The 121,896-nt window shown below is 38.1% G+C and overlaps 2 protein-coding genes across 2 annotated transcripts in view; one reads left to right on the top strand and one right to left on the bottom strand.

Annotated features, from left to right (window-relative positions):
• Positions 1-8,839: 8,839 nt before the first annotated feature.
• Positions 8,840-68,488, bottom strand: LOC114649362 (kazal-type serine protease inhibitor domain-containing protein 1-like). The gene is made up of 4 exons (XM_028798891.2): positions 67,722-68,488; positions 28,430-28,590; positions 15,463-15,610; positions 8,840-8,919 (listed from the first exon to the last, which is right to left on the bottom strand). Exons 1-4 carry the CDS (start codon positions 68,167-68,169, stop codon positions 8,858-8,860), a joined length of 819 nt encoding a protein of 272 aa, XP_028654724.1. The 5' UTR covers positions 68,170-68,488; the 3' UTR covers positions 8,840-8,857.
• A 27,017-nt stretch (positions 68,489-95,505) lies between these two features.
• xpo7 (exportin 7) overlaps positions 95,506-121,896 on the top strand; it is a 249,926-nt gene continuing 223,535 nt past the window's right edge. The window contains 1 exon segment of the mRNA XM_051933382.1: positions 95,506-95,606. Within this exon segment, the coding sequence (XP_051789342.1) occupies positions 95,589-95,606 (18 nt within the window). The 5' untranslated portion in view covers positions 95,506-95,588.

The raw sequence follows: 121,896 nt of genomic DNA, 5'->3' as shown, positions 1-121,896 counted from the left end.
CAATGACCCAAAACACACCAGCAAATCCACCTCTGAATGGCTGAAGAAAAACAAAATGAAGACTTTGGAGTGGCCTAGTCAAAGTCCTGACCTGAATCCAATTGAGATGCTATGGCATGACCTTAAAAAGGCGGTTCATGCTAGAAAACCCTCAAATAAAGCTGAATTACAACAATTTTGCAAAGATGAGTGGGCCAAAATTCCTCCAGAGCGCTGTAAAAGACTCATTGCAAGTTATCGCAAACGCTTGATTGCAGTTATTGCTGCTAAGGGTGGCCCAACCAGTTATTAGGTTCAGGGGGCAATTACTTTTTCACACAGGGCCATGTAGGTTTGGATTTTTTTTTCTCCCTAAATAATAAAAACCACCATTTACAAACTGCATTTTGTGTTTACTTGTGTTATGTTTGACTAATGGTTGAATGTGTTTGATGATCAGAAACATTTTGTGTGACAAACATGCAAAAGAATAAGAAATCAGGAAGGGGGCAAATAGTTTTTCACACCACTGTAGCTGGTATCAAAAGCAGGCAAATGATTAGAAGTTATCTCTTCTGTTTTAGCTCTAAAAATCAATGGACTCATTCTAAGTCATTTATGGGAAAAAACTGTTCTGTACTATGCCAATATATTTACAGGGTGATCCAAAATTAGATTAACACTAATGGATTATTTTTATCTCGACCACACCTTTCTAGGTCGATGGATAGGTCATGGTGGACCATTGCCATAGCCTCCACACTCCCCTGATTTGACACCCTGTGATTTCTGGTTATGGGGTATGGTGAAGGAACGCATGTACAGCAGAAGAAATTTCATAACATCAATGACCTGAACGACAGAATACGGACTGTGGTTTCATCTATTACTCGCGAAATGTGCGTACGGCCTTTAAATAGTACTGTTGCTTGTTCTTTTTTGTGTTTTGAACATGATGGCGAACAGATTGAGACATCCCTGTGAATCATCTTGCACATATGAAGTATGTCAGTCAGTCAGTCATTTCCCAACCTGCTACATCCTAACACAGGGTCACGGGGGTCTGCTGGAGCCAATCCCAGCCAGCACAGGGCGCACGGCAGAAACAAATCTCAGGCAGGGCGCCAGCCCACCACAGGGCACACACACCAAGCATACACTAGGGACAATTTAGGATCGCCAGTACACCTAACCTGCATGTCTTTGGACTGTGGGAGGAAACCGGGAAGAACATGCAAACTCCACGCAGGGAGGACCCAGGAAGCAAACCCAGATCTCCTTACTGCGAGGCAGCAGCGCTACCACTGCGCCACCGTGCTGCCCCTATGAAGTTTGTTTTTTGAATAAATTGTTTCCACCTTTCAAATGTTAACATAATTTTGACTCACCCTGTATTTAGTATTTTTGTATATTTTGGTCATATAGAATTGTTTGGTTCAGGATAGCACCACATTGTGACACTCGTGCATATTATCTGCAGGTAAATGATTAACTATTCATTTGATTCCTATAGTACAATTTAAATGGAATCTGGGAAAAGAAACAGTGTGGGACAAACATACAGAGATATTAATATAGAGATACTGTAGGTTTCTGTTAATGGTTATATTGACCTGTTTTCTACATTTATGACTGTACAATTAAAAGGCAGATTTTGAAAAAAGTATTGAACACCAATAAATTATTAGTGCTTCAAGGAAAAGCAAACCAATAGAAGCAATGTTCTGGATATGTTGTCCTAAGTCACAGATTGTACACGTTTGAGTTAAGCTATGGGCTCCCATTGTCCCCTTTAAAAAACTTGATGAATGCAAAGTTATTGTTATCATTATCAATGTTATCATTATTCTTCATGTTTCTAAGTTAAATGTTTTATGTTTATTTTATAATTGTGAATTGTCTTTTTAAATGAGCTACCATTTTCTGTACTTTGTGGGTGAAAGACCAAGAGATGGGCCCACCCTTACATCACTTCTGCTGAGTTTTTCTTCTGGCTTTATATGTTTAATAGAAAGAGCAATTGAGCTGTGGGACTGTTGAGGTTGTATTGGTGTTTACTGTTAGCATTGTTATATTCCTAATTGTTCTCTTTTCTTACATTTTTATACTAATGTTTATTGGATTCTGCTCTTGGAACTTGTTTGCTTTTGATTGCCTTTAAAACAAATCATTTTGCCTTATCTTTCCTTTTTTTCCTAGCTTTTCTCTTTTTGTTACTAATTCCTTTTTTATATAAAGATTCCTTGTTTTGGATTGTCTCTATAAACCAGTGTTGTATGGTTTTCTCTTCTTTGTTAGTCACTTTGATATATTTTGGGACTTTGAGTATATTTTTTGAACTTTTGAAAGCACGTCCCCATTTTCGGCCTACATAGGCCAAAGCATGCTGGTAGGAGTTGGCTTAAAATGAGTCTCTTCTGGGCAGGCCAGTGAAGTTGTCAGCCTAAGTTATTTAGCAAACTGTGTGTCATAAATAATGCTAACCCTGCAAAAAATTATTATTATCAAGAGGCACATTGTAATTTCACCAGGCTAAAGTAACATGCAAGTAACTGTTATGAATGAGTCCATTTTTTTGCTATATTACCGTTGTATTTTTTTTCTGGTCTTTTTCACTGTTATCGTAGGTTTTGAAGCATCTTAAAGCTAATGGTGATTAAGAGTTTTTTTTTTATTATTTAAAATTTTAATTAGTTAAAATATGTTCATGTCTTATTTCTACATAAGTTTTTCCATTTGCCATAATGTCACTAAGGAAATGACCTGGAAGTGCGTGACCTGTGACATCATCTCTGTGGTGGTATAAAAGGTTAGTGCCAGGGGTTTCCTAACCCTCTAATATTATGGATAACTCCTTAAATATTTGCGTGATTTTCTTTGATTCTGTATCCTTAGATAATACATTTTTTGGGTAAAACTTTGACCTTCCATTTATATTTTTGTTTCTAGGTTTGATGCCTGTGTCTCGCTCTTTTGCTTTTGACCTTAATGTATATCTTTTCACCATGTCAATTCATGTCAATGAGCTTATCTGTTCTGTGACTCAGCTGAACTGCTAGGATTTTCTTCTGGCATTTTTTTCTTGCCTTTTTCTTCTGACACACCTGTATCATATAAAAAGATACTTATCTAAAATGGGAGCAACATTGTGCTGCAGTGATTAGCAGTGGTGAATCACAGATCTAATGTCCAGGAATGAAACTTGGCATCTGATCAACATCTCTGTGGCATATGAATATTTTCTTGATGTCTTTGTGGTGTTCCTCAGGGTACCTGAGTTGTCCTTGTAAGGACACATGTGTTCAGTTAACTGACAATTCAATTTATTTTCTTTTATTGATTTTGTGAATTGAATGAAAGTGAATAATACACAAATCAGTCAAGGATACAATCTGTGCTGCAGCTAAAACAAAATATGTTTGATATCAGCCTCAGCCTCCATCCTTTACTCATTTTGAAGAAATATGTGATAATGGAACCCTATATGAGGTAGTACCTTACAGATATTCAGGAAAGGTCAGGTTCAGGTTGGGGAGCATGCACTGGCACAGTGCGTTGCTGCATCCACCACATGATAAAACAACTCAAGATCCTGGTTGGCAACCCCCCCAGGGAGACACGCAGTCCAGTCCCACCACCCAGAAATGACCATCTATCTGCTGCAGCCAGGTGTTACATGGGCGGCCCCTTGGCCAGATCTAGCCACTTGGATCTTCAACAATGAGAATTCTGTGAGCCGGATCAGCCAGGGATAATCACTACCAAATGGCGGTAGTGCTAACTGACGCTTCCTCACAATGCAGGTAATGTGCCTCATTTGGGACTCCGTGAGCAACAGCTCACTCGACACAAAGTCAAACTAGCAATACCAAAGGATTCTCTGAAGAGACATATTACTGAAGGAATCCAGTCTTCGTCTCAGGTCACTGGATAGTGTCCATGTCTCGCAACCACATAGCAAAACAGGAAGCAGCAGGACTCTAAAGTCTTGGACCTTCGTCCATTTGTAAAGATATTGGGTGTGCCACACATCCCTTTCCAGCGACCTTATGACCCCCTAAGCTCTTCCATTCCATCTACTGATTTCATAGGAAGAGTCACCAGAGAAATGAATGTCATTGCCAAAGTAAGTAAACCTCTTGATGAGGTCGACATTCTCTCCACAGACAGACACACTGCTGATGGCTATGCCTAAGAGGTCATTAAAGGCATGGATCTTGGTTTTTATCCAGGACACTTGTAAGTCCAGGCACTCAGACTCCTCATTAAGTCTCCTGAGAGCCTTGATCAGGCCCTCCATTGACTACACAAAGTCAAGATCAGTGAATCTTTCTTCATCAACAAATGACACACAGCCCCTGGACTCCACAATTCTGCCCAACACCAACTCTGCCCAACACCCTGTCCATGCAAGCAATGAACAGAGCAGAAGCAAGAAGACACCCCTGACGAACCCCAGAATCAACTGGGGAAAAAGGCAGAGGTTCTGCCTTCACCCTGCCCAGCACTCACAGTACCAGTGTATAGGCCGGCCATGATATCCAGCAACTTTCGGAGGATCCCGCGAAGTCTCTGGATGTCCCAAAGGGCATCTCAATCAACTAAGTCAAACACTTTATGAAAATCGACAAAGGCTGCAAAGAAACTGCCAATATTCGCATTTGTGATCCATGAGAACTCTCAGTGCCAAGATCCAATCAAAGGTAGACTTCTCAGGCGTAAAATCAGACTGCTTTGTTTGCTGGTACATGAGCAAGTGATCATAGATCCTATTCAGGACGACCCTGGCAAGGACTATACCTGGGCAGTGTTATCCCCCTGTAGTTGTTGCAATCCAGGTGATCACCCTTCCCTTTCCAGATAGGGATGACAAGTCATGTTTTCCAGTCAGTTGGGATGATACCTGTCTCCCAAATGGAAGCAAAGATTGCTTGCAATGCCAGGAGGACAGCCTTACCACCAGCTTGGAGATACTACAGATCCCTGCAGCCTTCCCTACCCTCAGCTGGTTCACCATAAATACAATCTCTTTGAGACTGGGTGGTCCACAGCTAATTTGAGGATCAGCCTCAAGAACTGTGGACCCAGAGATGTCCAACATCGTAGCCGGAGGATCAGGGTTGAACAGCTGCTCAAAGTAGCCAGCTGTTCCATCACCTGCCATGACTGTGACTCCCAGAGGAAAAGATTCAGATGTGTGTAATGCTTCAATTCTTCTGTAAGCAGGATGTTAGTCACTAGTCCACAGATGGTGTGTCACTTACTCACAGATTCCTCTAACAAATGCCTCCTTATCTGCCCTCGGAGCCCTCACAGCCGTCCTACTCATTTCCCGGTACATACTGGAGTTGCCATCAAGCTGTGCACTGCAACTTCTCTCAATGACATCCAGGGTGCCCTGTGAGATGAAACACCTCCTTCTGGGAACACCGGTAACACCAACACAACCCTCAGCAACTTTCAGGGTCTTGTCCCACATCACATTAGGAGCAGCAGTTGCACTTACGTCTGTAAGTTCCTCATACAAACTGCATGTAAACTCAATAGATACAGCCTGGTCTTGGAGTCTGGCCAGGTCCAGCCTCATTCTTCTAGTAGGTGATAGCCTACTGAACCTAAGCTGGATCTTCAGAGTAGCAACAACAAGTCTGTGGTCAGAATTCACAAATTGGGCACTTTTGTAGACCCTGCAGTTCTGTAGGAGCAAACGGATACTGATAAACTTACTTACAGATACTGAGACATCAGAAATGTGAATTGTCAAATTGAATTCGATCTTTGTAAGAATTAGTGTGGGTTTATACAATGAGTGAGCTCCACGATACATCGTCACTCTATCCAGGGATGTTTCCTTCATTGTAACCAGTACTACTTGTTATGAATTTTTAGTTTTTTTTTTCTTAATGATTTCTGGAGAGTTAAAACTAATTTATGCCACTTTGGAGCTTTTTCAAGCCCTGGAATCCAAAGGTCACTTTTACTTTTTCACAACACATCTTTTCTTATGTTAGTTATTTTTTGCATTATCTTGCAGCACCATTTTGTAGGACTTTAGTGGTCACATCACAGGTTAAGAGGTATAAAGGTCAGCCGCTTGGACTTTTTGGGTGTCCAGGTTTGGGTTCAGTAAAAAGATGTAGCACTCTGTTTGTTCATTTCAAAGAGTCATTGGTTTTGTAATCTTTTCTGTCTCTGACTATGATTTGAACTCTCTTTTTGGCCCAGATACAGTACATGCATTTTTCTGGCTTTTCATTTACTCGCTCCCATCTTTTGCAATGAATTTTTGTCTTTCTATCTTAGTTTATTAGATTCATACGCACTTATGATTTTTGCTTGCTTTCTATCACTTCACTTTTTCTGCTGATTCCAAAATTAAAAACATTCCGTCATGCACGGTCAGTCAGTCGTTTTCTAACCCTCTTGTTCCAGACCAGGGTTGCGGAAATGCTGGAGCCTATCCTAGCTAGCACAGGGCACAAGGCAGGAACAAACCCTGGACAGGGCACCACTCCTTCCCAAGGTGAACACAGCAAATACATACCCACACACCAAACACACACTAGGCAATATACAGTGGACAAAGTCCCAATACAGAATCCAAAATCGTAGTTGAAAACACAGCACAAGTTCAAAAAATTCAGTATTCATGAAAGGCAACAGAGCAAGCACAGTAACATAAGAAAACTCTCCACTCCCTAGTGGTAGTCGAAATGAACCACCAGGAACTATAGAAGGCCCTCCCATAAATAGGGTGGAGGGCTGTTCCTGCCGGTGATTGGCATGTGGTCCAGCCACTTGGGGAACCACTCACAAAGCAAATGGGACATCACCTAGGTCATTCTCTTTACCAACACACACCTAGAAAAATGTACATAATAAATAAAATAAACATTAATACAAATGAATAATAATGGCATACAATTAAATAAAACAAACAAGAAACACAAGTGTGAAGGAAAATGCTGGCTGAAACATGATAGCATGGCAGCAGCACTACCACTGCACAACCATTTATTCCATTTTTAAATTCTGGTTATGAAAATGAGACATAGATAACAGTAAACAAATATTTTTTTTCTGCTTCATTTTTACTAACAAACTAACATGTCTAGAGTGATGCAATGTTCATTTGCGTCACTTCATTTCTACACTGCTCTCTGTACTTCTGGTGGTCTGCTGCATTTCTATAAGATCACGTCCTTAATACAGATCAGACACTGCAAAATTGCCAGACATTTTATGATTCCACTTTAGCCATTACATGCATACATAATGATGAAAAGCCAGGTAGTTTTTATGTTAACAATGTTTTGACTTTAATTTAGTCAGTCAGTCAGTCATTTTTTGCTTTAGCTTGCATATGGCACAAGGCAGGGACAAATGATGGACAGGGTGCCAGTTCATCGCAGGGCAAACACATACAGTCACACACGTACACACACACATCAAACACACACTAGGGCCAACTAACCAGCATGTCTTTGGACAGTGGGAGGAAACTCCAGCACCAGGAGGAAACCCACACAGACATGTGGAGATGATGCAAACAGCACACAAGGAGGACCAGGGATGCAAACCCCAGTCTCTTTACCGCAAGGCAGCAGTGCTTGAATTAAGTAAAAATAAATAAATGAATAATAATAAACATATGCTCTTTCATTTAAAAGGACAGTCCAGCCTACTTGACATGAATTACTGAGTACATACAATAAATTGTCTAGCCCTAACTCTATTTAAATATTGGCTGTGGTATAAAAATAAGAGAAGAGATTCTGAAAAATATAATGTCCCTATTTTTAGGAGGACAGTGACCATGAAATAAAAAAGATCCATTTCACATAATTGCCAGCAAACATTTCCTCCATCATTTTCTTCCATTTGTTTTTTAAGGTGGATGTAAGGCTCTTCTCTCTGGCCTCACTCTTGCCCACTTTCAATTTAGGTTCTTTAGAGAAAAAAAAAACACAGTGGTTGTATTCCAGTATGTCTTTCAAAAAACACAAAAAGAAAAAAAAATAAGAATATTATAACTGTGTGGTCCAAAGTGTTTCAGAGAGAAAATATTTCTACATGTTTCTTAGGGTCTCTGCTGACAATAAGCAAAGTAATCCCATTCTCTTCCAAAAAAGAAATAGTGAAGCATTAAAAAGACTTTGCTAAAAAAAAAAAAAAATAAAAAATAAAATAAACTCCGACATGAGCTATTTTGGGAATCTTTCAAAAGCATGAAGAGCAAAAGCAACCGTGGACTACTTTCCTTTTACTTCTTCAAAGGACTGGCTTGTCACTTCAGGGGATGAATGATTGTTCTGTTAGTAATAGTTTGCAGACTTTCTTTACACTATAGAAAGCACTTAATGGACACAAAGAGCTTCATTTCCTGCTTTTTTATTTATTTCTTTATCTGTGTACAGTATGTATATATGTATGTATTTACTGATTTATTCTCTGTAGATAAATAAATTGATCACAGTTTTGTATTTTAATGGATTTAACTAAAGATTATATGTGAACACAGGTAGACATTACCTTCATTAAAACAGCTCTCTCACACCCTCTCCTGGCTTCTCTTACAATGCATCTCATTTTCTGACTCATCCAAGCCTGGACAGCATCAATGAAAAGCACAGTTTGATTCAAAAGCTAAGAAAGTCTGTACTGGATGACAAAAAAACTGAGCGCAAACAAAACAATTAGGGCAACATAAACAGGGAAAAATCGTTTTATCCTACTTTGTTCGGCTAGGAAAACAACCTGAGGTGGCTCAAATAAAGATAACTCTTTAAATTAGAAATGGCCTCAAACCGTCAGACATATAGGAAAGATTCCACGTGTTGGCTGAATTATAATTTGCATGAATATTGTTTGATATTCTTTAATAATAATCCTCGTCATCTTCTGCGCTTTCAGGTTGCAGTTCTTGAACAGGCGAAAAATCTAAAAAAGAGAAATGATAAATGCTTTTAATTTTGTTTGTCCTAAAATAAAGATAAGTAATTAAGAAGTGTCAAGAAATAAATTAAGCCCAGTAAGTAAAAGAAGAAATGCAGCGTAACATGCTATGATAAACTACAATGATTAAATAAGCAACTACTATGACCAATCTGTCTAAGCTTTAATTTGGCATTTTTCACTTGTGTGTCAATCAATTCCAGATGCAATTCCCCTTGTCCGGTTGTCTTTTTGTTCTTTGTATCCTGCTGTGGTAATTTACACTCTGAGCTAATCCTTAGAAACACTATACTAATGCTGGGTAGGGCCTCCTTTTGCTCTCAAAATGACCTCAGTTCTTAGTGGCATGGATTCCATGAGATGTTGGAACCATTCCTTTGAGATTCTGGTCCATGTGGACATGATTGCATTACACATTTTCTGCAGATTTGTCAGTTACACAGTCGTGCTGCAAATCTCCCATTCTACCACATGCCAAAGGTGTTGGATTGAACATGAACATGAAACCAGCTTGAGACGTTTGCTTTTTGCCTGTGGCATCATGTGTCTGTGGCTAAGCAACAAGTGGTGATTTAGATTAATAAATAAATAAATAAGTCTCCAGCTTGATCTCCTTCAGTGTGCTGCATGGGAGTGGTGGAGTGATCGAGACCTGCACATAAGGGCGTGGTCTCTCTTGATTGCTTCATTGGCTTCAAGTGGTCTGCGTTAGAGGTATATAAGGGGAAGATGGGCGAGAGCTGGGAGGAGAAAAAAGAACAAAGGGAACTAAAAGAACCAGTGGACAAAGAGAGAAAACCTGAAAGAGCAGGTGAAGGCTTTGCTTGGTTAGCCCATATGGAGGAGTGGAGGCAAAGCGGTCAGGGTCTCCAAAAAGGAAAAAGTGATTGGTGTTCTTAGGGTGAATCAGCACCCTGCTAAATAGTTATGGGGTAGCAGGGGATGACTGAAGGTCTCCCTAGGGATTTGTCAAGCGCCAATTGTTTGTGTGATGAAGACGGGAAAAGGCACTTTGGGAAGTCATGGCAGACACACCAATGGAGGCAGTCATGGCTAAGCCATGTTTGGAACGAACTGTAGTTACTGACATCATTCCTGACTTTAGAACACTGAGTGGTGAGTCAGTGAGACACTAAAGAGAGATGTGCTGGGCTGAAGGAGAAAAGAAAAGAGAAATGAGAGGATGGAGGTAAAGCAGGGTAAAACAGGCAGGGCATTGATAGGCAGAAGGATGAGAGAGAGAGAGATGCAGTATGGATGCCTCGTGTCTGGAGATTTTAAAGAAAGAAGTAAATCCTGACTTTGTTTTACCTTTGTTTTCGAACTTCAATTTATTGGATTACTTATTTATTATGGGATGATGTACTGTTTTACTATTTTCTTTGGATTGCTTTTTAAAAGCATTCATGAAGTAAAAGCACTTGCAATTTTACACCCATCCATTACAGTTGATGTATGTTCTCACTTGCCATGGTCCAGTATTCGGTTATTGACTATCGACGGTTGTGGGTTCAAGGGGCTCCTATTTTGTTTTTGGGAGAGTGGGGCCAATCTGCACCATCAAAGTGACATGCTGCATTATCATGATGGAAGTAGTCATTAGAAGGAAGATAAGTCAGTTGTTACCATGAAGGGATGGACGTGGTCAGCAGCAATGCTCAAATAGGCCATGGCATTCAAGTGATGATTGATGGGTATCTTCTTCTTCTTCTTCTTTCAGCTGCTCCCGATGATTGATGGGTATCAAGGGCATAAAATATGTCACAAAAACATTCCCCACACTGGTACTACACCATCACCAGCCTGGACAGTTGACTCAAGGCAGGTTTGTGCATAGATTCATGCTGTTAGTACCAAATCTGCGTGCCTCAGCAGAAATCAAGATTCATCAGCCCAGGCTACATTTCATTTTCCGTCTTTAGCTGTCCAGTTTTGGTGAGTGTGTGCCCCCAGCAACTTCAGCTTTCTATTCTTGCCTAACAGCAGTGAAACCAGTAGGGGTCTTTTGCTGTTTGAGCCCATCCACCTCAAAGTTTGATGTGTGCTGCATTCTGAGAAGCTTTTCTGCTCACCAGAGCTGTACAGAGTGGTTATCTGAGTTAACATAGCTTTTCTGTAAGCTCAAACCAGTCTTTCCATCTTCCTCTGACCTCTCTCTTCAATAAGGCATTACTGTTCAAAGAACAGCTGGTCACTGGATGATTTTTGTTTTTCTTACCATTCAGCAGTTACAGAAACACTCAAACCCACCCATCTGGCACCAACAATCAAACCACAGTTGAATTTGTTGAGATCACGTTTTCCCCTCATTCAGGTAGTTGATGTGAAAGTTAAATTAAGCCTATGACTTGTATCAGCATGATTTTATGTGATGCGTTCTTGCTACATGATTGGCTGATTGGATAATTGCATGGATAAGCAGGTGTACAGGTGTTCCTAATAATATGTCACTGCTACCCAAACCAAGCAGAGAGAATAGCTGGGAAAAACATTCCATCAGCAGCAGCAGACACAATATCAGACTTTTATATTACCATTAATGGGGCCACTTTTGACATGCATACAGTGAAATTCTTACTTGCATGTTTTAATCAGCATCACTCTGGCACTGTTCAACGCCATGATTAGTGAGTAGAATTACCTTACTTTGAAACTTCTGTGTTTCTTAACTGAAAAATCTCAAAGCACAGTTTACAACATTGTCTACCAATTAGAGATATATTAACTTTCATTTAAATTGTACTGCAGGTCAAAGGAAAAGAAATGTGACATATAAAATAATCAACAATATATATCCATAACATGTTGCAAACTTTCCTAAAAGTCCCAGGGGGCTAAAACAAAATGAACAAAATTTATCCAAGAATGAAGGACTCCAACATATGCAATACAATGCTGTATGCTACTAAGAGTGTAGAGATGCAAGTGGGCCCAGTTTCATGAGATTCAACGTTTGGCTACTTCAGACCCTGAACCCCATGATGTTTATTGTCTACAGGAACAGAAATTAAATGAAGTTTTTGTTTTCTACTCTTTCACTGCCATATTTTATGTTAGTCATGTTTGTTCTGTTAACATTAATTCTATATTATTTACTAGATTGATTAATATGTTTAATACCTCTGGAAGCTACTGGGACAATTTTTATTGATGTCTGCATTACTATTTATTTAATGAGATATACTGTATGTGTGTATTATTTTAAATAGAAAAAGTAGGATTATTAATGTGTTGTCTTCACTGATTAGTTGTTTAAAACCAAAGCATACAGTTTGTTATTTTGTTAAGTTTTAAATTGGAAGATTATGCTGTCTAGTTAACTGACACTTTATTTGTCTAAATACTGACAACGCAAATTAGCAAAAACCTAACACTAAACTTAAACAGCATGAATGTGAGCAAAAATAAAAAGAAGAGGGAAACTCTAAATGTTCTGCATTAGCAAGTTATACTTACATATTTATAAGTATATTTTACCATTTTCATACACTGTACTGAGTGGTAGAATCCTGGTGTACATTACAGATTGGCAAATTTTTGTAATTTTTATTCTTTCATCTATTGCATCATGCCGTGTTTGACGATATATGTCAAAAGGACTTTTTGAGCAGCCAGTATTGAGTAATCCATGTCTAGATGTGTGAATTTAGCAGAAACACGCCATCTTTTAAATGAAATGTGAGATGTTAAGAGTCTTAACCTTTGGAGAACTTTATTATTGCTCATCTAAGACGCCTCATTCTCTTTAAGGTACATGATAGCTGTGCCTCAGTATTCATGCTGTCACATATTTAGAAAGTAATCATAAAGCCATACAAAACCCCACCTAACAGGCCTAGAGTTTGAAATCATTTAGCAGTCAACAGATTTCACCATACAATCCCCAAAACATCCAAGATTTCTGAATAACTGCTGTTTGAAAAGATTTATGCAACTTTTCTCAATAGACAGTCATGTGTGGAAACTTGGTTGCCTTTATGGGGTCAAAAATAAAGTGAACACAGGGTGGGAATATATCTGTTTCCTGTACAGTCTGGAATTCACTGTCAATGAGGAAGACATTTAACCACAACCTGTCTTAACCCACTAATACATCAATAAAAAGTGCAGCAGTTGTTGACCCAAGAAGGTGTGGTGCCCGGCGGGCATCCATGCCCGGCCGGGACGCCCAGGAGGAGTGGAGGAGGGCTTGTGCCTCCTCCAGGACATGAGGGGGCGTCCTCCCTGGTGGCTTTGGGGACCACGGGTACGGAGCTTGGAAGCTCAACCCTGTAGGGGCCCGTGGTCACCGCCAGGGGGGCGCCCCAATGCCTTGGGAGTGTTGGCCCTCAGTACTTCCGCCACACCGGGAAGTGCTGGGGGGAAGAGACTTGAGGGCACCCGGTGGACTTCCGGCTTCACCATGGGAGCTTCCGCCACACAGGGGTGTGGCTACGGAAGCCCTGAGGATGCACCTGGAGCCCATCCGGGGCCTATAAAAGGGGCCGCCTCCCTCCAGTCAGGAGCAAGAGTCGGGAGGAAGAAGAGGAAGCGTGTTGGAGAGGAGTGGAGGTGGACCAAAAGACTGAGAAAGGAATTGTGTTGTGGCCAGGACTTGAAGGGGTGATTGGTGCTTCGGCACTGGGTTTGTGCACTTTACTTTATTCATTATGTATAATAAACGTGTGGTGGACTTTAATACGGTGTCCGTCTGTCTGTGTCCAGGCAGCTTATCACAAAGGAGAGGGGCCTTGCTCTTCATCATGAGAAGTAAAAATGAGACTGTGCTGTAGTGGCTGCAGGCAGTGTGCTCACATATATCAAATCAACAGTTTTGTATCTTGTTTTTTGTATGTGTTTACAGGGCATAACAAAAATACTATACATTGAGTCATATACAAAATAGGAAGAATAAATAAAAATGAATGAAACTAATAAATAAAGAAAAGAATGTGAAAAATCCTGATTTGGTTTAACACACACACACGTTTGTTTCATGTGTTTTTGAGAGAGTTCATGTGTTTTTTTTTATGAAATTCCAATATATGACAAAAATAAGACTTTACAACTTCTATTTTGTTCACTCAATATATCTATGCTCTCCTGCAAGATATTAGTAATGCTGCTGCTTGTACTGTATATGTTTATGAAGGGAAAAAAAATCTGACAATGTGTCACTTCACAAAAACGTAAGCTGCATCTAGAATGCCACATTTTCAAAGAGAACAACCCAAATTTGCATTTTTTCACTGAAAAGCCAATGTGTATGCAGGCTGATTTGTCTAGATAAGTGACAGAATTTTGCCAACATTAGTTGGTTAGAAATATAGTCACAGAGGTAACTGACAAATTCTCAAGTAATCTTGACAGTCAACTGATGTTCAATCTTTCATGAGTTCTTCAATCTCATGTTTAATTGAGGAGCAGACAAGGCTGTAACTGTAACAAAGAGGTTTGCTGAATTAATTCCGATGAAGGAAATGACCATGATAGATGACATTTTTGGGACCTTAGACAGGCTAGAGGCAGACAGACATGTGTTGTCATCTTGATTACTAATGGGACAACATCAGTTGTTGCCCACAAAACAATCACTGAGGTGAAATTCAGGCCATAGTAGAATTAGAATTCTAAACTTAGCATTCTGTTTTACATCAGGAAATGTTGCACCATGTAAAAAATACAAAAAGTATTCTGCAAAAGCAGCTAAGTCATAACTAATTTTAGCAGGAACCATAAAAACCACAAACCATACTGAAGCTGTTTTTTTTAAAATGGTGGGAGGACATCAGCAACCTAAGCCTGTTTAAAATGAATTTACTTGGTGCAGTGATGCAAGGTCACGATCAACTAATAACGGATTTGCACAGCAGCATTTGTGCCTTTGGAATGAAGTTTGGCCTTTGTTGAAAGAAATAGGCTTTTGATGGCAACTTTGGCCCATTTTAGTATGAAATCAGAATATATGACGGAAGAGGATATAAGCATGAAATAGGAAAAAATTCAACAAAGGACCTGCAGTTGGAGACATTATTTTTTATCAGTATCTTACACTGACTTGTCACAAAACAAATTATTTTCTCCTGAGACATTATTTATATATGTTTCAGATATTTATATTTGTGATGGGTGAAAAATTAACATGTGCAAGTCAAACCTGTGCTCTCATGTCAGTAACTGATGCATTAGTCACAGCAAAATTGCCAGCTGATAATATGGAGTCACTGCATAAAGCATAAAGATGCCAAGTCATGGAGGGCTATACTTAGAAATAACAGTGTGACTACAGGTTTTCTTCCATTTTTAACAATTGTATGGTTTCTGTTTCCCATACAACTCTAAAAAATTGTTAAAAATTTGGCCCACACTTAACAGACACCTTCAAAAGAGACCTGCACTTAGAAATCTGCTTGAAATCCCTACTTTATTCAATAGATCAAGAAAGAAAGAAACATAGTACAGTAGATTCTTTCAAGCAGATGGCACCTACCACAGCATAGTCAATGAACATTTGAATGTCTTGATGTTTTGACATTCAGCAGCATTTACCTTCATCCACTACAGTGAGATTAGCTGAAGCCATCACTCTACCAAATTTGTTTGAAGCCACACAGTGATATATCCCAGTATCATGTTTTCTGAGAGTTTCAATCTGCAGCCAGCTTGAAAGTTCATAATGCATTGGTCCTCCTCGGCACTAATAACACAGAAAATGAAGGACAAGAGGCATATGTTAATAAGTAAGAAGCTCTTCCAAAAACAGCATATTGTAAAATTATTTATAAAATGTATAAAAGAAATATGCGGTGGGGTGGCATCCTGCCTAGGATTTGTTCCTGCCTTGCGCCCTGTGTTGGCTGGGATTGGCTCCAGCAGACCCCCGTGACCCTGTGTTAGGATATAGCAGGTTGGATAGTGGATGGATGGATTAAAGAAATGCCTTCATGCTTATTTGATCTAATAAGAACATACAGTACAGTTAGTGGCCACTTTATTATTTTATTGTGAATTTCCCCTTGGGATTAATAAAGTATCTATCTATCTATCTATCTATCTATCTATCTATCTATCTATCTATCTATCTATCTATCTATTAGTTACACCAATCTGATACCACATAGAACTCTCTAATTCTCTCCTAAACTGTCCAAATTCTTTGACCTATGAATTTAACAAGGATACAGAAATGTTCCCTATGAATTCTGGTCCATACTGACTCTAAACAGCAGTGAAGTTCAATCAATCTTTGATGAAGCACTAAGGTCTGTGTATTCACTACGCCTTGCATTCATTGCCCAACCTGCCTATGAAATATTAGTTTTCATATACATTACATATATGTTTCTACTTATTATTATAATTATTTTATTATTATTTTTATCAATATTATTCTGTTACGTTGCTCACTTTTTCTTTTTATTATACATTCTTGGTTTTTTATTATTGTTATTATCGTCTGTGAGAAAGCATTTCTTGGACTCTGCCAAGAGTTTTTGCTTCCCTGAGATATCCCCCTGGCACGGAGTACCCCACAAACACTGTACCCTACACATGCTGCCGCACCTAGACAAGTAAACAGTCAGCTCACTGACAACACCTCGACTAAACAGGAGAGAAAAAGAGAGACAGTATGTCCCAATAGCTACAGCAACATTCATTCTGCCAGTATTCATCTGCTAGGTAAGCAGATAGACAGAGCTTTATTTGTCCCCACGGAGAAAGCTGGTTTTTTACAGAAGCTCTTTAAGTAAATAAACACATAAATAGATAAATAAATATACATATACACACAAACTATAGTCTGTGCACACAACATAATGACTAAAAAGGAAGAAAACTGACTTGGCAGTCCCAGTAACAGTGAGGCATTATGCAGGTGTTTTACTGTTGGTATATAGGAGACACAGTAGCATTTCTTGACACATTTCTGCTGAATAATTCGTTGGCGAAAAGTATTCAGTGTTAGTGTGTCAGTTTTGTTTTAATTCTCTCCTTTGCCAATTGTAGTTGGAGAGGGCAGCCTTGTTGCCGCTGGAGGGAACTCTTGGGTAGTGGGGAGTTGTAACTGAGCTTCCTTGCTCTCATCTGTCTGACAGAGAAGTGCTTCCAAAGTATACAAATGATGTACTGGAAATACTTCAGCCAGGTGAGTCAGAATTAGGAGTGGAGTGAGACAAAGCTCACCTGGAGTGGAGGTGAAGAAAGGAACAAATTAACAAAAGGAAAGGAAAAAAAGAAGAGTAAATAACACCTTATTAGATAGATAGATAGATAGATAGATAGATAGATAGATAGATAGATAGATAGATAGATAGATAGATAGATAGATAGATAATACTTTATTAATCCCAAGGGGAAATTCACATACTCCAGCAGCATCATACTGATAAAGAAAATATTAAATTAAAGAGGGATAACAATGCAGGTGTACAGACAGACAATAACTTTGAATAATATAAACGTTTACCCCTAAGGTGGTATTGAAGAGTCGCATAGTGTGGGGGAGGAACAATCTCCTCAGTCTGTCAGTGGAGCAGGAAAGTGACAGCAATCTGTCGCTGAAACTGCTCCTCTGTCTGGAGATGATACTGTTCAGTGGATGCAGTGGATTCTCCATGATTGACAAGAGCCTGCTCAGTGCCCGTCACTCTGCCACAGATGTCAAACTGTCCAGCTCCATGCCTACAATAAAGCCTGCCTTCCTCACCAGTTTGTCCAGGCATGAGGCGTCCCTCTTCTTTATGCTGCCTCCCCAGCACACCACCACATAGAAGAGGGCGCTCGCCACAACCGTCTGATAGAACATCTGTAGCATCTTATTGCAGATGTTGAAGGATGCCAGCCTTCTAAGGAAGTATAGTCGGCTGTGTCCTTTCTTACACAGAGCATCAGTATTGGCAGTCCAGTCCAACTTATTATCCAGCTGCACTCCCAGGTATTTATAGGTCTGCACCCTCTGCACACAGTCACCTCTGATGATCACGGGGTCCATGAGGGGCCTGGACCTCCTAAAATCCACCACCAGCTCCTTGGTTTTGCTGGTGTTCAGATGTAGGTGGTTTGAGTCGTACCATTTAACAAAGTCCTTGATTAGGTTCCTATACTCCTCCTCCTGCCCATTCCTGATGCAGCCCACGATAGCAGTGTCGTCAGTGAACTTTTGCACGTGGCAGGACTCCAAGTTGTATTGGAAGTCCGATGTATATAGGCTGAACAGGACCGGAGAAAGTACAGTCCCCTGCGGCACTCCTGTGTTGCTGACCACAATGTCAGACCTGCAGTTCCTGAGATGCACATACTGAGGTCTGTCTTTAAGATAGTCCACGATCCATGCTACCAGGTATGAATCTACTCCCATCTCTGTCAGCTTGTCCCTAAGGAGCAGAGGTTGAATAGTGTTGAAGGCGCTAGAGAAGTCCAGAAACATAATTCTTACAGCACCACTGCCTCTGATGATGGTATCCTCTGCTCCCACCTTCTCTTGGTATGTGAACTGCAGAGGGTCGAGGACGTGACGGACCTGTGGCCTCAGGTGTTGAAGCAGGAGCCGCTACATGGTCTTCATCACATGTGACGTCAGAGCGACAGGCCGGAAGTCATTCAGCTCACTAGGATGTGATACCTTTGGGACTGGGGTGATGCAAAATGTTTTCCTAAGCCTCGGGACTCTCCTCTGTTCCAGGCCCAGGTTGAAGATGCGCTGTAGAGGACTCACCAGATCCAATGCACAGACCTTCAGCAGTTGTGGTGATACTCCATCTGGACCCGCTGCTTTGCTGGCACAAAGTCTCCTCAGCTCTCTGCTTACCTGGGTTGCTGTAATTGTGTGTTGGGGTAAACTCTCTACTATGCTGGTATCAGCAGAAGGATGGGTGAAGGGTGCAGTACTCCGAGGTGAGAGTGGGTTAGGGTGGTCAAACCTGTTAAAAAAGTTGTTCATCTGGTTTGCTCTCTCCACATCTCTCTTGATGGTGGCACCCCGCTTCGAGCTGCAGCCAGTGATGATCTTCATCCCATCCCACACTTCCTTCATGCTGTTATTCTGCAGCTTCTGCTCCAGCTTTCTCCTGTACTGCTCCTTCGCCGCCCTGAGCTGGACTCGGAGTTCCTTCTGCACGCACTTAAGCTCATGCTGATCACCACCTTTAAAAGCCCTTTTCTTCTGGTTCAAAAGGCCCTTGATGTCACTTGTAATCCATGGCTTGTTGTTAGCATAACAGCGTACTATTCTTACCGGAACTACAATGTCCATACAGAAGTTGAGGTAGTCAGTAGTGCAGTCAACAACCTCCTCAATGTGCTCACTATAAGATCCCTGCAGGATATCCCAGTCCATAGTTTCAAAGCAGTCTCTCAGAGCCTGCTCTGCCTCAGGGGACCACTTCCTGAATGAGCATGTGGTTGTAGGTAGCTCCCTCACTCTAGGTTTATAGTGAGGCTGAAGCTGAATCAGGTTATGATCTACTTTCCTAAGCACAGGAAGCGGGGAGGCGCTGTATGCGTCTTTAACATTTGCATACAGTAGATCAATAATCCTATTTCCCCGGGTGTTACAATCCACATACTGGAAGAAGGCAGGTAATGTTTTGTCCAGCGTTACATGGTTGAAGTCTCCAGCGATTAGCAGAAGTGCCTCAGGGTGCTGCGTTTGTAGTTTAGCAACTGCGGAATGGATGATGTCACCCGATATCTCCACGTCCGCCCGAGGAGGGATGTAAACAATAAAAACAATGACGTGTCCAAACTCTCTGGGCAAGTAACAGGGATGCAGACTTACGGCCAACAGTTCGATGTCCCTGCAGCAACTGGAGATTTTAACGTTTACATGTCCAGAGTTGCACCATCTTTTATTGACATAGAGTGCAAGTCCAACTCCTTTCTGCTTTTTCTATAGTCACAACACAGTTCCATTCCTACGACAGTGATGTAACCCGAATTTTGGTGTAAGTCGAAACACACCCTAGCCTAAGTCACTTACCTATCCTAACACATTTGCAAAATCATAATCTAGAACATAAAAACACAAGTAAGCCACAGAAAAAAGAAAAGGACATAAATATACTATACTGTACACTGTACTGTAGTAACAGAAAAAATGAGTGTAAAAAAAAATCCTTACCTTTATTCCTTCTCATGTCTCAATTTTTTTAAAGTTTTTATGGGAGTGAGTGTTGTAAACTCGAAACGTCGTATGTCGAGATGTTGTAACCCGAGGACCCCCTGTATAGGTTTTCAAATATCTATTATTATACCTTATAAATTACAACCAAAATCCCCAGTGGGGCTCAAATCTGTAAAAAGATTATTTCATTCATCTATATTGGATTGTAGGATTACAGTGTATATTCCTTATTTAAATGTGTACAAACTAAGTGAAATTCTTACTTGCATGTGTTAACATGTTCCCACTCTAGAGTACCTTCATTATACAATCACCTAACATAAGAGTCATAATGATATATATCTCTGAAAAAAATAATAATTTGAATTAGAACTCTTCATTTCTTAACAAGCAACATCATAATGATTCTCTCTTAACACTGAAATTCACCAAATAGTTTTAAACATTCAATTTGCCTACCAGTCATTCACAGTTAATGTTAAATACTTTGCAATACTTTTTGAATACGAAGAATATTGTGATGCATACTTTCATTCATCAAGCCCTGCAGGTGTCCACATGGGACATGTCACCCAGGGATACTGACATCTGGTGTGTAGGGGGTGTAAATAGTCCAACCAAGTTGGACCTCCATGATATAGATTGTGCAAGGACCCTTGATCGTGCCCTTCCGGGATGCCTGCATATCCCCTACCATGTTCCAACCTCTTTGCTATGCGACTCTTCTTGCTTGTTTACTGGCGAGGCCACCGGGCCAGGTAAGGAGCCTTGAACCATCCCAGCCAGGATGTCAGCCTCCGCTTGCCCTCCATTACAGAGCATATCTAGTGCTGGACTTAAGACCACCATGAGAGACAAATAATCCTAAAATGAAACGGTGCATTGGTAACTGTGTCTAGAGAGGAAATTTGAAAATAATTATCTCCTATTATTTGCAGGACTACACCCCTACCGTACTGCCTGGCTCCCTACCAATTCCTAACTACTTAAAATAAAAGGGATTTATGCAGGGTTGGCTCTAACTTTTTTGCTGCCTTAGGCAACCGTGGAAATTTATGACCCAAAACATGGAGTATTTTAGGTAATTTTTAGGCAATACATCTACTACACTGAAGAGCTGTCACCTTGGAGTTTTTGATGGGGCAAGTAAGGAGTATTGACTTCAAGTTTTTTTTTTATAGCAACACTCCCACCCACCACAGTCTACCACCTAGTTCAGCTATATGGAAGAAGTGGCCCTGGATTTACGTCCTTTACTGGCCTGAGGTATACTTTAAAAAAGAGGGCAGACCTTTTAACCAATCTTCATGTCTTATATTAGCTACCAGAGGTAACATAAAAAGTACATCCCTGTAGTCAGATTATCGTATCTCAATTTTTGCTTATATCTAATATAATGTTAGTTTACAAGTGCAAGGAAAGTTTGTGAAACTATCATGACCGAAAAAGTTAGCAAGTAATACATTGCAAATAAACAGACATGTAAAAAATACAAATTTTGACAAATGAGAGACCATTCAGTCAGTCAGCCTACTTTGGTTAGCTAAAACCTAGTTGTCCCAGTATGTCAATCAGGAATTGTTAATTTTTCATTCTTCTATTTGTATTGAGAGGTTAAATTATATCTGAAGTCTTCCAAAGGTTCTAACATGGAAGTCTATAACACGAATAAACAGGTTTAAAAATGTACAAATAAAATAAAGTTATTTTCCCGCTTTTCACTTTTGTTTTTTATTTTAGTGCCAATACCTACTTACATACAGTTAGGTCCATAAATATTTGGACAGAGACAACTTTTTTCTAATTTTGGTTCTGTACATTACCACAATGAATTTTAAATGAAACAACTCCGATGCAGTTGAAGTGCAGACTTTCAGCTTTAATTCAGTGGGGTGAACAAAATGATTGCATAAAAATGTAGGCAACTAAAGTATTTTTTTAACACAATCCCTTCATTTCAGGGGCTCAAAAGTCATTGGACAAATTAAAAAACTAGAAATAAAATGTTCATTTCAAATACTTGGTTGAAAACCCTTTGCTGGCAATGACAGCCTGAAGTCTTGAACTCATGGACATCACCAGATGCTGGGTTTCCTCCTTTTTAATGCTCTGCCAGGCCTTTACTGCAGCGGCTTTCAGTTGCTGTTTGTTTGTGGGCCTTTCTGTCCGAAGTTTAGTCTTCAACAAGTGAAATGCATGCTCAATTGGGTTAAGATCAGGTGACTGACTTGGTCATTCAAGAATTTTCCACCTCTTTGCTTTAATAAACTCCTGGGTTGCTTTGGCTGTATGTTTTGGGTCATTGTCCATCTGTATCATGAAACGCCACCCAATCAATTTGACTGCATTTAGCTGGATTTAAGCAGTATGTCTCTGAACACCTCAGAATTCATTCGGCTTCTTCTGTCCTGTGTCACATCATCAATAAACACTAGTGTCCCAGTGCCACTAGCAGCCATGCACGCCCAAGCCATCACACTGCCTCCACCGTGTTTTACAGATGATGTGGTATGCTTTGGATAATGAGCTGTTCCACGCCTTCTCCATACTTTTTTCTTGTCATCATTCTGGTAGAGGTTGATCTTGGTTCATCTGTCCAAAGAATGTTTTTTCCAGAACTGTGCTGGCTTTTTTAGATGTTCTTTAGCAAAGTCCAATCTAGCCTTTCTATTCTTGAGGCTTATGAGTGGCTTGCACCTTGCAGTGCACCCTCTGTATTTACTTTCATGCAGTCTTCTCTTTATGGTAGACTTGGATATCGATATGCCTGCCCCTGGAGAGCGTTGTTCACTTGGTTGGCTGTTGTGAAGGGGTTTCTCTTCACCATGGAAATGATTCTGCAATCATCCACCACTGTTGGACGTCGAGGTCTTTTTGCGTTGCTGAGTTCACCAGTGCTTGCTTTCTTTCTCAGGATAGATAGATAGAGATAGATAGATACTTTATTAATCCCAATGGGAAATTCACATTATCCAGCAGCAGCATACTGATACAATAAATAATATTAAATTAAAGATTGATAATAATAATAATGCAGGTGAAAAACAGACAATAACTTTGTATAATGTTAAATGTTAACATTTACCACCCCGGGTGGAATTGAAGAGTCGCATAGTTTGGGGGAGGAACGATCTTCTCAATCTGTCAATGGAGCAGGACAGTGACAGCAGTCTGTCGCTGAAGCTGCTCCTCTGTCTGGAGATGATACTATTTAGTGGATGCAGTGGATTCTTCATAATTGATAGGAGCCTGTTGCGCGCCCTTCGCTCTGCCACAGATGTTAAACTGTTCAGCTCCATGCCAACGATAGAGCTTGCCTTCCTCACCAGTTTGTCCAGGCATGAGGCGTCTTTCTTCTTAATACTGTATCCCCAGAACACCACCGCGTAGAAGAGGGCGCTTGCCACAACTGAGGAGTACAAGGATGTACTAAACTGTAGATTTTGCCACTCGTAATATTGTAGCAATTTCATGGATGGGTTTTTTTCTGTTTTCACAGCTTAAAGATGGCTTCTTTCACCTGCATGGAGAGATCCTTTGACCGCATGTTGTCTGTTCACAGCAAAATCTTCCACATGCAAGCACCACACCTCAAATCAACTCCAGGCCTTTTCTCTGCTTAATTGGTAATGACATAATGACGGACTTGCCCACACCTGCCCATGAAATAGCCTTTGAGTCAATTGTCCAATTACTTTTGAGCCCCTGAAATGAAGGGATTGTGTTAAAAAATGCCTTAGTTGCTTCACATTTTTATGCAATTGTTTTGCGGCACGGTGGCACAGTGGGTAGCGCTGCTGCCTCGCAGTTGGGAGATCTGGGGACCTGGGTTCGATTCCCGGGTCCTCCCTGCGTGGAGTTTGCATGTTCTCCCCATGTCTGCGTGGGTTTCCTCCGGGCGCTCCGGTTTCCTCCCACAGTCCAAAGACATGCAGGTTAGGTGGATTGGCGATTCTAAATTGGCCCTAGTGTGTGCTTGCTGTGTGGGTGTGTTTGTGTGTGTCCTGCGGTGGGTTGGCACCCTGCCCAGGATTGTTTCCTGCCTTGTGCCCTGTGTTGGCTGGGATTGGCTCCAGCAGACCCCCGTGACCCTGTGTTTGGATTCAACGGGTTGGAAAATGGATGGATGGATGTTTTGTTCACCCCACTGAATTAAAGCTGAAAGTCTGCACTTCAACTGCATCTGAGTTGTTTCATTTAAAATTTATTGTGGTAATGTACAGAACCAAAATTAGAAAAAAGTTGTCTCTGTCCAAATATTTATGGACCTAACTGTCATTCTCAGACCTGCTCATTCCAATTTAGGGTCATGAATAAATATAAATATATACAGTGGATTCAGAAAGTTTCCAGACCCCTAAACTTCCTGCACACTTTATTGTGTTGTACATTTAATTTTAAATGGATTAATTTGCCATTTTACTAATCGTGGTATACTCAATAACCCATAATGCTAAACAGAAAATATGTTTGCAGAAGGATTTGCAAATTTGTTAAAAAATCATAAACTGAAATCTCTCATTCATATAAGTATTCAAACTCTTAGTTCAGTACTTTGATAGCAATTACAGTTTTGAATCCTTTTTGTAAGTCTCTACAAGCTTTGCACACCTGGATTTGGGCAGTTCATCCCATGCTTCCGGGTAGATCCTCTCAAACTCTGGATGGGACACATCTGTAAACTGACATTTTCAGGTCTATCCACAGAAGGTACTACAAGTATGTGGGTTAAGTCTGTACTTAGGCTGAGGCACTCAATGAGTCAGAGATTTGTCCCGAAGCCACACCAGTGTTGTCACTGGGTCATTGTTAAGGTAAACTGTGACCCCTGTTTGAGGTTGCTTGCAGTCTTGAGGGACTTCTCTGTACTTGGCTGCATTCATCCTTCCCTCAGTTCTGACCAGTCTTTCTGTCCATGATGCTGAGAAGCATCCTTATAGCATGATGCTGCTTTGACATTGTGCTTGGAGTTCTAGGTTTTTGGATTTTTTTTTTCAAGTGTGGCTTCCGTCTAGCCTCTTTACAATAAATGTCAGGTGGATGGAGTGGTGTTGTGTTGGTCGTTCTTTCTGACAGCTTCTCTTGTCTCAGCAAAGGACTTTTAAATCTCTGTTAGAATGACCATTGGGTTCTTAGAAACTTTCCTGATGAAGGCCATTCTTGCCCAGTTAGTCAGTTTTGGCCAGATGGTGGTTCTAGACTTCTTCCATTTCATAATTATTAAGGCCACTGTGGTCCTAGGAACCCTCAAAGCTTTATAACCTTGCCCAGATCTATGCTTCATGACAGTTTTATCATGAAGGTCTTAAGTTCTTGGACTTCATGGCTTTGTTTTTTCCTTGACATGCAGTGTGAATTATGGACACCTTATATAGACAGGTGTGTGTCTTTCCCAGCTACATCCGATCAATTCAATTTGTCAATTGTGGGCTCCGATCAAGTTTTAGACGTATCTCAGATGTAAAGCAAACAGGATGCACCTGACCACAATTTGTGGCAGCACATAAAAGATATGACTTTATTTTATTTTATTTTTTTGTTTTGCCCTCAGTGGAATATTTGTTTTTTTTACATTAACTCTTTAAAAAAAATACATAAAGAGGTAGATAAATAAATAAATAAACATACACACACACTTTAGTCTGAACACACACTAGAATGATTGTAAAGCAAGAAAATGAAAAAGAAAGAAGAGCTCACAGTCACAGTAAGGCACTATGCAAACATAGTGGTGTTTTACAAAGGAGCCCTGGTAAAGTTTCTTGAAACATTTCTGTTGAATAATTTGTTAGCTGAAAGTTTTCAGTGTTAGTGTGTCAGAGAGAGGATGTGCAGCACTGTCTCTAATGGCACTCAGTTTTGTTTTAATTCTGTCCTTTACTACTACCTCCAGGGGGTCAAAAGTGCATCCTATAACTGATCTTGTCTTTTTAATAAGCTTTTTGATTCAGTGGGCCTCTTTTGAAATGATGTTACCAGCCGAGCACACCACAGTGTAGAAAATCGCCCAGGCCACAGCGTAGTTATAGAAAATGTGAAAGACATCAACTCCCACGTTAAAGAGTCACCCCTAAAGAGTCTTCTCTGCCCTTTCTTATATAGTTCCTCCGTGTTCTGAGACCAGTCCAACCTGTCATTAATGTGGACCCCCAAGCACTTGTAGGAGTGGACCACCTCTACATGCAAAACTTGAATAGAGACCGGACATAAAGGTCCTTGGTTTTGTTTATGTTAAGATGCATATAATTTTCTTTGCACCAAGAAACAAACTTTTCCACCTGACCCCTACACTCTGTCTCATCTCCTTTATCAATACACCCCATAAGTGCAGAATAGTCTAAGAATTTCTGCAAGTGACATGTCCTGGTGTTATACTTGTTGCCAGAGGTGTACAGAGTGAAGAGAAAAGGAAACAGTACTGTTGCTTGTGGTTGCTCACATCCGTATCAGAAACACATTCTTGAATCTCACAAACTTTCGTCTGCCCAACAGATAGTCCATTATCCAGGTCGCAGGCTCATCCACCTGCATGTCTCTGAGCTTACCCTTAACAGGGATGGTTGGATGGTATTGAAGCCATTAGAGAAATCTATAAACATAATCCTCACAATGCTGCCAGCTCTGTCCAAGTGAGAATAAGCCTTGTGGAGCAGACAGAGAATTGCATCCTGCTCTCCAATCTTTGTCCGATAGACAAACTGCAGTGGGTCCAGGTGGTCTACCACAAGATGACTCATATAGTCCAGGTCTAGGCTCTCAAAAGTCTTCATGCTGTGAGACGAACATGCCACTAGTCTGCAGTCATTTGGTGAAGAGGAACCTGCCTTCTTTGGAACAGGATCAATGCAAAATGTTTTAACAGTAGTGGCATTTTTTGAAGCCTTTGGGACAGACTGAACAGGTGACAGAGGACACCACAAAGTTGGTCAGCAAAGACCTTAAGAGCTAAGGACTGACTGCTGCTGGTCCCACAGCTTTTCCTGTGTGTAGCTTCCTCAGTTGTCTACTTACTTCGTCTTCAGTTATGGAAACTCCACATTGATGGTCAGAGGTGGACTTGTCACTGGCCATTCCATTTAATGTGGTAATAGTTGAGGATGTAGTAGGGACGGTGTGGGGAGACTTGTCATTAGAAGAAGGTGGCAGTTAGAGGGAAAATCGATTAAAAAATTGGTTCAAGGCATTAGGTTTTTCCACATCCCCTTCTAGCTCCTAAGTCCCATAATCATACCCAGTCCATTTCAGACATCATTCATGCATCCTTTCTCTCATTCAGATGATCCTTTAGCACACTCTGTGAGTCCTTCAGAGCCTCTTTGTCTCCGGATTTGAATGCTCTCTAGTTTCTCATTCAGGAGACCTTTTAGCTCCTTAATAATCTGGGGTTTGTTGTTTGGAAAGCAACACACTCTCTTTGTGGGTGCCTCTGTGTCGACACAGAAGTTAATATAATCTGTGATGCAGTGACCGAGGGCCTCAATATTGTTCCCATGTGACTCACATATCATTTCCTATTCTGTCATTTGGAAACAGTCATTCAGAGCCATTTCAGCCTCCATTTTCTCACTGTTCTCGAGGTAACAGATTGTCATCTAATAATAGGCTCGTAGCTGTGAATAAGATGAATCAGGTTGTGGACAGATTTGCCTAAAGCAGCCAGTTGTTTACATTTAAAGGCATCTTTAACATTTGAATATAGCAGGTCTAACTCGAGTGGAACCAGATGCAAACTAATAGAAATTTGTCATTGTTCCTTCCTAAATCACATGGTTGAAGTCACCACATATTATAAGTGCAGGGTCGGAGTGAGTCATCATTAAACTTTTCGAGACAGGTCACAATTGCTAGGTCCCCATTTGCAAAGGGAGAAATACAAACATGAATAAGAATAATGTAATTTATCTCCCAGGGCAAATAATGTGGACACATTCTGACAGCCAGAATTGCAATGCCTGAATTACAAACTGTAGTTTTAACTCTAATAGGCTTCCTTTTACACCATTCTTCATTTATATAGATGACCAGTCCCCCTCCTGTCTTTTTCCACACTGCACTGGGTCTCTGTCTTCTCATCCAGCATTAAAACAGTGTCAGGCATACCATCTTGAAGCCAGCTCTCTATAAAGCACAAAATGTCACAGTACGTGTATGCACCATGAGCCACTATAAGAATTCATCAATCTTATTTAAAAGTCAAGGGTTTGAATACTTATATAAATGAGAGATTTCAGTTTTGAATTTTGTTTGTTTTGTTTTGCTTTCCTCTCATCATTTTCTATTTGATTGTTAGATAGGTCAACCAAAAACAAAATCATCAAAAAAAGGAATTCCTTCATCTCATTTCATAATGTATGTTTGAATTTGTTTAAAGATATCAACAGAGATTTGGCATACTTGCACAGAAATATGAGGGTCATCACCAGGCAGACTTTCAGCGTGGTCATCTTTCCACCATTCTATTGTAACCATGGGAAAAGCAAAGACTTCACAATGGAAGATGATATCTTTACCAGTCACACTGACCAGGTTTTGAGGAGGTAGTTTGATCTGGGGAGCTTGAAAATAAAGAAGAGTCAGTGTTATTATTAGACAACATTTTAAGTTTTTTAATAATTACCATCTTTGACATATTTTAGCTCTTTATTCCATACTTGTTTTTACACTATTCAGCTAATCCAACTGGGATTTTCACACTATGGTGGTCCTAATGTCTCAAACTTTAGAAATGTTATAAAAACGTAAGTTAAACTTATGTCACCCCAATTGTTTAGTATAAGTATATAAATTAAGAAAAAAACACAAACAGTACAAGAAAGCAATGCTTGCAATGTAAACACTCCTTGAGGTAAATATAAATACATGTTCTGGTAGTTTTTTGATTTTTTTTACAAACTATGGCTTTATAGCACAAAAAAATGATACATAAGCAAATACTTCCCATCAAAGGATAATGTAAATGTTTTTCTAGTACAATGTCGAAATAATTGAAAATAGGATTTTTTTTTAAATAACATGATGTGGTTTTTTGGAAATTCTTCTAGAAAATACTATCATCCATCCATCCATTATCCAACCTGCTAAATCCTAACCGTAGGGTCACGGGGGTCAGCTGGAGCCAATCCCAGCCAACACAGGGCACAAGGCAGGAAACAAACCCCGGGCAGGGCGCCAGCCCACCGCAGGGAAATACTACCAACTAGAACCTAAATAATAACTGCTTGATGGCTGAATTATATCCTCAATTTGATTTATAAATTGTTAAAGATTGTTTACTGCAATATATTCTGTAGCCTAAGCTAGAAGGTTAAAAGATAATCTTGGTATATTTCAAGTTGAAGTTATTTCTTCAAAAACATTTTATTTTGAATTTGACATTCAAAATTGTGTTCCAAACTTCAGCAGTTTCTAAAGATTTTTAAAATATCTTACCTGCACTGTCAGTTTACAATGGAGGCAATGGGGCATGAAGGACTAACAGAAAATAAAAGCCTAAAAAAATTACCAAATACTTTCTCTTTGGGTTTCGATAAAAGAAAATACTCATTCCCTGTTTCCAACTCATTTTTGTGACACAAAAGGAAATATTAACTTTTATCTCACATTCCTGGTATTGTTTTTCTCAAAGTAAGGATATGTTTCCTATTTGCTTGTGTGAGTTTGCACATAAATATTGATGTACAGTAAATCAAAACAAAATCAGAGGAAATCACCCCCTGGGAGGTGAAAGATTAGTTCTGAGGTGGTGCTTATAGCTGGTTTTCTTTTAAAATAGCTGACTCTCATAATATTGGTGTTTTTTTTGTTCAGAAATGACATGTATAAGGTATTTTACAATGTATATGTAATCACAAGGCACACAGCAACACTCAACAACTGTCTTGGCTTGAAAAATGGATGCATTCAGTACATTTTAAAAGTTTTGTTTTCTGGTTATACCCATGTTCCGTAAACACAAGTGAGGGCAAAATTTTTTTTACACAAGTATAATTTTGCATAGCAATTGTATATATGCCATATTTGAAAAGAAATAACTTTGGTATTTTCAATTCAAAGTTATCCTTTAACAATGTCAGAATGTTCCATTTTTATTACAACTTATTTATCCATCCATCCATCCATTTTCCAACCCGTTGAATCCGAACACAGGGTCACGGGGGTCTGCTGGAGCCAATCCCAGCCAACACAGGGCACAAAGCAGGAACCAATCCTGAGCAGGGTGCCAACCCACCACAGACAACTTATTTATTATCTACTAATGTTTTAGCAACATCATCTTGTCACTATATGGTGCATTTATTTCTTTACTGGTGTCCACATTTTTAGTTCTTTTTTTTTTTTTTCTGTTTATTTGCACAACCATTTTAGAGCTTTGAGTCACTATTATGCTACATGGTTTCTGTGACCTGTCACATCAGGCCATGTTATCAGAACTGTAGCATGCATTAAGCAGCATCCAAACTTTGTAGCAATATAAAGGAAGGAACGTTTTTGAAAAAAAAACACTTTTGAACATTGTCCTTGTTAGGTAACTTTCGGTTTCAGTTTTAGGTTTGTTTTTGACTTTGAATTTAAATGTGATGTTCAATATCTTGTTTTTGTCCTAATCTGCCTCACATTTTTATTTTTTCTGAAGTTGCTCCACGGCCTCTTAAAACCATCAGGGAATTGTTTTGGAGGTTTGGTAGGCCAGGGAATTTAATGGTTACATTTATTTTTTATCTAAACACTTGTTTAACAATGTTAAAAATAGGATATGTTCTTCTTTAACACCATATTGTTTGTGTTATGAGTGTCACCATTTTGTGCATTTTGTTTTTTCTGATTATCAGGCTGTTGCTAAGCTTTGTGAATATCAAAGTTTGTGAATATTCACTATAAACTCTTTGCGTTAGTTACTGTTCTTCTAGATTTTTAAGTTACAGTCCCCTTTGTTCTTGACTATGACTTTTGCCTTTTATTTTTGCTTTGGTTATGTGAAACTCTTCTGGCTTCTTGTTATTTATACTACAATTGCAGTTTCACATCTTTGGCTTTGTTAAAATAGATTTATTTTGACTTCTGGTTATAACATTCCCTAGTTTTTTCACTAGGATTAAAAAAATTACATTGCCATCATTCAGAGCAGTAATACTAGTGTTGCCAGATTAGAAATTAGAAATACGGGACACTTAAAATCTCTCTCTATATTACTATATTTATAAATTTATACATGCCCCCTACACACCCAGACCAATATATTATATAAAAGTAGAGACATAATGTGTTTATTGATATCAGACTTCCTGCCATGTTTAATACTGAAAGTGCAATTACATATACCACAGTTTGCTTCAAAACAACTTCTGCCTTGTTTGATAAATGTCCATTCGCTGGAATATTCATCACAAAATTTACACTTATGTTTTGGCATCTTGGGATGGATGGATTAGTTTTTAAGTTATAAAAAAAGTGGGCCGTGGCAAGTAGTATCAACACACTTTGTTGACACTGTATGTTGCAATGCTGATACAGAACTGCACAGCAGCGCGGCTGGAGAGCAAAACGGTAAGAGCGTCGCTGTCCTCAGCCAACTATAGCAACTGAACAAGTTGCAAACAGGCAGCAAACACTAGTTTCTTTAGGTCAAGAGAATCTGAGAAAAGAAAGTATAATTACTTATAAAGTTACAACTAAGTACCGTAAGAAGGTAGTAAAATATATTTTTATTACAAAATTTGAGTTTGGGCTTTCCCTTAAAGATAGGGTGAGAAGCTCAGTCATCCAGGAGGGGCTCAGAGTAGAACCGCTGCTCCTCCACATCAAGAGGATTCAGATGAGATGGCTCGGGCATCTGATCAGGATGCCTCCTGGTGTTCCGGGCACGTCTAACCGGGAGGAGGCCCTGGGGAAGACCCAGGACACGCTGGAGGGACTATGTCTCTCGGCTGGCCTGGGAATGCCTTGGGATTCTCCCGGAAGAGCTAGAAGAAGTGGCTGGGGAGAGGGAAGTCTGGGCATCTCTGCTCAAGCTGCTGCCCCCGCGACCCGACCTCGGATAAGCGGAAGAGGATGGATGGATGGATGGATGGATGGATGGATGGATGGATGGATGGATGGATGGATGGAAAATATATCAAAGCAAAGAAAAGAAACATTTCTGTTTGCTTTAAAACAGTGGCAACTTTATTTATCTAATAAAGAAATGTTATTTGACTGAATGCAAAACATTTTATTTTTGTTTTGGATTATTGACTTAGGGACTTAGGAGCTTTGGACTGAGAAGGAGCTCCCGGGAAAATGACTGAAAATAATTTAGAGCTTTTAATTGTGTCCTGTTCATTTCCTGCTATCCATCTCTCACTACTATGTCCTGCCAGGAATTCAGTAGGATTGGAGGTACCTTTTTTCTTGTCTGAACCTGGCTGTCTCGCTTGCTTGTTCTTCATCTGGCTGCTTGACCCACAACTGATGCAGCATGTGATTTACTTCTGTTCAGCCATCCATTAAGCTTTAGGAGGCAGCTGTCTTTGGGCTGTTTACTCTATACACTCCCCTGATCATCAGGGGGGTATTTTTCATACGTGGATTACTCGTTTAGCCAGATGTAATTGTTGATGATTTGGCATGATCCTGGATCTGTCGGTTTTTTGAAACCTTTGCTGGATGTCCAGCTCGGAGCAGATTTGTTCTATGTAAACAAGGATTATCTCACACACTTAATCAGTGTCCGTGCATGGAATTCATTCAGTCATGACTTCGCCGTACATGAATGAGCAACCAATTGATATCGGTACACAAATTATAAGAAGAGAATTTCATATAGAAAGAGTTTTGCGTGATCGGCAAGATCCTTTATTGCTCCCGGAGGAAATTCTTTTCGAAAGATACCGCTTTAGCCGAGGGGGAATATTGTACCTCAAAAATTTATTAGGACCTTATAGAAGTCAAACTCGGGGAAGTCAGGCTCTCACAACCACACAGACAGCATGCATTGCTTTGAGGTTTTTTGCAAGCGGCACTTTTTTTATATACTGTAGGCGATGCGGAAAATCTATCTAAAAGTGCAGTTTGCCAGGCAGTTCGTAAAGTCTGTTTGGCTCTGAAATATTTCCATCGGGTTTTCATAGTGTTTCCTGGACACCTGCGTGTGCAGACAATAAAAGAGGCATTTTATGCCATTGCAGGTAGGTAAAACACAGGCAAAAACACCCACAGTTCCATAAAGAATCTCACCATCAGCCTAACATTCTCATTACCCAGGATTTCCAAATGTGATTGGGGCACATGGGACTGATCAGAGTGGAGTTTGATTTGGAAAATGTACCTCTCCTCCTTATGAATAATCAGACACAGTGTCTTCATCAAATATTTGACCTTTGTCAATATCTCGTTGGTCAGACACAGGTTCTAGGGATATGACAGTCCCTGCAACTGACCCAACAAAAAAAGAGGGCTATATGGAACATACGCTTTGAGTACTGAGAAAAGCGCTATATAAATGTAATGAATTATTATTATTATTATTATACATATGGCACACATTGAGGACAAATATATGCAATGACCATCCTTTACCTGAAATGAAGTGACCACTGCATCCTGCCACTGGTTCTGAGGAGGAGCTTCCCCCTGGAATGCCCTCAGAAACAGGGCGATGGGCATTTTGCTGGAGAGCCAACTCTTCTGCAGGGGTTAGGTCTGGACCTCGTGGACCTCCATCTGTTTTTTGCTTGTCTGCCTTCTTATTAGCTTTAAAATTAATGTTCTTTACATTATATATGATTCTTTATGTCAACAATTCTTTAAATAGTTATATACCAATATTTACCAGTTTGAAGTATATTCTTGTACTTCACTTTAACCTGTTCCCATGTTCTCCTTGTGCTCACGTTAGATCTGGAATTATGACATATTAAATAATAATTAATCTGACGCATAGGAAATGAAACGCTGCTTTCAGTAAGTACAATGCACACGCTTTTAATTTGTCGGCCACTTTTTGCCAGCCGTCTTTTCTGGTTGGGGCTGCTTTTGCAGTGGTACCCCTTGTGCACATTAAATCTTGAAATCCTTCGAGTAACTAACTAATTAACTAACTAATTAACTAACTAACTAACACCCACCCACACACACACACACACACACGCGCACACACAAACACACACGCACATTTTGTTACAGCCTATCAAAAACCTGCTGATCATGTTTTCTAGACTCAATATATATGGGCTTTTCACTCAGCACGGGCGCGCGCAGTCATCTCGGATGATTAGATCCAGCTCGACTAATCTACTACGCGGCTGCATTTGAAAAACCGACTTATCCCGGATGAGTTTCACCGGCATTAACTCATCCAAGATCAGGCAGCTGATTTCGGATGATTTAAGTGACATACGGAAAATCCTTTTTCTGTTCAGCTACCCATCCACCAAGAAAAAAAGTCATATTATGTCTCTCCAGTTTCCTGTCCTGAAAAATGTAGTGATTTAATTTTTGTGTCCACCCGACCATCCTTTAAAGTTTGTCTTTGGTTTACTGTATGTCCAGGACACTGTCCAAATCAGTCTTGAGCAAGTTCACACCTCACAAGAATTAGCTCAATGTTCAGTTCAAACAGATTAAATAGAATAAATTCACATTCATAGTTCACCATTTCAATTTTGAACTAGTTCATGTTCAGTTCATTTAGTATTTTTTAAGGAGTGAGAATAAATGACCCTTGAGTTTACTTTATTCAATTTTGCATGCCTTATATTAGGCTATTACAGTGTCCATCCATCCATCCATTGTCTCCCGCTTATCCGAGGTCGGGTCGCGGGGGCAGCAGCTTGAGCAGAGATGCCCAGACTTCCCTCTCCCCGGCCACTTCTTCTAGCTCTTCCGGGAGAATCCCAAGGCGTTCCCAGCCCAGTCGAGAGACATAGTCCCTCCAGCGTGTCCTGGGTCTTCCCCGGGGCCTCCTCCCGGTTAGACGTGCCCGGAACACCTCACCAGGGAGGCGTCCAGGAGGCATCCTGATCAGATGCCCGAGCCACCTCATCTAACTCCTCTCGATGCGGAGGAGCAGCGGCTCTACTCTGAGCCCCTCCCGGATGACTGAGCTTTTCACCCTATCTTTAAGGGAAAGCCCAGACACCCTGCGGAGGAAACTCATTTCAGCCGCTTGTATTCGCGATCTCGTTCTTTCGGTCACTACCCATAGTTCATGACCATAGGTGAGGGTAGGAACATAGATCAACTGGTAAATTGAGAGCTGAGCCTTGCGGCTCAGCTCCTTTTTCACCACGACAGACCGATGCAGCGCCCAATTACTGCGGATGCCGCACCGATCCGCCTGTCGATCTCACGCTCCATTCTTCCCTCACTCGTGAACAAGACCCCAAGATACTTGAACTCCTCCACTTGGGGCAGGATCTCGCTACCAACCCTGAGAGGGCACTCCACCCTTTTCCGGCTGAAGACCATGGTCTCGGATTTGGAGGTGCTGATTCTCATCCCAGCCGCTTCACACTCGGCTGCAAACCGATCCAGAGAGAGCTGAAGATCACGGCCTGATGAAGCAAACAGGACAACATCATCTGCAAAAAGCAGTGACCCAATCCTGAGCCCACCAAACCGGACCCCCTCAACGCCCTGGCTGCGCCTAGAAATTCTGTCCATAAAAGTTATGAAGCTATTACAGTGTTCTTGAATAAAATACAATAATTATGAAGACTTTTTTATTTAAATACACTTTATTGAGTTATACCCATCAGCAAACATGTATAACCATATATGCTAATATCTTCCTGGTCAAAAAAGAAATTAAATAGATGCAAATATACATATAAATTACCGCTCTATTTCCAACCGTGTGACACAAATGGTGACTGTGTAACCAGCGTGTAGGCGAACTAATCTATTACTCTGCTGTCCAAATTACTCCGCTGGTCAAAATTCACGTCACATATTGCATGCCCAACGGGAAAAAATATAAAGTGGCTGTAAAGTAGTGAAAGCGGAGCTTCACCATGTGCTAATGTCATCAGGAGTGCAGCTTAAGCACAAACAGGCAGACACAGGCTGTGCCTATTTGATTTTACGTTATTTTTTCTGAATACAAATAAATGGCAAAACATTCGTAGGAAATAAATATTCATAAAAATCCACTATTTGTGCTTATCTAAATACCATATTCGGATTCGGCTCCACCCCTACATTACAGGGTAAGACAAAACATTTAATCTGAACCTAACCGGATCCAGAATGTCACATAAAACTGAACTAGCTCATGTTGAAGTTCTTCACTTGCACGTACATTACATTAAGTTCACCGTTCTTAGAAAAATGAGCTTGTTCAATGAACACTCTCTTTTGAACTAGTTCATGCACAACACTAGTCCAAGTTTCATAATTTGAAAGTGACATCAGCTTTGAATCTGCAAATCTAAACTTTTTTTTGACCATAGTTTCCCATAACAAATATTTTTTGGTGTTCTAATACTGGGGTTCTTAACTATGCAGAATCCATGTCTGTTATTATTTTTTATTTTCATTTCTACATTATTATTATTATTATTATTATTTCAAAATGTTTTTTTCATTATTATCAGTGCAATACCATATTGTATATTGTTTTCTGGTGTGTGCTGCTGTGTTGCCATTAGTTGTGCTCTGTTACAGTCACTTGTTCACTGCTTGCACAACACATGACTTTGAGAGGGTGATGCGATTTAAGTTGGCACCGGAAGTTGGAAGTTTTTGCATTACTTTAAACAAAAATTCCCCTACAGCAATAGTAGCCTTGCAAATGGGTTAATGTGTAAATAAAATTCCTTCAGTTATTTTAAACACATGTATAAAATTTAAGAGGTAAGGTGAGGCCACTCTTTGCATTTTTCACTTAAGGCCAGTCTTCAGAATTGTGTATGTGTTTATCCTAACTGTTCCCAGACTGGTGTCAACAGTAAATAAAGCAATCTGATTCCTTAAATAGACATCAGTTGAAACCAGTGAAGAAAGTGTTATTTTAATTAGTTCATCATGTAAAAATGTATTTAGAATATGAATTGCTTAAGGCTTGGACTCAGTAGATCTAGGAATAGATAGTAAAGACATGTAACCCTTGCTTTTTATTTCTAATCTTGGAGCATAATGGCAGATAATTATACTTACTTTTTATCAGCTTGAATACCATTATTAACAAAGATTTTCATAAAAGCAAGGAAGTATTCTATGTGAATTTAACACCACTGAAAGGGCCGTTTTATTTCTAAACTCATTTAGACTCTCTTCCAGGACATTCTGTGTGCAAATCAGGATTTAACACTATACAGAATTCTGGCACATCATTAGACACACACAACCACTGTTAGAGTTACATTTTAACTCAACTGCACATGTTTGAGATGTGAAAGGAAACTAGGATGCCCATAGAAAATTACATTGGGAAAACATGAACGGTACACGCATATAGTGACCAGGCTGGACTTTGAACTGAAAACTCTGGTGCTATTACGGTAGCATCAGCACCCAAACACCCACCCCATAATAACTCCACATTGGCCTTATTATACATTTTTTCTGATTAACATTTTTAAAGGTTTTACTCTGAAGTTAGCCATTTTATAAGTGTGAATTAACCCATCTAGAGACTCTAGTGCCAAGGTGGGTACGGCTGAGTTTGAATGTTACATCTAGATATTCTCCATGAATGCATGAGTTTTCAAGGTACAAAGGATATGCTGGTTAGTTTAACCAGCAATTTCAAATTAGCCCTTGGGTTGGCATTTGTCTGAGTTGCCCCTGCAATGAACTAGAACTACATGCTGGGATGTTTTCTGTCTTGTGCTAAGTGCTGCTTGCATATGCTCATTGTTCGGTTAAGTGGAATTGAGAATGAGGTGAGTGATCTTTGTAAAACTAATGGTGAATAATTCTTCCTTATTTATAGGTCTTTCGTCTGGAGCACAGGCTTTAAAAATGGCTGCAAGTGAGATTTGGATCTGCACTTGGATATCTATCATTTTAGGGATTACACTATACAGGCGTCTTTAATTATTTTGTCCTTCCACTGCCATTTCTCTCCATTAGAACCACACTATTAATCATAAACAGATTAAAATATATTCTGAGGTCTAATAATTTCTACTTTTATGGAAAGGATAAAAAGAAACTAAAGTACTTGGACAAAAGCCATAAGTTTATAGCTGGAGTTAGTGATAAATTCTTGGCTAACTTAAGCCAATTAAGTGGAATAGTAAGGCGTAATAATTGACTCACAGAACCTTTGATCTTACATTAACCATTACTTTAAGTACATAAACCATTACTTAATTAACCATTACATTTAATAATATATTGAGTGGAATGAATCTACATAAACTGTATGCAGTGGTATATGGTTCGCCCTCTTCCAAGCTTGACTATATTTTCCAAACTTTATGGGTACATGTAGGAAATGCCGATGGGCAATGCCTGAAAATACTGATGCCTCAGACAGTATTTAATGTCTCCTCAGCCTTAGTATGCACTTCCTTCTCCTCCTCTTGGAGCCCTGTTCCGATCAAGCCCAGGGTCAAATCTACGGGACAGCACTGTGGTACCTGCAGTCTCTGAAATCCTGCACCAAGGGCTAGATCTATCATTCAGTTTTTGAGCTGTCTCAACTACCCATATACACAGTCATTAATTATGTGTATATCCATTATGAAAGTAAAATAATTGTAATAATTTAGTTTAGGTACTGCAAAAATATACTATTATGTAGTAAGACCTTAACAAACACTTCTTTGGATCTTCATAACACTTACAAAGCATCAGTAAAGTGTTTATTTATCTCCACAATGTAACCTACTAACAAAACATCACTTTGGAGTGGTCTGAGGTGGCTTAACTAAGAAACATTTCTGTTGCTATTAAAAATTTAGTACAAGACCTGTGAATCCTTCTTATCAACAGATAATTTTACCATTGTGTCAATATGCCACAATGCACAGAGATGAATAACCTATGTACTGATGTTTTATAAGTGTTGTGAAGACCTAAAGAAGCCTTTGTTACAGTCTTGTTACATAAGAGTTAAATAGTAATAGATACATTTTTGCAGTACCTAAACTAAAATGTTACCAAAAATAACAAATGCATGACATTTCCTTCCATACAATTCCAGGAACATGGTTACACAACCTTCCCTTGCTTATAGAGAAACAATTTACTTTGCATAGCACCAAACTACCAGATAGGTTGTTCAGAACTTTATTTAATTAAATCAGAAACATACAGTAAAATCCATTCCATTCTGTCTGTGTAGAAGGACTCGGTTCAATTTAGCAATCATATGCCTTTATGCCATTGTAATTTTATATTGTGATTTTACTGACATCAAGGAAGAAAGCAATCATTTAAAATATCCCCCTTCATGAGATGTAGTAATTTTCATAAGTAATCCTACCAGTTGAGGTAAATGTTTGGAATTTACATCATTCAGTCTCAATAAAATGGTGGGATAAAAATTCCATACCATCTCCATTTCTACCCACCTCTTTGACAAAACAGAAAATGCAAACACAAAAGCATGCTGCCATTTCCTTAAAAGATCAAAGATCCTGCATATCATGGATAGTGTCACTGAAGCTTGTCTTCCTATTCATTTGATAGAGAGTTTGTCTGACACCACATTTATTTGACGAAAAACTTGTCTTTGTGACATCATACAAACCTGAGTGGCAGAGAAGTGGCAAGCAAAATGCAATACAAAGAAAAAGAGAGAAATTAGATTGTGACTAGTTTCCAGCTTATAAAAAAGCATATAGATTAACTCTAAATCTTAACAGCAATTAATTAGTATTGAGGAGATACTTTTAAAATACTTTAATTCTCTATTAAAGAATTATCAAGTGATAGAATGCATAAAATTGGCACTTCCTTTTAATTTACATGTAATTAGTTTTTTTTAGTTCCTCTATCCATTTATGAAGATCAAGTCAGCCATAATGTACGGCTCCATCAGCAAGTCATTTTATCAACACTACTTTGCTCCAAAACAAAGGAATGATGAGTTGACCTAGGCCACCGAGCCACAATGTGTGTCAGTCTCATCTTTGCATCACAGAAGACTTGAGTATTAATGGAATGTCACTGCTTATGGTTAATAAAAGCAGCGACATTCTTGCTGTATGAGTACTGTCAATTGCCACAATTACATTAGGAAAACTGGACACTGCTGCAAATTTCCTTTGTATGTGGGTCTGTACAACCAAACCATAAAGAAACTAAATTTAGTGCTTCATCATTCATTTATGGCTTCCAGCACAGTGGGTTTGATGGAGCTAAAGCTTGCCTGAAATATTCCTTACCTGTCAGCCAGGTCCCTCTAGTAGGTACCTGTTGTCAGCTGTTGTTAAGCCAGCTGTTGTTAAAACCTGCATATGAACTGGTAGAGCCTGTTTCGTGCAGTCTGTTGTTCTTGAAAGTATAAATCAGCTCAAAAGCCAGTCATCATCCTGAGCAAAAAAAAAGCGTGTTCCCTTTATATATGACCATTTGTACAGTCTTCAAGCAGTGCAAACAAACCATGTTGTGTCAGGCCATTAGTATATCCATCCTACTAACCAAAGATTGTAAACCGGATATGGATGCAGGGCGCTGGGCACATCGAGGCGAACGCGCACTGCTGCACTGCACAGAAAACACAGAAACGAGAAGGTTGGAAACCGGATGTCATGCGCGCGCGCCTACAATGTGCTTGCGAAAGGAGTCACGGCTCAAACCAACTGTGACAACGCACGCGCCTACAACGCGCTTGCGAAAGGGGTCACGGCTCAAACCAACTGTGACAGTGCGCGCACCAACAACGCGCTTGTGAAAGGAGTCACGGCTCAAACCAACTATGACAGCACGTGCGCCTACAACGTGCTTGCGAAAGGAGTCGCGGCTCAAACCAAAGAAAACACAGAGAGGAGACTACGACCTGTGAACTACACCTAAGGTAAGGCGTGTACGCCAGGTTGTACAGCCGCCCCGACGCGACCTCCCACACCACCGCATATACCCTCCATGATATGTCTTCACACAGCGGCTTACCACCGAGGCGCATATTCCGCTGTGGCGCTCGCCCAACAGTCAGACGCAGCAGCCTCCCAAAGTCAGTAGGTGGCCCCCAAACAACACAACCTGTTCAAGCGGTCGGAGTCAGCGAAGGAAACAGACTCACGTCTCCACAAAACGAAACCGCTTTAGTACAGATATGCCTATTGGATTAAATGACATTTCCCCAGACGCACCCGCCCTCCATGATATGTCATCCATCCACATATCGGACGGAACAGAAACTGATTGCCATTCTAGGATTTCCGATTCGCTAGTGAATCGCGGGGTTTACTTGTACTGTAAATAGGCTGTAGAGCAGGAGATTGACTTCATTCTGTATGCAGGGAGCAAATCATGCCTGTGTTTTTACTGCGCGTTGGTTTCTAATCCTCAGTAGTGGTAACAGGTAGGCTATAAACTGACAAAAAAACAAAAAAGTTCTTCAGTACATATATTCAGCACTGGCCCTAATAAAAGGGAACTAAAGTTGAGTCTATACATCATATTTACCACTTTTGAAGTGTAATATGTTTGTTATGTCAATGTATATTATAATAGAATTTTGTAGATATAAATTATTATACATGTGAGTTGTCACGTAGCTGGTTTGGCTGCATTTCCCTACTTGATCAAGGGTATTGTCATTTCCAAGTTTCTCCAAAATGTTGCATATGGATAGGTCATCAAGTCATCATAAAGTTCTCTTTTATAAATCCTGATGTTTGTGTGGAAAACTGCAAACTCATATTTTGAGCCTATGTTTGTGTGTACGTAATTTTAATAAATCTGTACCCAGGTCAGGATTATAGCACAGTCTTGTGGAGATGGAGGACAACTAGAGTTGTATAATTCTGCTGTCAAATCTGACAACAGTTGATTGTAATACTGCACCTTTACACCTGCAATGTGGTGGTCATTGGTAATTTCAACAGCAGGTGTTTCAGATGATCTTCACAGTTTAAATTGTATTTTTACTTGACTGAATTGTTTGATGCCAGTTGCTAAATGAAACAAAGAAGATTTTTTCTTTTTCAAGGTATTGTAAATCAATGATTCTGCTATGTGCAGTTTGTGCTTTGGTACTGGTTGAATTATTACCTCCATTCAACAAATTGTTTGCTTTTTGCTTTTCTTAAATGTTAAGTTCTCTGTCATATTAGCATAGGAGTACGAAAATCAAAGGCTGACACTAAAAGGAGGAACAAAGGATAAATCAAATACTACATATTCAAATATCTTTTATTTGGGCATAACAAATGCTACAGGAATCTCCTGACCAGAAAGAAAGAAATGATAGCCAGTTGTCCCAGTGCTAATGAGCAAAATAAATCAGGAGCTAGAACACAAATAGCAGTATCATTCTGAAATGTCAAAACATATTTCTGTACGAATACACAGTAATAAAAGGTACCATCCTTACATTTTCATCATTAATTCAAATTGATGGACTACACAGAAAAAATCATAGTTTTGAATTCTGAGCTATCAGACCTAAGGAAGACATTAGATTCCAACCGTGGAAGTAATTTCACATTTATATAAAACTTTAAACTAAGAAATGTTCTGGCATGGATCTTGTAAAAATTATCCAGAAACCTGATACTTTTCATATGCAATGTGCTTGATGAAATGTTTTGATTAACAATATAAATTTTACCTATATAGTTATTTTTGGGGCGGCACAGTGGTGCAGTAGTAGCGCTGCTGCCTCGCAGTTAGGAGACCCGGGTTCGCTTCCCGGGTCCACCCTGCGTGGAGTTTGCATGTTCTCCCCGTGTCTGCGTGGGTTTCCTCCCACAGTCCAAAGACATGCAGGTTAGGTGGATTGGCAATTCTAAATTGGCCCTAGTGTGTGCTTGGTGTGTGGGTGTGTTTGTGTGTGTCCTGCAGTGGGTTGGCACCCTGCCCAGGATTGTTTCCTGCCCTGTATTGGCTGGGATTGGCTCCAGCAGACCCCTGTGTTCGGATTCAGCGGGTTAGAAGATGGATGGATGGATGGATGGATGGATGGATGGATGGATGGATAGTTATTTTTGGTAACAAAAATGCATACTGACATGTACTTCTATAGTAACTACAACTGATAAATAAACTGCAAATGTATTAATAAGGGCTCAGAAAACATCCAAAGGAAAATGGAAGGTAAACAAACAGGATTTAAACTATATTACGAACCTGGAAAAACCTATAATTTACTGCATGTGTCTAAAACTGTAAGAAAAAGAAAGTATGAAACCTTATTAGATAATTTCAGACAGACTAAAGCTAAGATCAAGTTAATGGTGTGTATGGCAGAAAGAAAAAGACTAATCAGTCTATGAACATCTTTGTAACTCTGATTTCTATTTTTTGTTCCAGGTGTGTTTTATTATGTTATCAGGTCGCCTGTGACATGCAACTAACTGAAAATGTACCAACTAACCTCTAAGGTTGTTTTCTTAATGGGGGATAGGAAGCCAGGAAAAACTGCTACAGTATGTAGCTGTTATCTGTACCCTCTTACCTGTTCCTCTCTCCTTATTGTAACCTGTGTATTTAACCCTATGGTTCTCTAATGGCAGGCTGCTCACAGACTGGGACTGTCTTTTATTTTCACTCCTTTACCTCCAGTAGATCACTTCACAAAGCATCTTTCCTCTCCTTAAGGGACCGCAGCTAGACAAGGAATGATCTATCCAGCACTTGACAATGCTAGTAATCAATATTCCAACAGAAGTATTGAGTTTATCCTTTTTCATAAAAATTGCATTTATTTACATAATAGCCAAAAGCAGCAAATATAAGCAATAGAAAGATTTATATAACCTGAATGGGTTCATGTAGTCTTTATTTAGTCCCATATGACATTTCCCAAATGGCAGTTCCATAGTTACAAACTAGATACTCGTAATCAAAAAGTGAAAAGAAGGATTTCTCACTAGAGACAGAGCTCCTGGGAAAGTGTCCAGCAGCTAATCAGATAGTGGGCTCCATTTTAATGTCTGAAGCTTCTCTCAGAGTGTCAGAAAGGCAACTAAAATTAAACTGAAAACTGAACTGAGACACTTTGTAAAGAAAGGTCTAATAAAAGGCAACCAGACTTTCCCTTCATCTTGCCCAAAGAGAGCAACTGGTTTTCTTTCACTGGAAGAGCAGGCAGATTCTCAAAACACAGAAACGTTACTAAGACATTATAACAGTCAAAGTTACTATCTCATGGGAATCAAAAGCTGTACTGTGCTGAAAACAAACTTTACAAAACAATCGAATGTCCTGCTTTGTCCTTCAGCCTTCCCAGAGTACACTTCACCCCTGTTCACTTTACAGGACTTTCAAGTTTCTGCCATTTATCTAAAATCTGTCAGCTGGAAAGGTTAAAGCATTCCCCGTACAATTTGACTCTCTTTCCTGTCATTTTTACTTAGTTTTTATATCTGAAGTCAAAGTGACCCTGCTGGACTTAGTTACCCAGAAGATGGATTTTCTTTTTTCTGATTTCTACAAAAATGACTTTTCTTCCTTTTTTTGAGATGTGGTGTTTGTTTTGTATATAGTCTTTATCCATATATCATACTAAAGCATAACATAGAAAATGGCAATATAGTTTTCTAGAGCTGAAATTAATGCAATTGAATTGTTCATAGATTGCAATTTAATTCATCACCACTATTTCGCTTGTTTGCAAGACACTTTCAATCTTAAGCAAACTTTTGTCATTCATTTAAATGGTTAATTTACAATTAATGTATTCTTTGCTTATGCAAAATACTCATGTATTTTGATCAATATCAGTTTTGTATTATTTGTATTGTAATAAAATGTTTTATTACTTTGAGCTACAGTTTCACTGTAAATAAATTTGTTTAAAAATAGTTCTCATGAAATAAAGATTGATTAACTCACTGGGGGTTTGATCAACTCTTCCCTGAATGTTTATTTATTAATAAATGCTTCAAAGATTCCTTCTGAAGTCATAAATTTTAGATGCACACATCAAGGAGTAAATACAAAAACTACAAATAAATAGATTCATATATTGTTTCATGTGGTTCAGTGCAGTATTATTAAATATTTACAAGTTAAATTGACTGATCTAAGTTAACTACAACTTTAACTAAGCTGAAGTATTGCATATTAAGTTGTGCCACATTAATTTGTTTGTGAAGATTCAATCATTATGTTTTTATGATGGGGTTCTCCATATCCTAACCAAGAAGAAGATTTACACTGCAAATGTATACTATTACATCCATCCATCCATTTTCCAACCCGCTGAATCCGAACACAGGGTCACGGGGGTCTGCTGGAGCCAATCCCAGCCAACACAGGGCACAAGGCAGGAAACAATCCTGGGCAGGGTGCCAACCCACCGCAGTACTATTACATTAAATTAATAATTTATTTAATTAAACTCCATAAAGGAGGAATGGCTATGGGAAAAATAATAAAACTAGAGCAGAAAACCAAAATAATACATTTCACCTACTGAATCTCACTACAAGGTTTAAACCTCTGTTTGTCACATTAGGTGGCTCACTTGTCCACAAAACAAATTACAGCTGCTCCAGGAATAAACATTGCTTCTTTTAAGCCATTCTCTAGCAGAGTGCATCAGATTATCCTCCAGGATTTTACTGTATTTTGCTGCATTAATTTTCCCCTCTACCCTCACAAACCAGCTGCAGTGAAGCATCCTCCAACCATGCTTCATAATTGAGATGGTGTGTTTTTGATAATGCGCAGTATTTAGCTTACACCAAACATAGGGTATAGTCTAATGGCCAAATTTGGTCTCATCGGACCATAGAACTTCCTTCCAGCTGACTTCAGAGACTCCAATGTGCCTTTGGGCGAACTAAAGATGAGGTTATGTACTTTTTTAATAGTGGCTTACTCTTTGGTACTCTCTCCTTTTAAAGGGGATGAGTACTTATGTGATCAATTATTTTGTGTTTTACATTTCTAATTAATTTACTTTGCAGAGATCTGTTTTCAAGTTGACATTAGTGAGTCTTTATCTGTTAAGCAGTGGCATAAAAGCCAACTTAAATCCACTGTGATTTAATGTTATGTAATTATAAAATGAAAAAATGGACTAGTAAAATGTTGACAGGTAAAATGGACTAACATTTTTTTAGTGTCTACAACCTCAAAGGTAAATCTGGTTGTTTTATTATTAGATTTATTTGGCTGACACGTTTATTGATTTTGACTTAAAAGTTCAGAGAAAATGCATTAGTTTTCATTATTTGTTACAAATTTCAATAGCACAGATAGGATTTGTTAAATTTTTTAGCACATCGGTGCCCTCAATTACAGACACATGGGACTCATTACTTTCATGTGTATGAATCTTGTTTTCTAGCCACACAGATTTTCATCATGGTCTGGAGCAATTCTACATCCTTATTATTTCCTTTGAAATCCTGAAGAACACAAACAATTTCTTTAAGCTGATATAATAGAGTGCTATGTTAATTAAACGCCTTTTGATTAAATTGTCTTTGACGGTGTCTTTTGGGATCTTTATTAAGGTGGAGGAAAACTTTTCTTTACTGTATAAGTACTTTGGATGTCAATTATGTCTATGTTTTCATTTTCAGAAAATCAGAATAGCTAAATAACATTAGCAACATTTCACTTATTTAAAATGGATTAGTAGCCAATTGCACTCTCTAGGCTCAAACACCTGATTGAGGCCTACCAAAACATCAGACAGTTGAGTGCATACTTTGCCGCTAGCTCATTTAAAGGCACTCAACAGTTCTGTAACATACTAATCCAGATTTGACATGAGATTGACTGCACTGGAACAGCTGTACTTGACTAAAACACTCCATTGATTTAAAAAGACACATATAAGACTGAACCAAAAAACAAAATCTAAAAAGTGTCATACAAGCTGACATTTCCAGTGCCATGCAGAATTACTTATATTTGCAGCCCAAAAAACAAAATAATAAAATCAAAGGTTTGAAAAGGGCATTATATGGTATGGGTAGTTAAGATAGAGTTCTACCGTAAATGGGAGTAATAATTCAATTTGTATGGAGATTTTGTAAACAGTAAATAAATGTATTTCACTGAAATGTAAATGTTCAAGTCTTTATTAAATTGTAATATCAATATGGTTATTCTTTTTTATTATAATTTTCATACACAGTAGTCAGGTATTAATCAGATACTGTATTTCTCTTTTTATTTTATTTTGAAAACCATTTTTAATAACATTTATTTTTCCAAACATAGCATATTTGTCTTTAATGCTAAAACCTGATCTGTCAAATGGTATTCCAGCTAGTTTAAAAAATATATGTGTCAGCATGTACAAAAAACAGGAAGATGTCAGATGGACTCCCAATGCCCAAAATGAAAGCACTGAAATCATAACGGAATGTGTTCATTTTTTGATACAAATTTTGATTGCACCTCCCTTTGCCTAATGTCACCTATGTGACACCTTTGCTTCTGTCAGTTACTTGCTAGTGGGCTTCCCTTTACAGTACACTGCAAATATATAGTATAGCCAAAGCAGCTTATGACATCACCAAAATGTGGCTACAAATTGCCAAAAAACAAATTTAAATAAAGTAACTCATGTCTGCTACCAAGCCTTGAGCATGAGAACGGTGCTATATAAATACATTTTTATCATTATTATTATTATTATTAAGCATGCTGAGCTTAAAATTATCTTTTTTTAATCCTGGTGACTAGCATGATTTTAATATGTTAGAGCTGTGACATCATTGCATCATAACAGTATCACATGCCAAACACCTGTAACAATATTTTAGAGTTATCACTGTAAGACATTAATTCACTTTAATATCATTATTACATTCAGATGACTGTAAATGTATGTTATGAAATTCAGATGTAGCTTATAGCTGTTTGTTGAATAAAGTGGGTGCATATGTGTGGTTTTAGTGATCTAAGCTGTTTTATTATATGAATGGTGTTTATATGGGACAGAACATTTAACTTAATTTTTCTAAATAAAATTAATCATAATCAAGCATTATGACATGAGAACACAAAGCAATACTTACCATATTCCTATTCCAAGTGCACATTAATGTCTAATGCTACTTTGGCTATAACTCATTTTCATTCAGCCATGTGACCAGTGTCTACATTTTATTTAGAATAAATTTCAGCATTCTTATTTTGCCCATCTTCCAAAGAAAAATAGATAATCACCCAAAGATTCTAATGCATGGCATCTTTTAGACTTCAAAGGCAAGAAAATCTAATAAATAAGGTTCACTTGCTTCACACTTTCTGTTGTATGCTGAGATGTGAATGATGGTGATAAGTTGATTTGTGGTGTAAACGTGTCCTGGAAAGGCACTTTAACCTCTGAGATTCTCTCTCTATTGATGGACAAGTTAATGCTGAAAATGCCAAAACTGTCAGCCTTGATTTGCACATGCGTCCTGCAAAACTAAACTATTCAACATTCACTCAGTACAAATAAACTCGAACAAAAAATAAGGATATCACAACACTGGTTGAGGGTAGCTACCTCAGCCTTACCAGGGGTTACAAGCAGCTCCACTCATGAGACATCCCTGCAGGGATTTGCTTACTTGTTGATTCATCTTCAGATTGCTTCCCCTGAAAGAGCTACACTGCAGAATATCCTAGCTAAAGCCAGGAACAGCCACACCTGTTGGGCTTTTGTATTCCAATGGCTACCTTTGAAAGAACTACACAATCTAACAGAAGACAAGGGATAATCTCGATCCCTGACAGTATGTAATCTAAATGGACACAGTTTGTTTCATTAACTACCTAGGCATGAAACATGTTAACCTTAAAGTCCCAAGCTGAGTTAGCGGTACCAGGACAACAATCTTACCCTTAATGTCAGGAAAACCAAAGAGTTTCAGAAAGAAGAATGAAGACCATACTTCCACCTACATCAAAGGGGATGCTTAAAACAATAAATTACTCAATTTCAACATTTGATATGTTGTCTCTGTTCTATTTTCAATTTAATTTAGGTTTAAATGATTTGCAAATCATCACAATTTGTTTTTGTTTACATTTTACGCAGCATTCCAAATTTTTTGGAAGTGGGGTTGTAATTAAGGTTCTTACCAAAAATCCCTTTAATGATATTGATGGCACTGTGGCGTCAATGAACAAGTCCCTGGCTTCGAATTCTGTGCTCATTCATTGCATGTATAACATTTGCACATTCTTGCAATGTCTTTGTGGGTTTCTCTCTAGGTTCAGTTAAGCTTGCATATGTCAAACAGTTGTGGGTTAGATTTTTTACAATTACAAAGTAAATGAATGAGTGTGCCCTTTGATGTTGCCTGATCCAGGCTTGGATCCTGCCTTGTACCCGATATTGACAGTTATGCTTACATAAATTCAGCAAGATCCTACTACATGTTTTTTGGTAGTGAACTATGCTATTATACTATATCAGACTATACTCTATACTACAGTATATCTAATGAATACTTGACTGTTTCCTTACATATTACTTACCAACAAGTTATAGTTTACATATCAGAAAGGTTTTTGGTTTAAATTCAACAGTACAGTATATCTGCATCATAATGTACCTGTATGGCTCCTGAAAACTGCAAGAGAAAAAAGTGAGGCTTTTTCAGCTTTTTTTAAAGATAACACAAGCAATATTGCATGTAATATATTTCAGCTTTTAAAAGAAAACAATACTGAACTTTGTGCTCATTAAAGTGAATTAATTTTTTTTCCATAGACCACAGTATTCTTATTAATCCCCTTATTCAACGGGTCTCTCTTTGTTTTAAATGAATTTCTGTCTTGTATAACTGTTAGAAAAATCTTTGTAAGTTGTGGTATTTTAATGTCAGAGGCACTGGTTTAGAGGATGCCCTTGCAACATCTTGACGCATATTTTTAGGGAGTCACAGCGCAAGGAGGAAATTCAGAAAGACTGGAAAATGACAAACTAAAAAGGGTGATTGAGGAGATCCAAGCAACTATAGGCCAGTAAACTTAATGTGTATCACAAGTGAATTAATGGAAAGAATATTAAGGATAAGCTTGAGCAACACATAACAAGAATAGGAGTTTTAGTACAGAGTCAACCTGGGTTCAGATGAAGCTGGTTGTGTTTTACTAACATGCTGGAATTCTTTGAGGATACAACAAAAAAATATGATTATAGTGGAGCATATGATATTGTTTATCTTGGCTTTTAGAAAGCACTTGATAAGGTGCCACAAGGGAGGTTGGACATCAAACTAAATGAAGTATGAGCTCAGTGTGTAGTGTATGATTGGGTGCAAAATTGGCTCAGACACAGGAAGCAGAGGGTCATAGGCCTGTGCGCTGGAGCTGGAGAGTCCTCTACAGCGCATCTTCAACCTGAGCCTGGAACAGGGGAGAGTCCCGAGGCTTTGGAAAACATCTTGCAACACCCCAGTCCCAAAGGTATTACATCCTAGTGAACTGAATGACTTAGGGCCTGTCGTTCTGATGTCGCATGTGATGAAAACCATGGAGCGGCTGCTGCTTCACCATCTGAGGCCACAGGTCCGTCACGCCCTCGACCCCCTGCAGTTCACATACCAGGAGAAGGTGGGAGCTGAGGATGCCATCATCTATATGCTACACCAATCCCTCTCCCACTTGGACAGAGGCAGTGGTGCTGTAAGAATTATGTTTCTGGACTTCTCTAGCGCCTTCAACACCATCCAACCTCTGCTCCTTAGGGACAAGCTGACAGAGATTGGAGTAGATACATACCTGGTAGCATGGATCGTGGACTATCTTAAAGACAGACCTCAGTATGTGCGTCTCGGGAACTGCAGGTCTGACATTGTGGTCAGCAGCACAGGAGCACCACAGGGGACTGTACTTTCTCCGGTCCTGTTCAGCCTATATACATCGGAATTCCAACACAACTCGGAGTCCTGCCACGTGCAAAAGTTCGCTGACGACACTGCTATCGTGGGCTGCATCAGGAGTGGGCAGGAGGAGGAGTATAAGAACCTAATCAAGGACTTTGTTAGACGGTATGACTCAAACCACCTACAGCTGAACACCAGAAAAACCAAGGAGCTGGTGGAGGATTTTAAGAGGTCCAGGCCCCTCCTGGACCCCGTGATCATCAGAAGTGACTGTGTGCAGAGGGTGCAGACCTATAAATACCTGGGAGTGCAGCTGGATGATAAATTGGACTGGACTGCCAATACTGATGCTCTGTGTAAGAAAGGACAGACCTGACTATACTTCCTTAGAAGGCTGGCATCCTTCAACATCTGCAATAAGATGCTGCAGATGTTCTATCAGACGGTTGTGGCGAGCGCCCTCTTCTACGCGGTGGTGTGCTGGGGAGGCAGCATAAAGAAGAGGGATGCCTCACGCCTGGACAAACTGGTGAGGAAGGCAGGCTCTATTGTAGACACGGAGCTAGACAGTTTGACATCCGTGGCACAGCGATGGGCACTGAGCAGGCTCCTGTCAATCATGGAGAATCCACTGCATCCACTAAACAGTATCATCTCCAGACAGAGGAGCAGCTTCAGCGACAGACTGCTGTCACTGTCCTGCTCCACTGACAGACTGAGGAGATCGTTCCTCCCCCACACTATGCGACTCTTCAATGTCACCCGGTGGGGTAAACGTTAACATTATACAAAGTTATTGTCTGTCTATATACCTGCATTGTTATCACTCTTTAATTTAATATTGTTTTTTATCAGTGTGCTGCTGCTGGAGTATATGAACTTCCTCTTGAGATTAATAAAGTATCTATCTATCTATCTATCTATCTATCTATCTATCTATCTATCTATCTATCTATCTATCTATCTATCTATCTATCTATCTATCTATCTATCTATCTATCTATCTATCCTTATTAGAATTGGCTGGCCTTAAGAGTGATGTTTCACAGGGGTCAGTGCTAGGGCCACTGCTATTTTAATACATTATATATTTAAATATATATATATAGATATATATATATATATATATATATATATATATATATATATATATATATATATATATATATATATATATAATATATATATATATATATATAATATATATATATATATATAATATATATATATATTATATATATATATATATATATATATATATATATATATATATATATATATATATATATATATATATATATATATATATACGTACCAGTGGCTCTATGCACCAGCCACTTCACGTCTCTGCTGCTTGCATATGTGAATTTCACTTTCACCAAACAACAACTCTTTTAAGTCACGTCTCATCCCAGACTAAAAAGTCTTGTCTTGTCCCAGGATTTTTTTTTATTTTATTAGAAATATATATATGATATATATATATAAATGATTTGGATAGGAATATAAGTAAAAAACTGTTTAAGTTTGCCGATCATACCAAGCTAGGTGGCTTGTCAGATAATCTTGAATCCATTGAATCATCCAGAGGGACTTGGACAGGATTGGGCAAATTTGTGGCAGATCAAATTAAATGTAAGTAAATGTAAAGTATTACACATAGTAAGTAAAAATGTTTGATTTAAATACCCAATAAGAGGTCTAAAAATTGAAAGTACACCTTATGAAAGGGATTCAGGAGTCATAATGGACTCAACACTATCAATTGCCAGACAGTGTTCAGAAGCCATTAAGAAGGCTAACAGAATGTCAGGTTATATAACACCCTGATGTATAGAATGCAAGTCCAAGGAGGTTGTGCTGAAGCTTTAAAACGCATTGGTTAGACCTCATCTGGAGTACTGTATGCTGTTTAGACGGTCAGACTACAAAAAGGACATAGCAGTGCTAGAAAAAGTCTGGAAAAGAGCGACTAGACTAATTCCACGGCTACAAGGGATGAATGAGGAAAGATTAAAAGAGCTGAGACTTTTCAGTTTAAGCAAAGAGAGATTAAGAGGTGTCACGACTGAAGTGTTTAAAAGAAGGGAATTAGTACAGTGGATCAAGACTGTTAGTTTAAAATGAGTTCAATAAGGGTAAATTTTGCACAAGCATTACGAAGTTTTTCTTTACACTGAGAACCAAAGAAATATGGAGAAAGTTACCAAGTAGTGTGGTAGTCAGTAGGAATTTGGAGACCTTCAAAACTAGATGTAATATTATTTTGGAAAACTTTTTTTTTTAATGAAAAATGTGATTATTTTTATAATATTGAGGAAAATAAACAACATGAAATGACATACAAAGTATTATGAGTATTCCCGAGCAGGAAGACCAGAACAGACAAAAAAAAAAACCAAAACGTATGTACAGTATATCAATTAATTTTTTTAAACAAAATGGATAAACAATTTTAAATTCAACAATCAATACAAAGAATTAAGAAACTACTTGTTTCTAAAAATAAGAAAATTAACTGAAAAAACTACTAATTCAGCGCAAAAGATAAGTTAATCTAGCAAGGAAATTAAAGGAAAAATAAAAAGTACAATGTAAAAGAAAAGAACAAATCGAAAAAAAAACAATACATTTCTAAGCCAAAATACAAAACTGAAAAACCTTAAATACAATGAAGATGAAAAGGAACACAAAATCTTTGATCGGAGCAAAAGAGAAACAAACATTAGGCAATGCCACAGTGCAGCTGAAGTGAAGGAGGGTCCTTATTTATAGTAGTCTTCTAAGGCCTTAATGACCACAACACTTGAGAGCCCTGATGACAAATGAGGCATCACCCAGGCTGAGAATGGACACAATTTGGGACTTGAATAAAACTATAACAATAAAACAAAGCAAAAACAGAAAAAAGGTAATATAGTGAGGGATAATGAAAAATGCAAGGAAAAAGGGAAAATAGGGATGAGGCACAGTTGTGATCCTAACAATATTCAGCATCTTGAAATATTCATACATGCATACTGAAGTGCAGAAAATCCCTTATAAACTACATATGTGTAGCAAATGGACTGAAGTTGCTAGGTAAGTTGTCTTCTTCCTATATTGAATCTTTAATGAAAAGCTCTATAATTCTTTATATTCTTATGTTGCTATGCTATTGCCAGATTCAAAAGTGGTTACATCAGTTTTTCTTCCATTGCAAAATTTTGTGAGTGTAGTCCTACTAAAAAAAACATCCTACTGAACTGTTCATGTGCCCTTTTCCAATCTTTTCTTAAATCAATAATGGTGTTAATAACATTTATGAATATAATGCAGCTTAAAAATCAACAACATAAATATAATATATTGGCATATATACCTGGAGATATACACTCATGTGAAAAAAGTAAATACCACCCATGGCAATTGTTGACATTTTCAACATATTTGAATAGGCAATCAGTAGATCTTCCATATTCAATATTTCTTTTCAAACGCCTTAAATATTAAAGATCAACAGCAAATAGACGTGTGTATACTTTTTCTATACAATGTCCAAGACCTGGTATATTTTCTCAAAACAATTGGAAATATTAGCAAAGGAGACTTTTTTTAATTCCAACAGTATCACGAATACCTATGCTTGAAAGAAACAGCTCAAATAACATATTTTTCCAATAATTTTTGTTTTATATCTTCTCCACTTCTATTTCAATGTCCACTGTATATACTGCATTTGTGTCTGCCAGTCAGTAAACATTGCGGTTTCTCTCTGACTGTTTTACATACAGTAAGTAAAGGTAAAGCTCTTAATTCATTACTGCACTAATCACGGATTATAATACTTGTGCATATATAATACACATACTGTTTTATGAATCATGTAGTGAAATTGATATGTCCATGTTTCTAAACCAATGAAGTGGCCACACTAATCATAGCTTGCACCATCTTGCCACCTTAATATATATACAGTACACAGTATGGTCAAAAGTTTGGGAACACTTTACTGTCACACCTATATGAACTTGTTGTATCTATTTTGTTGGTTGGATCCAACCTATTCCAAAGCCACAGACATTAAAATTGAGCTCCCCCACTTTCTGGCTATTACAGTCTTCAATCTTTTTTTTTTTTTAAATTTTTATTGATTTTATTGAAATCACACAACATTCCATACAAATACATCAATTTTACAAGAATGGGATTGAAACAAATCAACCCCCACCCCTGAGAAAGAGAGCATGGCCAGCAGAATAAAACTTAAACCTAGTAAAAATAAGCAAATAGATAGAGTAATAAGTGAATATAGATTAAAAAAATAAATAAATAAAAAAAAATAGGGAGAGAATCTGCCTCCTCAGTGCTTTAAAAGCTTACTCTAAAATGTTATTGATTAGATCCTGCCAGGTTTGGAAGAATTTCTGCACAGATCCTCTAAGTGAGAATTTTATTTTTTCCAATTTCAAATAATATATAACATCAGTTACCCATTGACTTAAAAGGGGAGAGTTAGGATTCTTCCAGTTCAGCAAGATAAGTCTATGTGCCAATAGTGTAGTAAAGGCAACTACAGTTTGTTTGTCCTTCTCCACTTTAAGCCCATCTGGAAGTATACCAAACACAGCTGTTAGTGGATTAGGAGGGATTGTGACACCAAGGCTGCCTGAAAAGCATTTAAAAATCTTGGTCCAAAATTATGTTAATTTGGTGCAGGCCCAAAACATGTGACCCTGAGGCTGGAACTTGATTGTAGCGGTCGCAGGTTGGATCTTGCCCTGGAAACATTTTGGACAGTTTTAAGCGAAACAGATGTGCTCGATATATAATTTTTAGTTGAATAATTGTATGCTTTGCACATATGGAGCGTGAGTGAATTCTCTGCATTGCTACCTTCCACTCCTTTTCTGATATGTTGAGGGAGAGATCCTTTTCCCATTGTCCTCTTGGGTCTTTGAAAGGGAGGGACTGTAAAATGGTTTTATATATTGCAGAGATGCTGTCTAAGTCCTTGAAACTGATGAATATTTTTTCCAGCATAGAGGGAGGTGGGAAATGAGGGAAATTGGGCAGGTTCTGTTTAACAAAGTTTCTGATTTGAAGATAGTGACAGAAATGTGTTGCTGGAAAGTTAAATTTAGAATGTAATTGTTCATAGGATGCAATGATGTTGTCTATGTACAGATCTCTAAGTGATTTAATCCCAAATGTTTTCCAGACATTAAAAACTGCATATGTTTGCGATGGTTGAAAAAGGTGGTTCTCGTGCAGTGGTGCCACCGATAAAAGATTCTCTATCTTAAAATGTTTCCTACACTGGTTCCATATTCTGAGTGAGTGAAGTACTATTGGGTTATTAGTATATTGCCGATAATTTGCATTTATTGGGGTGCAAAGCAAGGAATATAAAGATGAACTGCAGGATTCCATTTCTATTGCAGACCAAGCCTGCATATGTTGATCTATTTGTGTCCATGTCCAGGTTTTAATATGTTGTATGTTTGCTGCCCAGTAGTAAAACTGAAAGTTAGGTAGAACCATGCCACCTTCTGCCTTTGTAGGGTCGCTCTTTGGATGCGTGGATGTTTTGAATTCCAAATAAATGTGGTTATGGTTGAATCCGATTTCTTAAAGAACAATTTATTGATGTATATTGGAATATTTTGAAATAAAAAGAGAAGCTTAGGGAGGATATTCATCTTAACAATGTTAATTCTTCCAGCTAAAGTGAGATGAAGGGTTGACCATCTATGCAAGTCTTGCTTGATTTTTTCCATACAGACAGCAAAATTTTGCTGATAAGAGCTTTACGTTTACTTGTGATGTTTACCCCTAGATATTTGAACTGATCTGCGATGATAAAAAGGAAGGTGTCCAATCTAATATTGTGTGCTTGAGAATTCACTGGAAAGAGCACACTTTTAGTCAAATTAATTCTGAGACCAGAAATCTTTTGGAATTCTGTTAGTGCTGTTAGGACTGTAGGCACAGTATTTTGTGGGTCTGATATATACAGTACCATATCATCTGCATATAAAGAAATTTTATGTCCTTCTTTGATAATCCCCTTTATCTCATAAGCATTTTGACAGTGAACTGCCAGTGGCTCAATGGCTATTGCAAAAAGTAATGGTGACAAGGGGCATCCTTGTCTGGTACCACGTTCTAGTTTAAAGTAATCTGAATTAATGTTGTTAATACAAACTGAACCTTCTGGATTGGTATACAGTAGTTTAATCCATGCACAAATGTTCGGGCCAAACACAAATTTCTCCAATGTAGTGAAAAGGTAGTTCCATTCAATCATATCAAATGCTTTTTCTGCATCCAAGGATAATAAAATCTCTGGGATATTTGACTTTGCAGGTGAGTATATTACATTAAACAAGCGTTGAAGATTGGACACTAAATGTCAGCCTTTAATAAATCCAGTTTGATCTTGTGATATTACTGAAGGCAGCACTTTCTCCATCCTTCTAGCTAGGACTTTCGAGGGTTTTTAACATCATTAGTCAGAAGTGAAATTGGTCTGTATGATGCACATTGTAATACATCCTTATTTTGTTTAGGAAAGACGATGATTGATGCTTGATGAAAAGTTTGAGGTAGAATTTTATTGTCTCCAGCTTCTGTTAATGTTGCTAATAGGAGGGGAGCTAGCTGAATGGAGAACTTCTTATAAAATTTGGAAGGGTAGCCATCAGGGCCTGCTGCTTTCCCACTCTGAAGTGACTTTATAGCATCTAGTAATTCTGATAGCGCCAGAGGTTTCTCCAGTTCCTCCGCACTAAAAGCATTTATTTGTGGTAACTGTAATATATCCAGAAATGCATTAGATTGTGTGTTATCTTCTTTGAACTCAGTAGAATATAAGGATTTATAGTAGTCTCTAAATGTGTACATTATATTTTTATGGTCAATGATTATGTCTCCGTTTGTGTTGGTAATTGCTGGGATTGCATTGCGAACTTCTTGCTTGTGGATTTGTTGAGCTTTATTAGCTTTCTCTCCATGTTCATAGTAATGATGTCTTGATTTAAAAATGAGTTGTTCAGTTTCTTTAGTTGTTAAGAGGTTGAGCTCTGAATGCAGAGCCTGCCTTTTCCTATGAAGAGCCTCACTTGGACACCTGGTGTGTTCTTCATCTATTCTAGAAATTTCATTGGTTAGCTTTGATACCTGCTTGCTTTCCAGTTTATTTCTGTGGGAAAGATATGAGATAATCTGTCCTCTTAAGAAGGTCTTCAGGGTTTCCCAGAGTGTCCCTGCAGAGACCTCTAAGGATATATTTGTCTCTAGAAAAAAACTGATTTGTTTTGATATAAATTGTGAACATTATTTTGGAAACCTTAAGTGGACAGGATTGGCAAGCCTTGTAGGTTTGAACGTCCTGTTTTCATCCAGATTGTTCTAATATTCTAAAAAAAATACTGTACCATTTGTTTTGCGTATTTGATTATCTGTATTGTGCAAGTTTCTATTCAATTTTGATTACCTTTATTATTTTTGAAATTAATTTATTTATAATGTATATATATATATATATATTTATATATATATATAGTGAGATTTTTGAGCTCTTTTGACACCCTCCCCAATAGTGATGCACAGCAAAACGCAATTGACGTATCTGTCGAGGGCTGCTTGTCTGTTGCCAAGGCAACTGCAGGTTTGCAGCACCACTGAGGCAACTGCAAGTACACAGCCTCTCTGCATAACACGTGTGTTGCCCAGTGGGTGATGCGGGGAACACTATAACCTGGCCATTAACCTGCCCTCCCCCTCCCCCATTCATTTCCTGTGTCTCTATGTATTGAAGTAGTAGCTCTATGAATGTTCTTGTTTTGATTGAAATAAAGTTGGTTTTCTTGAAGCTTTTGGACTCAGCATATTCTCTCGGTGCAAGACAGTGACTTACACATCACTATATACATATATATTAAATACATAGTCCCACATGCACACCTAAGAATCCACTCTCCAGCCAAGCTGTCCCCAGATATGTGATACCACCCCAAGCCGGGAGGGTGCACAGTTGTTAACTGTCTTGTCGTTTTCTTCCTCCACAGTTCTGAGAAACCACCCAGTGAGGGCAACTGATGCTGCCCCTTCCGGTCCCTGGGTTACAAAATGATGACAATCAGGAAGGAGGCATCACTTAATAGGGAGACGACCTAAACAAAGGAGCTCCATATCAGTCAACCCCATGGCACAGCTGGATTAATATGCAGCCACTCTCTTTACGTGGCATCTGTTTTTGTTGAATTGTTTATGCCATCAAGAATTGTTTTTGTTTGGGACACCAAAATTCTTCTGTTTTCGAGACCTTCAATTACTCAGAAAACCACAACATTTTTTTTAATTTGAAATGTTGTCTTGAACTTTTGTTAAAGCATTTTCAGCTTCATGTTTTGTATGGAAATGTGCTATATAAAAATATTGGTATTTTTTCAATGGCATCTACTGACATACAGAGGAACAGTAACCTATCTATAGTGAAATTAAACTGAATTCCCAGTCTCAAGTTTAGGTATATGCTCTAAAATATTAAAAACAAAAATAAAGTAAATCAATTTTGCTTAATTTTAATAGTTACACATTAAAAAACAGAAAAACTACAACAGCAAAAGAAGCCTGTCATTTGCAATATATGTCCTGGTAGCAGCAAAAATTAAATAATTAATTTTAAAGGTCACTTCATTATTGATCAATTTGAAGCATTGTTCATGTCCAGCACTATCTCACTTTATAATTTAACAATACTGCACTTCATAAAACCCAACAAGTTATCGATGCACAGGATTAATAACTGACAGGACTGATCTGGAAGTTCAGTGATCTAGAGACTAGACATTCATACTGCAAACTGTCTCACTCTGAGCCTTCACATAATGTGCCTACAAAAGCTGACAACCATTGAGCATTTACCCAGAAGTACTGTACAATGCATACAATACAGACATGAAGAATGAGGAATGGCGGTGTTTTTAAACAGAAGTCAGGCTTATCTGTTTATTGCTCTCTGTCTGTTGTACTACAACAAAATGAAAAACAGAAAAAAACATGGCAGAGATTGCAAGTAAACTTGCCATGCAAGTCTTCATACAACACCAGCGCTATCAGAGAGCACACTATTGGGGTGTCTGAATGCAGCAAGCTCATAATACTTTGGAAATCTGAAACTGTGCTAGACAGTTGTCAGGGATTTGTGTAATTTGTCATGTCCTGCAATTTCTAGTCATGTAATCTGACATCCTTAGGTGATGAGATCAGCAACTGCAGCTGTCAAATTTGACATCTCCTTTGACTAGAAGTTGTTTAAAGTGTCGCCAACTTTAGGTAAGACCATAACTTTCTGATTTGTATTGGGTCTTTTTTTTATTTATATTATAGTGCATTTGCTCAATTCAGTCTATGTAAATGTGTCAATAACAAATTTAAAAACTGCAAAACTATTACCATCCTGTCATCTATGAAAGGGTAAATATAGTATATACCACATTACAGCATTTTGATGCACTTAAGTACAGACTGGAAAAATGTTTAATTTAATAATATTACAATATGCTGTAGACTTGCAAAAATTTCCAATACAGTACTCTGTCCAAATTACTTTTGACTAGTTTGAGATCTCTTTTGAAATAAGCATTATCTGTTTAAAGGTAAAGATGATCATATCTTGTCATCCTTATGGGTGATTTTAACATACACTTTGACACCTCAACTGATGCATTCACAAATTATTTTAATGAAATGCTTGACTGTTTTTATTTAACTCAATATGTGAACTTCTGAACTCATAACAAAGGTCATATTTTAGACTTAGTTTGCTACTCATGCATCATACCCCACAATCTTATCTATATTACTAAACGAAGGTTGTATAAATGGACAGATGCCAGATGCACTGAAAGCGCACGTGCACTGCGCCTCAGAGTCAAACCCAGCGGCTTCCCAGAGTCAGTAGGTGGTGCCCAAACAACACAACACAACCTGTAAACTAAACTTCAGGTCACAATACCACTACCGCACGAATGTGAATGCGCGCACCACTGCATATACAACCTTAGTTTAGTAATGTTTGTATATATGCAAAGATTGCAGAAGCCAGAGGCCAGAAGCACCGTAAGCGCAGGCGCACGCACACTGCGCCTCAGTGCCCCAGAGTCAAACCCAGCAGCTTCCCAGAGTCAGTAGGTGACGCCCAAACAACACAACACGACCTGTAAACTAAACTTGAGGTAAAGCGTGCATGCCAGGTTGTATATATGCACAGATGCCAGAGGCCACAAGCAACAACCTCCGCCCGAACGCGACCGCCCACAACACCACATATACCACCTTCGTTTAGTAATGTAGCCCTCCAAGCCCGTATCCACCGCCATGGTCACTTCAGCATGCGAATCCACCGCCATCAGCAAATGACTTCTAGCTAACGACACAGCCATAAAAAAACAAATATGAGACCGCATGGATAAAAACAATGAACGCAGGCGCCTACAACGCGCTTCTGAAACACCAGAACCAGATGAGTCATGGCTCCAAAAAGAAACTGCTTTAGTACAAATATATTTATAATTAAATGAAAACTTTCCCAGGACGCACCCACCCTCCATGATTTTTCTTCCCTCCAAATATCGGTGGGAACAGAAAGTGATTGCCATTCTTGGATTTGCGATTCTTTTGAGAATCGCGGGTTTGCTGGTTTATACTGAATTACCCACCTTGGATCACAAAATGATTACATTTGATGTTAGCTTACCTCTCTGTAAATTAAAGGTTCAGCATATGATTTTATTTTGTAATATCAAGCATGTAAACCCAGATAGCCTTATAAGTTTAATGCAATTATAGCCTGTTTCTCCTTCTACTACTACACCATCAGAACTAATAGACCATTACAATGCTGCCCTGTCTTCTGCCTTCAATACACTGGCTCCCTTAAAAACTGTTTCACTTATTCACACTGCTCCCTGGTTCACACCTGAACTCTGTAAGCTCAAAGCCATGGGCCAACAGTTGGAGCATCTAGGTAAGAATTCTGAAAAAACCTGGCTTAGACCTTAATATCCTTAATAATTATCGACCTATTTCAAATGTTCCATTAATATCAAAAAATCTCGAAAAGTTACTTGCCTCCCAAATTCAGTCCCATCTTTCAAAAAATAACCTTTTTTGAACAGTTTCAATCTGGCATTCATCCTAAACACAGCACAGAAACTGCCCTGGTCAAAATCACAAATGATCTTCTTTGGGCAGCTGACATGGGACTCATCAAATCTTGAACTTCCTGATTTCAGCTCCGCATTTGACACCATATCACAACAGATACTTTTTAAACATCTAGCTAGTTTTGGAGTCTGTGGCCTTGTCCATCAATGGTTTTCTTCATACCTCACTGACAGTAGTCAACTTGTTCAAGTGAAGGGCTTTAAGTCAAAGAATGCAGTCGTTGCTCAGGGAGTTCCATAGGGCTCTGTTTTGGGGCTGCTTCTTTTTCTCATTTATATATGAGAAAAATATCTTTTGACATCATGATATTAAATTTCATTGCTATGCTGATGGAACACAGCTTTATCTATCCACTAAATCCACTTCTATTTTCCCTGTAAATACTCTTATGGCATGTCTCCAAGACATAAAGTCATGGATGACTCACAATTTTCTTCAATTAAATAGCAATAAAACTTAGGTGCTCCTCATTGATTCTAAATCTACACTTGCTAAGGTTAACCATTCTTCCATTTTAATTAAAAACACTATCACAAACATATCTTTCTAGTTTAAGAGTCTTGGCGTCATTCTAGACAGTACCCTCCCTTTTTCTTCCCATATAAGTAATTTTTCTCAGACTGCCTTCTTCCATCTTTGAAACATTTCTAGACTTTGTCCTGTTCTTACACAACACAGTACTGAAGTATTGGTTAATGCCTTTGTTACTTTATGTATAGTGATCAATCAAGGACCTACTACCTTTACTGAACACACCTACACAGTAGCCTTTAAATATGTCATTATTACTAACATAATTAATACAAGGCCTAATCGATATTTTACATGGTTTTGTCTATGTCTGAGTTTTTTATTTTTCTTATTTTAATATTTTTATTTTATTAATTTTCATTGTAATCATTCCATACAAACAGATCAATTTATAACCCAACAAATTTGAAGACAAATCAAACCCCACCCCTGAGAAGGAGAGCTTAGCTAAAGGAAAATTGCTTTAAGCTTTTTAATAAGGCAACATTAGACAAAAGAAGGGGAGAAGTAAATATTTATATAAATAAGAGATGGAGAAGGGAGTTAAATGCAATAATAGTTAATTCTCTTACTCTAAAATAATATTGATTAAATCCTGCCATGTTTTGAAAAAATTTTGTACAGATCCTCTAACTGAAAATTAGATTTTTTCCAATTTCAAATAATATAAAACATCGGTTTCCCACTGACTTATAAGAGGAGAATTAGGATTCTTCCAATTTAACATATGTCTGAGTTTGAATGAACAATAGTTCTTTCGGGTTTAACCTAACCTTGAGTTAGATGTATACACTTATCTTAGTTCTATTACATTTTCAAAGAGTCGTCATGCTATTTCAATACCTATTTAGACAAAAAGCACCCAAAGCACTTTGCTTTAAAAAAATTTTAAAACATAAAATTAAGTGTTTGAAAACAACAAGAAGGAGAGTAAATACAACATAAAAGACAAGATCATGGTAAAAAATTGTATGAATAAAATGTACATCTTCAAAAATGAAAAATATAACTGAAAAGTGTACAGTGATCCCTCCTTGAGCGCGGGGGTTGCATTCCAGAACCCCCCCGCGAAAGGTGAAAATCCGCGAAGTAGAAACCATATGTTTATATGGTTATTTTTATATTGTCATGCTTGGGTCACAGATTTGCACAGAAACACAGGAGGTTGTAGAGAGACAGGAACTTTATTCAAACACTGCAAACATTTGTTTCTTTTTCAAAAGTTTAAACTGTGCTCCATTACAAGACAGAGATGACAGTTCCATCTCACAATTAAAAGAATGCAAACATATCTTCCTCTTCAAAGGCGTGCGTGTCAGGAGCAGAGAATGTCAGAGAGAGAGAGAGAAAAGCAAACAATCAGAAATCAATAGGTCCTTTTTGGGCTTTTAAGTATGTGAAGCACCGTGCGGGAAGCATGTCGCTTGACAAAGCAGCTGCAAGGAAGGGTGCAATGTGAAGGTAGTCTTTCAGCATTTTTTAGACGAGCGTCTGTATCCTCTAGGGGTGCGAACAGCCCCCCTGCTCACACTCCCTCCGTCAGGACCAGAGAATGTCAGAGCAAGAAAGAGAGAGAAAAGCAAACAATCAAAAATCAATAGGGCTGTTTGAGCTTTTAAGTATGTGAAGCACCATGTGGGAAGATAATCCTCCTGACAGGTTATCCCATACCAGTAGAGGATTTCTGAAGCTCCGTTAGAGTGAGGTTGGGTTCTTGGTCACCTCTCTGACAAAAGTCCTTTTTCCTTGGTTATTCAGTTTGGCTGAATGGCAGACTTGAGGAAGAATTCTAGTGGTTCCAAATGTCTTCCATTTCAGAACTGTTGAGGCCACTGTGCACTTGGAAACACTCAAAGCTTTAGAAATGGTTTTATACCCTTGTGCTAATCTATGTCTCACCACACTTTGATAGCAGAAGTGTACATGGAGTTCGAGGCTTGGTGTTAGCCCTGACATGCAGTGTGAATTGTAGGCCTATCTGATCTATATCCAGTTAATTCACTTTGCCAGGTGGACTCCAAACACATTCTAGATACATCTCAAGGATGATTAAAACAAAATGGATGAACCTGACTACAATTTGGAGTGCCACTGCAAAAACTCTGAATATTTATAAATGAGAGATTGCAGTTTTTTGTTTTTAGTTAATCTGCTAACCTTTTTAAAAACATTTTCACTTTGTTGTTATGGATTATTGAGTGTAGATTGATGGGCAAAAATGACAAAATTATTTATTTAAAATTAAATCTACACTACAATAAAGTGTGCAGAGAGTGAATGGGTGTTAATACTTTCCAAATCCACTGTATAGACTTCTAAGGGTTTTTTTTTTTAAACTTTAAGAGCTAAATTAACATTGGCAATTGATAATGTACAATATTTGGGTTTCCAAATATAATATGATTTGTCTCATGAAGGACACATGTATTAGAATTAAATTGCCCATTGGTGAATTTACTGAATGTCTGCAAAAAAAGGATTTCCTTTCCTAAATGTGAAAATCATCAGTGACAGTAAGCTTGTTGTGCTGAATGTTATTGGGAAGTGGCCTGGGGCTACACAAGAGCATTGCAATAATCAGGTGATGATCTAGTATTCTCAGAAATTATGTGACACAACTACAAAATTAGTTTGCCATAATGACTAGACTGTTATTTTTACCCATTTTTTATATATTGATTTTTTAAATTCCATCATAAAATTCTAATTGAATTTCCAAGGCTTCATATCAGATCCCTTTTTTTGAACTGCTACTTTCATCAAAACTTTAGACAACTATGCCTCTTAAATAGAAGGTTTTCTGACTCGTGCTTTCATTTCACCTGTGTGAGGTTCTTACTTCTCACCTATCTTCTTGCAAGCCTTCGTGAAAAGGGCAACACAGCTGGTTGAAAAGAGCAAGAGTGAAATTCTTACTGTTCCTTATCAAGAAACCAGCCCCTTATGTACAGGACTATAAAAGTAAACTATAGGTACAGTGAGAGACAATTTCAAGTTTGAGAAACATTAGTGTGTATATCAGGAGCCAACCAATTGAATTCTTTACCAAAGGACATGACTTCCAAAACTGAAATGATAAAAAAGTGAATAAGACTTTCAGTAGCAGAAAATTGAAAAAAATACTTCTTTGTGGGGGGCGGCACGGTGGCGCAGTGGGTAGCGCTACTGCCTCGCAGTTGAGAGATCTGGGGACCTGGGTTCGCTTCCTGGGTCCTCCCTGCGTGGAGTTTGCATGTTCTCCCCGTGTCTGCGTGGGTTTCCTCCGGGCACTCCGGTTTCCTCCCACAGTCCAAAGACATGCAGGTTAGGTGGATTGGTGTTTCTAAATTGGCCCTAGTGTGTGCTTGGTGTGTGGGTGTGTTTGTGTGTGTCCTGCGGTGGGTTGGCACCCTGCCCAGGATTGGTTCCCTGCCTTGTGCCCTGTGTTGGTTGGGATTGGCTCCAGCAGACCCCCGTGACCCTGTGTTCGGATTCAGCGGGTTGGTAAATGGATGGATGGATGGACTTCTTTGTGGGTTGAAACACTGTTGACTATAAAACAATATAGTCCTGGATTAAGTAAAGCCACTGAACCTTTTTTATGAAAAAAGAAGCTGTAAAAATTACAGCAAAAATGTAGTTTTAAAAAAGAAACAATTATAAAAAGATAACATGATTGTATATTGAGTAAAATGTAAAAGATATTTTTCCATTGTATGAGGTGTACGATATACAGTAGGTACTATTGTTTTTTAAATTATTATTTTGAGATATTGGTATTGGCAATGCCTTTACAACTTTTTCACTATTTCTGCCTATTAAGGTAGTAACTGAATATTACTTAAGTTCAAGGGTAAAAATATTGAAATTTTTTCAACACTATATCCTTTTTATTTATATGAAATGCATGCTAATAACTCAAAGAAGTATGGTATTGTCCTAAATTCCAAGGTCCTGGGTTCAAATCCCAACCTGAGCAATGTATATGTGAGGAGCGTGCATGTCATTTATTCCCTTATGTATTTTTGGATTTCTGCAATGTATTTTCCTCTTTTCACATTCCTAAATTCGTGCGTCCTACTCTAGGTTAACCGGAAACTCTAAACTGTACCTGTACAAGTAAGTGTGCCCTGTCATATACTGGCATCTGGTCTAGGGCTGTTCTTTTCAGCCGTATCCCTGCCAGGACACCTTGAATTAGAAATGGATGGATGTGATATTTAAATTTGAAATACCCGAGATATGGCCTGCCATAGTGAACCCCATCCAATATTTAACACCAAACCATAGCCAAATTATATCGGATCGGACACCCGCACTGTATAGCTATTTAAGTTAAAGAAGCTGGGTCGCCAGTTAACTGCACCAATAATAAATCAATGTTTTAAAGGCAGTTACAGCACATTGGAAAAAAGTACGTGGTTATCTCTGATTTCATTTAATTCTTTTGGGTTTAAAGAACATAAGTTAAAATACGTTAGAAAATGCGTAAATCACGAACAGAAACTGTATTTGTATACAATGTGTTTTCAGGCAAAAAACTGTTTCGGCGATAACTTTTATGTATCATTTAACACATAGGTAGCATTGGCAGTTACGCTGCGGATAATGCTTGTTGTGTTACTTAACATATTCTTCGTTCGAATTCACCGCGCCCGTCAGTTGTCCGAGTGGAGATTGCCATTTTATCTCCCTTAAACGCGCGCATTCATCACGCATTTCCAAAAACTTGTATGATAAGTTAGAAGGCACCTCCTAATTGGTCCCAGTGTGTATATGTGTGTGAATGGGTGAACGTAACATGTCAGTGCTAATGGGGAAGCTTTTGGCTCCGCGCGACGCTGAATTGGAGTATGCGGGTTTTGAGAGTAAGATTTGATTTAAATGTATGTTGATTTCAGTAGGACATCCAAACCAATATTCTATTTAACGTTAAATATGATATAACACTTAGTGATTCATAAAATTCCTGAATGAAGTTAAAGATGAATTCGCTAACAGTATCTACTTTAAGTACTCGTTCCGTTAGCTTTCATATTGTGTGAATTATACGTTTCTTTTCAGTCAGGTTAACCTACCAGCTTCACATGGGCCGCTGCTCGTCACAGTTACACTATGCTGTGTCCTTTCCTCCATGCGACAGATATTCTCGTAGGTCACGCCATCCGACCCGCAAACCACTTGCTGAGATTCGCAAACACATCGTGGCTCCGGGATGTTTCCGTGCAGCAGATCGGCAGGGTCCAGCTGACAGCGTAGGTGACGGCCGCATCGCCCGTAGAAAGCACCTCGGGGGTCAAGGTCACACGGCTGTCCTTCCACATTCCCACATTCCTGACAGCAGCCACAACGACCTAGCACCCACCCTGCTGGACACAAGGGTGTTAGTGGGCACAGCTCGGGCTGACACGGTGGGCAGTCTATGGCAGTAAGTGCCAGTAAGCTTGGATTGGAGGTTGCCGAAGGGCTTGAAACGTTAGCTGGGAATGTGTGCACTCCCGAAAGCAGAAGCGTCAGCAGAAGCATTGCCTTTATGGCGCTCGCAGATCTTGGTGTTTCCGCTGTTCAGTCGATCACATTCAGTCTTTTTGCCTTCGTTCCTTCCGCTCTTCGCCCAACAGTTTGGAATGTTACTTTGTTATCTATGGCAGACTTTAAAATGCGTCGGTGAGATACGGTCAAGGTAACGCTTGTCTGGTGCCGATGATTTGCGTTTCTCCTCTGGATACTGCAATTAGCTTCATTGGATTTAAGATTTTAAGGTTTATCTCGCGGAATGTGTATCCGGCCCAGTGCCTACATGCTAAACTTAAGTTATTCCATATTAGATTAGAAGGAAAACAGAAGGTCGGCTCAAGTGGAGCCACACACTTTCCCAGATGTTCAGGCAGTTGGCCCAAACATATGTGCAGCATATTGTAATTTAACAATTATTACAGTACAGAGAGGTAAAACATGGGTTCAACAAATTAACACTGTTAGCGGTGCTTAAGGCAACAGAAGTGGAAAAGGACATTAAGCAGTCTGTTATGTGTACAAGTCAACCATATTCACCTACACATACAGTGGCATGCAAAAGTTTGGGAACCCTTGCTTAAAATGTCTGTTACTGAGAATAGTTAAGTGAGCAGAAGATGAACTGATCAACAAAAGGCATAAAGTTAATGATGACACATTTATTTCATATTTTAAGAAAGACTGCATTTTTATTTTCATCATTCACAGGTACAAAATACCAAAAAAAAAAATGAAAAGGGCCCGAAGCAAACATGGTCAGTACTTAGTAACACCCCCTTTGGCTTGTAAACACTTCTTATAGCCAGCAAAGGGTCCTTCAATTCTTCATCCTTGCAAAAGGCTTCTAATTCTGTATGATTCTTAGGCCATCTTGCATGCACTGCTCTTTTGAGATCTAACCCCAGATTTTAAATGATGTTTAGGTCGGGGGACTGTGAGAGCCATTGAAAAACTGTCAGCTTGCTCCTCTTGAGGTATTCCATTGTAGATTTTGAGATGTGTTTCAGGTCATTACTTTGTTGTAGGACACATCCTCTTTTTAACTTTAACTCTTTTACAGATTGTGAGATGTTTGCTTCCAGAGTTTGCTGGTATTTATTTTAATCCTTTCTTCCCTCTACCAGTGAAATGTTCCCTGTGCCACTGGCTGCAATACAGGCCAAAGCCTGATCAATCTACCCCAATGCTTAATAGTTGGAAAGATATTCTTTTCCTGGAATTCAACGCCCTTTTTTTCTCCAAACATACCTTTGTGCATTGTGTCCAAAATGTTCTATTTTTACTTCATCAGTCCACAGGACTTCTTTCTAAAACGCATCAGGCTTGTTTAGATATTCGTTTGAAAACTTCAGGCAGTGAATTTTGTGGCTAGGATGCAGGAAAGATTTTCTTCTGCTGACTCTACTATGAATGTCATATTTGTTCAGGTGTCACTGCACCACTCCAGAGCCTGAAGGTCTTTTGCAGTCAAATGGGGGTTTTTATTTGCCTTTCTAGCAATCAAATGAGAAGTTCTTTCTAAAAGGTTTCTTGATCTTCCACACCTCTACTATAGCCCTAATGAGCTAATTAAGGCCCAAGACCTTGGGGAAAGTTATCTGAGAGCTCAGATATCTTGAAGTGGTCAAACATTTGCATAGTACTACTTTCCTTTTTTCACTGTACAATTGTACAAAACAAAAACAATACACTAATCTTGCATACAATGTTGTAAAGAAATGTGTCATCTGCAACTTTATGTCTTTTGGTGATCAGTTCATCTTCTGCTCACTTAACTATTCACAATAACAGACATTTTAAGTAAGGGTGCCCAAACCTTTGCATGCCACTGTAGAACCCAAAGTGGAGCCCAAATTATAGTTATTTAAGTGCTCTGTTTTAAACTGTAAATCTTTGTTCCTTAAAGGTTGGCTTACTTTTAGTAAAATAAAATAAAGGGAAGGTCACAGGCTTGTGTTTGGATTTATTAATCTATTGGTCCATCCACTGTTTAATACAGGATTATGATAATAATAATAATTCTTTGCATTTATATAGCGCTTTTCTCACTACTCAAAGCGCTTAGCAATTGCAGGTTAAGGGCCTTGCTCAAGGGCCCAACAGATTATGGATTGGCCCAAATCCCATCCAGGATGAATCATTCCTATCGATGGATGGGCAATTGAGCTGGGACAGTGGGCATTTACTTTCCTGGTCAGGATGACACTTTATTTTAAGGTTGGAGGGAAACTGCTTCTCAGGGTAATGGACCTTTGAAATACTCTGGGTAGCAACAGCAACCCTCTGCTCAGGCTGTTCACACCCTCAGGGTTGCCTGGAAGTTGTAGTCCCAGTGGGCAGCCCTGTTGAATTCCTTGAGTGCTTTCAAAGGCATCTGCTGGCTCCTGAGTCTTCAGGCCAATCCCACCTGACCTGGAAGTGCTTCCTGGGTGTGATATTGTGACACCAGAAGTACTCCCAGGTCCAGCATAAAAGAAGCTCCTCCACCTCACCCAGGAAAGTTTGAGTTGGGAGAGGAGGAGGACAAAACTCATGGAGGATGAGTGCATTTAGGAAAATGAGTGCAGTTGTGCTGATTATGTTGAACAAGTAGCCTTAAGTAAGATATAAAGAAAAACAAAATGTCTTTTAGAACCCAGGACTTCTGTCTGTATGCTTGTGTCTGTGGTTTGTGGGGGTCTGAGGTGTCCCTTAGTGGTCACAATGTTAACAATTTCTGTATGAAATCAATTCTCATTATTCGTAAGGATTTTGTTCCTGAAAAACTATGTGGATGCAGAAACTGCAGATACGGAAACATTGATCCTATGGGAAAGATTGGGTTAGGTTTCAGAAAGACATAAGGGTGAGGTGAATATACTGGCTCCCCCGTTCCCAACTCTTGAGGTCTGGTAATGATCCTTCCACAGGTTCACCTATGGAAACCTTGTCATGACATTTACTTCCTTTATAGTCAAGTTCGATCATCTTCTGGGACGCTCTGCCAGAGGCCACGAGCAACTAAAGCAGGGTCACTCCAAGGACCTCACTAAATCATACAATCAGTAGCAGCAATGAGCAGTGTGTACAAAGGTCGAGGACTTAATTAGTGTGAGCTTATGACCCAAACTTACTGGGAATTCTTCTTTTGTGGGTACATTTTCAAAACCAAATGGAGCTGAACAGCTTACCCACACCTCTTGGCACCAGGTAGACAAAAGCTGATCCATTCAGTGTATTGTTTGTGCAGCCTAGAACATCTAAGGGCATCACAGACCTGTTAATACTCAGTCTCATGTGTCACACATGTGCAATTGGTCTCTTGGAATGTTTATTTTCTACTGCATATGGCCATAAATACTACCCCTTGAGCCATCCTGCAACTGCAGCAAGATTCTTATCCTCAGATAGGCAAGATTACACAGCTGGTGTTATGAAACATGTTTCACTTTTATAACAGCAGATAAGCAACTTCATGAAAATGGAATCTGTGCATAGTGAGGATTTACTGTATGTACATTTAAGAGATTCTTTAACATTGAGAGAGATTATTTAACACTGACAGTTTTGCTGTGCAGGACCCAATTCTGCACAGGACACCCATCTATCTCTGGGCACGTTTTGTCACAATCCCACAGCCACTCATATTTGGACAGTTTAGCAGTTCATCAATGTAACCTGCAAAAGTTTGAGATATTGGAGGAAAATCAGAGTAGCAGAGGAAACTATTACAGACTGTTAGAAAAGAAGTGCAGCAGAGCTCAATGATTAAATCTGTGGCAGAGGAAGACATTTTTGCAGACAGAATCCTTATTAGTCACTTCAGCTTAGGGAGTTCACCTATGGTTTGACTGTATAAGGTGATTATTTTCTGCATTCTCTGTAGAAAGAAGAGCTAAATTTGCTTTTTGGGACCCCAGTGCAGACAAATTGTAAAGGGAGTGAATTGGGTGGGGGTTTGATGCTGTCTTCTGGAACTGTGAGGAAGCAGCAGTGACCATTGTGTCACCACCCACTTAAATTAATTGAAATTGAATACCTTTACATGAGTAATATTATTTTGTATTAAAGATGTAAGTGCATGATCTTTTCTTAATCAAAAATATCTTTCACTAGTGTGCTGCTGCATCACCTAAAAAGCAAATACACAGTATGACATCTAAAACACAAACATCAAGATATTGTAGTCCTGCCTGTTCATCGCATATAATCAGGAAAATGAAAGGACAGAATGACATAGTAAAATTAAATAGAATATAGTATCACCAACAATTAAACCTTATGTTGTTTTTTTAAAAGGAAACAATTTACCTCTGAGGAGCTTTTTGAATAATAGAAGGATAGAAAATATTTTCCACTTTTACTTTCCATTCACAACTTGAAGAGCAGTAATGTTATTTTAATACATGCTTATTTGTCATGGTGCACGTAAGAATTTCACTACGCTCTGTACTCATGGCAATATTACAACTAAAACTATTAGTATTAATACAAAAATCAGCTCCTTTAAAAGATGACATATGAATGCTGATTCAGGAGATCAATGTGTAATTGTATCTGGAAGACTATATAAATCTCTGATAATTCTATTTAATTTCATTGCTCTGAAAAAGTTAATGTCTGTTTTTTTTCTTCTTTTCCTAAAGTGTCTACTTGTCCATTTATTTTATCTAGTTATTATATTTGCATTTTTGCCCCAGGCATGGATCATTCATTTTCAATACAGATACCTCTTTCCAAGACTGAACTCATAGTGCATCTACTCATCTCTCTATTTTCTGGCTCTGGATAGTCCAATTAAGGGTCATGAGCGTAGATACTGTTCATCAGTAGCAGGCAGTAAATAATTGTGCATATAGTTCTAGTCCAGCCGAAGTCTCAACATGTCTTAAAATTTATCAAACATTTCACATATGGAAATTTTTTTCGATCTTCAAGACAGTATGATTTTATCTTTCCAGTTACACAGGAATTAGTGCTGTCATTACTGATGATAAAATGCTCTAATCCTTGCAATCATGTAATTATGAAGCTATTGTTATCTTGGATTATGCTCCATTTATCATGGCACTAATTATAGAACAATCTTTCCAATGTGGTTAGTGACATTTTAATCCACTCCTACTTTGAGATAACAACTTTGTTAAATGTACTATACGTCCTCACAGAAACTTTCTCTGCTGTACGTATCTTATGAGCATCTCTTGAAAATCTTTTAAGTAATACTAGAAAGGTGAAATTCTATTCTTTTCTATATATATGAGAAGCAATATTTAAGAAAAGCTAGAAGACTAAGAAACAGGACAAAATTGATAGGGAGTTTGAAATCTTCTTTCTCAGAAATGTTTTAAAATCCATCCATCCATTATCCAACCCGCTATATCCTAACTACAGGGTAGGGGGTCTGCTGGAGCCAATCCCAGCCAACACAGAGCGCAAGGCAGGAAACAAACCCTGGGCAGGGCGCCAGCCCACCACAGATGTTTTAAAATGGTTTTCCTAAATTTTATCAATTACATTGTGAAGACGAATAAAATCCAAAATTCAGTGATCTTTTCATCTGTATTTAAATTTCATGTTTTGCTGCTGTTAAGGTTGAAATCAAGGCAAATTATACCAGACCATTTTCACTTTTAATATAATATCAACAAATTTTATTAATGTGAAAAATAGATAATATTTAGGATAAATTGTGAAAAATGAAATATAATTTTCAATGCTTTGGCTACTTTCATGTGTCCACAATTCATAGGGGGTCTTTTAAATGTTTTCAAATGTAAGCAATCACATTCTAGATCATGTACCAGAGTATCAATCCCCAAAGAACTGAAGCATCACTAAATTAGTATGTAGTTACCACAATGTATGAGAGTTCATACAGTTTTTTGTGGTTAATGAGCAGTGATGAGACTATGGTGTAACTATGTTACACCAAACATAGTTCAATTCAGGGTCGCATGGAACCAGAGCCAATCCCGACAGCACTGGATGCAAAACAGGAACACACCCTGGCTTACCAAGACACACACACACACACACGCACACACACACACACACACACACACACACACACACACACACACACAGACAATAGCCTGAAATAGCCAGTGAAGCTTAGAATTCTTGTTTTAGATATTTTTCTTTGTTTAGGGTTTTACCTTCTATTTGAAGACTGTTTTGGTGATTAAATGCATGATCCTTGAGAAAGGGACCATGATTGTTTCCAAAACACTTTTTTCCCGTAGTTCATGAAGACTTGATGTCAAATGCTTCCACAAGGCTTGTTATTTCCTAGGTAAACACACGGTGGCAGCAAAAGACAACACTCTTACAAAAAGAGCTTTATTCCCACCACTTATTGTAAAATCTGTTTAGTTAGCTTTTTTTTCTTTGCTTGTTTCCAAAGCCACAGCAAATAAAATAATTCATTTTAAACATGACTGATCTGTCCTGGAGGATTTGTATTATACCATTTAATGATTTTGACCAAAACATAGACCAAATTGTATGGGGAAATTTTGTTCCCACAGATCAATTAGTTTAGCAGCAAAAAAATCTACTCTCATCCCAACTCATTCTTGTTATTGTAATAGTGTTAACTGATTGAACAGAGTGACCTAGTTCTCAACTTTTCCAGGGGGATTCCCAGGCACACCCAGGATTATCTACTGTATAATCTCGTTCTTGGGTCTGCTCCATTAGTTTGGTTCTCATTCTTGGCACACTTCCGACTGCAAATGCCCAATGGACATTTTCTCTTGTGTCGAAAATATTTACTTGGCTCCTGTCAGTTCAAAGGAGCAGGTCTTCTCTAAAGTCATCTTGGATTGTCAAGCTCCTAACCCTATTGCAAATGCCTTTTCCATTAGCACCAAGAACCAAATAGTATACAAAGTCTAAATTCCTCCTGTAAATTTACAGCTATGAAATTTCTTGGCAATGCTGCATTCTACTGTATATGTAGCGTGGGAGCCAACCAGGGAAAGCCTCAATAAGGCTGTGGTGAGGTCATAGGCAGTGACAGGTGAGAGCCTATCAGGTCAAGTCAGGTTAGGGAGCATGTAATGGTACAGCACATTGCTGCACCCACCAAACAACAAAACAGCTTGGGATCCTGGTTGGCAAGCCACCAGGCAGACATTTGGTCCAATCCCACCCTCCAGAAATGACCCTCTATTTGCCACAGCCAGGTGTTACGTGGGCTTCCCCTTGGCATGGTCCAGCCACTTCGGTCCTCAACAATGAGAATCCTCCGAGCAGGATCACTCTCAGGGAATCATGCCATGTGGCCATAGTGATGTAACTGATGCTCCCTCACAATGCAGGTAATGTGATACCCACGGATTCTCAGAAGAGACACAGTACCAAAGGAGTCCAGTCTTTGTCTCAGATCACTGGATAGCATCCATGTCTCATAACCATATAGCAAGACAGGAAGCACCAGGACTCTAAAGACTTGGACCTTTGTTCTTTTGCATAGATATCGGGAGCGCTACACACTCCTTCTCCCATGCTTTCCTAATCCGTCTACTGACTTCATAGGAAGAATCATCAGAGACATGAATGTTACTGCTGAGGCAAGTAAACTTCTCGACAAGGTCAACTGAGAGCCTATGGCACCAAGCAAACAGAATGCCTGTGACATAAGCATTAAAATTGTAGGTGCCACTTTTATACATTGGCTTTAGTCGTGAGTAGCTGTAGTTTGTACAATATAAATTACTTTTTATGTAAATTGCAGTAACAATTTTATTCCAATCAATTTCACAACCAGTGCATCATTCTTATTGGTTTCCTTTGTTAGTAAAATTCTAATACATGCATAGGTTTCTCTTACAGTTTTCTTTTTAATTCACACTTTTCTAAAGAGTTTTCTCCCATAATTGTATCCACACTGTAAAAAAATAATGTGTTAAAAGTACTTAAAAAAATAAGGCAACAAATTACAAGCAATATTTTTGAGTAGATTTAATATACTGCACTATTAAGTAAACTTAATTTATTAATTTACTCAAATTTACCTAAAATAAATGAGTTTGATTAAATATAAGTAGTGGCAAAAATGGTTTTATTTTACTCCGATTTTCATTTGAATTACAGTAGGCCTACTCAAAAAAAAAAAAGAGTAATAATGCAACGCTGAACAGTAATGACTGTATAACAAATACATGCTAAAATTCCATATATCTTTATTTATTTGAACATACACAGATAGTCACAACAACGGAGTTATATTTTCAAAGGAAAATTAAATCAAATGTTTGAGGATAATTTTTACTGAATTACTGACATTCAAATGTCAATGAAAATTTTGTAAGCTTTCTTCAAAAAGTATGTCCCAGGAATGAGTGTTAAACGGGAAGGAAACGTAGAGAGTGAAAGAGTGAAATCCTGAGGCAGATGGCCCTCTTCAAACAATTCCTGCATTTACGCCAACATATCCGCTTAAATGAATGTCTGCCTTTTCCACTACTTTTCAGTATGCGATAGCGAAAATCCTGAAATAAAATAGGACGTAGGAAATTAAACATCGCTAAATAAATCACAGTGTTAAAAATTAACCAGAAAATACATTACCTATGTAGAACACTAATTAAATAAGAGGTCAAATAATACCGTGACGGTTAGGCAAACGTCTTTTTATGTTGTTTACAGGGCATAGTTTAGGACAAACATTCTCAAACTTATCTCAAAGTGTTATTTTCTTTTTCTGTGTAAAATAAAAGCTTAAAACGATAAAAAAAAAAAAAAATGATGAACATACGTAACTATCCGAGAAATGTGCTTGCTTTTTAAAGCAAACCAACGAGGCAGGTTGTTAGGAAGACGCTACCTTGTTCACCATCTTTCCCACATGAAGGGAAAGGTTTCGTGAAAACAACAAATGCTTACGTCTAACTATATGAAGTGAAATACTAGTTATTCATTATGGAATTAATACTGTATGCTTTATACTTACACATTCATAGTAAAATAGCTCTTATTATGGATAAGTGTTACAGCTGAATACCAAGAAATCGATGTGAGAGGAGAGAAGTGCCATGTCATTACATTTCGATGTGAGAGGAAGTGCTGTGTCATTAAATTTAACTTACCTTAAATGTGTTCAATTTCACAGTATAGTTTTTTACTTAGAATAAGTTATAAAAAATGTTTAAATTTTAAGAAAAATAATAAGTTAACATTATTCTTAAATTTTTTATTGAATTAGAATTAAATAATCAATAAAAAGGGTAAAACCCATTTTTATTAATTAAAATAATTATTATTTTGCGTATAGTTAGCTATTTTTTATTATTATTTTGCACACAAGCAAGATTTATTTTTTACAGTGCAGATGCTGACAACATTGAATGCTAAAGAAGAGCAATTACTTCAGTGCTATATTCATATGTCTGAATATTTGTAAGAAACATTTGTTAATGAACAAACAAGTTAAAATGGCTATGAATTAATCCACTTTAGCATATAATGTTACCTGTAGCTTTGTCTGCAATGCTTATTGCTAATCAGTCTTCGAAAAGCAATAGGGGAGCTAATTCTGCAGAAAGAAGAAAACGAAGAAAAGAAAATGGCGAAACAAACATAAGGATGTAAAGCTATGACAAAGATTACAAATACTGTATTTATGAATTTATTTGTAATATCTGCAAGCCTGATAACTAAACAATGTGGTCAACTGAGAGCAAAAATTGCATACTGATTGTGAAATTGGTTGGAATAAAAACCTGCCTGGATGGCCTCAGCACTGGCATTGAAAACCATTTACCTAGAAAAAACAGAATCTCAAGCATGCAAAATAAACAACACCACAGTAATTCCCTCAGTCTTCTACTATAGGGGCAAATAGAAGTAATATCTTTCTTAGATTTATGCTTGTAATGAAGTCAGCTCTGGTTCCTGAATCTGCTTTTTGGTTTTATGGGAAAAGCAGCAAAACAATGAGCCAGACAGTATCTATATATATAATTCACTAAGCCACAGACAAGTAACCACCCATGGAAAGCACGCAAGACAGCCACGCCCACCAACTCTAAGACCATTGGATACGACAACAACTCGCAGAGCCATGCGCACCAACTCGGACGCAGCAACTCACAACACCGGGCGTCATTCACGTTCATCTCTGCTAGACTCCACATGCACCTCTGAGCCATGTTGACTTTTCATTAGTCAACCTCAGTGGAACCTCGGTTCACACAGAGGCAGCATGAGAGAGAGCCGCGCACACACACAGGCAGCCCAAGAGAGAGAGCCGCGCACACACTGGCAGCGCGAGAGAGAGAGCCACGCGCACACACAGGCAGCGCCAGAGAGAGACAGAGGCACACACACAGGCAGCACGAGAGAGAGCCGTGCACACACACAGGCAGCACGAGAGAGAGCCGTGCACACACACAGGCAGCACCAGAGAGAGACAGAGGCACACACACACAGGCAGCGCCAGAGAGAGAGCCGTGCACACACACAGGCAGCGCCAGAGAGAGACAGACGCACACACACAGGCAGCCCAAGAGAGAGAGCCACGCACACACACAGGCAGCGCCAGAGAGAGACAGACGCACACACACAGGCAGCACCAGAGAGGGAGACGTGCACACACACAGGCAGCGCCAGAGAGAGACAGAGGCACACACACAGGCAGCGCGAGAGAGAGACGCGCACACACACAGGCAGCGCCAGAGAGAGACAGAGGCACACACACAGGCAGCGCGAGAGAGAGATGCGCACACACACAGGCAGTGCCAGAGAGAGACAGACGCACAAACACAGGCAGCCCGAGAGAGACCCGCACACACACAGGCAGCGCGAGAGAGAGGGGTCTGGACTCATAAGGTAGGAAGGCAGTTAAAGAATGCACTGGGCTTGATTTTGTTTTCACTTTTGTTTACAGCGATCGGTTCGTAGTGTGCATTGTTGCAATGTTACTTTTCTTGGTGGTTTATTAAATTACGGATTTTTTCAAATGTTCATTTTTTTCTCTGTGCTTAAAACTCATTAAAAAAAAAGTGTTTTTAGCCAGCGGTTGGTAGCGCTATAGCGCAAACTATTGCAGTGTTAGTTTTCTCTGTTGTTCAAGGTTTTCTCAGTGTTATTCAATGTTTTTACATTTAGTTTACTATTACGCTGGGCATTCTATGGTTTATTTAACTATATTTGTGCTTAAAAACTTAAAATATATATTTACATACAGTTCGTACAGTCTGGAACTGATTAATTGTATTTTCATACAATCCTATGGGAGAAATTGCTTCGGTTCACGACCAAATCGGTTTACGACCAGAGTTTTGGAACAAATTATGGTCATGAACCAAGGTTCCACTGTATTCTTTTCGGTTATGACGCACGACCGCGTCCACCATCGCAAACTGTTTTTCACACCATGGTCTTAGAGTTGGTGGGCGGGTCTCCGTGAGTTTCTCTTGCGAGCGAGCACATGACCAGGTGATGAGTATGCTTCAAGAATGAGGGTGGACGCGGCAGGACTATCTAAGAAGAGGCATGTTTGTCACGGATGTGAATCTCTGTATGCGGTGTGTAAAACAGTTTGTTTGTCGCGGATGTGAATCGCTGTATGCAGCGTGTAAAACAGTTTCCGAGGGGTATCTCATGGTCTTAGAGTTGGTGGGCAGGTCTCTGTCATTTGCTTTTGTGACCGGGCACATGACCAGGCAGTGTGTATGCTTCGAGTGCGAGGGTGGACGCGACAGGACCATCTAAGAAAAATCATGTTGCGGATGTGAATCGCTGTATGCAGCGTGTAAAACAGTTTGTTTGTCGCAGATGTGAATCGCTGTATGCAGCATGTAGAACAGTTTGCGAGGGGTATCCCATGGTCTTACAGTTGGTGGGCGGGTCTTTATTAGTTGTTCTTGCGAGCGAGCACATGACCAGGCAGTGTATATGCTTTGAGAGCGAGGGTGGACACGCCAGCACCATCTAAGAAGAATCATATTTGTCGCGGATGTGAATCACTGTATGCAGCGTGTAAAACAATTTGTTTGTTGCGGATGTGAATTGCTGTATGCAGCGTGTAAAACAGTTTGCGAGGGGTATTCCATGGTCTTAGCAGTGTCTATACTTTGATGTGAATCGCTGTATGCAACGTGTAAAACGCTGTATTGTATGTTGCCCTCTCCAGAGTTACATCTTTTCATTCACCTACAGTCGTATCCTCAAAACCAACCCCATTTGGACAACTGTGTCTTTCAGGAAGTGTTCACCCATCAATACATAATTATGCGGCGTATGCTACGCCGCGGGTTGGCTAGTGAAGCTTAATGAAGAAAAGGGCAAAGTGCTACATATGGGTAAAAGGAACAAGTCAAGTCAAGTTGGGGAGCATGTACTGGTACAGTGCGTTACTGCATCCACTACACGACAAAACAATTCGGGATCCCGGTTGGCAAACTCCTAGGCAGACACGCGGTCCAATCCCACCCTCCGGAAATGATCCTCTATCTGCCGCAGCCAGGTGTTACATGGGCGACCCCTTGGCCTGGTCCAGCCACTCGGGTTCTCAACAATGAGGATTACGAGCTGGATCACCCTCGGGGTAATCGCGCCACATGGCCATAGTGCTGTAACTGACGCTCCGTCACAATGCAGGTCATGTGCCTCATTCGGGACCCCGTGAGCAACACAAAGTTAAACCAGTGGTACCCAAGGACTTTCCGGAGAGACACAGAACCAAAGGAGTCCAGTCTTCATCTCAGGTCACTGGATAGCGTCCATGTCTCACAACCATATAGCAAGACAGGAAGCACCAGGACTCTAAAGACCTTCGTCCTTTTGCGTAGATATCGGGAGCGCCACACCCCCCTTTCCAGCGACCTCATGACCCCCCCCCATGCTCTCCCAATCCATCTACCGACTTCATAGGAAGAGTCGCCAGAGACATGAATGTCACTGCCGAGGTCGGTAAACCTCTCGACAAAAGGAACGTCAGTCATAAATACAAGACAGAGGACCTCTGAAAACGATTTAGGGGTTCATGTTGACACAACGTCTTCAATGTCTAATTAGTATGCACAAGTGTTTAAAAAGTCAAATAAAATGTTAGGTTACATCGTAAAGCGTGTTCAGTATAACTTGAGGGACCTTCTTCTCAGAATATATAATGTACGAGCTGTATATACCCGGCGTTGCCCGGGGCAGAAGTAACCTAATCGGTCAAACACTTACATATATACCAAAGTAAACCTAATCGGTCAAACAGTTACATATATAAAAAAACCGAACCTAATCGGACAAACAGCTTCATATATACAGAAGCGAACCTAATCGGAGAAACAGCTAATCTATATACATAAGCAAACCTAATTGGTCAAACAGTTACATAAATACAAAAGCAAACCTAATCGATCAAACAGCTTCATATATACAGAAGCGAACCTAATTGGTCAAACAGTTATGCATGTGCAGAATGATTTTACAAACATTATGCGTGTTAACAATCATTAAAAAGAAAAGATTGAAGCTGTTTCATCGATTAGGTTTGCTTTTGTATTTATGTAACTGTTTGACCAATTAGGTTTGCTTATGTATATAGATTAGCTGTTTGTCCGATTAGGTTCGCTTCTGTATATATGAAGCTGTTTGTCCGATTAGGTTCGGTTTTTTTATATATGTAAGTGTTTGACCGATTAGGTTTACTTTGGTATATATGTAAGTGTTTGACCGATTAGGTTACTTCTGCCCCGGGCAACGCCGGGTATATACAGCTCGTATATATATATATATATATATATATATATATACATATACACATATACATGCAGTTTTAATAACACAGAAATCAATATAAACATTAACATCATTATCATATGAGAATATGAAGTAATATATAAGAAGCACATTTCATATAAATATAAATTATTAAACAGTAAAATCTTCTTCTGTAATTTGCTACCGTGGCAATTTGTGTGCCTGTCCAGGATTTTAAATGACCTGTAGCTCGCAAACCGTTGCACCTATACACTTGAAATGTGGTACACATATAGTACGTCACGTCTACTATCCGCTTTATGGGTGATGATTGTTTTAGTCTTTTTATCTTTATTTTATTTTATTGTACAATCAAGTCCTATCTGCGCACAGCAGGGCAGCCGTGGGCGGATGCGTATGGTGTATTCACTCGATGTTATCGTGCATTGCGCTGTCAGTGGTATTTTGATAAAAGAATTTGAACAACATATAAGAAGCGTATAAATTATTAAACATTAAAACATTAACATTTAAGAAGTAAAGTTACATTAAGTACTACTGCTGTGCCTTCGGGTATACCTCATTTTTTGTTTGCCCATTACATGCTTAAATGTATACATTTTTTGGTGCACCTACCCGAGAACACGCGAGATATAACCGAGCGTGGGAGAAGCATGGATTTTAAACACGCGTTGAGTTGATGTTCTGGTCTCCCTCGTGAAATAACTGGTAATGTTTGACTAAAATCTACAGCGAGTAAAACGACATTAGCTCCTATTTTTTTTTTTACGATCTCTGAGATGTTGCTTTTTTCGGTTCAAGGCTTCATAAGCTCTTTTATGTTGTATGGTGTACTTATCCCAAACCATCATCTTTGAATGTTGCAAGACTTTCGCCTTGTATGTAGATCGGGGTAATTACATTCATTGCATTCCTAGTCTGAATCACAATGTGATTGTATGGGTGGTTACCTGGCACTGTAGGGTTGCCACCCGTCCTTTAAAATACGGAATCGTGCCGCGTTTGAGAATGAAATTGCGCGTCCCGTTTTGAATCAATACTGGACGGGATTTATCCCGTATTTTTTTTATCATTTTTTTTTTAAAGCAGCGTCTCATGCAAATCATCCCACACGCATTTTATGATGATGCCTCCTTTCCTACTTTTGATTGGGTAATACTTGATGTCATCGTTAGTTTGATTGGTGTTTTTAACTGTCCAGTGAGTAGGGCGTGTCTTTCAACCGTAAGCAGATTTTTTGCACTATTATCACTGACCTCGACGACGGCGACGTTATACGTCAAAAATAAATTACGATAAATGACGATTTTAGCGATACTTTATTACGACGGCGGCTACATAGACACGATCAAATAAAAACAAAAAAATCAAATAATCATTCTACATTTTCAAAACGTCGAAAAAACGACGGAATGAAAAAAAGGCCCACCCGACGACCCACCCATTCCATTTTTATATATATAGACTAGTGAGACCGCGTCTGAAGTACTGGGTGCAGTTCTGGTCACCACAAGACAAGAAAGACATAGCAGCACATACAGTGGGGGGGGGGGGGTTATAAGGCTGTGACCCCCTGCTGAATTTGTAAGTTTGCTCACCTACCAAGAAATCAACTTGTCTTGAATGTTTCAATTTAATGGTGGGAGACAGAACATCAACTAAAAATACAGAAAAAGACACGAAACATAAAAGTTATAAATTGATTTGCGTGTCATTGAGAGAACCAAGGATTTGATCCTCTACCACCCAGCCAGAATTCTGCCTCCCATAGATTGGTAGTGTGCCCACGTGGCACACAGAATACAATCAATCAATCACAGATACTCCTGATCTCAACTGTGAGGTGTTCACAGAATCAATTTCTTCCATTCCATTCTCTCCACCACCATGGGCAACACCAAAGAGCTGTCATAGGACGTCAGGGGACAAGGCTGGAATGGGTGACAAGACCACCAGCAAGAAGCTTGAGGAGAAGGGGACAATTGTTGGCTTGATTATTCGGAAATGGAAGATAAATAGAAAATGACCATCAATCGCCCTCGGTCTGCAGCTCCATGCAAGATCTGAGGATGATGATGAGAAAAGGTGAGGCCCAAAAAAATGACACGGGAGGAGCTTGTTGTATAGAATAGGTGATGCTGGGAAAAACACGTTATTATTAACAGGTTAGTCAAGGAGTGGATTTTGAATTATCACATCATTCATTCTTCAACAATGTGTGCAAAACATGATGTAATTCATCTTGAAATTGCATATTGGACACACATCAATGGAATAAAATTATCTAAAATACTTTAAGGGGATGGAAACTAATTGTGGCAATGTAACTCCACACTTGGTAAGCCATATGTTTTTACAACTGTCCTAAGTTAAAACCTTTTTGGGAGAAGATATTTGCTTATCAGTCAGGATTTACAATGATATCAAATTCTCTTTCATTATGTCTATAGTAACACTGGACTGGATTAGATAGATAGATAGATAGATAGACTATCTAGTGCTAAACTCACTATGATCTCCTACACTATATTGATAATGTGTCAAGTAATCTTGCTCAACTGAAAGAATCCTAATGTATCCTCTGTAACGCAATGGGAAAAAGATTTATTATAATAACTAAAATTAGTGAAAAAATACAAATTTCTGCAAAGGAAATTTCTTTAGAGTATGGCAAAGATTTAGTAATGTTTTTCTAAAAATAATATATTTTTTTAATAAAATAACAAGTCTGATGGACTTATACCAACATTTCTGTTTAAGTCCTGTTGTTTTAATCAATTTGAAGAAGTGTAATGTAATAGGCCTTTGGTACCATTTTGTTACCTTTACTGGGAAAGAATGAAATTTTTAATGTTTTTGAGATTACTGAATCCTTCTGTGAATTAATAAATTGATTGTAGTTTTGCTTGGATCTGTTGTGAAAAGGTGATACAACCATGGTGTAAAAAGGAGGGTGAGGCTTCTGAAAAGTCCCACAAAACAGGCCAGAACATTTAATGACTTGACCAAGCAATGGCCTCGCCCCAGGCAGCCAGCCCCCAACTTCCACAGGCAGGATATCGCCTGCACAGGCCTAAGACGGCACACAGGCATTTCAAAATATTTTAAAATATCCTTCAAAATATAGAAAAAATGGAGAGGAATCTGTCCAACCTCTGACTTGAATGACAAGGCCACCAAAGAATATTTATAAATAAATAATTCATTTATTGAAATGAACAAACAAAAGCACAAAACTAGTATAAAATGGAAAATAGATTTGCCTAAGAAGATAATCCAAGCCATGCCAACAAAGAAAGTGCATACACAATACATACATGATAGATAGATAGATAGATAGATAGATAGATAGATAGATAGATAGATAGATAGATAGATAGATAGATAGATAGATAGATAGATAGATAGATAGATAGATAGATAGATAGATAGATAGATAGATAGATAATCCTTTATTTTTCCCAAGGGAAAATTAAAACTTTATATAAGCTTAAGAGAAATATAAATAGTATAATACATCACAATCACCCTGAACAATGTTCCCTCTATTTTTTTTTAACAATGAGTAGATGTGAATAACAGATGAGCTGGTACTTTCCAATGATGATCTATTTCTTTAATCCCCCTTAGATTCATAAGTGGCACTAAAAAACAGTACACAAGCAGGCTGGAAGTCCCCCATGAAGAATCAATCAATTACCGCAAAGCACTAAAAAATGAATAACAAACATTCCCTTGTGATGTGTCAAATGCCTTCCAGAACTAACATAATAGCGATGAACGGTGGTGGTCCTGTGCAGTTTGAAGGTCACAATACCAGTTGCACGGCATCTCTAAACTGCTAATTTGTAGGGGGAGTAAGCAGCATGATAACAGCTGCGTAGCCCCCTTAAAAAAGGTGTGTGGCTGCACAGCTTAGAGGAAACCTAGCTTGTAGGTGGGAGTAGGTAGGATTAAGATATAGTCAGATCTGCCTAGTTGTGCCACAGGTTTACGTTTAAAGGCATTAACATTTGGACAGAACAGACCCTGCTTATTGTGTCCACAAATGGAAATGCTTATAGAACTTTGTCCCTTCCAAAGTTATATTTGAATGTCGGTAACAGAGTGAATAATTTCTTTTGCTGAGTTAATAAACATTAACATGGACAATGTAACTTATCTCCCTAGGCATTACTGTGGATGAATTCAGACAGTATTTTAATGTACAGATTGCACATTTTAGTTCCAATCGTAATGTGCTCAATTTATAACCATCATTAACATAGATGTCCAGTCCCCCTTCTGCCTTTTCCACTCCATCTGATCGTATCAGGTGAAACCAGCCCAGCATTAAATTAGCATCTGAATTAGGAAGTTTAAGATGGTTCTCCATAGTACCCAAAATGCCACGGTACCTGAACTCTCTGTGACCCTTCATGAGATAAATCATATTTTAAGTAAAAGTTACATAATTACAATCTTCTTCTTCTTTTGGCTGCTCCCGTTAGGGGTTGCCACAGTGGATCATCTTTTTCCATATCTTTCTGTCCTCTGCATCTTGTTCTGTTACACCCATCACCTGCATGTCCTCTTTCACCACATCGATAAACCTTTTCTTAGGCCTTCCTCTTTTTCTCTTCCCTGGCAGCTCTATCCTTAACATCCTTCTCCCAATATACTTAGCATCTCTCCTCTGTACATGTCCAAACCAACGCAATCTCGCATCTTTGACTTTGTTTCCCAACCGTCCAATTTGAGCTGACAATCTAATGTACTCATTTCTAATCGTATCCATCCTTGTCAAATCCAATGCAAATCATATACTTCTTTAACATGAAAAATACAGATGAACACATGAAGAATAATACTTTAAAAATAACAAAAACAACAATAAAAGGAAAATGCACACAAGCCAGGGGACATATCCTGGCTGTAACATAGCAGGATTACCTTTTCATCTGTTGTTCACAGCAACGTGTGCTTGATTTTTATAACTTTTTCTATTATAATGCATATACAGTATTGACAAATAAACACAACTTAATGGATAAAAAACATTGTTGCACAAGAGCTTTATGATGGCCACTTTTAATCATAATGCCTTTCTTTCTGCCATTACGTGAAGCTCATGTTTATGGGTGAAGATGAAGATATACAAATTAGTGTTCTACATAATCATGCCAACCCCTCTTGTGACAGCAAGACCCCAATGTGTTTAAATTACCACATTGTGCAGAAAGCAAGCCACTCCACTCTTTTCTTGAGAGAGAAAACCATGACTTTAGTTGCTGATTTTCACCCTGACTACTGTACTTTACTTTGAGTTATCTTTGAGTACATTGAGTTTACATTGGGTGCAATTAGATTATGCCAAACTGACTACTATACATCTCCAGCAAAAAGCAGTGATGCCACCCTCAGTCCTCTAAATAAATAATCTTTAAGTCTCATCTACATTGTCAAAACCCATCCATGAACGTAATGAATGGGGTTGTTCCCTCCACAAACAGAGTTATTCAATGGCTCAGCTCCCTTCTGGAAAAGGTTCAAATTCCTCTTGTTTGAATCATCAAGATTGTCAATTTTTGTGTGACTTTTTGTCAGACCACACTCATATGTTACAATATCATTGGCACAAAGTTTCCATATGAACTTAAGCAAGTATCTTGAAGTAGGTGAATACCACTGCCACACAAAGAAGAGCCGAAACACTTTAGGAAAAAGGAATGACAAATAGGTTAAAGATCATAACATCCTTTGTTTACCACTATGTATTAAAATATGCAAATTTGCGATTTTACTAGTACTCCTATAAAATACACACTGCTATCATGGATAAGTGCATACCTGTATTAATTGTACATCATGTGCCACACGCTTCCTGCGTACAGGGTTTACAAAAATCAGTGTGTAAAGAAATAATTATTTTAACAACATAACTTGTGCCAAGACAGAACTGCTTAATTTCGCAACACACCCTGAATGATAAGGTTTCAGAAACGACAGAAGAAGCAAAACGGCTGATGATAAGAGGAGGCTCACAGTCTACCATGACGTTGCATCTTTATTTTGTTTTTTCTTTTTAATTTTAAGAAACCTATAAGCATATTGTAAGGTTTTGCTCAAATCCCATTACAACTGAAGAACACATTTTAAAATGATTTGGCTGTAATAGTTGGAAGTCCCCACATGTATATCACCAAAGACCTTCTTTGGTGACACAGTTCTTTTTTTACATTGAGTCTCAGTTTCAATTTAGCCTGACAGGCAGCATTCCATGCCTCTTTTACATCTTGCTTTGTGATTAGCAGCTTACATGGTTCCTGCTTTAAAGATAATAGAACAATTCCATTGACACAGGATTATATAAGCAAATGCTCAGACATTCTTTATTATTTTCTTATCAGCTTTCTAAAGCCTATTGTGACCATGTTCTCAATGCAAGCCACCATATATAAGGAAACATGGGCACATCATTTTAAATTATTCTTGGAAAATAAAAAAAACATGTACTTTAGTTTTACTTAACATCCTAACAACAACAAATAATCTCCAGGCTGTATTTCTTTTATTTTTTTATTTTTTCAATGTGCAGCTTAGAAACTTTATTCACTAGCTTTTTATACAAAATGTAATTACAAACTTGCAGAATATTGGTGATAATTACACTTAATATAATGCCAATTACTCTATAGCTATTTTGGCATGATCTCATTAAAGTGATAATGAAGTGGTTCTGCTGACCCACCATGCATTGCTGGTGTGCTAATAACTTAGAGAAAAGTCCATGTTTATCTGTCACAAATCTAAATCCAGTTTGCTGCGCAAACCTTGAACTACCTTTGTCTAACTATTACCTGTAATGTACCTGTAATGCACTGGTTTATAATAAAGTAGATTTTCTTCAGAAAGTGCATTGAGATAGCCTTCATCAAGACACTACCATTCTACTATCATCTAAAAATTTACAAGTTTACCCACTCAGTTTGAGTCAAAGTTTTAATACTGAATCAGAACCTGTAACAATTCAGCACAAATTCCAGACTTGACTAATAACTTGTAACCTGCACCATAAGGGTTTCCTCAGTGTGCTACACAAAGTGCCTGTATAAAAAATCATTCACTTGATAGAATCTGTTATTTTCAAATTTATGCTGTTTATAATACTGGCTTTAATGGGGTACCATTCAACTTTATTTTTGATTAAAGGTCCCATTATTTTACACTGAACAGAACTAAGGCTTATAAGTCTTTATGTTTCAGTGAATTGCAATACTCACGTCTGAAAACAACCTACTTTCTACATTTAGAAACAATGTCCCTCAAGACTTTAATTCAGAATATTGTATTTGTATTCTGAGTTGCATACTCAATTGTACTTACCATTTAAAACAAATGATAGTATTCTAATGGCTTCATTAATTAAAAGCTTTATTAATGTAAAAATGATTTTAAATGATAATTAAATTTTGATTATTCTCTAAATTAAAAAGAACATACATTCTTGCTATCAGTATATCTGCTGTCCTTTATCCTAGTAGAACAAATCCATCACAATAGCTTAACCCAGTCCTGTAACTGTTGATCTTTGAGTCAATCCTAACAGTATCAGGAATAAGGCAAGTACCCACCTTGGATGTGGCAGCAGCATTACTGTATATACTGACGTTAGTGTTAAAAATGTATCCAAAGGATGTTACCAGTCTACTACATTCTTTTATATATGTATATATATATATATATATACAGTATTTATTTTATTTTGAAATCAGTGTAATGCATAACTAACGTGTTTGAAAATTAAGGATACAATGTCAAATTTACTAATATAAATTGAAAACTTTGAAGAAAACTTTTTTCTAAAAAAAAAAGTTTGTTTATATATTTAATTTTGTGCATATCAGTTCATTGTAAAACTTTTAATCATTGAAATGGTTTCTAATATATATAGTGTGCCTTTGCAGCTCTTTAAATGCTTACTACGAAATCCTTGTTTAATCTGTTAGTGCTTATCTTTCCTACAGAAAAAGCTGAGTGTTATAAATTCTCTATACTCTTTACAGGAACTGACACACGGGATAGAAAAAGAATGCAAATGAGAATTACATTCAAAATATATACTCTCACTCATACAAAGCCAATTTAGAAGTGCCAACCAAAAGTGTATTTTTTGTGTTGTGGGAAGAAAACAAGAATCCTCTGAGAAAAACCCACACAGATATTGGAAGAACTTTCAAAATCCACACAGTCGCGGAATGGGCCTAGAATTTGAACCCAGTCTTTTAGAGCCAGATTAGAGTAAGACTAATTGCCATGACACTTTTAATATTAAAAATGAAAGGTTATTCTTAAAAAAAATGATGATTTTACATTTTAATATGTACATTTTGCTGCGCTGGGTTGGTGCCCTGCCCAGGATTGGTTCCTGTCTTGCGCCTTGTGTTGGCTGGGATTGGCTCCAGCAGACCCCATTTACCCTGTGTTCGGATTCAGCGGGCTGGAAAATGGATGGATGCAATATGTACATTTTTGGATAATGTGCCTTGTTGGCATTGATTAAATTGCCAAAATAAGCATAGAAACTGTATGCATGTGATTACAATGTTTACTACTACTGTCTCACAGCTCCAGGAGACTGGGTTCAACTCTTTTGTACCCAGTCCTCACCTGTGTGGAATCAGAACAGTCTTTTCTCGTCTGGGTAGATTTTTCTCTCAAATTTTCAAGTTCAACTCTCATGCAAGGTCACGTTCATTAGTGACTCTAAATTGCCCAGCATGATTCGGGATTAGTGTGCACTTGAATGTGCCCTGCAATGATTGTGTTGAAATCAGGGCTATTTCCTGACTTTCTGTTAATTGCTACCTGGCTAGATGCTGAAATAAGGAAATTTGAAAAATGAATTGACATGTTGCTTTTCAGCTGTTAGCCTTTTAGTTTCTTGTGAACTATTCCTGTAAATTCATCCTTCACTACAAATATAACCACATTAACTGAGAATCAGTAGAACTCAGGGACAAGATCAGTAAAACTACATTGCAATACAAAAATGATTTTTTCACATAAAGTAATTATTAAGACGATGTTTATCAATTCTAAATTGTCCCTAGTGTGTGCTTGGTATGTGGGTGTGTGTGAATGTGTGTGTGCTCGCCCTGCGGTGGGCTGGCGCCCTGCCAGGGGTTTGTTTCCTGCCTTGCGCCCTGTGTTGGCTGGGATTGGCTCCGGTAGACCCCCGTGACCCTGTAGTTAGGTTATAGCGGGTTGGATAATGGATGGATGGATGTTTTATCAATGTTTGCTTACTGTCCAAATAGCTAAATCTAAATTCATAGAGGAGACCCAGTATTCAAAGGATAGGTCTTGGCCAAAGTGCACCAGTTATTTGCATGAGTTACTGTACTAAGACTTATTTACTTATTCACGTACTACTGTTGTTACTAAATAAAGAGAAGGCGATTTTTAAAAGCTTATGTTAATTTGTCAAAGGACCCATAAGGAAGAAGTCACTTCGTAAGGGAAGAAAGTCTAACGCAGAGCACACGCATTGATCCTCGCTCTGCATTTTACCCAGTGTAAAACGAACGATTCCAGGGGACGATTGTCAGATGCCGATACTAGTCCAACTACAAGTCAGAATAAATTAAAATCCCCAAAATCAAAATATGGATGCCTACAGGTATTGAACACGCAAATTAACTAAAAATCTTAACTTTTAAAGAGTTAAATTTCATCGGCCCCTTTTCTTTCGACATAGCTACTGTACAATTCATACTTAAGTTGTAAAAGATTTTTTCAGGGTCCGAAGCCAGTTGGCTGTGTCATCTTCTGCTAAGGTTTAACAAGATCACATCTGTTATTTCGAACTCCGTAATGAATATTCGAGATATTTTTAAACGCTACGTTCAGTCGGGGCATTGTAAACGTTGTTTCAACAAAACGCTAAAAAAATCAATAGAATTGTTTTCCATGTTGCTTTAGATTTTCTCCGGAAACTACCACTGACTTCCGTGTTTGTGTGACTGACGTCTCGATTTCGGCAACTCAAATGCGTTAAGTGTGCTCTGCAACTGGGATGCATCCTTTCTGGGATGTTTGTCGGTGCTGCCCTCAACCTAAAATTGGACTTAACGAGTTCAGAAAAATAATTCATTTTTTTATTTTCTGTGAAAAGGTTTTGTTCAAGTTGAAATCACAACTAAAACTTCTAATGAACCCAGTATATCACGTGAGCACATATTCATATCGTAAAACTTCAGTGTGTTGTGCCATGTAAAAATGTAATGATCAATCATAGATTTATTTATTAAGCCTTGCAGTCATAAATGGTGACTTAACCAGTGAGATTACAGGTTACCAAAAAGAAACGTCTTTGCGTGGCAAGTCTCGTGGCCGACTTACAAAAAATATTTTCAGGTAGGAAATACTGTTCATTTCAAAGTGAAGATTGGTCAAAGTACGTTTTCATGATTTCGTATATCCGGAGTCTTTCAACCTTGGAACGGGTGCCCTTTTATAAGAATGGCGATAATTAAGTAAAATTAACATTTAGAGATAACTCAATATGAATCCAGATGCCTTAAAATGCTGCTTAGGTTTTAAGGTATGTAAAACTCATTTTAACGGACCTAGGTTTCTCAGTAATTTAGTATTACTTAATAATGTGGATGACGCCTTAATCCAATGCGACATACAACATTTGAGAAATACAGCTATTTACATTTTTTTCGTTTTTTCAGCTGGTGCACAGGCAGGTGAAGTGACTTGCTCATGGTCATATAGTGACAGCAGCAGGATTTAAATCCACAACGTCAAATTGTTTGAAGTTCAAATCCTTAACTATGTCGCACTGCCGTCTACTTATTAATAGTTTTTCTTTAGTTTTGCAATTCATTTTGACGTGCCTTTCAAGTATTTGAAATATCTCAAATTAATCTTCAGATACCACAAACCAATTTATTTTTCATTACAAGATTTCTCTAGTAAATCTTGGCACATCTCAGTCTGAGCGTTTATGCACTTCAGGATATCTGAAATAGATTCTGAGATATCCCAAAGCCACTACCTGTAAAAAGAAACAGTATATTGGATTTCATGTCTCTTTCCGAATATCTGAAAATGTAAGTATTTTTCAGAGACTTCAAAAATGAACAGACAGCTATTTTAAGGTACAGTATCTGGAAACGCATGTGGGATACGTTTAATTGCAGATTTGCCAAAGTGACATTTAGACATATTAAAACGATTTCCTTTCTTTTTAAACATGTCTTAAAATGTCTTTACAGATGTCCTGATACCACATTTGAGACATCTCAAAAGAAGAGAAATCTATTTTTAGGTATCAGGAAATAAAAAAATCGAACATTATATAGGAAGTGAGATCACTCACAATTCTAATAACGTTATTTTAAGATACAGTGAAATATGGAATATTTCAAAATACATGGAGGCTATTTTAAAATAAATCATATAAAGAGATATACACGAGATAGGCTACAGACGATTTCAGATATCTCAGTGACAAGGACGTAAGTTTAATATTTCATCAATGCAGCTGAGATATCAGAAAATAGAATTTAAGATATCTTGGAACATATACTGAACCACATCTGTTATTCATCTTAAGAGGTCTTGAAACACATTTAAGGATATATCAAAATTAATGTACCGATATTTGTCAGTTTCACTTCCGCTTGTTATACATACCAATGAAGTAATGTTTTACATCACGTATTTCTCTTTTTTGTTATTCCAGATGTTTCTTTTTTCATTCAATGTGTGCGACTTAATATCCTTACAACCTACATACACCTCTGATATCTCGGCCATTTTAAAAGATCAATCTTTGTCTTTTTTTCTTATCCAGTGCAATCACTTAAGGAAATATTAGGAGCCATATCTGGACGGGACGCAAATCTACTAGTTGTCCCATTACGCGCACACAGAGTAATTTCAGAATGGGATTTAAGTGGAACCCTGGAGTAACCAAAGAAAATGTTATATCTTCTAGTGCGTAGTCCAAACACACACAGACACTGTACAGTCTTGAGATGGATTCGAATTGGGTATCCTGTACGATGAAGCGCCGACAGATGAATTATTCACTTTCCATAATCGAAAAATGCTTATTTTAACAGAAGTAACAGAATAACTTATACAGTTGAGAAACCACCCTTACTTTGGGTCGGAGAACATCAATAATAATTTATAACTTTTTAATCATCCGAAAAAGAACATAATCTAGCATGATTTAAACATGTAAATACCTTTTTTAAGTATCGAGATGTTTCTCTTGTTGTTACACCTTTTAACTACACCAGAATTGTGTCGGGTAGAATGTATGAACACAACAATGTCCATCTATCCATTATCCAACCCGCTATATCCTAACTAGAGGGTCACTTGGGGTCTGCTGGAGCCAATCTCAGCCATCACAGGGCGCAAGGCAGGAAACAAACCCTGGGCAGGGCGCACACACACACCAAGCACACAGTAGGGACAATTCAGAATCGCCAATCCACCTAACCTGCATGTCTTTGAACTGTGGGAATAAACCAGGGTACCCTGAGAGTACCCATGCAGACACGGGGAGAACATGCAAACTCCACGCAGGGTGGACCCGGGAAGTGAACGCCCCACAACAATGTCTACTTCTGAAATCATAAGAAAATGACAATACAGTAAGTCACCGCAATTTTAAAAGCACAGGCATCGATCGGATTTAGCCCCAGACTGTCCCGTCGGTTTGGGTGTATTCTGTACCATCTACCTCGAAAAGTACGACATAAATGTAATGAATTATTATTATTATTATCTCAGGTAATTTGAATCTCGCCACAGACAGAAGTACTAAACGAATTCTGGCGATTCTTATTAAAAATGCAAACTTAATGGCAGGAATTAAAACATGAACATAGCCATATAGCAAAAAGTCTACGAAAAGGTAGCAAAAATGTTTGGAAATATATCATTTTTAAAAGTTTCTCTGAATAATGTGTTCACCTTGCGATGGGCTGGCGCTCCGGCCAGAGATTGCTTATGCCTTACTCGCGGCAATGCACAGGATAAACGGGTTTGGGAGATATATGGATGGATTGCAGTGTTTGCGAGCGATATATAATCAAAGTAAGTACTCCCCAAATTATTTCAACGAAGATTCTGAAAGGCATGGATATTTTACCTGTAAAGCACGCATTTTACACGTCAAGAGTTATACTTGCTGATTGAAAACCTCATGGAGGTCTGATTTGTGACAAGGTGAGGGATTCGTTATTTTGTTTTATGATCAACCATTTTCTCGTCTGACTTACATTTCCGAAAACATTCGACTAAAAGTGAAAATGACTTCTTCAATTTTCCCCGCTCTTAAATTCAATTTAAAGTAGCTTTATTGACAGGCTAAGACTGTGCACAGAGGAACGCTCAACTTGCGATTAAGGAAGTTAAAAGAAATGATAAGGGAACATTGGCATTTTATATGTAGTAGTGAATATTATACAATCGTATAGCAGATGTTTGTATTTTCAAAACAGGCAATATTTTAGATTTTAAAAAGTAATAACCTTTTTCCGTTTGCTTTTGGTTAGAGTGTCTAGCCCTTTAAGGCGCATGTAAACAAAGTGTCGCTATGACGTGACAGGGAGGGGCGGGATCGCCTGGCGTAGAGCGCGGTATAGCGCTCGAAACGGTTGCGCGCATGCTCTTTATCGAGGGGGAGTGAGTAGCATGAATGGAGGAAAATGGCGGATCATGTGCAGGTAACTATCGGTTTTATATTTATGAAATTAAAAAAGACCTCTTTTTAAGTATTATAATTTGCTTTGAGTATGTGTTGGTGTCGTCAGTTGCAGGGTTAATTTGCCATTAGATTCATTTTGTTTATCAACAGTGCTGACTCGTGCAGGAAGATGTTTGCTTGGTCGTGTGTTTTTTTTTTTTTTTTTTTTTTTGGAGGAGGAGGAGGATGCGATTATTAGGAGCCTGTTGACTCGTGGCCCTGTCATCATCTCTACGGTCGGAGGAGACTGGGCTATCATTAGCACTTCTCCCTAACTCTAAATGAGTCTGTTGGGATGTGTGGTTCATGGGAGGGATTGTAATATGGCAGGGTGCTGATAGAAATCTTCCTCTCCATTGCAAGTAAACAAGACCTGGCCTGCTTGGCAGCAATAGAAATTAAACTTCAGTATGGTACAGTATTCTGTTACACTTGCCCATGCCGGTTTCCCAGAAACTTTCAGATGACTAGTCCCAAATCTTGTACTTCCGTTGTTTTTTAATTGGTCAATCATGCACATCCCATCTCTAAAGTAGTAGTAAATTTCAGTATATGTAAAAAGTTGACGCCGATCTTGTCTTCTTAAATCAACTTTACACGATGCCTATCTCAGGGTGTAGACAGGGACTTGCAGCCATAGGTTTGCATCTGTAGAAGCAGAAAGAGTTGTGACAGTTTCAGTACGTCGCCAGTGCTTTATATCAGGAACACTAAGTATAATCGTATTAAGTTAACCACATTTTTAGTGCTCGTAACAAAAGTTAATGTAACTTTTCTGCCGTGTATATTAAGATCTCATTCTGCAGTATTTATCCCGAGACAAAAGTTGCTTATAGAATTGTACAGAATGACAGTCTTACAAAGTAAGAATGAAGCTGTCAGCCGAAGTTTGAAAAAAATATTATTTTCTAGTCCTCATGTTAGATGTTGTAAAATAAAGTTATCCATTGATTTATCGAATCCAAATGAAGTTAATCTGCCCAATTTAGAAAGTTTAAAAAAATCTCCAATGTCTAATTTCTGTTATTATGGATTACTGTGAAACTTGTGTCTTTATTGGTGCTTGTTTAATTATCAAATTATTCTGTATTTTTAGATGTATTTAGCCAAAGTCTGTTTATGTTTGTTTGAGATTCCTGGCACAGTGGCTTAACATTTCAGGCCTCAACCCTCTTTGGACCCTAGTTCATTTCCAGGCTCAACTGTGTTCTTTTTAGAGTCTGGATGTTTTTACAGCATTCAGGTGGATTTCCTCCCACAGACCAAACACACAGTAATAGTCTGGTTTGCAATTCTGATCTGGTGTGGTGTGTGACTGCCAGACAGGTTGGCAGTCTTACCAGGTCTGATTTATGTAATGTGCTTATGACTTTTGAAACCCTCTCTGATTCTTTGGAGTTGAGGACTTAGGGAGGTTATTATTTATGATTTTTTTTGATGTCAGCAAACAAGACTGTAACCCAGACTTCTCTGGTCACCCACCCTTGGAACGTGGAGTGTGAAAATAAAATGTTAAATGGTATCTACCTTTACTTTTAAAAGGTTTTTCCACTGATTGCCCACTCCCAAGTCACCACATGGATTCATGATTAATTCTGGCCAAAGTTAACAGTAGTTGAGCTAGTTCAGGAAACAGTGATAATTCAGATTAACCAGGGACTTTAATTGAGGAGCATTAAGGAGTTTTGTGGCAACATTGTTCAGTAAAAATATTTATATTTGTAGGGTATCAATAGATAGTATTGAAGCATTTAGAAAGTTATATGAGGACTGAGTTATGAATTTATTGTAAAATGTACAAAGTTAAGATAACTCAGTGTTGTGCATCATTAAGGCAGGATGTGTGGCCAGGTGACTGTGACAATGAAATATAAAGCACATAGTTGCATTTTAGTCTCCACCTCTACCTCATGGTGCATCTCTAAGAAAGTTGCTTAACTTGCATGTAAGCAAAAACAATTAATAAACTTGGTTTTATTACACATTTCCGAAATGCCATGGAGATTAATTTCTGTTAACAGTCATCATATTAAAATCAAATAAAAATCAATGAAACAGTGATAGTAAAGGGCTAAGTACAAGTTTCACTAATCAGCCTTCCCTTCCCTGGCCTGCAGTGTATCCTGATTCTGTAAGTACCTTCTCAAGATATATGCCCCATGAGTAATAATTCAAATGAATCTCTCTACGGTTTATTAAATAAGAGTTTTCAAAAACTTGTCAATGAGGTGATGACTCTCCTTTACTACATCTAGTTCATAGAACATATTTATTATTGTTATATTTGCATGTTAGTTTGACAAGCAGTGTGATGTAGTGGTTAAAGCTTTGGACTTAAAACAATGAGTTACTGGGTTCAAATCCCTCTATTGACACTGTGTGAACATGAGCAAGTCACATCACCTGTCTGTGCTCCAACTGCAAAAGCAAAAAAAGAAATGTAACCAGTTGTTTCTTAATTATAGTATGCCACCTAAAGGTGTCAACCAAATAAGTATAAGAATTTCACTGGAGTCAGTACCGTACATACAATATGTGTACTGTACTGTGGCAATAAACATGAATTCACGTTTTAATGAAGAAGCTTGTCAAAAGGTGTCAGATTCATTTATTACAAATGTTTATACATTCCAGTCATTCTTTGATTGTGCCGAATGCTGTTTATGTATGGATGCACCAAGTGGTACGCATTTCAGGTACAAGGCTGTAATGCCATGCACATGGCATAAAGGAAAGCATACAGAATAGGATTAGACCAGTACAATTTTTTTAATATAATGGTTTAATATTTAACAAAGAATTGGACAGTTAATTAATGGATTTATTATTTATAAATAAGACCACATGAAACTTTAATTTGTGAAAATTTTGCCAAGTCCTTTGACATCATCTACAGCTGTAAATGTTGGGGTTCCTCTATACATTTTTTTGAAGGAAATTCATTTTTAATATGAAAAATTTCAGGAAAATAGTGGATAAACTTAGCTCTGTAGGTCTGTAGTTTTTTGTGTCCAGTAAGTTTCCCATTTGTATTTAATATGTGTTTTCACAAATTATCAATAGTGTACTTCAGGTGAGAGCTCATTGGTTGTTTGCTGTTGCACACACATGAGCCTGTCCCTGTGACAATAATAGTGAGAGGTATTTGATTTTTGTTTGGGGCAAGACCCAGACTGATCTGACTGAGTTCCTGGAGATGTCAGGTTATGTAAATGTAGGCTAAGATTGAAAAATTCTGAAAAAGTCATGTTGTGTGATGAGGACTTTAGACAATAAATAGCAGGGGGCTGGTACATTTGAAGTCAGGAAAAACTTGTTAGGTAGTAATTAACATTCAGGGTATTGCAGTTCTTTCCTTTTTACCATATTACACGTCAGTGGTTTTCAAAACTACATGCTTAAATGAGCGAGGGAATGAATTTGGTACCTCCAGGAGGGAGGCTAGCATGGTAGGTATGATGCCAGAAGGAGGGATGCTTTGCATAAAGATTCTACTGAGGAGTTGCAGTGCTCACTAGAGTTTTGATCAGAAGAGGTTTAACCTCCAGACCTTAATGAAAGTAGTTTTTTTGTGACTGAAAAGTAAAATCAAAGTATAAAGCAGGAGATGCTTTTTTGTTCAGTTCCTGGACTGAAATGATTTGTGCATAACTTGTGACCCAAGTTATGAAAAATTTGGCAAAGATTCCCAGTTAAAATACATAGGCATTTTTGGGTAGTTTTCATTTTAGTGATTTTTGTTAGTAATATTGTCAAGTTAAATAAATAAAAATTACTTTTTTTGAAGTGCATAAAAAAGAATAGATGTGGCCGTTTTTAGTACTTGTATGTATTCATTTAACATAATTAAATTGTGTTTGGTGGATAGTTTTAATGTGTAACAAAAGTAAAACACTTTTACTAAAAACAAAATAATGAAACCATAATAATAACCTTTTTTAAATAAGCAGGAAAAACAGGATTAGAAGAAATATGATTATTAGAGACTTGCATTATTCAAAATAGAAAATGTAATGAGTAAAGTTAAGTTGGGTTTAAAACTGACACGCTCCAGTGACTTGCAGTATGTTTTTAATTGAATGACAGAAAACAACTGTAAAGCATACCACTGAAAATTTCATGTGCCCATTTTGGGATTTTGTCCAGAGCAATTGAGGGGATTGTTTTTCTCACATATGTACTGTTCTTTTTTTCATTGAAACATCAAGTCAGCCTCTTTTGTGGGTTCTTTGAGAACCTATGCTGACCGTTTGATGTCTGTGCTGCTGTAGAGTGCAGGCACAACATCAAACATCAAAATGACAGCTACAGCAAGGAAGCAAACTTCATTAACACCACAGATTGTGAATTTCTTATGATAAATGTTTCTATGAGATTGATATTCTCTATATTGTAGGCTGATGTCATCAGGCTACTTGTTGTTTGCTCTTCTTTTATGCATTTTACCATCAGTAGAACATGTAAAACTTGCACTGTTTGTGTATGTGTTTTTTTTTTTTTTTTTGCTTATTCCAATAGTTATCTTTTTGCCATAATATATCTACCACTAGACCCTGTGGTTGCCATCTTCTGATCACTGTTGTTTGCCCATTTTAGATTCTACATGTGTTTGTATCCAGTTATCCTACACTTGTGAAAAACTTTCCTGTGTTGTGGGTGATGGTAGTAACATAATTCACGGCATTTAAAACGTGTTGGGTTTAAAGTTTTTTCTTCTTTCTACATTTGAATGATCTGTCACTGTATTTAAAAGACGTCAAAGCAACTGAGTATCAGGTAAAATCAGATACTAGGGTAGAAAAGAGTCTTATGCTCTTGTTAGTTCATTTATTCATGTTAAATAGTGACAATAAAGTCCTCATTGACATTTAATGTTGTTAGAAGTTGCATAGTCGTGGCCAAATGTTTTGAGAGTATTGGTTTTCACAAAGTTTGCTGATTCGGTGTTTTTAGATCTTTTTGTCAGATGTTTCTGTGGTATACTGAAGTATAATTGCAAGAATTTCATAGGTTTTTTTGACAATTACGTTACATTTATGCAAAGAGTCAATATTTGCAGTGTTGGTCCTTCTTTTTCAAGACCTTTGCAATTCGCCCTGGCATGCTGTCAATCAACTACTGGGCCATATCCTGACTGATGGCAGCCCATTCTTGCATACTCAATGCTTGGAGTTTGTTAGAATTTGTGAGTTTTTGTTTGTCCACCTGCCTCTTGAGGAATGACAACAAGTTGCCAATTGGATTAAGGTCTAAGGAGTTTGTTGTCCATGGACCCAAAATTTTAATGTTTTGTTCCCCAAGCTGCTTAGTTATCACTTTTGCCTTTTGGCACGGTGCTCCATCATGCAAGAAAAAGCATTGTTCGTCACCAAATGAAAAAGAAGGGCCAACACTGCACACCTCTCTATTAATATGACATATACTGTGTTAACAGAAACATGTAATCGCAAAAGACAGGCAAAACAGCATACTTCTTTGCCAAATACGACCATGTAAATGCTAAATTTCAGAAGACAACCTAATGTTCATGTCCATAACTCTGACATAAAATTGGATAAACCTAATGTTCATGTCCATAACTCTGACATAAAATTGGATATACCTGCTAAAACAACTTCATATATTTGACTTGTTAATATTATTTGACTATAGATTATGTCAGTCCACCCTAATTCTGGATTTGTGCACAGGCTAAGCTATAACAAAGTTCAATCACTAATAAGATACTCTGTAAACAAAAATATTGATTTACAAGAGTTCTGAAATCATGGATTAATGTAAAACTGATGGATTGATTTCACACAGGGAGCTCTAAAGCTTGGAAAATGTTGAAAAAAGGATGGACATATATGAATAAGCAAGGCACATGGAGTATTATCTATAAAACATTGCTAAGATTTCATACTAAAAATTTGCTTGTACTCAAAAGGCAAAACTGTGAAACCAAGGTTCCTGAAGCTGGCACTACCTCCTTGAACACGAACGCCAATAGTCAACTAAGATGGACTAGTGCAATGAGGACTTCAACAAACAAAGCTTGATGCAACAGTACTCGTTACTTTTTTATTCAAAGAACATGTCCAACAAGGAAGTACAATGCAGTCCAATAAATAAATAAATAATCCCAGTGTCCATGTAGAGGTTAAAAGCCATTAATAATATGCATAAATAGGTTAAAAACAGAAACAAAAACCACAGTCAGGATCCACTCGTTAAAAATGACAAGACTCTCCCACAGAGTCCTCAACCTATAGAAACACACTCTGACAAGTACAGCCAACCCTTTTCTTCAGCTCATGCTCCAACCACCATCCCTTGGTGTCCATGGCGTCCCCTCTTGTCTCACCACCATCCCCCAGCCATTACCAGAATTAACTGGTCACTCCTGCTCCAATCCATTGCTAAACAGGAGCGAACCTACCCTCATCAGAACTGGGGCTTCCCTGACCACCATGCTTCATCTTAGCAGCACTGGCACCAATATAATCCTGACTTCTGTCAATTTAACCTCTAGTCTTTGTTTCAGTTTTCCTGTTCTATACTATTCAGGCTTCTTTTAAACTCTCGTGGATGCAGTTGCCTTCACTACAACCCTCAGAGTGTCAATGAGGAAACTAGCTTAACCAATCACACCTTCACATGCAAATGCTATTAGTCAATCTCCTTATCAAACACTCCAAGGCTGCACAGCTTTACCACTTCATTCCCCTACACTCATGGAGCCTGAGATGCACCATTTTTATTCAAAAACTGATGCCCACCTTGGACACCAAATGCGGTTCACTAGAGGTGTACGCACAAAAAAATAAAATAAAAAATTTTATTTTTAAAATTGTTAATACACCACATGCCAAGCCAAGTTTCTTTATTTATCTCAAATCGCGGTATTTTTCAAAATTATACCGGTCTCATGGTATTCAACTGTATTTTTTTCCCTATGCATGAGTGGATGTTAGCCACATTTTCCACTGCAATTACTGCAGTAGACTGGCTAAGAATAACCTATACCACTGTCATGAGAATTGTACATTGTACAAAAAAATATTTTAATGTGCACACAAGTATTAATACAGGTTTGCATGGCCCCATAAAGTGATACTTTACTTAAAGTCTAAATGCCTCTTGAAAACTATCCAGAAGTGCTTGTCAAAAGTTGTATTGCACTGAACATGTCTTAGAAAAGGAATAAATAGTAAAAATGTTTTGTAAACCAACTACACTTTCTGTTAATGTTAACAATCTCTGTCCACTGACATATTAAAGTGACATTTTAAACAACTTTACCATCATTAAACTGCATAATATTTAAACTAATAAATAATAACAATAAAATAAATAATAGTGCAACTTCCAGTAATAATACTATTACTTCAAGCCCAGGTACATTGCACAGTATTCACCAAATAAAAATAAAATAAAATAAAACAAGTGCAACTTGGTGATGACATCTTTACCAACTGAACCATCATTAAGGCAAATTGCATTAATATGGACCTTGCTTCAAGCTAAGCTATATATATAAAAAAATAAAGCTGCAACTTGTATTTATAATGCTATCTGTGGTATAGCCCTACGGAAGCATATTAGGGCCTCGGTGAAGAAAAAATATACGGACACAGTGAAGAAAAAAACTGTGTAGAGAATAAAGTCGACGTTGACTTTATTCTTGATATTTCCACTTTATTCTCGCTGTTTATGTCGAGATTAAAGTCGACATTTCCACTTTATTCTCATAGTTTATTTTGTCATTAAAGTAGAATGTCGTAAACTAAACTTCATCCTAAAATCAATGTTTAATTTACTAGATTTTCTCAAACCCCGTCATAACTATTGTAGCACATTAAATGCTTTGTGCTAAGTGTTCCCCGACCCAGTTGTTAATCGCTACGCGCTTCTTAAACTGACTTCATCTGCACTAAGAGGAGTCACAGGCAGCTATGATATTCCTGCTCTCTGAAAATGTAGAATGCTAAGATAAATGCTTGATATCATTTTCATGATGAAGTGCATTAAAGCAGGTATTAAACATGCATGGTAGTATCCCTCGCAGTAAGGGGTCCCCAGGTGAACGTTCAGTGTAGAGAACTTTATGGCAGATGTGACGAGGCTCCAAAAAACTGGATGTATGAATAGGTATCTAATAGGTTTAACTTAAATATTGTGTAAATGTTGGGTTTGTGATCTGGTGGTCGGTGACACAAACACAGAATTCAATGGATGTTCTTCTGAGCGGACTTTCTTTATTGCATGCGTGCTGTCTCTGTCTGACGTAACAAACCCCCAGTTCCTATCCTTCCTTTTTCTTTCTCCACATAACCAATCACCACACGATAAACATCTTGTTGAAATTAAAACTAGTTATAAACTTAGACCACGGAGTGTTCAGAACTTGAAAAAAATCTTTGTTACACATTTTTAATTATGCCAACCATTCAGGGTTGCACCCATCCCAGCAAGCATTGTGTGGAAGGCTAGAGCAAATCCTGAACGTGGCGCCAGCACATCGTAGGGTGAATACGAGCAATACATACACTAGCAGGGTCAATATAACGTATCAAAACCCCACATCCTACATGATTTTGAAAGTAAACTGAAGCACAACGAATAAATCCACTAGAAAAACATGCAAATTCAAGGCAGAGAACACCTGGGACCCCCCTTGCTGCGAGGCAGCAGTGCAACCTTCATGCCACCGTGCTCCCACATGATTAATACATGCTTTAATGCATTTCATCATGAAAATGATATCAAGCATTTATCTTAGCATTCTAAATGTTAAGAGACCAGGAATATCATGAAATTAATGTATTCTGTGTGCTGCCTGCGCCTCCTCTTAGTGCAAGATGAAGTCAATTTAAGAACCATGTAGTGATTTACATGTCCCCGGGAACACTTAACACAAAGCATTTAATGTGCTACATACAGTGCATCCGGAAAGTATTCACAGCGCATCACTTTTTCCACATTTTGTTATGTTACAGCCTTATTCCAAAGTGGATTAAATTCATTTTTTTCCTCAGAATTCTACACACAACACCCCATAATGACAACGTGAAAAAAGTTTACTTGAGGTTTTTGCAAATTTATTTAAATTTATTGCAACTAATTTATAAATCCAGACATCATTACTATGAACATGGAGAGAAAGCTAATAAGCTTTTAGCTCAACAAACCCATAAGAAGTTCGCAATGCAATCCCAGTAATCACCAACACGAACGGAGACGAAATCATTGACCATAAAAATATAATGCACACATTTAGAGACTACTATAAATCCTTCTATTCTACTGAGTTCAAAGAAGACAACACACAATCTAATGCTTTTCTGGATACATTACAGTTACCACAAATAGATACTTTTAGTGAGGAGGAACTGGATAAACCTCTGGCACTATCAGAATTGCTAGATGCTATAAAGTCACTTCAAGGTGGGAAAGCAGCAGGCTCTGAATGCTACCCTGCAGAATTTTATAAGAAATTTTCCGCTCAGCTCCCCTCCTATTAGCAACATTTACAGAAGCTAAAGACAATCAAATTCTACCTCAAACTTTTCGCCAGGCATTAATCACCGTCTTCCCTAAACAAAATAAGGACTTATTACAATGTGCATCATACAGACCAATTTCACTTCTGAACAATGATGTTAAGATACAGTGGAACCTCGGTTCACGAATGTCTTGGAACACGTACAAATCGGTTTATGACCAAACATTTGCATCTGTTCACGACCAAACACTCGGTACACGAACAAGCCAGTTTCCTTTTCGGTTTGTGCGTGCTGATGATTTCCGCACGAGTTGCATCATTCTCGGTTAGACGTGCGTGTTTGCATTTGCGTGCGTGCTTTACTTGTGAACTCTTTGTTCTCTATTTTGTTTCCATTCCGGTTCGTACACACTGATTACTGTATTTAAGCACGTGTTCAGCCTCTCCCTGTTCATTGTTCTCAGTCAGACGTGCATGCTTTACCTGTGAACTCTTTGTGCTCTATAGTATTTCGTGTGCTTTTGCAGTTAACCATGGCTTCTAAGCAAGTGAAGAGTGGTGAGAAGAAAGTTTTGAAAAAAATTGAAATCGAAGTAAAGAAAGAAATTAGTGAAAAGAATGAGCGTGGCGTTCGTGTTACTGATCTTGCCACGGAGTACAAGAAGTCAAAATCTATGATTTCGTCTATTCTAAAGGAGAAAGAGTCTATTAAAGCAGCTGATGTTGCAAAAGGAGTTACAGTGTTAACCAGGCAGAGGCCTCAAGTGCTGGAAGAGGTGGAAAAGCTGTTGCTAGTGTGGCTGAACGAGAAGCAACTTGCAGGGGACAGCGTAAGCGAGGCGATGTTATGCGAGAAAGCCAGGAAGATTCATGGCGATTTGCTGCAAAAACTATCCTTCAGCGAGTGGCGAAAGTGAGGAATTTAAAGCCAGTAGAGGATGGTTTGAAAAGTTTCGCAAGAGAAGTGGCATTCATAGTGTGGTAAGGCATGGAGAGGCTGCTAGCTGAAGATGTGAAAGAATTCGTGAAAAATTTAACAAAATTAGTTGAGGATGATGGCTACATCCCGCAACAAGTCTTCAACTGCGACGAGACCGGATTGTTCTGGAAGAGGATGCCGAAGCGGACCTACATTACCCAGGAAGAAAAGGCTATGCCCAGCCATAAACCAATGAAGGACAGTTTAATCATTTTGCTGTGTGCTAACGCTAGTGGTGACGTAAAAATCAAGCCGCTACTTGTTTACCAATTTGAGAACCCTCGTGGTTTCAAGCAGCACAGTGTAAACAAAGCCAGACTGCTTGTGATGTGGAGGGCAAACATGAAGGGGTGCGTCACAAGGACCTTATATTTGGAATGGCTGCACGAGGCTTTCGCTCCTGCCATGAAGCGATATCTCAAATAGAATAACCTGCCTAAAAAATTCCTTCTTCTGATTGACAATGCACCGGCACACCCTCCAAATTTGGTTGACGATATGGTCAAGGAGTATGACTTTATTAAGGTTGTGTTCCTCCCCCCCAACACGACTCCTCTTCTGCAGCCCATGGACCAGCAGGTTATTTCAAATTTTAAGAAGCTGTACACCAAAGGACTATTCGCCAGGCGTTTCAATGTGACCGAGGAGACGTCTTTGACCATGAAAGAGTCCTGGAAGAACCATTTTAATATCGTTCATTGTATCGGCCTCATTGATAAAGCCTGGGAAGACGTCACACACTGGACCTTGATCTCGGCCTGGAAGAAACTTTGGTCTGAATGCGTTCCTGAACAAGTTTTAGAAAGCTTTGAGCCTCCTGTTGTGGATGAGATTGTATCCATGGGCAAGAGCATGGGTCTTGAAGTGGACAATGAGGACATCGAGGAGCTGTCCTGGATCACAAGGAGGAGCTGACGACGGAGGAACTCACTGAACTCCAGCAGGAGCAGCTTAGGTTGCTCACCGAGGAGCAGTCCTCCGGGGAAGATAAAAGCCATCATGGAAAAATAGAACGAGTACCAGGATTTTTTCGAAAAGTACCACCCTGACAAAGCGATTACGAACAGAGTGATAAACATGATGAACGACAATGTTGTCTCGCATTTCCAAAAAATTTTAATGCGTAGGAAAAGGCAAGTCACATTAGACCGCTATTTCGTGAAGTCTGATCCACCAGCTAAACAGCTAAAAACACCAGAAACCCAAGAAATCACAGAGAACACACCTGAAGGAGAACACCCTCCATTGCGGAGCCGGACTGTCCCTCAAAACTGTAACCTCCTCTCCACTCAGTTCCTCCTTACTTCCTAAGTTTTCTTGGTGGTTTATGGTTAGTTTTTGTATTCCGGTTTTTTCAAATGTTCATTTTTCAGTTCGTAGCGTGAATTGTTGCAATGTTACTTTTCTTGGTTGTTTGTTAAATTTCTGATTTTTCAAATGTTCATTTTTTTCCCCTGTGCTTAAAACTCATTAAAAAAAAGTTTACACAGCGATCGGGTCGTAAGGCTATTAGCGTGAACTCCTGCAATGTTACTTTCTTGGTGGTTTATGGTTGGTTTTTAAATAAAGTTCGGATTTGTTCAGATTTTCCTTTTTTTCCCTGTGCTTAAAACTCATTAAAAAAAAAAAAAAAAAGTGTTTACAGCGATCGGGTCATAAGGCTACAGTATAGCACGAACTAACGCAATGTTAGTTTTCTCTGTTGTTCAAGGTTTTCTCAGTGTTATTCAATGTTTTTACATTTAGTTTACTATTACGATGTGCATTCTATGGTATATTTAACTGTATTTGTGCTTAAAAATCTTTAAAAAAAATATATATTTACATACAGTTTGTACGGTCTGGAACGGATTAATTGTATTTACATACAATCCTGTGGGGGAAATTACTTCGGTTCACGCCCAAATCGGGTTACGACCAGAGTTTTGGAACGAATTATGGTCGTGAACAGAGGTTCCACTGTACTCTCAAAAATCATAGCTAGAAAGTGCTACCTTCAGTAATATCGACAAAATCAAACTGGATTTATCAAGGGTCGACACTTATCCTCCAATCTTCGACGCCTGTTTAATGTAATATACTCACCAACAAAGTCAAAAACCCCAGAAATATTATTATCATTGGATGCAGAAAAAGCATTTAACATGATTGAATGGAAATACCTTTTCACAACATTAGAGAAATTTGGTTTGGCCCGAACATTTGTGCATGGATCAAGCTACTGTATACCAATCCAGAAGCTTCAGTTTGTATTAACAACATTTGTTCAGACTACTTTAAATTAGAATGTGGTACCAGACAAGGATACCCCTTGTCACCACTGCTATTTGCAATCGCCATTGAACCACTTGCGGTTCACTGTCAAAATGCTGATCAGATAAATGGGACTATCAGAGAAGGACTGGAACAGAAAATTTCTCTATATGCAGATGATATGGTACTGTATATATCAGACCCACAAAATTCTGTGCCTACAGTCTTAACAGTACTTACAGAATTTCAAAAGATGTCTGTTCTCAGAATTAATCTGAATAAAAGTGTACTCTTTCCAGTGAATTCTAAAGCACACAATATTAGATTGGACACCTTCCCTTTTATCATTGCAAATCAGTTTAAATATCTAGGGGTAAACATCACAAGTAAACACAAAGCTCTTTGTCAACAAAATTTCGCTGTCTGTATGGAAAAAAATTAAGCAAGACTTGCATAGATGGTCAACCCTTCATCTCACTCTAGCTGGAAGAATTAACGTTGTTAAGATGAATATTCTTCGTAAGCTTCTTTTTTATTTCAAAACATTCCAATATACATTAATAAATCATTTTTTAAGCAATTAGATTCAACAATAACCTCATTTATTTGGAACTGAAAACATCCATGTATCAAAAGAGCGACCCTACAAAGGCCTAAGGAAGAAGGTGGCATGGCTCTACCTAACTTTCAGTTTTATTGCTGGGTAGCAAACATAAAAGCTGTAAAAACCTGGACACAAATAGATGAACATACACAGGCCTGGTCCGCAATAGAAGTAAAATCCTGTAGTACTTCTTTGTATTCCCTGCTTTGTGCCCCAATAAATGCAAGGTATCTGCAATATACTAATAACCCAATTGTGCTTCACTCACTCAGAATATGGAACCAATGTAGAAAGCATTTTAAGATGGAGAAGCTTTTATCTGTGGCACCTCTGCAAGAGAACCACCTCTTTCAACACTCTCAAACATATGCAGTTTTTAATATCTGGAAAAGATTTGGGATTAAATTGCTCAGAGATCTTTAAATAGACAACATCTTTGCATCCTACGAACGATTACATTCCAAATTTAACTTTCCAGCTACACATTTCTTTCACTATCTTCAAATTAGGAACGTTGTTAAACAGAACCTGCCCAATTTTCCTCATCTTGCACCCTCGTCCACGCTGGAAAAAATATTGCTCAATTTCAAGGACTTAGACACCATCTCTGCAGTATATAAAATTATTTTACAGTCCCTCCCTTTCAAAGATCCAAGAGGACAATGGGAAAAACATTTCTTAATCAATATATCAGAAAAGGAGTGGAAAACAGCAATGCAGAGACTTCACTCGAGCTCCATATGCGCAAAGCATACAATTATTCAACTCAAAATTATATATGGAGCACATCTGTTTCGCCTAAAACTTTCCAAAATGTTTCCAGGGCAAGATCCAACCTGCGAACGCTGCAATCAAGTCCCAGCCTCACTGGGTCACATGTTTTGGGCCTGCACCAAATTAACATCATTTTTGACCAAAATTTTTAAGTACCTTTCAGACAGCCTTGGTGTCACAATCTCTCCTAACCCATTAACAGCTGTGTTTGGTGTTCTTCCAGATGGGTTTAAAGTGGAGAATGACAAATAAACTGTGATTGCATTCACTACACTTTTTGGCACGCAGACTTATTTTGCTGAACTGGAAGAATCCTAACGCTCCTCTTTTAAGTCGGTGGGTAAACCGGTGTTTTATACTATTTGAAATTGGAAAAAATCAAATATACAGTTAGAGGTTCTGTACTGAATTTTTTTTAAACCTGGCAGGATATAATGAATAAAATTTTAGAATAGGCTCTTAAAGCACCGAGGAAGCAATTATCTCCGCATTTCTTTTTTCCTCTCTATTAAACCCATCAATTTAGGTATATCTACAAGCCTTAAGTTTTACTCTGTTGGCCATGCTCTCTCTCTCAGGGGTGGGGGTCGACTTGTTTTTTTTTTTTCTTTCAATCCTATTATTTGGAAAAATTGATTGATTTGTATGAATGATTACAATAAAATTAATTTAAAAAAAAAAACTTATGACGGGGTTTGAGAAAATCTAGTAAATTAAATATTCATTTTAAGATGAAGTTTAGTTTACGATGTTCTACTTTAATGACATAAACGTCGAGAATAAAGTCAACATGTCGTTACACTATTACACAGTACCCAGGTACATTACACTTTATTGAAAAAAAATAAAACAAGTACAACTTGGCTTGCAGTATTACCCAGTAGTATAGAAACAGTATTCACACATTTGAACATAATGGTCCACATCCAACCTTTTAAAACCAAACTATCTCCAGACAACAGACACAGCTCCTTTTTTCGGCAAAAGTTCTTTTGTGTCATCATGTTCAACTTTATTGTCTGCTACAGCTTCAATTTCGGAATGTTCTCTGTCCATTTTCACCTACACTAACGCATGTACTCTGTTGTATGTGTGTTTAACAGTGCAGCAGTGAAAAAGTTCCCTCCTTAAACAGTTTCCCGCTGCGCCATGTTCAGAACGTTGTTTAGGCTATTTAAACCGGTGTATATATCTAGATATGCTTTCTTATAAAATTCGCGATAGAGTGAAGTAGTGCTGGGCGGTATACCGGTTCATACCGAAAACCGTTTATTTTTTTTTATGATATGGATTTTTCTTATACCGCAACACCAGTTTAAATTGCCTAAACGACGTTCGGAACGTGGCACAGCGGGAAACTGTTCACGTGGGGACCTTTTTCACTGCTACACCGCTAAACACAGATTTGTTGCACTAGGGCTCTTTTTCACTGCTACACCACCAAATAGTGGGCGGTAGCATAGGTATGCCGCGTGGTGAAAATGGACAGAGAGTATTCTGAAACTGAAGCTGCGATAAAGTTTAACATAATGACACAGAAGAAGTTTTGCCGAAAAAAAAGGAATCACGTCCGTTTCCTGGAGATACTTTGGTTTTAAAAGGTCAGATGTGTAAATACTGTGTCTATACTACTGGATAACACTGCAAGCCAAGTTGTACTTGTTTTTGTACTTGCAAGTGTATGTTTTACTTGTATTGATCCTGCGATGTGCTGGCGACTCGTTCAGAAATGGGCGCAACTCTGAATTGATGGCATAATTAAACATATATAACGAAGATATTTTTAAAGTTCTGAACACTCCGTCGGCTAAGTTAATAACTAGTTTTAATTTCACAAAGACGTTTATCTGTGCGGTGATTGCTGCAGGCGCCTGCTGTTAGTGCGGAGGAAGTCAGTTTAAGAAGTGTCGTGATTTATTTGGAACTGAAAACATCCATGTATCAAAAGAGCGACCCTACAAAGACCTCAGGCAGAAGGTGGCATGGCTTTACCTAATTTTCAGTTTTATTACTGGGCAGCAAACATACAAGCCATAAAAACCTGGACACAAATAAATGCACATACACAGGCTTGGTCTGCAATAGAAGTAAAATCCTGTAGTACTTCTTTATATTCCCTGCTCTGCTCTCCAATAAATGAAAGTTATCGCAAATATACTAATAACCCAATTGTGCTTTACTCACTCAGAATATGGAACCAAATTAGGAAGCATTTTAAGATGGAAAATCTTTTATCAGTGGCACCTCTGCAAGGGAACCACCTCTTTCAACCTTCGCAAGTATATCCAGTTTTTAATACCTGGAAAAGTTTTGGGATTAAAATGCTCAGAGATCTTTATATAGACAACATATTGACATCTTTTGAACAATTACGTTCAAAATTTAACCTCCCAGCTACACATTTCTTTTACTATCTTCAAATTAGAAATTTTGTTAAACAGAAATTGCCCGATTTCCCCCACCATGCACCCTCCACAATGCTGGAAAAAATACTGCTCAATTCCGAGGAAACAAACACTATTTCCGCAATATATAAAATCTTATTAGAGTCCCTACCTTTCAAAGATCCAAGAGGACATTGGGAAGAAGATCTCTTAATCAATATATCAGAAAAGGAGTGGAAGGTAGCAAAGCAGAGAATTCACTCGAGTTCTATATGCGCAAAGCATAGAATTATTCAACTAAAAATTATATATCGAGCTCATCTGTCTCGCTTAAAACTGTCCAAAATGTTTCCAGGCCAGGATCCAACCTGCGAGCGCTGCAACCAAGCTCCTGCCTCACTGGGTCACATGTTCTGGGCCTGCACCAAACTAACATCATTTTGGACAAAAATTTTTAAGTGCCTCTCAGACAGCCTTAGTATCACAATCCCTCCTAACCCACTAACAGCTGTGTTTGGTGTCCTTCCAGATGGACTGGAATTGGAGAAGGACAAGCAAACGGTGATTGCATTCACTACACTCTTGGCACGCAGACTTATTTTGTTAAATTGGAAGAATCCTAATTCTCCTCTTATAAGTCAGTGGGAAACCGATGTTTTATATTATTTGAAATTGGAAAAAATCAAATTTTCAGTTAGAGGATCTGTACAAAATTTTTTCAAAACTTGGCAGGATTTAATCAATATTATTTTAGAATAAGAGAATTAACTATTATTGCATTTAACTCCCTTCTCCATCTCTTATTTATATAGATATTTACTTCTCCCCTTCTTTTGTCTAATGTTGCCTTATTAAAAAGCTTAAAGAAATTTTCCTTTAGCTAAGCTCTCCTTCTCAGGGGTGGGGTTTGATTTGTTTTCAAATTTGTTGGGTTATAAATTGATCTGTTTGTATGGAATGATTACAATGAAAATTAATAAAATAAAAATATTAAAAAAAAAAAAAAAAGAAGTGTCATGATTAACGACTGGGTCGGGGAACACTTAACACAAAGTATTTGATGTGCTGCATTAACTTGTGACGGGGTTTGAGAAAATCTAGTAAATTAAACATTGATTTTAGGATGAAGTTTAGTTTACAACATTCTACTTTAATTATAAAATAAACTATGAGAATAAAGTGGAAATGTCGACTTTAATCTTGACATAGTCAACATGTCGAATTTATTCTCGACATATAGTTTGTTTTTTTCTTCCGTGTCCATATTTTTTGTTCTTCACAGTGGTCCTAATGCGCTTCTATAGGGCTATACCACAAACAGCATTATAAATGGAAGTTGCAGTTTTTATTATTTATGTATGTAGCTTAGCTTGAAGCAAGGTCCATATTAATGCAGTTTGCCTAAATGATGGTACAGTTGGTAAGATGTCATCACCAACTTGCACTTGTTTTATTTTATTTTAATTTGGTGAATACTGTGTAATGCACCTGGGCTTGAAGCCTTGAAGTAATGGTGCAGCTATCAGTAATACTGTTATGTATTTTATTGTTGTTATTTATTAGTTTAAATATTATGCATAATGATGGTAAAATTGTTTAAAATGTCACTTAAACGTGTCAGTGGACAGAGATTGTTAACATTAACAGAAAGTGTAGTTGGTTTACAAAAAATATTTACTATTTATTCCTTTTCTAAGACGTGTTCAGTGCAATCCAACTTTTGACAAACACCTCTGGATATTTTACTAAGTATAAATGCCTCTTTGGATGGTTGAAAATATGTTGTCAAAATCATAGTTTAAGCTTTTGCAAAATTTGTTCAATTAAAGGTTCTATATTTTGACTGCATCTGTCATGCAATGTGATTCCTTCTCTTTAGTGCCACCCCCTTAAAAACTATCACTTTATGGGGCCATGCAAACCTGGATTAATACTTGTGTGCACATTAAAATGTCTTTTTGTACGATGTACAATTTCCATAACAGTCTAATAAGTTATTCTTAGCCAGTCTACTGCAGTAATTGCAGTGGAAAATGTGGTTAACATCCACTCGTGCATGGGGAAAAAAATACTGTCTAATACCGTGAAACCGGCAGAATTTAGAAAAATACCATGATATAGAATTTTGGTCATACCGCCCACCTCTAGAGTGAAGCCACGAAAGTCGAAGCGCGATATAGCGAGGGATTACTGTACCGCCCAGCACTAGATCTAATTACCATATTAATTTGGCCATGTTCTTAAGTGACGCCTTTCCTAAAACCCACAGGAGAAAATAGAAAATGAAACTTCAGTTAATGTGAACCTGAGGAATTCGTGACGGAAATGGAGACCAAATAAACATGGTTTTTGCTGTTCACTCTTCAGGAGTCACAAATAAATAAATAAATAAAAAGAATGGAAGCAAATGACAGCAGAGTAAATGTCAGTGTTACACTACATACATGTCTCTTTAGATTTGATGCACAACATTCAAAAGTATTTGAAATTCTGTTGCATTGATTTAGTGAGGGATAGGGTCTGGGTTATCTGTGTACTCATCATGGAGTATGTTAGGTGTCAGAGGTAGGCCATCTATTTGTGCAATGTTCTGCAGTACTACACAAGTGTGACAACGATGATTGGCTCATATGTCGATTTAAACTTCCCAGAGCCATCCACTTGGAGCTGTGTGCTGAACTAGAACCTACATTACTGAGACCATCACACAGAAATCATGTAATGACTGTTCCGTTACAGGTTTTAACAACAATAGGGTATAGGTGACAAGACGGTTTTCAGTATGAACTGACGGACCAGACATGGCATCTGTATAGGATAGTATAATCAGTCCTTGGAACGAAATAACTTCACTTTTATTTCTGATTCTCCTTACATTATATGTTATAAAATGAAAATTGTTACTACAGACAGAGGGGAGGGGGAGGGGGAGAATCTGGGATCATTAAGAAGGTAGTGCACTGATATATGTGTATTCTTTTGGGGAAGTTGGTTCATCAGTATTTCCAGTGATTGAATTTTTTTTTTAATGTAACTGGCACAATTAATTGCACATATGCTGCAATAATGGCTCCATCACAGAATGAACTTGCTTCTGTAAATAGAAAGCACTTTTATTCAATTAATGTACAACTAATATGTGTTGCTCAATGTGTCTGGGTAACGTGGCTGCGAGGTGTCCTGTCTGAACCCAAAATTCCTTTATTTTATCAAATAGTACTGTGTGGAACAAACTTCAGTGTCATGCTATGTGTGCTGGTTGGCTTCTTAGTAACGCTGCCATTGCCACTTATGTCACAGAGCACACCCTTTTCATAGGCAAAATAGTCTAAAAACAGTCTAAACACTAAGGCAATTAACATTAAGCATATCCATTAAGTGTTATTACCACCGTTGAACATGACATATCATGTCAGTGAATTATTAATTAGTTCAAGAACACTGGAAAGTGACTGATTATAATGCAGAAAGAAACATGATTTTCAATTCACTTCACTGTCCTGCCAGCACAGAGTAACTAAAATTCCATCACCAAAAATGTCTGCAAAGAGCTTATTGATATTTGAAACTTTCAGGAACGTTAAGACATTTTCATACCAAGTTTATGTTTTATAAATTATACCTTTTGCATAAGAAATTGTTTACAACAACAACATTTATTTATGTAGCTCAAAGTGCTTTACGTGATGAAGAAAGAGAAAAAAGACAAAATAAATAAGAATTAAAATAAGGGAACACTAATTAACATAGAATAAAAGTAAGGTCTGATGGCCAGGGAGGACAGAAAAAACAAAACAAAAAAAAACTCCAGAAGGCTGGAGAAAAAAATAAAATCTGCAGGGGTTCCAGGCCAAGAGACCACTCAGACCCCTCTAGGCATTCTACCTAACATAAATGACCTCAATCAGTCCTCATTGTATTCAGGGTTCTCATGGAAGAACTTGATGATGATGCTCATGTGGACTTCTAGCCTTTAATCCATCAATGTAGGGACATCACGCTGCTTTGATTAGGTGGTGGTGGTGCAGATCATCACCACAGAAAATATATATCTTACAACTTCATATGTTAGAAACCTAACAGTGTGATTCTCTGACAAACCAGATTTTACAAGCATATTATTAGAAAAACAGCTTTAAATAGTTTTATTTTAATGAAAATATCCTAAATTATCCTGGAATTTACTAATTCTACATTATTGATACAGTAATGTTTTAAATTTTTAGTATGGTTTTAAGCTGTATTATTCAGTTACTGGATATCAAATGTCAAAAAATTAATTTAGAATTTGCACATAATAATAATAATTCATTACATTTATATAGCGCTTTTCTCAGTACTCAAAGCGCTATCCACACAGGGAGGAACCGGGACGCAAACCCAAAGGAAATTATTCCAGAGCTGGACAGGCTTTTAAAAAATGTTTTCTGGCAAAGTCTAATCTGTCTTCCAGGGCTGGAGGTTTACCAGTGGTTTTGCACCTTATGGTAAACCCTCTGTTTTTACTTTCATGAAGTCTTCTCTTTATTGTAGACTTTTGCAATGATAGATCTACCTTCCAGAGAGAGTTCTTGGTTTAACTAAATGTTGTGAAGGGGTTCTTCATCTCTAAGGACAGAATTCTACAATCTTTAAGCACAGTTGTCTTCTGTGGTTTTCCAGATCTTCTGGTGTTGCTGAGTTCAGCAGTGTGTTTCTTCTTTTTGAGAATATATCAGTTAATTTGACCACTCATTGTGTTTCTGCTATCTCTCGAAAGGGTTTGTTTTGTTTTCTTCACCTAATGATGGACTATGTTTTACTTGCATGGACCACTCTTTGGACCTCATACTAAGAGTTCACAGTGAGAGGTTTCAAATGCAAATTCCTTACTTGGAATCAATTCCAGACCTTTTACCTGATTAACAGTTAATGAAATAATTAAGGGACTGCTCCCACCCTGTTATGGAACAGCTTGTTTATAATTTTGAGCCCTCGAAATGGTGGGCTGTGTAGAAAAATGGCTGTCATTTCTAAACAGGTCATATGATATTTTTGGTAACCACCTTAAATTAAGGCTGAAAGTCTACACTTCAATCACATAATAATTGCTTTATTTCAAATCCACTTTGGTGGCATACAGAGCCAAAATTATTAACATTGTCATTGTCCAAATACTTATGGACCTGACTCTACCTTTTTACATATCTTGCTTTTAGCTGCATCATCTTTACATTTAGTAAAGTGAGCTCACACTTTTGAACGCTTTATCCTATCTGTCATGATTACTGGAGAGCACAGAATGCAAACACGCAGCTATGCAACTAAAATGTGATCGCATGATGCCTACAGTGTCATCATCATTAGGGAACAGTTAGAAATTTTAAAAAGTCGCTCTTGTTAGAATAGGGCTGGGTGATAAAGCAATAAAGGTAATTACTGCGAAATAACTTTTCCTCAATAGAAATAAAAGATGTGGTCAATACAAGTCGATAGAACTAATTTCATCCATGTTTTGACAGACAGGATGGAAAGCCAATGATAATGAGAATAGTGCCATGCCGAACCAATCATGTCACTGGAGTAGAGTTGCAGCCACGTTAGGTTGATGTACACAGCAGTGCGCATAGGAGCAGCGGCACACATGCTAACGTTTGTACTACAGCAGCCGTAAACACTAGTATATCAGGAGTGGGAGCAAGATGTCAGAGAAACTGGTGACACGAAATGTTAATGAAAACTCAAAAAAAATCTGTGTTACCGATAAAGACACCCCAATGGACACAAGTCAAGGCTCAAAAGATGAGGACATTATTGAAAAGAAGGGTCCAAAGAATTCGGTAGTGTTGAGATATTTTGTCTATTTAAATTCTGACCAGAAGCATGCACAGCAAATTGTGTCAAAAGCATGTCCCCACAAATACAGGCAATGCCACTAATCTTTTGTACCATCTAAAGCAGTGCTATCCTTTTGAGCACACACAATGCAAGCAATTAGAGTATGCACTTCTATCTTGTAGCAACATGTTGAAACATTTTCAGCTGCATACTAACCTGTGTTTGTATGGTTTTGAGACAAGAGTTGGCCCATTACTGATGTTTGAAATGATCTTTTTGCTGATCTCTGATATAGCGGAAATATTTCCCTGGGATAGTATGACATTACTTATGACAAGCTGTAAAGTGACAGCCATATGTGGCAAGTTGGGAATTATGGCTGGACGATATGGACTTAAATTAATATTGCCATAATTTTGAAAAAAATGTGATCTCGATATGTTCTCTAAACACCTTAAAGATTGAATATTGGCTCACATTAATAAAATGCTATTTTTCCAGCCAAAGTATAACAATATCCTAAATAGGTGTGCTTTAAAGAAACATCTTAAATAGCATGTTTTTTGCAACCATTTTTATTTTGTCTCCTCTACTTATTTTTGTGTTTCAGTTGCATGTATTGCATTCAAAACCATGCCCACCTTGCTGGTATTTGTCTATCAATCAGTAAACATTGCTCTCTCTCTTTCTCTCTGTTTGACTGTTTTATATAAGGGAAGATGAAGTTAATCTATTACTTCAAAAATCACAGGTTGAAATATACGTGAATATTGTAAATATATTTTTTTTATGATTTTTGTCATTTGTAATTGTTCTAAATTGTAAATCTGCATATATGTGCCTTTTCTGACTCTAGTCGGAATTGAGCACAGAGGAAGACATATTTGTAAGAGTGGTCTAAAATAAATAATGAAACAGAACAGTTTCCAAATGATTAGCAAAATACAATATCTTTACAGTGCTTTTGACAGCTCAAGTTAAACAATTTTGAAAAAATTATCAACCAGTTCTTGCAACAGAATTACAAAACAAATCTGATGATTAATAGAACCTGAAGTAAACGGTACACATTTATCCAAGAAATGAAGAAATGTCACATCCCAAAGTCTGTTTTTAAAAGTGTTAATGAATGCTTGCTAGAAAGATAATATATAACTAAAGATAAACATGATAAACATTGTGTAGACATTAGCAAATCATTTAGAACTGTTTTTTAACTCTATATATACTACAGTGGAACCTCTAGATACGAGTTTAATTCATTCCAGCACTGAGCTTGTATAGCGAATTTCTCGTATCTAGAACAAACTTCCCCATTGAAAATAATGGAAATCCAGTTAATCCGTTCTGCACCCCAAATATATTAACATAAAAATCAATTTTCCTAACAAATAACACTGATAAATTATATATACTGTAGTCTACCTTTAATAAATAACACTGGTAAATAATATAACTGATTATTAAAAGAATCAAAACAGGTGTCCAAAGTGCAGTAGAGCATTCAATAAATCTTTAAATAAATAATCCTTAAAACAGTTGTGAAGTGGAGGTTTAAAATACACAAGAATAACAATCCTTTAACACGAATTTAAAACGTCAAAAGGATGCCGTCTTTAAAAAACAGATGACAATCCCCGGTGCTTCTTCTCTGTTAGCGTCTCACCTGCGGGCTCTGCAACAGGCGAGACACTCTTAATGCAGCTGACCTTCTCTACACCGTCCTGCTTCAGCTGTTTGGCTCGCCTGTTCAGCTACACGCGAGCCTGCACTCACTCGCCCGCCTGCCTGCCTGCCTGCTTGTGCGCTCTCTCTCTCTCTCTCTCTCTCTCTCTCTCTCTCTCTCTCTCTCTCTCTCTCTCTCTCTCTCTCTCTCTCTCTCTCTCTCTCTCTCTCTCTCTCTCTCTCTCTCTTTTTCTTTTTCTTTTTCTCCCCCTTAACCGGCTCGCGCTTCTCTATATATGCGGGGAGGACATGGCAGCTGCAGCCCATCAGCCACAGGAACAATCATGGATGTGGGCAGTTTCCCACCTGTGCACTTAAGTGAGAAACGCAGACACCGCAGATCGCGGCTCGCAACTGCTACCACGCCCCCTTGCTAAGCCGCGAGCTATACCCACAGCCTGGCTCGTGGCTCGTTACGCGAGCCAATGCTCGTATTTAGATCTGAATTTTTCGCTCATACTTTCCTCGTATTTTGAATTTCTCGTATACAGAGGTGATCGTATCTCGAGGTTCCACTGTAATTTGATCAGTGATGCACACACCATAACACAACACCATAACTTAATCATCCACGACAGACTTTCTCACAGTAATTGGGAGGCTCAACTCACTTGATAAACAAAAATACAAACTCAACATGAAAGTAAAATCACCAGTTTACGTCATAATTCTAGCTTGAATATTGAAGAAAGAAAAAAAATCTACAAAAGAGACTGCTGTTTTTATTTTTGCTTATAACACTTTAGTAGTGTAGAGCAAGTTAAATGAATGGACATGGGCATATGCTGAACTAGAGTCTCACTTTTGGTGTTTGAGCACAAGTTAAGTAGGCAAAAGTGTGCTTTGCAATACAATAGTCTCCCTGCTCCCTCTGCCACTGCTTGTGAGCTTATGGTCTATGGAAAAGTACATAAGACATTTTTGGAACGTTGCTTAGTGGGGACCCATTTAGATTGGGGCTGCATGTGACAGGATGGCCTGTGGTAACATGTTTTATCATTAGATGCTGTATTGCTTGAACTATCAAACCATTTGCAAATAGCAGTGCTAACCCTACCTGTTCTGACTCTTCTGATCCTCACTCATGCATGTACTTGACATAGACATGCTTTGAAAAAGTACAATAAAATTGTGGATTTTATCTAAGAAGTTGTGGAAAATGTAAATAAAAGTGCTGCATATCGTAATATTGGCTTTTCATATCAATTACAAAAAGAATGAAATGCTGCAATTTTACATGCTCCCTCTTCCTGAGTTCTACTGCAGCCTAGACAAGCTAGATTCACTCTTTAAGGAACCCATACAAAGAGAATGCTCAGTCTTTTTAGTTTAATATATATATTTTTGAGCAGACATTTTCTGAATTGTCTATTAACAACAAACCTTACAACCGACGATAAAGAAATACTTGGCTTCAAATCACAGCTTCACTGTTTCCGTCAGATGAACAAGGTTCAGTATCTTGATATAATGTTTATAGTGATACTCATTCTCTCAAATCACTTTTAAAATTTCATGAAAATATACATTATTGTTTAAACCATATTCTTATTGAAATGTGTTTCTCATGGTAGGGTAATAAACCCAGGCCTTTCTTTGATGTTATTAACTAACTTTATACGCCTTTTTTTGTATCTGTGTTTAAATTATTGAAATGTAAAAGATATACAGTACTGTGCAAAAGTTTTAGGCAGGTGTGAAAAATGCTGTAAACAAAGAATGCTTTCAGAAATATAAATAATGATTGTTTATTGTTATCAATTTACAAAATGCAAAGTGAGCGAACAAAAGAAAAATCTAAATCAAATCAATATTTGGTGTTACTACCTTTTGCCTTCAAACCAGCATCATTTCTTATAGGTACACTTGCACAAAGTCAGGGATTTTGTAGGATTATAGTCCGGTGTATGATCAACCAGTTACACCAAACAGGTGCTAATGATCATCAATGTCACACATAGGTTGAAACACAGTCATTAACTGAAACAGAAACAGCTGTGTAGGAGGCTTAAAACTGGGTGAGGAACATCCAAACTCTGCTACCAATGTGAGGTTGTGGAAGACAGTTTCATGTCATGGCAAGATTGAGTACAGCAACAAGACACAAGGTTATACTGCATCAGCAAGGTCTCTCCCAGACAAAGATTTCAAAGTACACTGGGATTTCAAGATGTGCTGTTCAAGCTCTTTTGAAGAATCACAAAGAAACGGGCAACGTTGAGGATCGTAGACGCAGTGGTCGGCCAA

The sequence above is a fragment of the Erpetoichthys calabaricus genome, chromosome 1, assembly GCF_900747795.2.
Source record: "Erpetoichthys calabaricus chromosome 1, fErpCal1.3, whole genome shotgun sequence".
NCBI classification, from domain to species: Eukaryota; Metazoa; Chordata; class Cladistia; order Polypteriformes; family Polypteridae; genus Erpetoichthys; species Erpetoichthys calabaricus.
The sequence above is the reverse complement of the archived record's forward strand: the minus strand, read 5'-3'. Positions and strand labels throughout refer to the sequence as shown.

Bases quoted from the DNA above. Each gene is read 5' to 3' on its own strand.
- LOC114649362 (XM_028798891.2), bottom strand. From the start codon at position 68,169: ATGCTTCTGCTGACGCTTCTGCTTTCGGGAGTGCACACATTCCCAGCT. The intron at 28,591-67,721 runs GTAGGTTAACCT...TTTATTTTCAAG, and splicing joins CAGCGGCCCATGTGAAGCTG to CTCCCCAGATCAAACTACCT. The intron at 15,611-28,429 runs GTATGCCAAATC...CTGTGTTATTAG, and splicing joins ACCCTCATATTTCTGTGCAA to TGCCGAGGAGGACCAATGCA.